This window comes from Heptranchias perlo, chromosome 27, assembly GCF_035084215.1.
Source record: "Heptranchias perlo isolate sHepPer1 chromosome 27, sHepPer1.hap1, whole genome shotgun sequence".
In the NCBI taxonomy this organism is placed as follows: domain Eukaryota; kingdom Metazoa; phylum Chordata; class Chondrichthyes; order Hexanchiformes; family Hexanchidae; genus Heptranchias; species Heptranchias perlo.
This window is the reverse complement of record NC_090351.1, coordinates 32185435-32329613: the sequence shown is the minus strand read 5'-3', so window position 1 is coordinate 32329613 and position 144179 is coordinate 32185435. Positions and strand designations below refer to the sequence as shown.

The 144179-nt window shown below is 43.2% G+C and overlaps 4 protein-coding genes and 1 pseudogene across 5 annotated transcripts; 4 read left to right on the top strand and 1 right to left on the bottom strand.

Moving 5' to 3' along the window:
• Positions 1–419: 419 nt before the first annotated feature.
• LOC137344728 (pepsin A-like) lies at positions 420–8724 on the bottom strand (annotated as a pseudogene).
• Positions 8725–24106: 15382 nt separating this feature from the next.
• LOC137344727 (pepsin A-like) lies at positions 24107–37525 on the top strand. Its single transcript, XM_068007859.1, has 9 exons — positions 24107–24185; positions 25352–25514; positions 27011–27128; positions 28645–28763; positions 30973–31172; positions 32983–33102; positions 34278–34422; positions 36242–36340; positions 37342–37525. Exons 1-9 carry the CDS (start codon positions 24130–24132, stop codon positions 37489–37491), a joined length of 1170 nt encoding a protein of 389 aa, XP_067863960.1. The 5' UTR covers positions 24107–24129; the 3' UTR covers positions 37492–37525.
• An 8456-nt stretch (positions 37526–45981) lies between these two features.
• LOC137344726 (pepsin A-like) lies at positions 45982–58942 on the top strand. Its single transcript, XM_068007858.1, has 10 exons — positions 45982–46037; positions 47143–47305; positions 48244–48361; positions 50091–50209; positions 52414–52613; positions 53113–53122; positions 54423–54529; positions 55729–55873; positions 57693–57791; positions 58793–58942. Exons 1-10 carry the CDS (start codon positions 45982–45984, stop codon positions 58940–58942), a joined length of 1167 nt encoding a protein of 388 aa, XP_067863959.1.
• A 17365-nt stretch (positions 58943–76307) lies between these two features.
• LOC137344536 (pepsin A-like) lies at positions 76308–116675 on the top strand. Of its 2 annotated transcripts, none has more exons than XM_068007583.1 (9): positions 76308–76363; positions 77469–77631; positions 78578–78695; positions 80760–80878; positions 82525–82724; positions 84111–84230; positions 87413–87557; positions 87794–87892; positions 89103–89261. In XM_068007583.1, the coding sequence occupies exons 1-9, from the start codon at positions 76308–76310 to the stop codon at positions 89259–89261; spliced, it is 1179 nt and encodes a 392-aa protein (XP_067863684.1). The 2 variants fall into 2 exon arrangements, with proteins under 2 accessions (XP_067863684.1, XP_067863685.1); XM_068007584.1 differs by lacking the exons at positions 76308–76363; positions 77469–77631; positions 78578–78695; ... (4 more) ...; positions 87794–87892; positions 89103–89261 and adding exons at positions 108317–108387; positions 108689–108854; positions 110026–110143; ... (4 more) ...; positions 116089–116187; positions 116520–116675.
• Positions 116676–129230: 12555 nt separating this feature from the next.
• LOC137344538 (gastricsin-like) lies at positions 129231–137589 on the top strand. Its single transcript, XM_068007586.1, has 9 exons — positions 129231–129301; positions 129603–129768; positions 130940–131057; positions 131180–131298; positions 134436–134635; positions 135235–135357; positions 135842–135986; positions 137003–137101; positions 137434–137589. Exons 1-9 carry the CDS (start codon positions 129246–129248, stop codon positions 137587–137589), a joined length of 1182 nt encoding a protein of 393 aa, XP_067863687.1. The 5' UTR covers positions 129231–129245.
• The last annotated feature ends 6590 nt before the right edge of the window (positions 137590–144179 follow it).

Below are 144179 nucleotides of genomic sequence, written 5' to 3'. Positions count from 1 at the left end.
GCACTGCACCAATAATATATCACAGCTGAATGTCCAAACCAAGAAAGAACTGAGTAAAAGTGCTACACAATCAAAGAGGAGATATAATTAGACTATATCAACATTCTCATTTCCAATCCAGAACTAGTGATCTAAGACTGTTCCTTTAAAAGCCCACCCTGACAAGGCATTTATTTAATTTTTATTTCACTTTTCATTGCCTTTCAGTTGTCACTTAGTGGACAGCACTGCTGAGCACCAACACACAGCCAAGCAGTCAACGGTGCATCTTTGTTTTTGGTCATCCAAGATATGATGACTTCATCTGTTACACTGGGCAGCCAGGTGTCAATTGCTGCACTGGGGAATCAGGTGACGGGTTAAGTCAACATGAAAATGGGAATCAGGATGAGCTTTCAATGAGAATATAGATGAATAAATTAGACAGCCTTAGCAAAGCCCATACGGTTGTTGCCTCTGTCGAAAATGGAGTAATATTCTCCAATGAACACATCTCCCAGAATCCAGAGGTATCCACCAGAGCCGCCAAATCCACTGGTGCAGCTGACTTGGTCGCTGAAATTGAGCTGTAAGAAAAGGGGGAACAATTAACACTGGGTCATGTGTCTATCTTCTTTAGTGATCTCGACAGCATGTTTGATTAATCTCTGAACAATATCTCCATTCTGTCTTTTGAAAATGGGAGCTTATTCTCGCACCCTCTTGCTGTCCAATAGCATTCGAAGAGAAAGTAAAGAATAATTTATCAATCAAGCGCAGGCCTGACCAGAGCTGTGGCAGAGCACAATTCACACCCACCAATGTCATAAGCACTGACCCTGCGCTAACTTCTAGAATCAGTCTCATTATAATACCTTAGGTGTTCTCCAGACATCATAAACATTTCTGTTGGGAGTTTATGCAGGGAAGCGGAGAGCTGGGGGTGGATGGTGGGGAGGGGGGAGGAAATAGCATACTGCTTGTAACACTGAAACATTTTACCAGTTTGGCCTGGAAGAACTATTACTTTATGATATGATATTTTATATGAAGTTAGATTTTGCAAATCAAGTGTTAATTTCCAGTGTTGCTCCATTCTTTTTTGGCATAACTTCGAAAGGTCTGCAGTTATTGAACAATGGGTGGTTGAGAATGTTAATGAGTATTCCAAAATGGATGAAACTGTTTACTTCTGCACCTTGTGTCAGTGCTGTGACAATGAGAAGATATTGAGCAAATTCTAGAGCAGTTTGCAGCTTGCTGCAGGAATGGCTTCCAATTCAATATGGCCAGCAAGGTAAATGGGCAATACCAGTACCAGAAGCTTCCACACCAAGCAGGTGGATTCTTGTGCAAGATGCTAATTTTGATTGGCAGCTCAGCAAGTCCAGCATCAATACACAGAGCGAGGGAAGGGGTCAGAGGAGAGACTCTGTGCTCTTTCTCTCTTTCCTCTTCAGACAGAGAGAGAAAATTGGCAGCCCCACAGAAAATGTTACAAAGTTAAATGTCAAAAGCAGTTGACAATAGTTAATAAGCAAAAATAAGCTCCCCTCCAAAAACTGTATCTGTTATAAGACTGTAATTAAAAGGATATATTGCAATAAAGACATCAACACATACCTTCAACGTGTATGCTTTGGCAGGAAGAGGATAGTCAACTCCATTGATTGTGAAAACCACATCGGGCATGCTGTTGATATTGTTACAGTTTATGGAGTACTGGAAGAAAATAGCAACAGTTTGTATTGATTATTTCAGCTTCGGGATTGACAATAAATCATCTATAATTAAATGGAATTACTAGTTAATCACTATTGGAATTGTGAGGTGAAATTGGAAAAAACAAGCAAGCTGAAAGAAAATTGTTATCGAGGAACATTGCCAGTTACCAGAATATATTTAAGATAAATTTAGCAACAACACACTAAACCTTTCTAAATATTAGAGCTCATCTAAATGTTAAAGCAATAATAGGATTGTAGGTTGTGGATTTCTTGAGTTGACACTGTGGCCTATTCCAGCACTATTTTTTGTCCTTGAGTGAATAGACTCAAATATGTAAAGATTCTTTACCTTGCACTTGCAACAAATGGTGATGCAACTCCAAATATTTCTGGGGCCGTACATCTGTGCTACAGTGATTGTTGCCTCATTTGTATGGAATGTAATTTAATACCCTCAAAGAGGGGGCAGAGCCGATTATATATGAGAAATTGCAATATTATTATAAATATATCTACTTCCACTTGGTAAGTACATATATTCTGAAATCGTCCACTACAGACTACAGTGTGAAACAATCATTGATGCACTCTCATACAATCCTTCACCGCACCAGTTACTGTAACATGGCATCTCTACCTGGCCATAGAATCCAGGAATTGCTCCAATGTACTGCTGAATTGTGTCGATGGCTGAGCTGGATCCAACAAGAAGAGAAGTGCCAGTATCAACAATGGCAGGACAACCTCCATCGCAGGCCACAACCTGGCCATTAATTGTTACTCTGATGGAGATAATTGGATCAAGAGTTAGTAAAAGATCTAAAAAAAACTACACTTATTAGACCAATTGAACAAGTAATACCAAGCTGGGGTTACTACTAATCAGCTGTAACATTCGTTATATCTTCAGTAAATGCTGACACAACTGAGATTTTTAAAACAGACTCAGTATTTTATTCCTTCTTTTCTTTATGCTCTTATGTTTCAACATAGTTTGGTAAAATCAGTTTTCAGTAGCGAAGCAGACAGTATCAAGTTCTACCGTCCACTGGCACTAATGCCTGTTGGTCCAATGATGCCAAGAACAGGTGCCCCATTTCCCACTTCCTGATAGTGAGATGGGAAATCTCATTCATGGGCACAGCTGTGAACCGACCAAGAGTGGTTTGTAAAGATCCAATAGTTCCACCAACAGGTGGCACAGTTAGATGCCATTGCATATAAAATTTCAGGGTAACCACGGGCCCATATGTCAGGTGCAGTTGCCCCTGTCAAACCAATAAGATAACTAAAATGCCAATACAGTATAAGGTTACGGGTGCCCCAGACAGACACTTGCCCTCATTTTGTGAATGGGAGTTGAATTCAATTAATATGATCTTTAGCCTTTCACAACCAACAGAATTTTCATGTGGTCGCTATTGACTAAAAGTTCTTCAAGTAAATTATATGTACTTCATGGTATTTAAGTATCATAGTAGGTACAGCACAGGAGGAGGCCATCGTGCATGTGCTGGCTCTTTGAAATCCAATTAGACCCATTCCCCTGCTCTTTTCCCATAGCCCTGTAATTCTTTTCCCTTCAAGTGTTTATCCAATTCTCTTTTGAAAGTTAATGTTGAATCTGCTTCCGCCACCCATTCAGGCAGTGAATTCCAGATCATTACAACTCACTCGTCTGATAAAATGCATCCTCATGTCGCCTCTGGCTACTTATTTTCAAAGAATTGGACTTAAACATTGATTGCAAGACTGAAATAGAGTGAATGAGCTCTCTACTGTAATCAGCCTTCCACAAATGTTTTCTCCTGAAAATTATTAATAGCGACATCCTCAGCACATTGTCTCAATAAAAGTTTTATCTTTTGCTATGGTTGATTTGTCAAACGCCACTTTCAGAAGTATCCCAGTTGTAGATGGGAAAATCACTCACTTGTCAATGAGGATTTGCCAATAGGCTTCATGAGTGACGGGAGCCCAGTTAATTTGACCGGTGTAGTGGTTTGGATCAATTCCACCAAATACAACTTCACTTCCGGACTGACCATCCTCTCTGTAAAACATAGGTTAATAAAAAAAGTTCAGAGACAAAGAAACAATTTCATTCACATTGAAATATTTCTGGTTTAGAGGTTTAGCACTTGGTGATGTCACTGCCCATTGGATATTGTATCTAAATCATCATTTTTCCAAATCAGATATTAAAAGTAATTAATTGCAATGTGTCAGTATCCTTGTCATAAATACTCCAGGAAACTCATACCATCCAATAGGATTCTGTTCAAATAAAGCAACTGTGCCTTTTAAATAAATTATACAGGATTTAATCTGTGTCCTTTGGGATCCTATTGGATTCAATTCTAAATTGGGCTGATAGCACCAGAGAAGGGATGCAAGGTTTGAAAACGAATAACTTTGATAGAAAGTTCTTGCATTTATGTAGTGCCTTTCACATCCTCAGGATGGCCCAAAGTGCTTCTCAACCAATGAATGCTTTTGAAGTATAGTCACTGTTATATAGATAAATGCAGCAGCCGGTTTGTACACAGCAGAGTGCCACAAATAGATTGAGGGATTTCTGTTGGACAGGACACCTAGTGATACATTGGGATCTTTTACATCCACCTGAATAGGTAGGCGGGGCTTCAGTTTACCATCTAATCAGAAAGACAATACCTCCAATAATGCCATACTCCATAAAAAATGCAGAGTATGTCCGATAATGGCAACCTCAATATCACACTGATGTATCAGCCTGGAGTATGTGCTCAAAATTTGCAGTAGGCTTGAAGCCCTGACCTTTGGACACAGGGGTAAGAGTGTTACCAACTGAGTCAAGATGAGTTTTTTCGGATGAAAGCATAAATAACACAGTCCCTGCTTCATTTAGGAAAATAAGATGTAGAAACAAAGATATAAGAAATTTTTACCTGGATAGGTACACAGCGAAGAGGGGCTCTTGCACCAATTGTTGAGACATCATGTTATTAAACACAGTCGTGGCACCTGATGCTGCAAGAGATGCATAGCCCAAGCCCAGAATTCCATCGAATTTACAGTAGGTAAAGAAACTGCCAGGTTCGGTCTCACTTAAACCAAATTCTTGGTTGCTGATAGCTACGTTTGAAAGCTAGAAAAACAAGATAATGTGATAAATCATGGGGAATTAAGCAAAACCTTATCCAATGAATTCTGTCCACTAGATAGTTAACTCCAAATTTGGTTCTTCTGCAATAGTTTTAATATGTTTTTTTGTGCATAGAATTTACAGAAACAGACCATTCGGCCCAACGGTTCTATGCCGGCGTTTATGCTCCACAAAAGCCTCCTCCCACATTCCTTCATCTAACCCTGTCACCATATCCTTATATTCCTTTCTCCCTCATGTGTTTAAGCTGTTCACCTCAACCGTTCCCATCTGGTGGCGAGTTCCACATTCTCACCACTCTCTGAGTAAAGAGGTTTTTCCTGAATTCCCTATTGGATTTATTCGTGACTATCCTATATTTATGGCCCCTAGTTTTGGTCTCTCCCACACGTGAAAACATTTTCTTTACATCGACCCAATCAAACCCTTTCATAATCTCACAGACCTCCATAAGATCACCCCTCAGCCTTCTCTTTTCTAGAGAAAAGAGACACAGCCTGTTCAGTCATACCTGATAGTATAACCTCTCGGTTCTGCTATTCTGGTATGAAAAGGATGAATTATTTGTGACTGGCTGCAGGTTTGTGACGTGATATAAAAAAAACAATCCATGTATAATGAATTATAAGAACATCAACTTATTTTTTTCCCTGTTTGTTTTTTTCTGACTGATTTCTTCAGTCAGCTGCTGTCTGAATCTTAGCCTGTTTATCACATCCTTGTGTGTTTGTGGGGATTTGTCTCTTGCTTTTGAAACCATGCTGACTGCCCCTATGATATGTAACTATGTACAAACAGTTTAGAGCACAGATGTTTGGACTCGAACGACAAATTTCATGACATGATGACATCCTCTTCATAAATTGATCACACATGGCGAGTAGGTTTTTCACAACCTCCTGCCATTGATAGTTCCATCTCGTGGTCAATTTGATGCCCTTTTGTTGCAAAGTGCAAGTAATTTGGAAGTGACCCCATGATTTCAGTTCTTTGGTACTTACAAAATATATTAGTCGTAGAGTTAGGAGGCAGAAATTGAATTGTTAACAAGATTGCTTTTCTCCAGTTAACTTCACAATTTCTTGTGCACCTCCTGTCAATATAAAACTCGCCTCTACTGAAAAATCAGGAGAACTTTAGTAACATTCTCTTTTATTCATCTGACTAAATCATGCTTTCTTAAAGTTTGTGTTTTAAGGAGATTCTACATTATTTTTAAAATGTTTTTCTAATGCTTTTATTTTTCTCTATCTAAATCAGAAGTTAAAGAAAGAGAAAGAATTTGCATTTATATAGCACTTTAGGATGTCCCAAAACACTTTACAGCCAAGCAATTACAGCAATGAGATAGATGACCAATTATACTTTTTTTGGTAGTGGTGGTTGAGGGATAAATGTTGGCCAGGACAGTGGGAGAGCTCTCCTGCGTTTCTTTGAATAGTACCTTGGGATCATTTACATCCATCCTGAGAACTTTCATCTCATCCGAAAGATGGTACCTCCAACAGTACATCACTCTCAGTCTGGATGATGTGCTCAAGTGGGCTTGAATCCACGATCCGCTGACTCAGTGCTACCACTGAGCAAAGGCTGTCATATCCCACATACAACACAAATAGGCATAAAGGTCTGAGTTCAACTGAATGGTTCGATAAAGGGATTATTTTCATCAAATTTATATGATGCTCCAAAGAAAAGGATTTATGTCAATAAACTTGTGAAAGTCTATCTTAATATTAGCTTTCTTTCAAAACATCAACTTGAAGCTCGCGATACCCTCTGCTACATCATCATTAGACATCCACTCAACTGTCTGGCTTTTCAACTGATCCAACTCATTATGTTTGATTCCAAGATATTTGTATCTTTGACTTGAACCTGTAACTTTTGGAAAGCAATTATCACTGTTATGGGATTTGATTTACTTGATGAAGATCACAGTCTACTTACTCTGACGGTGTCATATCCCAGTATACCAGTCATGCTGCCTGTGCCATACTGGATAGATAAGGACTGGTCATTTGACTTATATGTTGAGGACTTTTTTGGGTTGAATCGGTGATGGTCCACTGCAAAGAAACATCCATTTCATCAAATTATTATAAAGGTTTCAGCATTTAATCCAATGCTGGTTCAAATATTTGTGATAAAAACTAATCGAATTTGTCACATTGAAGAAATAGTTTATTTTTGTTACCAAGCATCCCATCCAATTTTCTGTTGCCTCATAAGTGTATTACTGGTTGCCATTTTTTTAGAGGGAGATTCTGGGAGCACGAGGAGGTTCAGGAACATTCATGTGTTAATTTTTTTTAGGAGAGCCTGAAATACATGGTGTGTGAGTGTGTGTGTGGGGTGGGGAGGGGGGAGATCGGGGGCTGTGTGGAGGTGTATATGTGTGTGAGTGTGTTCAGAGTATGGTTTGTGTGTGTATAAATGCCTGTGTGAAGGAAGATACTACATGTTGGGCCAGGTACGGTGAGTTGTCCTCTTGTTAACCTACTTAATAAATTTAAGCTTCAATCAGACACAGCATTATGGAGAATGTGTCTTCATTGTTGATTTTTGACTTTGTTCAGTTTTTTGATTATAAGTTCGGATTAGCAACAGCCTTCCAACGATTCGAAAAGTCAAGAGTGAAAGCTTGTTTAACAGCAGGGTAAAATTTACTTACTGCATGGTCGTTGGGAACAGTAAATTGATGGAACCCAAAGATTGGATGAGCCAGTATCAAAGAGGACAGTGAAGCTCTGTGGTGGATTCCCAATGCTGATTGCTCCATAGTACGACAACTGTCAGCAAAAACAAAATGTCCACAATGTATCAAGTGGGAATATACCCATGTGATATTAGGTTAATATTCCTCTATATCCATCAGTAATAGTAAATCCCCCTATCACTGTTTTGAAATCACATGGTACAGAATCAGAAGTCTGCAGTCCATTTAAATTGAAGAGAGATAATGAGTAAGAAGAAATCACTCTATTTCTATGTATTATACTGTTAATGTATTTCATGGTTAAGAAGATGTTCAGCCTTTTGACCATGCTGTCTTATATTTAAACTATCTTAGCACAAATATCTGCGACTGAATTTTTACCTTTGAATAATACCTAGCTCTGAGCAAAATATAAATTATAGGCGATAGCTGCAATAAATGTAAGTAAGATGTTAATTTGTTTGTATTTTTCCTCTTTTATTTACAAAACTTACATCCAGGAAGTTAATCAATGGTTCAGTTGATTCCAGTGAATGGGTCTGGTAGGGTCCTTCAAATTTGGAACAGGGATCATATGGATGATTCTTCAGGAAGTCCTCGAGAAGCCCCTTCTCCTGAAGAACTTCACGGGCAGATTTACCTTTCATCAAGGGCACTCTGTAAAGATAAGAAGTAAGTTTGAAATGTCATCAACTTTTAATGCTCCTTGCTGACAAATTATTCTTTCTATCTCTTAACCTTAGGTAATGAAGTTAAAAATGTAACTACAGAATCCTTTTTCTTTGTCACTTTTCCCCGCTCCTCTCCTTTCCTAAAGATGTTGACTCTTTACTGGAATATGGTTCCACAGGTGCTTATCAACATTCACTACCACATCCAAGTCTGACCCATGACAGGGAGTTGCTGGACACCAGCCCTCTTTTTCTTGCAGTTACAGCCGTGGGGGCTCCAAACGCACAGAAGGAAGATTAACTTTTCTATCAAAGAAATGTATTCTCCAAAATTTAGCCAAAAATCAGATGATTTCCTACCTGAATAAACATTCAGAGAGCTGAATGCAAGCGAGAGTGATGAGTAGCCACTTCATCTTGTCCGTTGAATTGGTTTGGACACTCTTTGGAATCTAAAGTTTGGGGTCTATGCAGCAACATTTATACTCGCTCAGACCAACCCATTGTCATGAGAACTTAGATAAGATCATTCAACATGAGTCGTAAATATTAATGTACTCATGATTAGTTTATCTCAAACAAAATCCCTTTTATTAAGGACACTCTTCAACTTAAATGGTACCTAATTAATAACATTTGGATTATAATAAACCATGTTAAGTGTTGTAATATTAAAGATTAACCTTATAACTGATAAAGCAATCATAAATATATTTGCAAATCGGGTTAAAACAGTCTTCTCAAAATCACGAAAAAGATTGTCACTTGTGCATCACAAGATAAATTAACTGTTTCACTGCTGTATATACATCATTTAACTGTTTAGCCACTGCAGATGTTAAAATATATCCGGTGCTGAATGCCCAGGAGTGTGCTACATTGTTATACTTTAATTTGGGGGCTCAATTGACAACATTAGCTGCAAGAGTGATGCTCTGCTCATTTGGGAAAAGGGGAGATGCAACGAGACCTAGGTGTCCTTGTACGCCAGTCGCTGAAAGCGAGCATTCAGGTGCAACAAGCAGTTAGGAAGGCGAATGGTATGTTGGCCTTCATTGCAAGAGGATTTGAGTACAGGACCAGGGATGTCTTACTGCAGTTATACAGGGCCTTGGTGAGACCACGTCTGGAGTATTGTGTGCAGTTTTGGTCTCCTTATCTAAGGAAGGATGTCCTTGCCGTGGAGGGAGTGCAATGAAGGTTTACCAGACTGATTCCTGGGATGGCAGGACTGACGTATGAGGAGAGATTGGGTCGACTAGGGTTATATTCACTAGAGTTTAGAAGAATGAGAGGTGATCTCATCGAAACATATAAAATTCTAACAGGAGTAGACAGACTAGATGTAGGGAGGATGTTCCCAATGGCTGGGGAGTCCAGAACCAGGGGTCATAGTCTCAGGATACGGGGAATGCCATTTAGAACCGAGATGAGGAGAAATTTCTTCACTCATAGTGTGGTGAACCTGTGGAATTCTCTACCACAGAAGGCAGTGGAGGCCAATTCATTAGATGTATTCAAGAATGAGATAGATATATTTCTTAATGCTAAAGGGATCAAAGGATATGGGGAAAAAGCGGGAACAGGGTACTGAGTTACACGATCAGCCGTGATCATTTTGAATGGCGGAGCAGGCCCGAAGGGCTGAATGGCCTATTTTCTATGTTTCTATTTAGAAAAGTCATTTCACCACAGGAGAATATTATGTGCATAGAGCTTGGTTTAGTGGTAGAAATCTCACCTCTGAATCATAAAGTAATGACTTTAAGCGCCAGTCGAGGTCTTGAGTGTGTTTTCTAGAAAAGATAAGGTTAAGGGGTAACCGATGAGAGATCTTTAAACTTATGAAGAGGTTCAATATGGCAGACAAAGAGAAGATGTTTCCACTTATGGGGCTACCAAAATTAGGGCCATAAATATAAGGTAGTCACTAATAAATCTAATAAGGAATTCAGGAGAATTTTTTTTCCCCCAAGTGTGGTTAGAATGTGGAACTTGGAGTAGTTGAGGCGAATAGTACAGATGCATTTAACAGGAAGCTAGATAAGCACATGAGGGAGAAAGGAATGGAGGATATGCTGATGGGGTTAGATGAAGAGGGGTGGAAGGAGGCTCGTCTGGAACATAAACACCGGCATAGACCAGTTGGCCTGTTTCTATGCTGTAGATTCTATGTAATAATTTAGGCTCGCAGTTCAGTGCCACACTGAGGGACTGTTTCATTATCAGAGGTGTTGTCTTTCAGATGAGATATTAAACTGTGGGCCCGACTCCCTGTTAGGTGGGCTTTTTCAAAGAAGGGTAGTGATTCTCCCAATGTCCTACCCAACATTCATCCCTCAACCAACAGGAACAAAAAAGATTAACTGGTCATTCATTTCATTGTTGTTTGTGGAACTTTCCTGTGTGCAAACTGGCTGCTGCCTTCAAAACAATAGTGTCTATATTTGTGTGTTAGCTGATTTCAATCGCAGTCATGCAATTGATTCCAGCAATTTCCAGCCCAAGAAAGGGACAACGCCAAGATTCCCACTCTTGATTGTTATCCACTGGACTCTGTTGGAAGGTTGCATCTGTGGACATTGGATAAGGAGAGGATTAGGCTCTGCTGTGATCGCCCCTATGCCCAACAGCCCACTTGCACTCACCGTAAAAGCTCAAGTCAAGAATGGCCACGTGGGTGAATTCAGCAGCTACCAATAAATGAGAACCTCAACATGTGTCTAAGCTCTTTTGGAGACAAAAGAGGAAATGTGCACATTGCACATAAAGCCATACTGGAGACCTCTGGGTAACTCCCATCATGTTCTTCTGAGGCAAATGAACTGATATGACACAGCCAAATGTCCCGTGTTTTCCTGTTGGTTCTTGTAAGATATGCCATCCACTTTATTCGCCATTTAATGGCCAATACCCTGTATTATTCTGTTGCCCAAGAAGCTCTAGCCGTTTTTTTCCATTAAGGAGGAATGACTGCCTTTACACAGGACTATCAACTGTTTCTTTGCTTGATAACCTGTCGCCCGTTCTGCAATGTGTAATATTTAATTGACTATTTCTTGCTCCAATGCACATCTGTTAATTTAGCTGACCCAAAATGGGCAGAGAAATGGGTCACACCATCCTGGCTGTAGTCCTGAAGACTTGTGCTCCAGAACTAGCTGCCCCTCTAGCCAAACTGTTCCAGTACAGCTACAACACTGGCATCTACCCAACAATGTTAAAATTGCCCAGGTATGTTCTATCCACAAAAAGCAGGACAAATCCAATCCAGCCAATCACCGCCCCATCAGTCTGCTCTCAATCATCAGCAAAGTGATGGAAGGTGTCGTTGACAGTGCTATCAAGCAGCACTTACTCACCAATAATCTGCTCACCGATGCTCAGTTTGGGTTCCGCCAGGACCACTCGGCTCCAGATCTCATTACAGCCTTGGTCCAAACATGGACAAAAGAGCTGAATTCCAGAGGTGAGTTGAGAGTGATTGCCCTTGACATCAAGGTAGCATTTGACCGAGTGTGGCACTAAGAAGCCCTAGTAAAATTGAAGTCAATGGGAATCAGGGGGAAAACTCTCCAGTGGCTGGAGTCATGCCTAGCAAAAAGGAAGATGGTAATGGTTGTTGGAGGCCAATCATCTCAGCCCCAGGACATTGCTGCAGGAGTTCCTCAGGGCAGTGTCCTAGGCCCAACCATCTTCAGCTGCTTCATCAATGACATTCCCTCCATCATAAGGTCAGAAATGGGGATGTTCCCTGAAGATTGCACAGTGTTCAGTTCCATTCGCAACTCCTCAGATAATGAAGCAGTGCGTGCCCGCATGCAGCAAGACCTGGACAACATCCAGGCTTGGGCTGATAAATGGCAAGTAACATTCGCGCCAGACAAGTGCCAGGCAATGACCATCTCCAACAAGAGAGAGTTTAACCACCTCCCATTGACATTCAACGGCATTACCATCGCCGAATTCCCCACCATCAACATCCTGGAGGTCACCATAGACCAGAAACTTAACTGGACCAGACACATAAATACTGTGGTTACAAGAGCAGGACAGAGGCTGGGTATTCTGCGGTGAGTGACTCACCTGACTCTCCAAAGCCTTTCCACCATCTACAAGGCACAAGTCAGGAGTGTGATGGAATACTCTCCACTTGCCTGGATGAGTGCAGCTCCAACAACACTCAAGAAGCTCAACGCCATCCAGGACAAAGCAGCCCACTTGATTGGCTCCCCATCCACCACCCTAAACATTCACTCCCTTAACCACCGGTGCACCGTGGCTGCAGTGTGTACCATCCACAGGATGCATTGCAGCAAATCACCATTCTTCTTCGACAGCAGCTCCCAAACCCGCGACCTCTATCACCTAGAAGGACAAGGGCAGCAGGCACATGGGAACAACACCACCTGCACGTTCCCCTCCAAGTCACACACCATCCCGACTTGGAAATATATCGCCATTCCTTCATCGTCGCTGGGTCAAAATCCTGGAACTCCCTTCCTAACAGCAACTTGGGAAAACCTTCACCACACGGACTGCAGCGGTTCAAGAAGGCGGCTCACCACCACCTTCTCAAGGGCAATTAGAAATGGGCAATAAATGCTGGCCTTGCCAGCGATGCCCACATCCCATGAACGAATAAAAGAAAAGCTCATGGCAGCAAAACCTATTCTTCCAAAAGTTGTTTCTTTGTTATGTGGATAATTTATATGTTCTTCATGTTACCAACTTTGTTATTGGACAATCTGTGAGACGGTGATGTAAGATGTAGTGAGATAACAGGTGGTTGAACCACTGAATCAGATTTTATCTACTCCACCAATGACACAAAAACCTTTAATTCTTCAAGGTTGAGATTACTTTTCAAAGGCCTGCAGTCAATCTCCTGTGCAACCATCATGTGGTTTATTATCCATGAAATGCTCTTGTTATCCCTAGACAAAGACACTTCATTGTATTTCTGTTCAGGTCTAGTCCCTGGATGTGTCAAATGGTCCTGGGCCAGGTCTGCAATAGATAGCCTTGGTGCCCTACTAACCATCCATCGTAAAAGATAGGAAATCCGTGGCTGGGACAAACATTGCGTGTGTTATTTGAACGATGCAGCAATGCATTGCAGCTTTGTAAACTGGTAACATATCTCCTTCTGTTGCTTAAAATGACCCTGCAGCATAAATACTCACAGCAATGTTCACCCTTTGTGTGGAAAAAAAATCTTCCAACCTTCCTCTTTTTTACTTCTAGTACTAAATTTATCTTCCATTCTCACAGATTCACTGACCAGTGGAAATAATCTTTCTCTATGTACCCTTTTCAAATGTTGAACCTTTTAATCTTCCCAGTTTTTCAAGTCACTTATCATAACTGGATCCTCTCATCTCTGGTGCTATCCTACTGGATCTATGTTGGGCTAAAAATTCAGCCATGTAGCGGCCGTTTTTTCGGCGTAACGCGGCCTCCTAAGGTTCCAAAATGGCGACCAGAATGCACGCGTATGCTTTTAGTGTGACGTGCGCCGGACGCCATCTTGATAAAGGGGTTCAAACAGGCACAGATAACAAACCCCAGCTTCATGTAACGTAAGGAGAATATGCATTAGATCAGTGTGCAATGCTGATTTAAAGTGATAGATACTATTTTGGCACTCAACGCACCAGCCAACGCATTGTCTTAGCCACGAACAGCTGAACATGACTTAGTCAACCTGGAGGACCCTTCACCAGTGCTATTTGAAGGGATCATGCAGGTGTTGCAGGTTAGTTGCTGGATTATTGCTTCTGGCTGCTGGCACAATTGGACATTTTTGTTCAAGCTTCCTATATTTAGAGAGAGTTGCTATGCTATATAGAGAGTGGTTTAGCAGGTACTGCATTACTGATGGTGTAATTTACAACAGTGTATTGAACAAGATTCCTGGCAACCATGGGTGATCTACTAGGACTCCCACTGGGCATAGAACATGACTGGGAGCGTGCAGAGAGACCACGCAGAGCAAGTCAAGCTGTGAGGAGAGGGAGGAGGAGGAGGAGGAGGAGGCACAGGGCACTGAAGAGGAGACCGTATCCCATGAGAGCCTTCAGGGAACAATGCCCTTACCTCAACGTGAACGAGGATCAGTGCATGCAATGGCTGAGGTTCACCAAAGAGGACATAACGGAGATATGTCTCCAGCTGCAGCCACAACTACAGCCTCACAGCGGGGCAAGGCCAGCATTACCTGTGGCTGTGAAAGTAACAGTGACACTGAACTTTTATGGTGCTGGATCCTTTCAGGCCTCTGCTGGCGATCTGTGCAACATCTCGCAGTTTGCAGTGCACTGCTGCATAAGGGAGGTCACAGGGGCACTGTACGAGCTGCGCAACAGATTCATAACGCTCCCTCTCGATGGAGAGAAGCAGAACGAGCAAGCACGAGGATTTGCTCACATTGCAGACTTCCCCATTGAGAGGTAGAGGAAGAGGCTGAAGAGGAGGGAGAGGCGGAGGAGGAGGAGGAAGTGGAGGAAGACACAAGAAAGCAACAAGGAGCACAGGCCCTGTCTGCTGGGACTCTGCGTGCTCACCTAATTCATGAGCATTATCAGTAACGTCAATGACACCTCCCAAGTCACCAACAGTCCTACACTCCCCACCTGTCCTCTCCCACATGATCATTAAATCGCCCTCTGTATGATTACACATTGCTTCCTCCCGCAGCTCATCGCATAAATAAAAACCACCACCAACTCCGACTTGCAGGTACAGGATGGCTGTCCGTTACTCCACTCCCTCCACTAAGGCCTCCAGTGCATTCTCGGAGAACCTCGGGGCACGCTCTCCTGCCACTCCAGCCATTCTGCCTGCCATCCTGCACTGCTACCATTGACAGTGTACCTCCCCTTTAAGAGGTGCAGGCTGCCCTTAACTAGTGCTGGCCACGCCTCGTATCAGGACTCCTGCTAGTGCATGCAGCCACTCAACCGCGCAGGTAACGTTGGCTGCACGTGGGGAATCATGGTAATAAGGATGCAGAACGAATGTCTCGTGTTGCCTGCATCGGAAACACGGGCCGTAGGTTAATCGTGCACTGCCGCTCCCGCGCTCGGTTCCGGAGGTTATCGGATTTAACCCCCATTGCGTCTTATCCATAGTTCCAATTCCTTTTCTATAATTTATTCCGACTGTAATCTAACTAATATTTTGTACAGATTTGCCACCTCCTTGCCAATGCCTCAATATATATAAAATTTAGAATCATAGTTCTCCTCATAATGGCTCTTTCCACCTGTAACATTGGCTTTAAAGATCTGTGTATCTGAAACCCTGGGTCCCTCTGTCCCTCTGCCCAATTGAGAATTTTACCATTAAGAGTATATTTTCATTCTCTGTTGCTTTACTCAAAACTTACTACTTTACATTTATCTACGTTGTCCTGTATTTCTCACTTATATGACCTCTAAACCACTATCATCTCCCAGAGTGTCCAATAAAATGTTTTGTCCTCCTCCAGTCTCATGTATTCTTTCTCTCAGTTTACGCTACCCCCTAGTTTATTATCATCATCAAATGTTGATGTTCCTTCTATGCCAATTGAGTCAAAATAGACCACATGTTTGGTAATTTCCTCAAAGAATTCAATTTAATTAATCAAGCTCTTTGGAAATCCAGGTTAAATCTTCAATAAGCTGAAGAGTTACATTTTTTAAACTATGGTATACTAGTTTCAAGGATATTTGACCCATTAGGAACGTCTAATCAGAAACATGTTAATCAAGTTGGTAAGTATATTTATGGATGCTTTTTATCAGTCATCAAACCGTAATCATTAATAGGTGCACCTTATCGAATATTTATTCAATAAGGTGTACGAATATGAAGCATGACCTTTTCCATTAACAAAGGCATTCCTTTTGTGTAATGATACATTGTTGCACCAGAGGGTTAAGACAACTATGGAAACAAAATACTTTCAGTTCAGTTGTTTTTCTTATTAGTTTCTAAATAATTTTGTACCATCAAATCATAGAAGTTTATAAGAAAGAAAGAATTTGCATTTATATAGTGCCTTTCATGTTCTCAGGACATTCCAAAGTGCTTCACAACCAATAACGTACTTTTGAAATGTAGTCACTGTTGTTATGCTTGGAAACATGGCAGCTAATTTGCACACAGCAAGATCCCACAAACAGCATTGAGATAATAGACCAGATAATCTATTTTAGTGACATTGGTCAAGGGATAAATGCTGACCAGGTCTTCTTCGGAATCGTGCCATGGGATCTTTTACGTCCACCTAAGATGGCATCTCCAACGGTGCAGTACTTCCTCGATACTTCGCTGAGGAATCAGCCTAGATTATAGGTTCAAGTTTCTGGAGTGAAGCTTAAGCCCACAACTTACTGACGGAGAGGTGAAATATATCGCCATTCCTTCATCGTCGCTGGGTCAAAATCCTGGAACTCCCACCTAACAGCATTGTGGAAGTACCTTCACCACATGTACTGCAGCGGTTCATGAAGGCTGTCCACTACCACCTTCTCAAGGGTAATTAGGGATGGGCAATAAATGCTGGCCTTGCAAGTGATGTCCACATCCCATGAATGAATAAAAAAAACACTGTGCAGCCAGGTGTCAATTGCTGCATTGGGGGATCACGTGATGGGTTACGTCAACCTGAAAATGGGAATCAGGGTGTGCTTTCAATGAGAATATAGATGAATAAATTAGACAACCTGAGCCAAGCCCACACGGTTGTTCCCTCTATCGGAATTAGAGTAATATTCTTCAATGAACACATCTCCCAGAATCCAGAGTTGACCCCAAATGTTACTTGATTGTAATAAGTGTGCTGTAAGAAAAGGGAGAACAATTAACACTGGATCATATGGTCTATCTCCTTTAGTGATCTCTACAGAATGTTTGATTAATCTCTGAAAAATTATTCCATTACATCTTTTGAAAATTCAAACTTATTGTAAATGTTATTTTCTGATTGACATTTAACTTTACTATTTAATTGTTGCCACATAATACACCCAGAGAAAATATAAAACTGTAGTTAAAGTGAATAATCATAATAAGTAAATGTATAACAAATTTGAAAAGAGATGATTTGATAAAAATTCTTGTAAACCCTAGGGAATGTTTAGTGAGATGCAAGCTCTCAATAGGCAAATTCTATTTGTACTAAAAAGGATCCAGAAACACTCCATGGTAGATTATTGGTATCCTGTGAGTGTCTGTTAGGGAGTGGTTATATGGGTGGGGTGATAGTCATTGAATAGTTCCAGCCCCCAGAGCTGGGTTTCCAATAATAGGATCTAAGGTTGGTGTTTTAACCCCAGGAGCTTTATAATTGGAAATCCTTTTAAAGCTGGTTGACAATCTTCTGATTCAAAAGATCAGGCGATCTTTACAAAAGGAGAACATGGTAATTGATTTAATACACTGCAGTTCTATATTGAATCAGAATACTGCTTAGAAACATAGAAACATTGGAAACAATTTACTGCACAGAAGGAGGCCATTCGGCCCATCATGTCTGTGCCGGTCGAAAAAGAGCTACCCAGCCAAAACCCACTTTCCAGCACTTGGTCCGTAGCCTTGTAGGTTATGTCCAGCCTGATTGGCCGGCTGCCTGTCGGCAGTTCGAGAAACTGCACGTCAGAGAGGGGGGCGGGAGAAAGAGAGAAAGATCAATGGACTTTGGGAAACATCGGAGATGAGGGGTGGGGGGAGGTGGTGTGGTTTCTTCCAGCTGACATCGGAGATCTGGGTGGGGGGGGTGAGGGTGGTGTGGTGTCTTCCAGCCAAAATCGGAGATCGGAAACTGGGGGCTCCAGGCAGCATCAATTTTAAGATTTTATGTTTGTTAATTTTTTTCATGGAAAATGTCATTTTATTTAATTTATTTACTGTATTGTTCATGGGTCTGGCCCCTCCTGCCTGCTTTCACCTGGCGTGAATCTGAAGCGATGAGAAACCCGAACAGGTAAGGTTAAAATCATTTTAAGTGTCCAATACACAAAATATAAAGTACCTTAAGTATCTTAATTAGGTACATTGCTCCTTTAAGTATCGGCCCACCGGATTTAAATGGGGGCGGGACTTCCTGGTGACTGCTGTGCGCACACACAGATCTGCCTGGGTCTAATGCAAAAATGGGTGGGTTGGAGTTGGGATTTCTGCCGCTCCTAAAAACATCAATTTTGTCTGCTGCCCCCCAACCCACCCAATCTTGGAGGTTAAAATCATGCCCATTATGATCACAACATTAACATGCACCTTCAATGTGTAAGCAGAGGAAGGATTAGGGATGTCGATTCCATTGATTTTGGAGACCACGTCAGGAATGTTGGACAGATTTATATAATACTGGAGGAAAACAGTGGCAGTTTTCAGCAACTGTGTCAATTGAGGGAGAAAACTGTAACTTACAGCAAGTCAGCAGGTTACAATTAACCAGAACTTTACATTAAATGATTGCTAGTTGATAACTGGACAGAAGTCACCATGAGTTGGAACAGAAATAGATTAACTACTATACAGAAACAACGGCTGTGACCAGAAATATTTACTCTACAAGTGTAGTGTAGGTGCAAACCTGTTTCACTTTACACCAAAGTTACAGTTATGAGTAGATTTCCCAGACCCTTGTCACTGGGTACACCCCATTTTTCCGGGGCATAAATGTCAGGAAAAAAGAGGGTGGAGAACTGTTTCACCCGGTGCCTGGCCCTTTTACCTCACCTGACATTTCCACGGCTTTTCTAGGGGGGTTAGGGGTGGGGATGAAGGACCCTCAGGTATGTTAGCCTTCAAAACGCAATCAGCACCAGAAGATCTGAATTAGACCCATACATCCTAATGGGAGGGTTTAAGGAGGGTGGAAGCATTCTAGCTACAATCAGCTGTGACTCAGTTGGTGGCACTCTTGCCTCTGAGTCTAGGTGTCGTGGGTTCAAGTCCCACTCCAGAGACTTGAGCCCAAAATCTAGGCAGACACTCCAGTGCAGTACTGAGGGAGTGCTGCATTGTTGGAGGTGCTGCCCTTCGGATGAGATATTAAACTGAGGCCCCGTCTACCCTCTCAAGTGGATGTAAAAGATCCCATGGCACTATTTTGAAGAATTGCAGGGGAGTTCTCCCCGGTGTCCTGGCCAATATTTATCGCTCAAGCAACATCACTAAAAACAGATTATCTGGTCATTATCAAATTGCTGTTTGTGGGAGCTTGCTGTGTGTAAATTGGCTGTCGCGTTTCCTACATTACAACTGTGACCCACTTCAAAAAATACTTCATTGGCTGTGAAGCGCTTTGGGGCGTCCTGAGGTTGTGAAAAGCGCTATATAAATGCAAGTCTTTCTTTTTTTCGCTCCTCATTTTCCTTCAGGAAGGCTGGCTAGGATCCCCAGCGCAGAGGTGCCCAGCGAAACATGACACTTTAGCCTGCCCCCTGAACTCCTTCTGACTGGAGTAACCCAAGACAGGCTAAAAATTCAAAGGTCAGCAATTCTTTTGAACTTTAATCTCTCCACCCAATCCAGATGTGTAGGTCTAATTAGAACATTCTGGCTGCTGATCTCATCAGCGTCCAGAAGATTCCAAAACTGAGGCTATGAGAGGCCGGCAGCAGCACTTTAATTTCCTGCCCTTTTCTGTTGGTGCTAAGACCTACCAGGGGGCAGATCTGGGGATGCCCAAGGGCCATTAATCGGGCTCAGGTCAGGAAATCCTAGTGCTCCTGGGAGTGGACAGGAGCAATGCACTTCAAGATATCCAAGTCTAACTGCTTATCTAGGTCCTCATGTAAAGAGATCTGCCAAAGTGGCACGCTCACCATGAGGCGGGGTCCTTCTCCAGGGTGCATGATAACAGATCAGTGTAGGGAAGAGTCCCTTCCTTCCTTTTTGCCAACATGTCCACCTCACAATTTGGCCTTGGATCTCAAATATGGGCCAAAGTAAGCCCATTGCAGTCCAAGCAATGAAGGAGAACTGTTTGGATACACATCTTATATGTCATAAGCTTAACTGCATTAGAACTTCGCTGTCACTAAGGAAAGGCGAGAACATCCTTTGTCTCTTTTCACTGTGGTCCCAAAGAGCTATGTCCAAGCTAAACTTGGCATCCACCAGAACTCCAGGTAGTAATATGAATGAATAATTGGGACAGATGGCCCTTACATCTTTTAATTAGTATTTTTGCAGATTCCCTTTTGAATGGTGCAGGCCATAATACCCCACTTGGGCTCACCACCATACTGTACTGGTTAGTGCATTGTTCAAGATGGGGAGTGGACTGCACTGTCCAGCATCAACACATCAGCTGTGAAAAGAAATGCCAACGTTCTTTGGCACAGACATCTCCAGTGCAAAGCCAGCCAACACGTCAATGGTTAAGACATTGAATAAAATGTGCGACCGTGGACAACTTTGCCTCTCTCCACTTTTGAGGTAGGCTCACTGAGTCTCCCAGCTATCCTTAAGTAGATCCTAAAGCTGCTACACATCCCAGATAAAATCTAGGATTTGACCATGTCCTCCCATAGCTCCCAGGTTTCTCGTGTGGCCTTAGTTTGAAAATTTTAGGTAACTCAGTGAAAGCAAAATAAATGAGCTTCCCCAGAGCCTGAGATCTCATGTGAAGCAACAAACTGCCACATGCGTTCCTCACCCTTGAAGCACAGCTCTAGGTTTCTATAACATACGTAATAAGTATCCTCAAAGAGTCAAACAGTTACATTTGATAAACTACAGCGTATGGTTAATATGCCTGTAGGGCAAGTTCAAATCGTAAGAAATGAATGTTATCTTATTTTTTCCAAATATACATGCGGTTTTCTTATCAGTTCTAAGGTCTTACGCTTGGAGCTTGTTATTTAAAATGTTTGATTGTCAGAAATGTCAGCTGATAGTGATTAAATAACACGTATTGTCAGAGTGTGCCCTTCCACAAGGACAAAGTTATAGGGCCCGATGTTAGCAGGGCTGCGGGTTCCCGGCGGGGGGGCTATCGGGCGCGTGGGAAACGCGCCCGGTGAAATTAGTCAGTTTCCCATGCGATTGTAGCATCCAATCCACTAATTGGATCCACTTAGAAATGTGGCGTTCCTAGTATCTCATTTTTTAAATTAAGGTCAAGCATTATGACAATTCCTTATAGTTAAGCCCTAATGTGTCCTGTAACAAAGAACTAAAAATCATAGACCTATCACTTTCAATACTTCTGAAATTGCGGATGATACAAAGCTAGTGAAGATGGGAGACTCTAAAGCTGAACAGAATAAACTGTCGGAGGATTTCAATACACCTGGGGGTTGCTTTCAACATTTAAAAAAAAATATTCTCAAATCTTCAGGGTCACAACCTCACCCTGGGCCCCAAGTGGGGCCCACAAGCACTGTTTGTTCGACCTCTGACCGGGGATACCACAGCCATTGATACACCAGGTTCCTGTGAGGCCAGGAGTGCTCAGGAAAAGCTGTGGATTTTCAGCCCCTATATCAATAAAGCTGCTGCCCAGTCAAGTCTGAATTTTGTTATTTGGTAAAGCATCAGCCCGAGGAACAAGCAATCTTTCGTATCAGATTTTCCCGTTATTGGTGTACTCATCAAGTTAAAGTAATGTGTGACCTGGATAACAATACTGTAACATGTTTGTTGATGACTCTCAGTATAATAATTCTTCAGAACGAGTTAGCTGTTCTCTTTTGTTTAGGTATCAATCGCGGTTATCACACAGCAGGAATTTGGCTTAAGTGAGACCGAACCAGGGAGTTCATTCTACTACTCTCCGTTTGATGGAATTCTCGGATTGGCCTATCCAAGCATTGCAGCATCAGATGCCACACCTGTGTTTGATAACCTGATGTCTGAGAACCTGGTGCAACAGGACCTGTTTGCTTTTTACCTGACAAGGTAAGTTTTCTTACCTTCTTGTACTTCTATCTCTGTAGTTCCCTGCATAAAATAGGGTATTTACTTAAGGTCACCACAGAATCTTCTTTCTTTAAAGCTGATGGGTCCAATGGTCTTTTCTCGATCTTCTTTATGTTTGTCCTGTTAATTGGATGAACTGTTTTCATGCCAGGTAACTTCTTCATCTTCTAGCAAAGCTCTAAACACATCCAACTGGATCCCATTGGACAAATTCAACTCCTATAGATTTTTTAATTGATTTATAGATCCAACAGTGGCAAATTGGATATTTGCAATCTCTTTCAGGGATTATGGAAAGAACAATGTTTAATTGCAAAGTGAGAATCAAATGCAAAATTTTTTATTTAGCAAAATATTGACTTATGATTAATGTCATATTGTGCCAGCCAGAAAAACATGTTGTGGATCAGGAATTTCTGAATCTTTGCTTATCCTCATTTCAATATCAGACAGTCCATTGCTGAAATTAACATTCTGACTTAATTGTTTTACAGACAGGATGGTCAGTCCAGAAGTGAAGTTGTATTTGGTGGAGTTGATCCAAACCACTACACCGGTCAAGTTAACTGGGTGCCCGTCACTCGACAAGGATACTGGCAAATCCTCGTGGACAGGTAAATGACTAACCCATTTATAATTGGCATGCATTCTGTGACAATCACATTGCACTCAAAATTGCAAGTCACGTCTTTGATGTGAAAATGTAGAATAGCGGTTGAGTTAGTGTGTTAATGCTGTAATGGCTTTCAGTGTTCAGGAAAAAACATAGGGAACTAAAGGATAGCTTCCAGAACACATCACTGGTAAGGCCAGCATTTATTGCCCATCCCTAATTGCTCTCGAGAAGGTGATGGTGGGCCTTCTTCTTGAACCACTGCAGTACATTTGGTGAAGGTGCTCCCACAGTGTTGTTAAGTAAGGTGTTTCAGGATTTTGACCAGCGATGAGGAGGGAACGACAATATATTTCCAAGTCAGGATGGTGTGTGACTTGGAGGGGAACTTGCAGCTGATGGTGTTCCATGTACCTTGTACTGCCCTTGTCCTTCGAGGTGGTGGGGGTCGCGGGTTTGGGAGGTGCTGCTGAAGAAGCCTTGGTGATCTGCAGCTGTGCATCATGTAGATTATATACACTGCAGCCATGCTGCACCGGTGGTGGAGCGAGTGGATTCCATGCTGTTTGACCCATCTATTTATCACAACAATGGCTTCCCAAAATTGGTATCAATTCATTGTTATCCTTAAAAAGGAACCATGGCAATAGGACACAACACACTCATTTCATTGGTGCAGCCACATCTACCACCGAACTAAGCAATTCAGACACTTATAGAAAAGAAAAGAAGATCAGGAACTCACAGATGATCAAATCCAACAGATGTATCTACAAATTTAAAATGGCTGTGGATTACAGACTGCTAACTCCTTTTTCATGTATTTCTGGTGACTTCAACATGCTATTAATTGTGGGACAAATGCCCAATCAAGAGGCGTCTGACAGAGCAGCCAACTGACCATACGGAAAATGACCTCAATGTCCTACAGGCACTAAATATTTGCTTATCAGTCTCTAAAGCCACATGTACAAATTGCAACACTCAAATAATTACCCAAATCATTTTTAGTAAATCTGTAAATAGAGTTATGATTTCTTTATCAGTTCTAACGGCATTAATAATTGTTGCTGACATTTAGTAATGGAATAAATTGTGACTTCAAAGTTTGGCGTTGCTTAAATTGGAAGCAATATCTTCTTTTTCCACAAGGTCATCATGTTTGATATTTACAGATTATGGTAAAACTCATATTCGCATGAACTGTTATCAGAATCTATAGACAATGGATAGGATTGATCCCGATTGCTATAAAAGGAGCAACATCCCAGAAACCATTCTTGTCTGATATTCGTAGAAGCATCTGACATTTCCCTGTTGGAGCCATTCTACTGCACCAAGGGACAAAGATGAAGTGGCTGCTCATTGCACTCGCTTGCATTCAGCTCTCTGAATGTTTAGTCAGGTAAGAACTGATGATTGTTGCCTTGCTTTTGAAGTTTAGATATTTTTTGAGTGCGTTTTCACACAGATGGAAGACGATAATGTCATCAAAATATTTTGAGTTTGTTTTGAACATTTCAGGTCTGAATCTTCTGCCATCAACGCCTGTATGTTTAATGGGCTGATTTATCTTAGGGCCAAATTTTGGAGTCAGCTGCACTGGTTGTGTCGATGTGGAATCAGAAAATTGGACAAATAGGCCGTCAGCATGCTTTGTGCTCAGTTCCACCTGCCTGAGATATTGCGGCCAGCTGCATTTTGTACACCAGAGTGCGTGTACACTTTTCATGCTGTAGTCTCGTTAAGGCCCCGGAATGCACACCAAACTATTTAATTTAATACCTATTGCAATTTTCCAGCTTTTATGTTGCAAAAGTGGCTCCATGTGTGATGGAGCTTTTAAAGGTGAACGCGATTGTTTTATAGTTTGCAATTTTTTTTTATTCATTCATCGGATGTGGGATCACTGGCAAGGCCAGCATTTATTGCCCATCCTTAATTGCCCTTGAGAAGGTTTGCCCTTGATTATTGTCCTTGATAATGTTCGCATTATCTTGTTAGCACTGTATTTTTTTCATTATAGATGCTGTCAAGAATTATGAAATTTTTTAATGTGTATGGAATATTTTTAGGGGGACAATTTTGAATCATTTATTATGGTAAATTTGTTTTTCAATATCGTCAAAAAACAGTCCTTTAATGCAACTATGTTCCTGAAAAGCAAACTGTAAGTGAAATGTTTAGAGAACTTTAGGAGAACATGAACGGGTGCAAAAAAAGTGATTCAGTGATTTGTATTACATTCTGTAAAGGAAAGAAAATTTCTTTCACCGTGCTCCACACACAATCAGTGTTCATATCAATTTATGAGAGCTGATATTCAAAAGGGGACTGTCAGATACTTGATAATGCCCTTCGTAGTCCATTTGCAATTTGCTGTGCTCATAACTATACACAATGATCTCTGGCTTATTAGGTACGGTATTTTTGTTTACTAATCAATAAAAGTACATAGCTTGTGTGTATGATACTGAATTTTGTAAAAACAATTAATTAGTTTAATTTAGAAAGAAATATTTAATTCAATGCTGGCACAAAGTGTGACCAATTTCACTCCTATCTTTGCAGAGTGAAATTGTTTAAGGGTAAATCTGTCCGTGATGAATTGGAGGAGCGTGGGTTACTCAAAGACTTTCTGAAGAAACACCCATACAATCCCTATTCAAAATACTTAGGACCGAGCCACATGGAGTCACTGGATGCATCAGAGCCACTTATAAACTACTTGGATGTAAGTAATCTGTAATCTTTTTAAGGAAGAGCAGCAAACAGAGTAGGGTAGAAACATTCACATTCCTATTGAGTTTTATTGCATTTTGCACTTTATTATTCCTCCCACTAGCACAGCAAATATCACAGGAAGTCACTGTGAAGCTGATACATTTCAGCTCAGTACTGAGGGAGGTGCGTCTTTCTGATCAGACCTTTAATCAAGGCCCCATCTGCCCTCTGGGGGCATAAAAGATCCCATGGCACTTCAAAGAAGTACAGTGTGGGGAGTTCTCCCTGGTGTTTAGCAATCTAGGCGCATCTGCTTGACCACATATTTCCTGTAACACATGTGGAAATACAGTGTGCTCTGCTTGAAACATAGAATATAGGAGCAGACCATTCGAGCCTGCTCCACCATTCAATACGATCATGGCTGATCCTCTGTCTCAATACTATATTCCTGCTCTCTCCCCATACCCCTTGATGCCTTTTGTGAAATGCAAACCACCCAACTCAGGGCTCGAACACACGACTTAAGATTAAGGGACTCACACGCAACCCCTCAAATGATGAAGCAGTCCGAGCCCGCATGCAGCAAGACCTGGACAACATCTAGGCTTGGGCTGATAAGTGGCAAATAACATTCACGCCAGACAAGTGCCAGGCAATGACCATCTCCAACAAGAGAGAGTCTAACCACCTCCCCTTGACATTCAACGGCATTACCATCGCCGAATCCCCCACCATCAACATCCTAGGGGTCACCATTGACCAGAAACTTAACTGGACCATCCATATAAATACTGTGGCTACAAGAGCAGGTCAGAGGCTTGGTATTCTGCGGCGAGTGACTCACCTCCTGACTCTCCAAAGCCTTTCCACCATCTACAAGGCACAAGTCAGGAGTGTGATGGAATACTGTCCACTTGCCTAGATGAGTTCAGCTCCAACAACACTCAAGAAGCTCGACACCATCCAGGACAAAGCAGCCCACTTGATTGGCACCCCATCCACCACCCTAAACATTCACTCCCTTCACCACCGGCGCACAGTGGCTGCAGTGTGTACCATCCACAGGATGCACTGCAGCAACTCGCCAAGGCTTCTTCGACAGCACCTCCCAAACCCCCCGACCTCAACCACCTAGAAGGACAAGAGCAGCAGGTACATGGGAACAACACCACCTGCACGTTCCCCTCCAAGTCACACACCATCCCGTCTTGGAAATATATCGCCGTTCCTTCATCGTCGCTGGGTCAAAATCCTGGAACTCCCTTCCTAACAGCACTGTGGGAGAACCTTCACCACACGGACTGCAATGGTTCAAGAAGGCGGCTCACCACCACCTTCTCAAGGGCAATTAGGGATGGGCAATAAATGCCGGCTTCGCCAGCGACGCCCACATCCCATGAACGAATAAAAAAAAACTCTAACGACTGAGCTAACCGGACCGGACGGCTGTCTGCGAACTAGATACAATTCTAATTTTATGCCCTTCTTTTAATTTCCTGACAGCTGTCGTACTACGGAACAATCAGTATCGGGACCCCACCTCAGAGTTTCATCGTCCTCTTTGATACTGGTTCATCTAATCTTTGGGTCCCATCGGGTCACTGCGGTAGTTCAGCATGCAGTAAGTAGATGTAAATATAGAAAATTGTAGTAATTCTGGTAATAGCACACTGATTATTTGGTGTTCTTGATCATATGAAAGTATATAGAAGCTTGAGGTGAAATAGTAATTCCTCTTAATTCAAATTTGCTTCATTCAAATGATCTTATAATGTAATTTTTCAGCACTAAATACCCACTTGGCTGTGTAATATAATGTTGCTTAATTCAAATTATTGGACAATGCAATTTTTTTGGCCTTTGAATTATCAGGAATAGACAGTATATGAAAGAAGCTGGGAGCACAAAAATTCAGGCTGATTTAGGTTCAGACTGTGTAAGTTATACCTTGGATCTGCTCGTCAGTGGTCTGAAGGAGGAAACCCAGTAACTCCTACTTCCCAGACACATTGCATTCATCACCAGTTGGATGAGTCAGCAAAGTCACTGCCAACCAAGGGGATACAGGGAGGAATAAGAAGGACGTATATAAATTTCACAGATCATCAAGCTATTTTTCCAAATTAACAGAACTGGACAATACAAAAAGGTATTGCTATATGGCAATGACCGGGAACTGACAGACCTGAGTTATACTGCCCATCCTTCAGTCTGGAGAAAGAAGAGACTGAGGAACTCTGAGAAAGCCTGTAGCTGGAATTGATCTATCAAGAAAACCAGGCTTGCTGGGCCCTCTGGCCATTTCCTGATCCTAAAATTTCTTGGGGTTGACTATTGCTGCATTTGTCTGGCATTTACAGTGTGGTAATGGCCTCAAAATGGGATTGGTAGCCTTACCGCGCCTTTAACAATGGCGATGCTGCCGGCTCCCATGTAGAAAGGGGCCTACCGCCAAGTGTCCAAAGCACCCGCCTATTTCAGGCGATAGGCCCCTTTTAATATGGAAATCGGGGTCCAATGATGTAAATAATAACTGATTGCCATCTTTGGTCAGAGCTAGCACCATACACACTCTGACCAGGTCCACGGGTGATGGAACCGAGGAGGCCCAGCAAAGCTAATAGTTGAATCATTTTCTTGGGCCCCAGAGAAGCAGAAATGATCTTCCAGGGCCCTCTAAAATAAGCTAGGCTTCCGCTGCCCGGGGATCCCCACCCTCCGCAATCGTGACGTCCGTCTATCCCCCCCTCCCCACCTCGCAAGTTACCTTGCTGCTCCCGGCAGCCTGCCTGTTTGGCGCCCCCCCACCCCCCCCCCGATCTCCATACCCTCTTTATCCCTATTTCTGTAACCTCCTCCAGCCCTACATCCCTCTGAGAACTCTGCATTCCTCCTATTCTCACCTCTTATGCATCCCCGAAGCTCCTTGACACCTACCTCTTTGACCAAGCTTTTGGTCACCTGTCCTAATATCTCCTTATATGACTCGGTGTTAAATTTTGTCTGATAATGCTCCTGTGAAGCGTGTTGGCACGTTTTGCTACGTTAAAGGTGTTACATAAATGCAAGATGTTGTTGCATTGAAACAAACACTAAAATCTAATGAAACTAATTGGATAAAATGTGCTTTTGTGTAGATGATCATCGCAAGTTTGATTCAACTGCCTCCTCAACATTTCAGATGTCAAACAAATACCTTTCCATCCAATACGGTACAGGCAGCATGACTGGCGTACTAGGATACGATACTGTCAGAGTAAGTCAAACTAGTGGATTTCCCATGCCTGAGGCGCGGTGCCCAAAAGTGAACTCAGTGCTCCAGATGGGGTCTGACCAAGGCTCTATACAACTGAAGCATCACTTCCTCCCCTTTGTATTTCAGCACCTTTGAGATAAAGCCCAACACTTCATTAGCCTTTTTGATTGTTTTTTGTACCTGTCTACTGGCTTTTAATGATTTGTGTGCTTGGACTCTCAAGTCTCTTTGCTCCTCTACAGTTCCTAGTTTCTCACCATTTAGAAAATACTCCGATTTATCTTTCTTGGGTCCAAAGTAGATGACCTCACACTTGCCCACATTGAACTCCCTGCCCACTCATTTAATCTGTCTTTGTTTCTTTGTAACTTCCTGCTCCCATCTGCACTACTTACTGTTCCTCCTAACTTATTGTCATCTGCAAACTTCTACAACTCTCTATTCCTTCATCTAGGTCATTAATAAATATGGTGAAAGGTTGGGGCCCCAGATCAGATCCCTGGGGAACACCACTTGTCACATCCTGCCAATCAGAATACCTGCCCTTTGTCCCCACTCTCTGTATCCTACCTCCCAACTAATTTCCAACCCAAGTCAAAAGGCTATCTCCAATTCCATGCACTCTCATTTTTACTAATAATCTCTTGTGTGGAACCTTATCGAATGTTTTCTGGATGTCCACATAGCTAACATTCATAGACACTCCCTTATCCGATTTATTAGTGACATCCTGAAAAAATTCAACTAGGTTAATCAGACATGATTTACCCTTATCGAAGCCATGTTGACTCTCTCTGATCATCTCATATTTGTTTAAGTGCTCAGTCACTCTATCCCAAATAACAGATTCCAGTAGCAACTGAGTGCACTTCAAAGGTATCTCATTGGTTGTAAAACATTTTGTGTCGTGTGAAGGATGTGCAAAGGCGCTACATAAATATAAGAAATCATAGAATCATAGAATGGTTACAGCACAGAAGGAGGCCATTCAGCCCATTGAGCCTGTGCCGGTTCTTTGTCAGTATAATCCAGTTAGTCCCATTCCCCCTGACTTTCCCCATAGCCCTGCAAATTTTTTCCCTTCAAGTATTTATCCAATTCCTTTTTGAAAGCCACAATTGAATCTGCTTCCACCACCCTTTCAGACAGCGCATTCCAGATTATAAACACTCACTGCTTAAAAAAGTTTGTCCTCATGTCACCTTTGGTTCTTTTGCCAATCACCTTAAATCTGTGTCGTCTGGTTCTCAACCCTTCTGCCAATGGGAACAGTTTCTCTTTATTTACTTTATCTAAACCCTTCATGATTTTGAACACTTCTAGCAAATCTCCTCTTAACCTTCTCTGCTTAACATATTGGACACAACACTCCAGTTGTGGCCGAACCAGTATTTTGGAAAGGTTCAACATAACTTCCTTACTTTTGTACTCGATCTCTCTATTCATAAAGGCCAGGATCCCAAATGCTTTCATAACCACTTTCTCAAAGATTTGTGCACGTATAAGTTCCTTCTTCTTTCTTTAATTTACAAATACTGCCGGTCCCATATTTCTCGGGACGTGATCCCGCCAGAGATTTCAGGGTCAGTGTGACAGCACCTAATTAGCATGGAGCAAGTGGCACTATGGGCACATCTCAGATACCTGCTTGGCCCACGCAGTCAGAAACTCTGGAGCCCACCTGCCATTGTGGGGGAGGTTGTCCAAGGTTCCCCCACCCCCACCCCATGTCTTCCTCGGCCCCTGGAGGAAGAGATGGTGATCTGGAAAATTGTTTTAAAACGTGATTCATTTCTTCAGTGGCCTGGACCTCACCAGTGGGACCCACATCTGGCCATTTGGAGGCCGCTGTGCCTCACCTCACTGGATGTATTGGTCTCCAAAGATACGCCAAGTCTTGACTGAGGCATTGGAACAGGAATCCCCCATGTAGAGAGGCTCTACCCCTGCCTCCGTGCCCCCGAAGACATTCACCTGGTGAGGGGCAGCTGGAGGTTCTATGCCTTGCAGGGGCAAGTCGGAAACAGCATAGAACAAGAGCAACTGGATCATTGCCACTTCGTGGGGGTGTTCCATCCGTCACTTGCAACAGTTACAGTGGGAAACTGGCAGAACCCCTTGTACGTTCATTACTACCAGTAACTCTGTTACTTGACTTCCTTTCAATATGATCAGCCTGAAGTGTTTAAACAGTTTTTGTTTTCATTAGGTATCCGGCATTGATATCACTCACCAAGAATTTGGTTTAAGTACCACTGAGCCTGGCATTTTCCTTTACTATGCTAAATTTGATGGAATTCTGGGATTGGCCTATCCAAATATTGCATCAGCAGGCGCCACAACTGTTTTCGATAACATGATGTCTGAGCGTTTGGTGGAGGAGCCTATTTTCGCTTTTTACTTGACCAGGTGAAGTATTTTTTTTAACGTTCGCTACTTCCAAATCAATTTTTCCATTAAAGAACATCCATCAACATCGACATAAGTCTTTCCTTTTCTTTCAACTTTTCTTTATCAACAACATTGACAATATCGGCTGGATTTTCCTCTGCCTTTTAACCCAATCGGCAATACAGCAGTGGCAAATGAAGTTTAATGAGGCCATAAAAAAGGCAAATCAAGCACTAGGGTTCATTTCTAGCGGGATAGAATTGAAAAGCAAAGAACTTAAGTTAAATTTATATATAACCCTGGTTAGATCACACTTGTAGTGTTGCGAACAGTTCTGGTCTCCATATTATAAAGAGGATATAGAGGCTTTGGAGAGGATGCAAAAAGATTCACAAGGATGATCCCAGAACTGAGAGGATTTATTTGTCAGGAAAGGCTGTACAGGTTGGGACGATTTTCTCGAGAAAATAGAAGACTGAGGGATGACCTATTGGAGGTCTTTAAGATAATGATAAGGTTTGATAGGGTAGACGTGGAGAAAATGTTTTCACTTGTAGGGGAGTCCAAAACTAAAGGTCATAAATATAAAATAGTCAATAGTAAATCCATTGGGGAATTCAGGAAAAACTTCTTTACCCAGAGAGTGGTTAGAATGTGGAATGTGCTGCCACAAGCAGTAGTTGAGGCAAATAACGTAGATGCATTTAAGGGGAAGCTAGATAAGCACATGAAGGAAAAAGGAATAGAAGGGTATCCTGATAGGGTTACATGAAGTAGGGAGGGAGGAGGCTCATGTGGAGCATAAATGCTTGCGTAGACCAGTTGGGCCGAATGGCCTGTTTCTGTGCTGTAGTTTTGATGTAACTCGATGTAAAATGGGGACTTAAGAACATAAGATAAGAACTAGGAGCAGGAGTAGGCCATACGGCCCTTCGAGCTTGCTCCGCCATTCATTATGATTCTGGCTGATCTTCAACCTCAACTCCACTTTCCCATCCGATCTCCATATCCCTTGAAACCTTTAGTAGACGGGATGCCTACAGTCAGATCCCCACCCCTGTCTGCTCCATGGTAAATATTCCTATTCCTCCCCCCACAACACCCCCAACAACCCCCCACCCTCCAACCCCCTGCAGGGATCTTAGCCATGTGACCCGTGACGACCCAGAAAATTTAAATGGAGAACTGGGTCAGGGAAACCGGTCAATTTCCCTCAGACAGTGTACTCGCCCTAGAGGAGAATCCAGCCCTGTAGGTATTGCTGTTTGATATTTCGGTGGCATTTCTTGAGGGTCTTAGCTTTAATTATGAAGGGTTTTGATCGAGTAAATGAAGAGAAACTGTTTCCACTGGCAGGAGGGTTGGTGACCAAAGGACACAGATTTAAGATCTGCAAAAGAACCAGAGGGGAGATGAGGAGAATTTTTTTATGCAGCAAGTTTTTATTATCTGGAATGCACTGTCTTGAAGGCTGGTGGAAGCAAATTCAATAGTAACTTTCAAAAAGGGAATTAAATATATACTTGAAAATAAAAGATTTGCAGGACTATGGTGAAAGAGCAGAGGTGTGGGATTAATTGGATAGCTCTGTCAAAGAGCCGCCACAGGCACGATGGGTTTACTTTTTCTGTTGTGGGATTTAGTGGGGTCCTTCTGCATAATTTACACCTTCTCTAGGATTTACAGTGAGTGTACCAGCATATTACTTTCAAACACGTATTTGACAAAAAAGACCACTATGATATGACCTCCAAAAGACTAGGATGTGAGAGAAATTTTGAAGCTGCACAAATCCAGTTTTAATTTCTTTTTATTCTTTGTTTTACAGACGGGCTGGTGAGTCCGGAAGTGAAGTTGTATTTGGTGGAGTTGATCCAAACCACTACACCGGTCAAATTAACTGGGTGCCTGTCACTCGACAAGCATACTGGCAAATCCTCGTGGACAGGTAAATGTCTAACCCATTTATAATTGGCATGCATTCCGTAACAATAACATTGCACTCAAAATTGCAAGTCACCAACTATGCTTATCAGCTCATGACGGTACAAATTGAACCTCGTTGTGGCCATTTTACGGGCATAAAATGGGCGCAACGGGCTAATTTCGGGGACCAATGCCCCACGCCCAAAGGATACCTGGAAGATGTCTGACCCGATATTGACATATGTAAATGAGGAGCCTAATGCCTGTTTTAGGCCCACTCGCCGAAATGTGATATCGCAAAGTCGAACAGGAGCCGGGCCTGCTCCGCCCAGGATTCTTAAGCAGTTGCCAGGCGACCGCTGCCAAAAGGTAAGTGTTTTTTAACACCTAACCCAATTAATATTCTTGAAGCCCGAGGCCCAGTTTCGGAACGGACTCGGGACTCCCGGTTCGGAGCGCGTGCTGCAGCCACATCGCCCCCTTCGCAACCCAAACCAGGCGCTGATGTACGTGTACCCCTGATCCACTGTGCCTGATAGTCCGATTTGAGCTCAATGTGTGCAAAGCCCAGCAACAGTAGCGGAAATTACCCCAGTTTCTAGAAGCTAACTGGATTAAGACGCATGTTGCAAAAAGAAAGTTATAATCAACAGAATCGAGAAATAAAGCACTTCCAACGACAAAATGAAACTTAGAACTTTGGTGCTGCAGTTTCAATTCACCGGGGGTTCATTTCCAACTTCGCTGCCAGGGCAAGATCCTGGAATAATGATCAGGCAGGTTCTACAACCAGCTGGCAGTCCTTCCTGCCAGGTTAGAACCCAGGCAGCGAATTTTAAAATAAGCCCCTCTAAGAGTGTAAATGATGCCTCAGGAGACCAGTCCTGGTATTACGTTGAAATTTAGATTCACGTCTTCAGTTCACTGCTGCTTCTGTTATTTTGCAAATACAAAAGGCAAATACCTCATTGTTTGAGGGTTAACAACAACAACAACTTGCATTGATACAATCTAAAACATAGTAAAGCTCCCCAAGGTGCTTCACAGGAGCGATTATCAAACAAAATTTGAGACCGAGCCACATAAGGACAGGCTGGGTTTTAAGGAGTTCTTAAAGGAAGAGAGAGAAATAGAGAGGAGGCGAGATTTAGGGTGGGAATTAATTCAATTAATGTTAACAGCACTTTCCTCTTTCAGTGTGACAATCGATGGGCGGGTTGTGGCCTGTAATGGGGGCTGTCAGGCCATCGTTGATACTGGAACTTCTCTGCTCGTTGGTCCCAGTGGTCCCATCAGCAGAATCCAACAATACATTGGTGCAACTGAAGGATCCTATGGACAGGTAAGCTCCCATGGTACAGATCAGATTTTACAATGAACTAAAGGAGGTTGTATTGAAATATTTTTCATATTATGGTATTTATAAGATGCTGTTTTATTTAAGAGATTAGTTTGTAAAGACTTAAAAGCTAAATACATCAATCTGTAGTGTATACTGTAATTTCTCTTCTGTTACTGCTCTGTATTACAGAGCTCTCTTTAGAAGCACAATAAGGTACAATAGAGGGAATATGGGTAGTGCTATGCTTTATCATCCTGGCTTTCACTTCCCATATTTGGATTTGAATCCACCCTGCGCTAATGGGACAAACATCTCCTGCATTTGTCGGCTGTAAGGATGCTATGTGAAAGGAGTTTTGGCAGTTGCAATTAAATTCCTTAATCGGCAAGGGGCATCAGCACAAAAATTGCCCCTAATTTAGCAAAAATTGACAATCTCACTCAGGTCATGGGATATTTGGTGTGTGAAATGGAGAATGCCACACAGGTACAGTACTGGGCACTTTTCTGAAGTTGGGACTCAAGTACCTAGTTGGAGAACAGTAGAGGTGTCATAAATTCGATAGCGCAGTGGTGAAGGACAGAATACTACAGCCTGGTCTTCAGTTGCTTCCAAGCCTTTATTCGCAGAGAGCAACATTCCCCACACAGTGCACCCCCTAGAAAAGCTCTCATATAAATGGATACAAGAGAGTCCCCAATTGATACACACCACCTGAATACAATTAACACTAATTGATATAAATCACATGGATGCAATTAACAAGAGGAAACTTTATTTTCTATCTGACTCTGTTGTCCCTAACCTGGGAGTGCTTGGATGCTGACAGGTACCTAAAATCTTCCATTAACCCAGTGCTAACATTCCTCATCTTGATAAGCATAACTACTTACTTCAAAGACTTACAGTGAGACCATTGATTCTGACTTTCATAGGTAGTTGCAAGGTACAAAAGAATCTCCACAACCGAGCTCAGCACCCATCGAAATGACTAAATTTAAGGCCTGTTAAACCACAAAACCATAGGGCTTCCTCTGCACTCCCGCTGTAAGTCTGGTGGAAGTGCACCAGACTGAGGCTGCAAATTGGGCTGGTCTGGCCTTGCGACAGGGATTGCTTGTGGTCTTGTAGAGGGTGGCGCTTTCACCAACTCCAAACAAGACCAGTGACGTAGGAGGGTTGGGACTGGGGATGGAGAATCTCAATGCTGGGAGTTCCCGTGTGCCCAGTGTGCCTGGCCTCTCAAAGGCCCAATGGATGATCAATATCGGGACACCTGGAGAAACCAAGCTGCTAAATGGTGGATGTGAGTCCCACCTAGGGACTTGGGTTGCAGCCGAGATCCCCAATGAAAAGGTAAAAAAACAAATTGCATATTTTTAAACATTTGCCCCCTTTACGAAGAGGGCCAATGGAGGCATTTCAGCTTTCTTTCCGGGAGATCCTAGCAGTTCCTCCTCCACAAGCCCAGCAATTAACGGCCAATTTTCCAGCCTCTGGGGGCAGGTAGGTGCCCTCGATACACCATTGGTGGTAAGAGTGCCCACCAATGGGTTTGCAGGCATTCTCCCCACAACCTTGCCAATTCCACTGGGATCAGTGGAGAAGGTTCCTAGCAGGAGCATCTCAGCACTTATGCTGGAATGTAGACACAGCTACTTTAAAAAGTGACCAAATGTACATCCAATAATTACATCATTGATTTTTCTATTTATACACGTATTTCCTGCAATGCTTCTCTGAGAATGTTTCGCATCAAAACTTGTTTTACTTAGACCTGCTCACGACCATTGTTAAATATTTCACTTTTTTCTTACAGTATTCCATCAACTGCAACAATCTGCCCAACATGCCTGATGTGGTCTTCAAAATCAATGGAATTGACTATCCCCTTTCTCCATCTGCATACACACTCCAGGTACATTAATAAAATGACTTTGAATGGTTTGACTATGTTCCTCTGATTTCAGTATCCAGTAAGATTGCTTGTTAATGAAATGCAAGATAAGATAAGTAAATAAGCAGAAAATTAATGAAAATGTGAATAACTGGTAGATTTCAGTAATGTATCCTACATTTAATGAAAAAGAAGTTTCCATATCAATTAATAAGGCAAGAAAGTCAAGAGATAATGCTAAATGGAAATGAATGGGAAGTGTCTGTGGCACATCAGTGGATCATTAGACAGATTGAGAGACTGATGGACTGAATAATTTACATTTTTGTCAATTTTTTAATGAGTGGATTATGATACAAAGGGCCCTCTACAAAAATCGATCGCTCAGGCACGCAAAATTCCAATTCACAGATAAAGTTCAAGCTCACCTTCACATTCCGTTCACTCCCAGTAAATAGAAATTTTGCTCCAGCCAATTGATTTAAGTACATTATTCTTAAGTGAGGCACGATATGTTTCTCACTTATCCAGTTTTTATTTATCAGCCCATTGAACAAAATTCATCCTGTTAAATTTCACCGTATCTTTTCTAGTCACTTTTGTTTTGATTGGATAATTCTGTGCATCATTGAAATAAACAGTTGCAAATTCATTTCTTTTTGTGGTGTTTGCAGAAATTCTCATCCAAGTAAACAGTTTCTTGACAAGCTGTGTGTGTGAGGACTCAACTGTGCTATTAAGTGATAAACTTAGGTTCCTCATTTCACCTGGAAAGTTAATAGGCGTCAATCGGCTGGTGGAGTTACTTACAAATGAGAATGGAAAATCAAGAGCATGAGTAGACTTCTTTCAGGTCTTTCATCAAATAATGGTTTAAGGATTGATTTAACATAGCATAGTGATCATAAAGGATGAAAATATGGAAGATGTTTTCATTTTTTATTAATATACTCACAGAAGAATCGGAATTAGCAATGAAGTAGTTCTAGGGGACTGACTCTCACTCGTTGCATTTCTTCCAGGGCCAGTACGGCTGTTCAAGTGGATTTGGTGCCATGTCTCTTCCAAGCTCTTCTGGAGACCTCTGGATTCTGGGAGATGTCTTCATTGGACAATATTATTCCATCTTTGACAGAGGAAACAATCAAGTGGGCTTTGCCCAAGCTGCGTAATTTAATCATTTAAGATTTTATTTAAGGCACATTCCGATCCCATTTTGAAGCCTTTGCTCATTCATCTGCGATGATTGAAGCACTAGATCAGAAGGTAACAATAATTCAAATGAATATTCAAGCTGATCTGATTCCACATGAGATGCAGCAAGGAAAATCTCATGAATAAATTCAATGAACTAAAATCTTTTAATTAAATCTGAATTAACTATCACCCATACTGACCTACAAATTCAATGAATGGCTCCATCAAAATGTGTATTAAATAGATAATCTTGCAAAGTCAACATTGGTTGGTAAACCACGTTGTAGACACACTCCGATTTTTTTCTCCATTCTGTTGCCAAGAACCCGAAATGTTATTACTATCAAGCAGCGTGATTTCACCTTATTGATGTATGTCAGGTGTTTTCTATTTGTTTTAGGAAGTTTCATTTCTTTGTTGCAACAGCTCAGCAAAATAAAATTACAATAAACTTAGAAATATTGCAAACATTTTGTCCGTTGTTACTGATTTTGTTAGATCTGATTGTGGGTGGAGATGTGGGCTGCACTTCACTTCAGCTACAAACTCATGAGGGACAATTTTCTAGGTTCGAGCGCACCATGAATTTGGATGGGGGCCCGTAACTCCAGGTCTCCACTCCCACAGCACTGCCCACGATTTTCCTGTCAAGTTTTATTTGGCGGCCCACATCCTGGCACCAGAAGTCGGTTTGGGTATTTAAATCATAGGATTATTGGAACTGCTGGAGGAGAAAAGACTACAGTCCACCTCGTCGCCTTCTACCAATCTGGCAGTCTCATGATACAACGATAAAGAAGTTGTTGACTAACCATGGCAATCAATCTCTATCAATTAGTCTACAACAGAGGTGAGGTGTAGAAAACCCACAGTGGTGAAGAGCTTTGGGAACCATGAGGTAGAAATTCACTGGTGCTTGGTTTCGGGTGTGAAGGCTGTGATGCGGCCGCAACGCACGCCAAGCGTTGAGTCCCGAGGCCGGCTGAAAATTGGGCCCCGGGTCTCATCTAAATAATCTGGATGAGCTTCCAGTGCCTGTCGCCCCTCATTTACATACATTAGGTGCCTAAGACTTGTTTTATGCAGCCTCCAGCGATGCCTGAAAATTGGCCCGACCCAATTTCGGGGAATAAGACGTTGGTCCCCAAAATTGGGCCTCCTTGTGTATGAAGAATATCAGAGACGGTTGATGAAGGTAGTGCTGTAGATGTTGTATATATAGACGTTCAAAAGGCATTCGATAAAGTACCACATAACAGACTTATTCGGAAAATAGCAGCACAGGGGATTAAAGGAACGGGGGTAACTTTGGTACGTAATTGGCTAAGGGATAGGTGGAGGAGAGTAGTGGTGAACGGATGTTTCTCTGATCGGAGAGAAGTATGCAGTGGGATCCCCAGGGGTCGGAATTAGGATCATTGCTTTTCTTGTTATATATAAATGACCTGGACTTGGGTAAAGAGAGTACAGTTTCGAAGTTTGCAGATGATACAAAACTTGGCAACATAGTAAATAGTGAGGAGGATAGTAGCGGACTTCAGGAGGACAGAGACAGACTGGTGAAATGGGCAGATGCAATTTAATGCGGATAAGTGTGAAGTTGTACATAGGAGCACTGAATACAAAAATAAGGAAGTCATGTTAAACTTTTACAAATCACTGGTTAGGCCTCATCTGGAGTATTGTGTACAATTCTGGGCACCACACTTTAGGAAGGATGTCAAGGCCTTGGAGGAGGTACAGACGAGGTTTATCAGGATGATACCAGGGATGAGGGACTTCAATTATGTGGAGAGATTGGAGAAGCTGGGAATGTTCTCCTTGGAGAAGAGAAGCTTAAGGGGAGACCTAACAGAGATATTCAAAATAATGGGTGGTTATGATAGGGCAAATAGAGAGAAACTGTTTCCTCTGGTAAGTGGGTCAGTAACTGGGGATCTTAGATTTAAAATAATTAGCAAAAGAACTAGAGGGGAAATGAGTGGAAACTTTTTCATACAGAACGTTGTTAAGATCTGGAATGCATTAGCTGTTGAGGTGGTGAAAGCAGATTCCATCAGAAATTTCAGAAGGCAATTGGACATGTACTTGAAGAGGACTTATTTGCAGGGTTGTGGGATTAAATTGGACAGCTCTTTTAAAGAGCCGGCACAGTCACCATGGGCCAAATGGCCTCCTTCTGTGCTGTAAGATTCTATGGGCTGTAAATGTAGCACCCATTTGTTCGGCGTTTCAAGGCCTCCTAAGGTTCCAAAATGGCATCCGGAATGCGCACGCAAGCTTCTAGCGTGACGTGGGCTGGACGCCATCTTGGTAAAGGCGTTTACGCACGAGCAGATAACGAAAGCCGGTACCATGTAAAGTAAGGAGATTATGTGTTAGATCAGTACTCAACGCTGATTTAAAGGGATAGATACCTTTTTGGCACTCAACGCTCGGACCAACGCATCAGCTGAACATGTCGTAGACATCCTGGATTTATCGGTTAGTTTCTGGATTATTGCTTCTGGCATTTGTACCTGTTTTTGGAGGTCTCCCATACTTGAATACTAGAACGAGGGACATAGCCTAAAATTTAGAGTCAAGACTTGCAGGAGTGAAGTTAGGAAACGCTTCTACATGCAAAGGTTGGGAGAAGTTTGGAACTCTCTTCTGCAAATAGCAGTTGATGCTAGCTTAATTGTTAATTTTAAATCTGGGATTGATAGATTTCTGTTGACCTCACTCACCTTAACCACCCTTGTCAAAGCATTGAGCTTCTTCCTGCACTGCATCCATATTCGTGGTGCTATGCGCCTGGCATTGACTTCGTCCCATACTGCCTCCCACTGCCTCTTGAGCATATGCCTGGAGGGCCTCTTATTCCCCCACTGCGGATATAGGATGCCCCTCCTTCTGTCCACCTCTTGCACGAAGGCCTCTGGTGCATCAGCAGAGACCTTGGTGCACGCTTTCTCGCAGGCCTGGTTCAAACTCAGATCAGCAGATTGGTGAGGTCTGGTGTACAGATTGGAGGATGTGAGATTTAGTAACATGCAACCTTTATTCAATGTTTCAACGTAACTCATCAGTTTGTAAAAATAGGGGTGGAACCTGCATTTGTATTTTACATGTGTGATGTCTGATCTCCATTCAGACTCCTTGCGGAGCCGTATTTTACATTTTGCACACAAGAGGTGCAGGCTGCCTTTAAGAGGTGCAGGCTGCCTTTAAGAGGTGCGAGGCACTCACGCGATATTGGGGCAGCCCTGCTTGTGAGAAGTCATTCAACAACGCAGCTAGGTCTGGTTACTCGCGATGGAATCAGGTAAATGACCAGGCAGCACAAATCTCACGTGCTGCCAGCATCGGAATGACCAGGCGCAGGTTAATCGCACACATCGACCCCCACCCCAGGAATCGGGGGTTATCGAATTTAACCCCCCATGATTCAATAATTTGGGTCTGTGATGCTATCTGGATCAGACAGCTGAGCTTGTTTTAACAGTGGTGAAATGGGCAGACACATGGCAGATGCAATTTAATGTGGATAAGTGTGAAGTGATGCACTTTGGGAGCAACAACATGGAGATGCAGTATAATCAAAATGGGACTGCTTTGAGGGAGGTGCAAGAGCAGAACGACCTGGGGGAGCACATTCACAAATCTTTGAAGGTGGCAGGGCAAGTTGATAAGGTGGTTAAAAAAGCATGTGCGATACTTGGCTTTGTAAATAGGGGCATTAAATACAAAAATCAGGAAGTCGTGCTAAATCTTTACAAATCACTGGTTAGGCCTCAGCTGGAGTATTGTGTACAATTCTGAGCATCACACTTTAGGAAGGATGTCAAGGCCATGAAGAGGGTGCAGGGGTGGTTTACCAGGAGGAGGGACTTCAATTGTGTGGAGAGATTGGAGAAGCTGGGATTGTTCTCCTTGGAGCAGAGAAGGTTAAGGGGAGACCTGATAGAGGAATTCAAATAATGAGGAGTTCTGATAGAGCAAAGAGAGAGGAACAGTTTCCTCTGGCAAATGGGTCAGTAACCAGAGGTCATAGATTTAAAATAATTGTCAAAGGAACGAGAGGGGAAAGGAGGGGAATTTTTTTCACACAGAACATTGTTAAGATCTGGAATGCACTATCTGAAAAGGTGGTGGAAGCAGATTCCACAGGAACTTTCAAAAGGCAATTGGACATGTACATGATGAGGGCTAATTTGCAGGGTTATGGGGATAAAGCTGGGGTGTGGGACGAAATTGGACAGTTCTTTCAAAGAGCCGGTAAAGGAACAACAGGCCCAGTGGCCTCCTTCTGTGCTGTAAAAGCAGTCCGTGCCCGCATTCAGCAAGACCTGGACAACATCCAGGCTTGGGCTGATAAGTGGCAAGTAACATTCGCGCCAGACAAATGCCAGGAAATGACCTTCTCCAACAAGAGAGAGTCTAACCACCTCCCCTTGACATTCAACGGCATTACCATCGCCGAAGCCCCCACCATCAACATCCTGGGGGTCACCATTGACCAGAAACTTAACTGAACCAGCCATATAAATCCTCTGGCTTCAAAAGCAGGTCAGAGGCTGGGTATTCTGTGGCGAGTGACTCACCTCCTGACTCCCCAAAGCCTTTCCACCATCTACAAGGTACATGTCAGGAGTGTGATGGAATACTCTCCACTTGCCTGGATGAGTGCAGCTCCAACAACACTCAAGAAGCTCAACACCATCCAGGACAAAGCAGCCCACTTGATTGGCACCCCATCCATCACCTTAAACATTCACTCCCTTCACCACCGGCGCACTGTGGTTGCAGTGTGTACCATCCACAGGATGCACTGCAGCAAATTGCCAAGGCTTCTTCAACAGCACCTCCCAAACCCACGATCTTTACCACCTGGAAAGAAAAGGGCAGCAGGCACATGGGAACAACACCACCTGCATGTTCCCCTCCAAGTCACACACCATCCCGACTTGGAAATATATCGCCGTTCCTTCATCGTCGCTGGGTCAAAATCCTGGAAGACAAGGCTCTGCAAACATTCCCATCCTCAATGATGGCGGAGACCAGCACGTGAGTGCAAAAGACAAGGCTGAAGCGTTTGCAACCATCTTCAGACAGAAGTGCCGAGTGGATGATCCATCTCGGCTTCCTCCCGATATCCCCAACATCATAGAAGCCAGTCTTCAGCCAATTCGATTCATTCCACGTGATATCAAGAAACGACTGAGTGCACTGGAGACAGCAAAGGCTATGGGCCCCGACAACATCCCGGCTGTAGTGCTGAAGCCTTGTGCTTCAGAACTCGCTGCGCCTCCAGCCAAGCTGCTCCATTAAACTACAACACTGGCATCTACCCAACAATGTGGAAAATTGCCCAGGTATGCCCTGTCCATAAAAAGCAGGACAAATCCAATCCGGCCAATTACCGCCCCATCAGTCTAATCTCAATCATCAGCAAAGTGATGGAAGGTGTCGTCGACAGTGCTATAAAGCGGCACTTACTCACCAATAACCTGCTCACCGATGCTCAGTTTGGGTTCCGCCAGGACCACTTGGCTCCAGACCTCATTACAACCTTGGTCCAAACATGGACAAAAGAGCTGAATTCCAGAGGTGAGGTGAGAGTGACTGCCCTTGACATCAAGGCAGCATTTGACCGAGTGTGGCACCAAGGAGCCCTAGTAAAATTGAAGTCAATGGGAATCAGGGGGAAAACTCTCCAGTGGCTGGAGTCATACCTAGCACAAAGGAAGATGGTAGTGGTTGTTGGAGGCCAATCATCTCAGCCCCAAGGCATTGCTGCAGGAGTTCCTCAGGGCAGTGTCTAGGCCCAACCAACTTCAGCTGTTTCATCAATGACCTTCCCTCCATCATAAGGTCAGAAATGGGGATGTTTGCTGATGATTGCACACTGTTCAGTTCCATTCACAAACAACTCAAATAATGAAGCCGTCCGAGCCCGCATGCAGCAAGACCTGGACAACATCCAGGCTTGGACTCATACGTGGCAAGTAACATTCGTGCCAGAAAAGTGCCAGGCAATGACCATCTCCAACAAGAGAGAGTCTAACCACCTCCCCTTGACATTCAAAGGCATTACCATTGCCGAATCCCCCACCATCAACATCCTGGGGGTCACCATTGACCAGAATCTTAACTGGACCAGCCATATAAATACTGTGGCTACAAGAGCAGGTCAGAGGCTGGGTATTCTGACTCACCTCCTGACTCCCCAAAGCCTTTCCACCATCTACAAGGCACAAGTCAGGAGTGTGATGGAATACTCTCCACTTGCCTGGATGAGTGCAGCTCCAACAACACTCAAGAAGCTTGACACCATCCAGGACAAAGCAGCCCACTTGATTGGCACCCCATCCACCACCCTAAACATTCACTCCCTTCACCACCAGCGCACAGTGGCTGCAGTGTGTCCCATCCAAAGGATGCACTGCAGCAACTCGCCAAGGCTTCCTTGACAGCACCACCCAAACCCGCGACCTCTACCACCTAGAAGGATAAGAGCAGCAAGTACATGGGAACAACACCACCTGCACGTTCCCCTTCAAGTCACACACCATCCCGACTTGGAAATATATCGCCGTTCCTTCATCGTCGCTGGGTCAAAATCCTGGAACTCCCTTCCTAACAGCACTGTGGGAGAACCTTCACCACATGGACTGCAGCGGTTCAAGAAGGCGGCTCACCACCACCTTCTCAAGGGCAATTAGGGATGGGCAATAAATGCTGGCCTTGCCAGTGACGTCCATATCCCATGAACGAATAAAAAAATTCTATGCTTCTATAATTTGGGTCTGGATCAGACAGATGAGCTTGTTTTCACACTATGAAGTTTTGCTCAGATAGTTAAAGCACCTTTAATGATATAGAATTCAAATCTACAATTGGCAATAGAAGATGCCACAAATACATATATTATGCACGCACGAGCATAGGCACAATTCACACCATTCATTCAGCGTATTTCACAAGCTTGTCTGCAGATATGCAAATCTGACCTCATCACTCCCAACAGTGAACCAATTTAAAACCATGAACCAATCAGATCAGGAATCAAAGACCCCATTTCTTCTCTTGATCAGAAGCCATTGTCTGAAGTTTAGTTAAAAAACATATCCGCACATTTGTGATACAGGGGCAGCCCCATCTGGGAAACCTCTCACTTATAATAATGAATGTATATAGTCAGTAAATGTAGCTAAACCAACTCACCAACCAAAGAGGTAAGTCAAAAATGATCTCATTCAACCTCTTGTTACACATGAACAATTTGTTTTTTGTTATGTATTCATGGGATGTGGACATCACTGGTAAGGCCAGCATTTATTGCCCATCCCTAATTGCTCTCGAGAAGGTGATGGTGGGCCTTCTTCTTGAACCGCTGCAGTACATTTGGTGATGGTGCTCCCACAGTGTTGTTCGGTAGGGAGTTTCAGGATTTTGACCAGCGATGATGAGGGAACGACGATATATGTCCAAGTCAGGATGGTGTGTGACTTGGAGGGGAACTTGCAGCTGATGGTGTTCCATGTCCCTTGTTCTGCCCTTGTCCTTCTAGGTGGTGGAGGTCATGGGTTTGGGAGGTGCTGCTGAAGAAGCCTTGGTGATCTGCAGCTGTGCATCATGTAGATTATATACACTGCAGCCATGCTGCACCGGTGGTGGAGCGAGTGGATTCCATGCTGTTTGGCCCATCTATTTATCACAACAATGGCTTCCCAAAATTGGTATCAATTCATTGTTATCCTTAAAAAGGAACCATGGCAATAGGACACAACACACTCATTTCATTGGTGTAGCCACATCTACCACCAAACTAAGCATTTCACACACTTATAGAAAAGAAAAGAAGATCAGGAACTCACAGATGATCAAATCCAACAGATGTATCTACAAATTTAAAATGGCTGTGGATTACAGACTGCTAACTCCTTTTTCATGTATTCCTGGTGACTTCAACATGCTATTAATTGTGGGACAAATGCCCAATCAAGAGGCGTCTGACGAGCAGCCAACTGACCATACGGAAAATGACCTCAATGTCCTACAGGCACTAATTATTTGCTTATCAGTCTCTAAAGCCACATGTACAAATTGCAACACTCAAAGAATTACCCAAATAATTTTTAGTAAGTCTGCAAATAGAGTTATGATTTCTTTATCAGTTATAATGGCATTAATAATTGTTGCTGACATTTAGTAATGTAATAAATCGTGATTTGAAAGTTTGGCGTTGTTTAAATTGGAAGCAATACCTTGTTTTTCCACAAGGTCATCATGTTTGATATTTACAGATTATGGTAAAACTCATATTCGCATGAACTGTTGTCGGAATCTATAGACAATGGATAGGATTGATCCCGATTGCTATAAAAGGAGCAACATCCCAGAAACCATTCTTGTCTGATATTCGTAGAAGCATCTGACATTTCCCTGTTGGAGCCATTCTACTGCACCAAGGGACAAAGATGAAGTGGCTGCTCATTGCACTCGCTTGCATTCAGCTCTCTGAATGTTTAGTCAGGTAAGAACTGATGATTGTTGCCTTGCTTTTGAAGTTTAGATATTTTTTGACTGCGTTTTCACACAGATGGACGACGATAATGTCATCAAAATATTTTGAGTTTGTTTTAAACATTTCATGTCTGAATCTTTCTTCTGCCATCAACGCCTGTATGTTTAATGGGCTGATTTATCTTAGGGCCAAATTTTGGAGTCAGCTGCACTGGTTGTGTCGATGTGGAATCAGAAAATTGGACAAATAGGCCGTCAGCATGCTTTGTGCTCAGTTCCACCTGCCTGAGATATTGCGGCCAGCTGCATTTTGTACACCAGAGTGCGTGTACACTTTTCATGCTGTAGTCTCGTTAAGGCCACGGAATGTGCACCTAATTATTTAATTTAATACCTATTGTAATTTTCCAGCTTTTATGCTGCAAAAGTGCCTTTTGCCATTAAAAGCCCAATTTGAATGGGTGCAAAGTTACGTTCCATATGCGATGGGGCTCTTAAAGGTGAACAGGACTGTTTAATTTTTTGTAATGTTCGCATTATCTTGTTAGCACTCTATTGTTTTTTTAATAGATGTGACCAAGATTTATGAAAATTGTGAATATGTGTGGAATATTTTTAGGGGGACAATTTTGATTCATTTATTATGGTAAGTTTGTTTTTCAATCTCCCCAAAAAACAGTCCTTTAATGCACACTATGTCCCTGAAAAGCAAACTGTAAGTGAAACGTTTAGAGGACTTTAGGAGAACATGAACTGGTGCAAAAAAGTGATTCAGTGATTTGTATTACATTCTGCAAAGGAAAGAAAATTTCTTTCACAGTGCTCCACACACAATCAGTGTTCATTTCAATTCACGAGAGCTGATATTCAAACGGAGACTGTCAGATACTTGATAATGCCCTACATGGTCCATTTTGGAAATAGCTGCGCTCATAACTATATAAAAGATTTCTGGCTTATTACATAAGGTATTTTTGTTTACTAATCAGTAAAAGTACATCGCTCGTTTGTACGATACTGAATTTTGTAAAAACAATTATTTAGCTTAATTTAGAAAGAAATATTTAATTCAATGCTGGCACAAAGTGTGACCAATTTCACCCCTATCTTTGCAGAGTGAAATTGTTTAAGGGTAAATCTGTCCGTGATGAATTGGAGGAGCGTGGGTTACTCGAAGACTTTCTGAAGAAACACCCATACAATCCCTATTCAAAATACTTAGGACCGAGCCACATGGAGTCACTGGATGCATCAGAGCCACTTATAAACTACTTGGATGTAAGTAATCTGTAATCTTTTTAAGGAAGAGCAGCAAACAGAGTAGGGTAGAAACATTCACATTCCTATTGAGCTTTACTGCATTTTTCACTTCATTATTCCTCCTACGAGCACAGCAAATATCACAGGCAGTCACTGTGAAGCTGATACATTTCAGCTCAGTACTGAGCGAGGTGCGTCTTTCTGATGAAACCTTTAACCGGGGTTAAAGATTCCCCGTCTGCCCTCTCAATGGGGACGGTAAAAGATCCCATGACATTTTTCAAAGAAGCACAGTGTGGGGAGTTCTCCTGAGTGTCCTGGCCAATAGTTACGCCTCAACCAACATCACTCAAAAAATAGATTATCTGGTCATTATCTCATTGCTGTTTGTGGGACCTTGCTGTGCACAAATTGGCTCCCGCATTTCCTAAATTACAACAGTGACTACACTTCAAGAAGTACTTCATTGGCTTTGAGGCGTCCTGGGGTCGTGAAAGACGTTAAATAAATGCAGGTCTTTCACTACCAAAATCACACGACAGGTATTAAATCCAATTATCTAGATCAAGATCCCTATTGAAACTGACAATAGTCACTCACCATTCCTACATATATTTAATTCCACTGCTTACCTGCCACACTAATTGAATCTGTGGAATATTCTCCAATAGTAACAGTACCTCCTTTAGAATTATTAGTCATTTGGAAAACTAAGGGGTTAATTTTAACCTAACCCACCCGGAATGTAAAACTGGGCGGGTTGTAAATCTAATCCGATCCCATTAATTTCCTGCCGGGCGGGCTAGGTTAAAATTACCCCCAAGTTAAACTTTTAGCAATCTAAGCGCATCGGCTTCACCACATATTCCTTGTAACACATGTGGAAATATCGTGCGCTGCTGTCTGAGAACCGGATACAATTCTAATTTTGTGTCCTTCTTTTAATTTCCTAACAGCTGATGTACTACGGAACAATCAGTATCGGGACCCCACCTCAGAGTTTCACCGTCGTCTTTGATACTGGTTCATCTAATCTTTGGGTCCCATCGGATTACTGCAGTAGTTCAGCATGCAGTAAGTAGATGTAAATATAGAAAATTGTAGTAATTCTGGTAATAGCACACTGATTATTTGGTTTTCTTGACCACATGAAAGTACGATACAGTTATTCCCCTTAATTCAAATTTGCTTCATTCAAATGATCTTATAATTCAATTTTTCAGCACTAAATACCCACTTGACTGTGTAATATAATATTGCTTAATTCCATTTTTTTAGCCTTTGAATTATCAGGAATAGACAGTATATGAAAGAAGCTGGGAGCACAAAAATTCAGGCTGATTTAGGTTCAGACTGTGTAAGTTATACCTTGGATCTGCTGGTCAGTGGTCTGAGGAGGAAACCCAGTAACTCCTACTTCCCAGGTATGTTGCATTCATCACCTGTTGGATGAGTCAGCAAAGTCACTACCAACCAAAAAGATACAGGGAGGAATAAGAAGGAACTAAATAAATTTCACGGATTATCAAGCTTTTTTTCCAAATTAACAGAACTTGAAAACACAAAAAGGTATTGCTATATGACAAGTACCTGCTGAAATGACCTGGAGTTGACAGACCTGAGTTATACTTCCCATCCCTCAGTCTGGAGAAAGAGACTGAGGGACTCTGAGAAGGCATGTAGCTAAAATTGATCCATCAAAAAGATTGGGCTTGCTGGGCCCTTTGGCCATTTCTTGATCCTAAAAGTTCTTGGGGTCGATTATCGCTGCCTTCGCCTGGCATTAACAGCACGGTGATGGCCTCAAAATGGGATCAGTAACCTTACCACCGGGTGCTGCCGGCTCCCATTTTGAAAGTGGCCGACTGCGAGGTTTCCAAAGCGTCAGCCTGTTTCAGACGATAGGCTCCTTCTAACGTGGAAATTGGGGTCCAGTGATGTAAATACCAACCTGATTGCCATCTTTGGTCAGAGCTTGCACCTTACACACTCCGACCAGTTCCACAGGCAATGGAGCCGAGGAGGCCCGGCAAAGGTAGGTATTGAATTATTTTTGTAGGCCCCGGAGGAGCAAGAGTGATCCTCCGGGGCCCACCAAAATAATCTAGGTCACTGCCTCCCCGAGATCTCAAACCTCCATGATTATGACGTCCATCCGTCCTTCCCCCCCCACAGCACGTGACCTTGATACCTTACCATACACCCCCACACCCACCCCCGCCCCCCCATTCATTCGCAGTGAGCCTCTTCGCCACTGGAATGGTCGGCCAACCAGCGTGCTCCGCTGGCTCGTCATGCAAAAGTCAAAATCGACCCCTTGTGTTCTTTTTAGAGGAAGCAATGTAATTTTTTTCGAAATGATTTGCAAAATTGTCTTAGAATTAAGAAGCCAGATAAAATGTCCAATGGGCTGAATGAATTTCGATTTTGATTTTAAAATTCTCATCCTTGTTTTCAAATCCCTCCATGGCCTCATCCCTCCCTATCTCTATAACCTCCATAACCCTATCTCTGTAACCTCCTCCAGCCCCACATCCCTCTGAGAACTCTGTGTTCCTCCTATTCTCGCCTCTTATGCATCCCCGATGCTCCTTTACACCTACCTCTTTGACCAAGCTTTTGGTCACCTGTCCTAATATCTCCTTATATGACTCGGTGTTAAATTTTGTCTGATAATGCTCCTGTGAAGCGTGTTGGCACGTTTTGCTACGTTAAAGGTGTTACATAAATGCAAGATGTTGTTGCATTGAAATAAACACTAAAATCTAATGAAACTAATTGGATAAAATGTGCTTTTGTGTAGATGATCATCGCAAGTTTGATCCAACTGCCTCCTCAACATTTCAGATGTCAAAAAAATACCTTTCCATCCAATACGGTACAGGCAGCATGACTGGCATACTAGGATACGATACTGTCAGAGTAAGTCAAACTAGTGGATTTCCCATGCCTGAGGCGCGGTGCCCAAAAGTGAACTCAGTGCTCCAGATGGGGTCTGACCAAGGCTCTATACAACTGAAGCATCACTTCCTCCCCTTTGTATTTCAGCACCTTTGAGATAAAGCCCAACACTTCATTAGCCTTTTTGATTGTTTTTTGTACCTGTCTACTGGCTTTTAATGATTTGTGTGCTTGGACTCTCAAGTCTCTTTGCTCCTCTACAGTTCCTAGTTTCTCACCATTTAGAAAATACTCCGATTTATCTTTCTTGATTCCAAAGTAGATGACCTCACACTTGCCCACATTGAACTCCCTGCCACTCATTTAATCTGTCCATGTTTCTTTGTAACTTCCTGCTCCCATCTGCACTACTTACTGTTCCTCCTAACTTATTGTCATCTGCAAACTTCTACAACTCTCTATTCCTTCATCTAGGTCATTAATAAATATGGTGAAAGGTTGGGGCCCCAGATCAGATCCCTGGGGAACACCACTTGTCACATCCTGCCAATCAGAGTACCTGCCCTTTGTCCCCACTCTCTGTATCCTACCTCCCAACTAATTTCCAACCCAAGTCAAAAGGCTATCTCCAATTCCATGCACTCTCATTTTTACTAATAATCTCTTGTGCGGAACCTTATCGAATGTTTTCTGGATGTCCACATAACTAACATTCATAGACACTCCCTTATCCGATTTATTAGTGACATCCTGAAAAAATTCAACTAGGTTAATCAGACATGATTTACCCTTATCGAAGCCATGTTGACTCTCTCTGATCATCTCATATTTGTTTAAGTGCTCAGTCACTCTATCCCAAATAACAGATTCCAGTAGCAACTGAGTGCACTTCAAAGGTATCTCATTGGTTGTAAAACATTTTGTGTCATGTGAAGGATGTGCAAAGGCGCTACATAAATATAAGAAATCATAGAATCATAGAATGGTTACAGCACAGAAGGAGGCCATTCAGCCCATTGAGCCTGTGCCGGTTCTTTGTAACTACAATCCAGTTAGTCCCATTCCCCCTGACTTTCCCCATAGCCCTGCAAATTTTTTCCCTTCAAGTATTTATCCAATTCCTTTTTGAAAGCCACAATTGAATCTGCTTCCACCTTTCAGACAGCGCATTCCAGATTATAAACACTCACTGCTTAAAAAAGTTTGTCCTCATGTCACATTTGGTTCTTTTGCCAATCACCTTAAATCTGTGTCGTCTGGTTCTCAACCCTTCCGCCAATGGGAACAGTTTCTCTTTATTTACTTTATCTAAACCCTTCATGATTTTGAACACTTCTAGCAAATCTCCTCTTAACCTTCTCTGCTTAACATATTGGACACAACACTCCAGTTGTGGCCGAACCAGTATTTTGGAAAGGTTCAACATAACTTCCTTACTTTTGTACTCGATCTCTCTATTCATAAAGGCCAGGATCCCAAATGCTTTCATAACCACTTTCTCAAAGATTTGTGCACGTATAAGTTCCTTCTTCTTTCTTTAATTTACAAATACTGCCGGTCCCATATTTCTCGGGACGTGATCCTGCCAGAGATTTCAGGGTCAGTGTGACAGCACCTAATTAGCATGGAGCAAGTGGCACTATGGGCACATCTCCGATACCTGCTTGGCCCACGCAGTCAGAAACTCTGGAGCCCACCTGCCATTGTGGGGGAGGTTGTCCAAGATTCCCCCACCCCCACCCCATGTCTTCCTCGGCCCCTGGAGGAAGAGATGGTGATCTGGAAAATTGTTTTAAATCGTGATTCATTTCTTCAGTGGCCTGGACCTCACCAGTGGGACCCACATCTGGCCATTTGGAGGCCGCTGTGCCTCACCTCACTGGATGTATTGGTCTCCAAAGATACGCCAAGTCCTGACTGAGGCATTGGAGCAGGAATCCCCCGTGTAGGGAGGCTCTACCCCTGCCTCCGTGCCTCCGAAGACATTCACCTGGTAAGGGGCAGCTGGAGGTTCCATGCCTTGCAGGGGCAAGTCGGAAACAGCAGAGAACAAGAGCAACTGGATCATTGCCACTTCATTGGGGTGTTCCATCCGTCACTTGCAACAGTTACAGTGGGAAACTGGCAGAACCCCTTGTACGTTCATTACTACCAGTAACTCTGTTACTTGACTTCCTTTCAATATGATCAGCCTGAAGTGTTTAAACAGTTTTTGTTTTCATTAGGTATCCGGCATTGATATCACTCACCAAGAATTTGGTTTAAGTACCACTGAGCCTGGCAGTTTCCTTTACTATGCTAAATTTGATGGAGTTCTGGGATTGGCCTATCCAAATCTTGCATTATCAGGCGCCACAACTGTTTTCCATAACATGATGTCTGAGCGTTTGGTGGAGGAGCCTATTTTCGCTTTTTACTTGACCAGGTGAAGTATTTTTTTTAACGTTCGCTACTTCCAAATCAATTTTTCTCTTAAAGAACATCCATCAACGTCAACATAAACTTTTCCTTTTCTTCCAACTTTTCTTTATCAACAACATTGACATTATCGGCTGGATTTTCCTCTGCCTTATCACCCAATCGGCAATACAGCAGTGGCAAATGAAGTTTAATAAGGCCATAAAAAAGGCAAATCAAGCACTAGGGTTCATTTCTAGAGGGATAGAATTGAAAAGCAAAGAACTTATGTTAAACTTGTGTCGACCCTTGGTTCGATCACACTTGTAGTATTGCGAACAGTTCTGGTCTCCATATTATAAAGAGGATATAGAGGCTTTGGAGAGGATGCAAAAAAGATTCACAAGGATGATCCCAGAACTGAGAGGATTTATTTGTCAGGAAAGGCTGAACAGGTTGGGACTATTTTCTCTAGAAAATAGAAGACTGAGGGATGACCTATTGGAGGTCTTTAAGATAATGATAAGGTTTGATAGGGTAGACGTGGAGAAAATGTTTTCACTTGTAGGGGAGTCCAAAACTAAAGGTCATAAATATAAAATAGTCAATAGTAAATCCATTGGGGAATTCAGGAAAAACTTCTTTACCCAGAGAGTGGTTAGAATGTGGAATGTGCTGCCACAAGCAGTAGTTGAGGCAAATATCATAGATGCATTTAAGGGAAAGCGAGATAAGCACATGAAGGAAAAAGGAATAGAAGGGTATCCTGATAGGGTTACATGAAGTAGGGAGGGAGGAGGCTCATGTGGAGCATAAATGCTCGCGGAGACCAGTTGGGCCGAATGGCCTATTTCTGTGCTGTAGCTTTGATGTAACTCGATGTAAAATGGGGACTTAAGAACATAAGATAAGAACTAGGAGCAGGAGTAGGCCATACGGCCCTTCAAGCTTATTCTGCCATTCATTATGATTCTGGCTGATCTTCAACCTCAACTCCACTTTCCCATCCGATCTCCATATCCCTTGAAACCTTTAGTAGACGGGATGCCTACAGTCAGATCCCCACCCCTGTCTGCTCCATGGTAAATTTTCCAAATCCTCCCCCCACCCTCCAACTCCCTGCAGGGATCTTAGCCATGTGACCCGTGACGACCCAGAAAATTTAAATGGAGAACTGGGTCAGGGAAACCGGTCAATTTCCCTCAGACAGTGTACTCGCCCTAGAGGAGAATCCAGCCCTGTAGGTATTGCTGTTTGATATTTCGGTGGCATTTCTTGAGGGTCTTAGCTTTAATTATGAAGGGTTTTGATCGAGTAAATAAAGAGAAACTGTTTCCACTGGCAGGAGGGTTGGTGACCAAAGGACACAAATTTAAGATCTGCAAAAGAACCAGAGGGGAGATGAGGAGAATTTTTTTATGCAGCAAGTTTTTATAATCTGGAATGCACTGTCTGGAAGGCTGGTGGAAGCAAATTCAATAGTAACTTTCAAAAAGGGAATTAAATATATACTTGAAAATAAAAGATTTTCAGAACTATGGTGAAAGAGCAGAGGTGTGGGATTAATTGGATAGCTCTGTCAAAGAGCCGCCACAGGCACGATGGGTTTACTTTTTCTGTTGTGGGATTTAGTGGGGTCCTTCTGCATAATTTACACCTTCTCTAGGATTTACAGTGAGTGTACCAGCATATTAACAATTACTTTCAAACACGTATTTGACAAAAAAGACCACTATGATATGATGTCCAAAAGACTAGGATGTGAGAGAAATTTTGAAGCTGCACAGATCCAGTTTTAATTTCTTTTTATTCTTTGTTTTACAGACGGGCTGGTGAGTCCGGAAGTGAAGTTGTATTTGGTGGAGTTGATCCAAACCACTACACCGGTCAAATTAACTGGGTGCCCGTCACTGAGCAAGGATACTGGCAAATCCTCGTGGACAGGTAAATGTCTAACCCATTTACAATTGGCAAGCATTCCGTAACAATCACATTGCACTCAAAATGGCAAGTCACCAACTATGCTTATCAGCTTATGACGGTACAAATTGGACCTCGTTGTGGCCATTTTACGGGCATAAAATGGGCGCAACGGGCTAATTTCGGGGACCAATGCCCCACGCCCAAAGGATACCTGGAAGATGTCTGACCCGATATTGACATATGTAAATGAGGAGCCTAATGCCTGTTTTAGGCCCACTCGCCGAAATGTGATATCGCAAAGTCGAACAGGAGCCAGGCCTGCTCCGCCCAGGATTCTTAAGCAGTTGCCAGGCGACCGCTGCCAAAAGGTAAGTGTTTTTTAACACCTAACCCAATTAATATTCATGAAGCCCGAGGCCCAGTTTCGGAACGGACTCGGGACTCCCGGTTCGGAGCGCGTGCTGCAGCCACATCGCCCCCTTCGCAACCCAAACCAGGCGCTGATGTACGTGTACCCCTGATCCACTGTGCCTGATAGTCCGATTTGAGCTCAATGTGTGCAAAGCCCAGCAACAGTAGCGGAAATTACCCCAGTTTCTAGAAGCTAACTGGATTAAGACGCATGTTGCAAAAAGAAAGTTATAATCAACAGAATCGAGAAATAAAGCACTTCCAACGACAAAATGAAACTTAGAACTTTGGTGCTGCAGTTTCAATTCACCGGGGGTTCATTTCCAACTTCGCTGCCAGGGCAAGATCCTGGAATAATGATCAGGCAGGTTCTACAACCAGCTGGCAGTCCTTCCTGCCAGGTTAGAACCCAGGCAGCGAATTTTAAAATGAGCCCCGACAAGAGTGTAAATAATGCCTCAGAAGTCCAGTCCTGGTATTACATTGAAATTTAGATTCACGTCTTCAGTTCACTGCTGCTTCTGTTTTTTTGCAAATACAAAAGGCAAATACCTAATTGTTTGAGGGTTAACAACAACAACAACTTGCATTGATACAATCTAAAACATAGTAAAGCTCCCCAAGGTGCTTCACAGGAGCGATTATCAAACAAAATTTGACACCGAGCCACAAAAGGACAGGTGACCAAATGCTTGGCCACAGAGGTGGGTTTTAAGGAGCGTCTTAAAGGAAGAGAGAGAAATAGAGAGGAGGCGAGATTTAGGGTGGGAATTAATTCAATTAATGTTAACAGCACTTTCCTCTTTCAGTGTGACAATCGATGGGCGGGTTGTGGCCTGTAATGGGGGCTGTCAGGCCATCGTTGATACTGGAACTGCTCTGCTCACTGGTCCCAGTGGTCCCATCAGCAGAATCCAGCAATACATTGGTGCAACTGAAGGATCCTATGGACAGGTAAGTCCCCATGGTACAGATCAGATTTTACAATGAACCAACAGAGGTTGTATTGAAATATTTTTCATATTATGGTATTTATAAGATGCTGTTTTATTTAAGAGATTAGTTTGTAAAGACTTAATAGCTAAATACATCAATCAATAGTGTATACTGTAATTTCTCTTCTGTTACTGCTCTGTAATACAGAGCTCTCTTTAGAAGCACAATAAGGTACAATAGAGGGAATATGGGTAGTGCTATGCATTATCATCCTGGCTTTCACTTCCCATATTTGGATTTGAATCCACCCTGCACTAATGGGACAAACGTCTCCTGCATTTGTCGGCTGTAAGGATGCTATGTGAAAGGAGTTTTGGCAGTTGCAATTAAATTCCTTAATCGGCAAGGGGCATCAGCACAAAAATTGCCCCTAATTTAGCAATAATTGACAATCTCACTCAGGTCATGGGATATTTGGTGTGTGAAATGGAGAATGCCACACAGGTACAGTACTGGGCACTGTTCTGAAGTTGGGACTCAAGTACCTAGTTGGAGAACAGTAGAGGTGTCATAAATTCGATAGCGCAGTGGTGAAGGACAGAATACTACAGCCTGGTCTTCAGTTGCTTCCAAGCCTTTATTCGCAGAGAGCAACATTCCCCACACAGTGTACCCCCTAGAAAAGCTCTCATATAAATGGATACAAGAGAGTCCCCAATTGATACACACCACCTGAATACAATTAACACTAATTGATATAAATCACATGGATGCAATTAACAAGAGGAAACTTTATTTTGTATCTGACTCTGTTGTCCCTAACCTGGGAGTGCTTGGATGCTGACAGGTACCTAAAATCTTCCATTAACCCAGTGCTAACATTCCTCATCGTGATAAGCATAACTATTTACTTCAAAGACTTACAGTGGTACCATTGATTCTGACTTTCATAGGTAGTTGCAAGGTACAAAAGAATCTCCACAACCGAGCTCAGCACCCATCGAAATGACTAAATTTAAGGCCTGTTAAACCACGAAACCATAGGGCTTCCTCTGCACTCCCGCTGTAAGTCTGGTGGAAGTGCACCAGACTGAGGCTGCAAATTGGGCTGGTCTGGCCTTGCGACAGGGAATGCTTGTGGTCTTGCAAAGGGTGGCGCTTTCACCAACTCCAAACAAGACCAGTGACGTAGGAGGGTTGGGACTGGGGATGGAGAATCTCAATGCTGGGAGTTCCCGTGTGCCCAGTGTGCCTGGCCTCTCAAAGGCCAAATGGATGATCAATATCGGGACACCTGGAGAAACCGAGCTGCTAAATGGTGGATGTGAGTCCCACCTAGGGACTTGGGTTGCAGCCTGGACCCCCAATGAAAAGGTAAAAAAACAAATTGCATATTTTTAAACATTTGCCCCCTTTACGAAGAGGGCCAATGGAGGCATTTCAGCTTTCTTTCCGGGAGATCCTAGCAGTTCCTCCTCCACAAGCCCAGCAATTAACGGCCAATTTTCCAGCCTCTGGGGGCAGGTAGGTGCCCTCGATACACCATTGGTGGTAAGAGTGCCCACCAATGGGTTTGCAGGCATTCTCCCCATAACCTTGGTAATTCCACTGGGATCAGTGGAGAAGGTTCCTAGCAGGAGCATCTCAGCACTTATGCTGGAATGTAGACACAGCTACTTTAAAAAGTGACCAAATGTACATCCAATAATTACATCATTGATTTTTCTATTTATACACGTATTTCCTGCAATGCTTCTCTGAGAATGTTTCGCATCAAAACTTGTTTTACTTTGACCTGCTCACGACCATTGTTAAATATTTCACTTTTTTCTTACAGTATTCCATCAACTGCAACAATCTGCCCAACATGCCTGATGTGGTCTTCAAAATCAATGGAATTGACTATCCCCTTTCTCCATCTGCATACACACTCCAGGTACATTAATAAAATGACTTTGAATGGTTTGACTATGTTCCTCTGACTTCAGTATCCAGTAAGATTGCTTGTTAATGAAATGCAAGATAAGATAAGTAAATAAGCAGAAAATTAATGAAAATGTGAATAACTGGTAGATTTCAGTAATGTATCCTACATTTAATGAAAAAGAAGTTTCCATATCAATTAATAAGGCAAGAAAGTCAAGAGATAATGCTAAATGGAAATGAATGGGAATTGTCTGTGGCACAACAGTGGATCAGTAGACAGATTGAGAGACTGATGGACTGAACAATTTACATTTTTGTCAATTTTTTAATGAGTGGATTATGATACAAAGGGCCCTCTACAAAAATCGATCACTCAGGCACGCAAAATTCCAATTCACAGATAAAGTTCAAGCTCACCTTCACATTCCGTTCACTCCCAGTAAATAGAAATTTTGCTCCAGCCAATTGATTTAAGTACATTATTCTTAAGTGAGGCACGATATGTTTCTCACTTATCCAGTTTTTATTTATCAGCCCATTAAACATAATTCATCCTGTTAAATTTCACCGTATCTTTTCTAGTCACTTTTGTTTTGATTGGATAATTCTGTGCATCATTGAAATAAACAGTTGCAAATTCATTTCTTTTTGTGGTGTTTGCAGAAATTCTCATCCAAGTAAACAGTTTCTTGACAAGCTGTGTGTGTGAGGACTCAACTGTGCTATTAAGTGATAAACTTAGGTTCCTCATTTCACCTGGAAAGTTAATAGGCGTCAATCGGCTGGTGGAGTTACTTACAAATGAGAATGGAAAATCAAGAGCATGAGTAGAACTCTTTCAGGTCTTTCATCAAATAATGGTTTAAGGACTGATTTAACATAGCATAGTGATCATAAAGGAAGAAAATATGGAAGATGTTTTCATTTTTTATTAATATACTCACAGAAGAATCGGAATTAGCAATGAAGTAGTTCTAGGGGACTGACTCTCACTCGTTGCATTTCTTCCAGGGCCAGTACGGCTGTTCAAGTGGATTTGGTGCCATGTCTCTTCCAAGCTATTCTGGAGACCTCTGGATTCTGGGAGATGTCTTCATTGGACAATATTATTCCATCTTTGACAGAGGAAACAATCAAGTGGGCTTTGCCCAAGCTGCGTAATTTAATCATTTAAGATTTTATTTAAGGCACATTCCGATCCCATTTTGAAGCCTTTGCTCATTCATCTGCGATGATTGAAGCACTAGATCAGAAGGTAACAATAATTCAAATGAATATTCAAGCTGATCTGATTCCACATGAGATGCAGCAAGAAAAATCTCATGAATAAATTCAATGAACTAAAATCATTAATTAGATCTGAATTAACTATCACCCATACTGACCTACAAATTCAATGAATGGCTCCATCAAATGTGTATTAAATAGATAATCTTGCAAAGTCAACATTGGTTGGTAAACCACGTTGTAGACACACTCCGATTTTTTTCTCCATTCTGTTGTCAAGAACCCGAAATGTTATTACTATCAAGCAGCGTGATTTCACCTTATTGGTGTATGTCAGGTGTTTTCTATTTGTTTTAGGAAGTTTCATTTCTTTGTTGCAACAGCTCAGCAAAATAAAATTACAATAAACTTAGAAATATTGCAAACATTTTGTCCGTTGTTACTGTTTTTGTTAGATCTGATTGTGGGTGGAGATGTGGGCTGCACTTCACTTCAGCTACAAACTCATGAGGGACAATTTTCTAGGTTCGAGCACACCATGAATTTGGATGGGGGCCCGTAACTCCAGGTCTCCACTCCCACAGCACTGCCCACGATTTTCCTGTCAAGTTTTATTTGGCGGCCCACATCTTGGCACCAGAAGTCGGTTTGGGTATTTAAATCATAGGATTATTGGAATTGCTAGAGGAGAAAAGACTACAGTCCACCGAGTCGCCTTCTACCAATCTGGCAGTCTCATGATACAATGATAAAGAAGTTGTTGACTCACCATGGCAATCAATCTCTATCAATTAGTCTACAACAGAGGTGAGGTGTAGAAAACCCACAGTGGTGAAGAGCTTTGGGAACCATGAGGTAGAAATTCACTGGTGCTTGGTTTCGGGTGCGAAGGCTGTGATGCGGCCGCAACGCACGCCAAGCGTTGAGTCCCGAGGCCGGCTGAAAATTGGGCCCCGGGTCTCATCTAAATAATCTGGATGAGCTTCCAGTGCCTGTCGCCCCTCATTTACATACATTAGGTGCCTAAGACTTGTTTTATGCAGCCTCCAGCAATGCCTGAAAATTGGCCCGACCCAATTTCGGGGAATAAGACGTTGGTCCCCAAAATTGGACCTCTTTGTGTATGTAGAATATCAGAGACGGTTGATGAAGGTAGTGCTGTAGATGTTGTATATATAGACGTTCAAAAGGCATTCGATAAAGTACCACATAACAGACTTATTCGGAAAATAGCAGCACAGGGGATTAAAGGAACGGGGGTAACTTTGGTACGTAATTGGCTAAGGGATAGGTGGAGGAGAGTAGTGGTGAACGGATGTTTCTCTGATCGGAGAGAAGTATGCAGTGGGATCCCCAGGGGTCGGAATTAGGATCATTGCTTTTCTTGTTATATATAAATGACCTGGACTTGGGTAAAGAGAGTACAATTGTAAGGTTCTCAAAAAGTCACAGATCCCCCAAAAACACAGAGAAAAGCCCGAAAGAAATTCACCTTTTCCCTGAGTGTGGAAAAACTTTGGCCCCTGACTTAAAATCCTAAGATGGAAGGATAGGTGAGAGGTCACCAGACGAATCCACAACCCACACGTGGCAGGTGGGAGAATTACTGCTTCAGACATGTCTCTGTTTTAATGCAAAACAGACAGCAGGGGGTCGACAATCACTCCCATTGAAAGAGGCAACTTTTCCAGACGTGGTGGGGCCATGCTTTTGTTTTAAAGCAAAACCAACAACACCTAGGACGTTGGATACAAAAGGAAGCCTTGTGTGACAAGCTCTAGAAAATCAGAATTAACAATGACACATTGGGAGAAGCAATTTGCAATATGATGAGGGACCATCAAAAAGCCATCAAAGATTCTTAAGGGCTTTGTAAGAACTGTTTAAACAGACTTTTGTGAGAGAGACATGCTCAAGGCGAAAGCTCTCTCTCTCTCTCTCTCTCTGGCTTGCTGGCTCTGGTGGGCTGCTTGTCTTAGTTCTGCCTGTGTCTGGAAAGAAGAGCAGTTTCCAGCAGACAACAAGGAAAGCAGTTCGACAGGGAAGGTCAGCAGCTCTAGAAGCAGGCCGACACACAAGAAGCAACCAGAGCAACAGTCCCAGTGACCATCAGACACCTCGCGGCAACAAGGGCCTTACGAAACAACCAACCGAATATTACCACCAACCAACCGGGTAATATTGAGCCACCGTGACCAAAGAAAAACCAACTCGGGAGAAAACCGAAGATCCGCAAAGTTTCCACTCTACAATCTATTTCTGACTTACCTCTGGGCGAATTACTATCAAGGTTTCGTTTGGTGAGCATTATCCCTGGTCCTTTAGAGTCCAACCTAGCTAGTACAGTGGGATTTGGGAGGGGTGAGGTATCTTTTCTACTGTAATTTCCCTCGCATGTACTGAAGTGTTTCTCATTTTATTAGAGTGTTAAGATTGTCGTGTTGTATTTTCTCTCTTGAATAAAGGTCAAAGTTTCTTGCACCAAAATCAGTTGTCTGCTGCACTTTGTCACAGCCCCCAAATAAGTCCAAGGTCTAGAACCCAGGGAGTGGGAGCGATTCGAACCGCTCAGAAGTCAGAGGTGAAGCTGACACACACCACCACCCACTACAAATGGCGACCCAGATGGGACTTTGGCAAAAGGGATGTGACACAGTGGACACTGATTTGGAAGAGAGAACTGTAATGGAAGAGAGTATTTCAAATTATGTGTTCAGTAAGGTGAATATGGAAAAAAAATGTGTCTCTAATCTGTTGAAGGCTGGGCGCCCGGTAGATGCTGCAGCTAAATGGACAGAAGGAAAGGATCATAAAAAATCCATAGAAAAGGCAGTCTGGCTGATGTGCTTCAAGAAACAGATCCAGCTTTTGGACAGGCTCGTTGAAGCACAGGCAGCTGAGATTCGGGAGTCAGCCGTGGAAGTCCAAACAAAGGCCCTAGCATTGGAGAAGTTACTGTTAGCATTGCAGGCTCTGAACCAGGAAAGGGTGCAGTTAATGGGGGAGCATAAGACCCAGCAGGAATATTTACAGTGTCAGGTCACTGAGGCCAAGAACAACGAGCTGAGGTTGCGGGAAAAGAATGCCCGCCTGGCAAGTCAAGTAAGAGAGCAGGAGGAGAAAGTAAAAGGCTTACAGGCAGCCTATAAGATAGTGAGCACACAGAGGTTTGAGGATGCAGACCATGGCCCCTGCCAGAAGCAGATAGAGAGTCTGAACCTTGCTCTAAGGATGGCAAAAGGCATGGTGTGCCTCATAAGCCCGAGTGCAGCCCACGTCGACTTCACAGGGAACCTGGGGAGAACGGTTCAGAAACCACAGGTAGTGCCAAAGGACGACCCGGTTGAGGAGCAGGAGGGCCCACGACCACCACCCGTAGCGCCAAGCTTTAGCAAAATCTGGCAGGAGGGTGGGGTGGAATTAGGGGCAGAAGCTGAGGAGGAAAACCCCCAGCAAGAGAGGCTGGGGCCGGGGCCGATGTGCCCGGCCTGGCAGCAAAGGTTCGGCCCGCCCGCTGATAACGGGGATGAGGGACCCCTCCAAAACCAGTTCGTAGTTCCCCACGGCACCCAACAGCTTAGGGCCATGGTAAGCCATTTAACTAAACTTGCGGCAAATGGGGACCCCTCGGTCCACTTCAGGGAAGTGGAACAAGCAGCAAGCATCAACGAGTGCAATGATGCTGAACAGGCCAAAATGCTGCTATTCTCCCTGGAGAGTAAGCTCTTCCAGTCCCTCTCTGACCAATGTAAGATGGGACAGTGTGATTATGGGGAGCTCAAGGAGGAAGTTCTTGAGGCCATGGGGATGAATGAGGGAAGTCCTTTCTCCCGGGTGGAAAAAACAGTGCAGCTCATAGGAGAAACCCCGCAGGCTTTTGCAGACAGGTTGTGGCCGGTGTATAGGAGCGCATGCAGTGGGACGCCTAACCGAGCTAACCTGGACCAGGATCAGCGGGCCCACTGGCTCCGTTGCCTGGTGGCAAACAGCTTGCCACAGGCCAGGGCCGCGGCAGGAATGTGGTTTGACCCAAAGAATCCCATGACTACCGAACTCACAGTGGTCAGACAATTGACCATAGCTTACCGTAATGGTAAAGGAACCGATGCACACCCACCTAAAGGGAAAGTGCATGAAATGAAACCCGGCCAGGGTAGGAAGGAGTGGCATCAGGAAGGGAATAACCCTTCCAGCACAAAGCTCAACTGTTATGGGTGTGGGAAGGATGGACACTGGAGGAAGGAGTGTAAGAATCCTTGGAAAGATAACAAGGGAAAGAATTCCTCAACCCCAGCCCAAAGGGCAGAGACAGGAATCCTTCCCGCCACGGTCGAGTCATTTTTGGACGCCATGAGAACCCTATTGACTGGCCCAGGGAAGGTAGCAGCCACCACCGGCGCTCTGACCCCATCAGCCCCATCTAACCCACAACCCTGACTAGAGCCAGCGCAGCCTGTTTACCTGTGTTCCCTTACCTACGACTTATGGAAGAGACCCCTCGTTGAGATGGAGGAAGAAGAGGTAAAGGGGACCTATCTGTTGGACACGGGAGCATCATGTACCGTGATCCATTCAGCTAACCCCACCACCTCACCTCTATCTAACGGGGTCCCAGACAGTCTGTCGGGATTCACAGGTAAAGAACAGGCTGGCTCATTTTCCATCCCGCTGACCATTCGTTTAGGAACACTCCGCTCCAAGTGAACCTGTGTCCTAATGAAGTGGGAAGTGGAGGGTGGAAAAGGGATCCTGGGAGCCGACTTTATTGTAGGCCACGGGATCCGAGTGGATTTGAGGAATCACTGCCTGTGGGGAGCAAATACAGGAAACGAAGGCGGAGTAGTAGTCATCCCAGGGAAACAGGGGAAGGGGACCCTGTGCACCATGAAGCCTAAAGAGGGTTATAACCTCGAACTCATGGTCAGCAATACCCCAAGGGAGTTCCAGGCATTTGTGCGAGCCCACCTAGCCACATTTGCCACACATAAACACGACTGTGGGAGGGTCAACGGGTTCGAGGTCAGTGTAGATGGGGACCCTATGGCCCGACCACAAAAGCAATATAACTTCCCCAGGGAAGCGGAGCCAGACATGGAAGCAGCCATGTCCTCTTTAGTGCAACAGGGCGTCCTGAGACCGATAGCCACCCACGTGAACTCTCCACTGTGGCCGGTTAGAAAACCGGACAACTCCTGGAGGGCCACAGTGGACTATCGGGTGCTCAACAGTAACATCCCAGCCTGTGCACCCACGGTAGCAGCAGTTGCCGACCTGAAGTATCCCAGCATCCGCGACCACTTTCACGGTGCTGGATGTCTCCAACGGGTTTTGGTTCATCCCTTTAAGGAGTGAGGATCAGTACAAGTTTGCCTTTACCTTTAAAGGGCAACAGTACACCTGGAACTGACTGCCTCAGGGCTTCCACAATAGCCCCAGCATTTTCCATCAGTGCATGGCAAACAGTTTAAAGGGCTTCAGCCAGCCCAGGCAGCTGGTACAATACGTGGATGACCTTCTCCTATTCACCGATTCGAGAGAGGAGCATGGCCCACTTCTGGCCGAACTGCTGGAACTGCTCGGGCAGGAAGGTTTTAAAGTGAACCCAAAGAAAGCACAGATTGGCCAGCAGGAGGTGAAATTCCTGGGCCTGACAATACGCGCTGGGGAAAGGGCCATAGATAAAGCTAGAAGGGAAGCAGTACAGGAGTTACCAGTCCCCAACACAGTCACGGGAGTGAGATCATTTCTAGGGCTAACCGGGTACTGCAGAGACTTCATTGAGGACTATGCGGCCACAGCAGCCCCTCTGCTCCGACTCCTGCATAAGGGAGTGGAGTGGGTTTGGGATGAGGGTTGCCAGGCAGCATTTGTCAGGCTCAAGAAAGATCTGCAGACCGCACCAGCTCTCGGGGCCATAGATGGAGGGAAAGAGTTCTTCCTGGAGGTAGCAGCCAGCGGGGACAGCCTGAGTGCTGTGCTGCTCCAAGAGCGGCATGGCAAGCTGAGACCGGTGGTCTACTCCTCCAGGATACTCACAGATGTGGAGAAGAGCTACTCCAATTGTGAAAGGCACCTCTTGGCCACATATTGGGCTGTGAAAAGATCGCTGATCTTCACAGGCACCTCTCCCATCACCCTCCTCACCCATCACACGCCCACCCAGATGCTCCTGGACGGGAGAATCAAGGATGGGACAGTGAGCAGTGCCCGCATTGCTCGCTGGACCCTGCTTTTCTCACAGATGGACCTGAAAGTAAAAGGGCTCTGCGAGCCAAAGCTCGCAGCTAACCTGGTATATCCTGGAACAGCCCACTGGTGTTCCATAGAAGGGGTTTGGGAAGTAAACATAGGTTTACGGGCCGGGATACACCCAACAGGCCGTGAAATCTATGTGGATAGCTCCAGCACAGTATCTGCTGGTGAGCGACTCACGGGGTGTGGAGTTTATGAGCCAGCGGCAAACCTTGCCCTGACAATTAAGCTCCCCGGCACCATGAGCGCCCAGCAGGCTGAACTGTCCGCGGCAGTGTACGTGGTTACACACCCCGAGATCTTCCCCACCCCATACACGATTTGCTCGGACAGCATGTTCACATGCAATTCATGTACGGAGTACCTGGCCATCTGGTCCCGCCGCAGATACACCTCCGCTGACGGGAGACCCCTCACAGTGAAACCCTTGCTGGAGAAAATCTTAGCAGCAGTGGGGGAGGAAGGGGAGGTTTTCATCCATAAGGTGAAAGCCCATTCCTCCGCAGAACCCCGGAGTGAGGGCAACTGGCAGGCCGACGTGCTAGCTAAGGAGGGTGCCCGCACAGGCACTTTCTGGGACCCATTTGGGTCCCGTCTATAGCAGCATTCAGGGGTAGCAATGGGATACAGGGGAGTGCAGGGGTAGCTTTAACCCCGGACCTTAAGACGGTCCAAACCCAAGACCCCGTCCTCAAGGCAGTCCTCAGTGCAGTGGCAGAAGGGAACAGTGTAGAGGGCCCTTACAGCACAGCAACCCTCTCTGTAAAGGAGGGCATGCTGTTTAAGGGAGAGCAATGGGTAGTACCGCAGCAACACAGGAGGGAATTCCTTCAACTGGCCCATGAGGGTCCAGGAGCAGGGCATCCCGGGCCTGAGACCACCTGGCAGCGGGTGGAACAGGCAGGATGGTGGCCAGGACTCAGGGAAGATGTCCGCAAGTTCTGTGCCAGCTGTCTGGTGTGTGCTGCTAACAACCCTGACCCCCAGAAAAGGAAAGTACCTATGGGACACATCAGGAGGGTAGAGGGACCATGGCAGTCGATCCAGGTCGACTACATCGGGCCCCTACCCACCGCCCAGGGAGGCTACAAGTACTGCCTAGTCCTGGTGGATGTGTTCACAAAGTGGGTAGAAGCCTTCCCCTGTCGAACAGCCACGGCTATGAGTACAGCCAAGATCCTGGTCAGGGAGGTGTTCTCACGATGGGGGCTACCACAGTACGTGGAGTCCGACCAAGGGAGCCACTTTACTGGGCAGGACATGCAGAATACCGTTATGGTACTTGGCATAGAGGGGAAATGGCACATTGCACACAACCCACAGTCCTCAGGGATTGTAGAGAGGATGAACAGAACCTTGAAAGAAAGGCTGAGGAAAGAGACGGTAGACTCACCTAGAAAGTGGGTAGAAGTCTTACCGTTGGTCCTAATGGGGATCCGAGCCAGCCAGTCAAAAAGCACGGGGTATTCCCCACACGAGCTCATGACTGGTAGGGTTATGCGGACCCCCACCCATGTGCTAGCCCCGGTGCTCATGGAGGGTCAGCTCAGAGAGGTGAACCGGGACAGCTTCGTCAGGAATCTGTTTGAACACCTTAAACAGGTTCACTGGCAGGCTGCTAGCAACATGGGAAAACAGCATCGGAGTAACCGACTGCTGTTAGAACCCCGTACGCACCACGAGTGGGAGATAGGAGATCAGGTTATGGTTAGGAATTTTGCTCGGGTAGGCAGTCTAGAACCATTATACATGGGGCCCTACAGCATTGTAGATAAGGCAAGCCCCATGGTATATGCCATAAAGCTGCCTAGGCGCACCAAATGGTTCCACATTAACCAATGTAAGTTGTTTAAATCCGAGAGAAGGGAACAGCCAGTTCGGGCAAGGTCTGAGGATAAAAATCCTCAGCCTGCAGCAGGAGCAAACTCACAGACTGCACAAGCAGGTGCAGTGGCTTGTTTTAAGGGAAGGGCCATCCCACCCACCGTTTGGGACACTCCCCCGCTCATCTGGGACTCAGACGAGGTGGGACCTGAGGGCAGAGAGTTACCTGCCCCTGACATAGGTTTAGAAGAGGTACAGCCTGAGGATAGAAATCCCCAGCCAGCGGCAGTGGAGATTCCACAGACCGCACAAGAGGGGACAGTGGCTCGAGTTAAAGACTCACCAGCCAGAAAACCCCGACCAGCCAGAGTCCCTAGAAGGCCCCCATGAACGCCACGGCCAAAGAAACCGTAGTCACCGGCTCCCCAGTTTAAAAGGGCAGCCCCTCAAGTCAGGGATCGATCTGAGGACAGAGGTCCCCAGCCAGCAGCCGCATAGCTTCTGTTATTTAATTTTGAGATTGTTAAGTTTGGGTGTTTTAGTTAAATTTCATATAAGGTGGTTGGTAGTTTAAGTATTATTGTTTACCATGTATTATTTTTCTATGTATGTACCGTATATTCCAAGTGGTGCAGGGGTGTTGGACCCCTTCCGTGCTTGGATATGAACGTAACTGAATTCTTACCTGTGTCTGCATCTGAACACTACACCTAAAGGGGAATGTATGTTTTGGGTCTTAGATAGGTAAACTACAGGGGAAGGTTGGCTCTCGAGGATCGAGAATTTTGCTCACCTTTGACCAGTATGATACTTGAAGCAACGTTAAAGTATCACAGGGGGGAGTGTAAGATTCTCAAAAATTCAGATCCCCCAAAAACTCAGAGAAAAACCCGAAAGAAATTCACCTTTTCCCTGAGTGTGGAAAAACTTTGGCCCCTGACTTAAAATCCTAAGATGGAAGGATAGGTGAGAGGTCACCAGACGAATCCACAACCCACACGTGGAAGGTGGGAGAATTACTGCTTCATACATGTCTCTGTTTTAATGCAAAACGGACAGCAGGGGGTCGACAATCACTCCCATTGAAAGAGGCAACTTTTCCAGACATGGTGGGGCCATGCTTTTGTTTTAAAGCAAAACCAACAACACCTAGGACGTTGGATACAAAAGGAAGCCTTGTGTGACAAGCTCTAGAAAATCAGAATTAACAATGACACATTGGGAGAAGCAATTTGCAATATGATGAGGGACCATCAAAAAGCCATCAAAGATTCTTAAGGGCTTTGTAAGAACTGTTTAAATAGACTTTTGTAAGAGAGACATGCTCAAGGCGAAAGCTCTCTCTCTCTCTCTCTCTCTGGCTTGCTGGCTCTGGTGGGCTGCTTGTCTTAGTTCTGCCTGTGTCTGGAAAGAAGAGCAGTTTCCAGCAGACAACAAGGAAAGCAGTTCGACAGGGAAGGTCAGCAGCTCTAGAAGCAGGCCGACACACAAGAAGCAACCAGAGCAACAGTCCCAGTGACCATCAGACACCTCGCGGCAACAAGGGCCTTACGAAACAACCAACCGAATATTACCACCAACCAACCGGGTAATATTGAGCCACCGCGACCAAAGAAAACCAACTCGGGAGAACACCGAAGATCCGCAAAGTTTCCACTCTACAATCTATTTCTGACTTACCTCTGGGCGAATTACTATCAAGGTTTCGTTTGGTGAGCATTATCCCTGGTCCTTTAGAGTCCAACCTAGCTAGTACAGTGGGATTTGGGAGGGGTGAGGTATCTTTTCTACTGTAATTTCCCTCGCGTGTACTGAAGTGTTTCCCATTTTATTAGAGTGTTAAGATTGTCGTGTTGTATTTTCTCTCTTGAATAAAGGTCAAAGTTTCTTCCACCAAAACCAGTTGTCTGCTGCACTTTGTCACAGCCCCCAAATAAGTCCAAGGTCTAGAACCCAGGGAGTGGGAGCGATTCGAACCACTCAGAAGTCAGAGGTGAAGCTGACACACAACACCACCCCCTACACAATTTCGAAGTTTGCAGATGATACAAAACTTGGCAACATAGTAAATAGTGAGGAGGATAGTAGCGAACTTCAGGAGGACAGAGACAGACTGGTGAAATGGGCAGATGCATGGCAGAAGCAATTTAATGCGGATAAGTGTGAAGTTGTACATAGGGGCACTGAATACAAAAATAAGGAAGTCATGTTAAACTTTTACAAATCACTGGTTAGGCCTCAGCTGGAGTATTGTGTACAATTCTGGGCACCACACTTTAGGAAGGATGTCAAGGCCTTGGAGGAGGTACAGACGAGGTTTATCAGGATGATACCAGGGATGAGGGACTTCAATTATGTGGAGAGATTGGAGAAGCTGGGAATGTTCTCCTTAGAGAAGAGAAGCTTAAGGGGAGACCTAATAGAGATATTCAAAATAATGGGTGGTTATGATAGGGCAAATAGGGAGAAACTGTTTCCTCTGGTAAGTGGGTCAGTAACTGGGGATCTTAGATTTAAAATAATTAGCAAAAGAACTAGAGGGGAAATGAGTGGAAATTTTTTCATACAGAACGTTGTTAAGATCTGGAATGCATTACCTGATGAGGTGGTGAAAGCAGATTCCATAGGAAATTTCAGAAGGCAATTGGACATGTACTTGAAGAGGACTAATTTGCAGGGTTGTGGGATTAAATTGGACAGCTCTTTTAAAGGGCCGGCACAGTCACCATGGGCCAAATGGCCTCCTTCTGTGCTGTAAGATTCTATGGGCTGTAAATGTAGCACCCATTTTTTCGGCGCTTCACAGCCTCCTAAGGTTCCAAAATGGCATCCGGAATGCGCACGCAAGCTTCTAGCGTGACGTGGGCTGGACGCCATCTTGGTAAAGGCGTTTACGCACGAGCAGATAACGAATGCCGGTACCACGTAAAGTAAGGAGAATATGTGTTAGATCAGTACTCAACGCTGATTTAAAGGGATAGATACCTTTTTGGCACTCAACGCTCGAGCCAACGCATCAGCTGAACATGTCGTAGACAGCCTGGATTTACAGGTTATTTTCTGGATTATTGCTTCTGGCTGCTAATGCATTTGTACCTGTTTTTGGAGGTCTCCTATACTTGAATACTAGAACTAGGGACATAGCCTAAAATTTAGAGCCAAGACTCGCAGGAGTGAAGTTAGGAAACGCTTCTACATGCAAAGGTTGGGAGAAGTTTGGAACTCTCTTCTGCAAATAGCAGTTGATGCTAGCTTAATTGTTAATTTTAAATCTGGGATTGATAGATTTCTGTTAACCAAGGGTATTAAGGGATATAATGCTATGACGGGTATATACATTGAATGGCGGAACAGGCTCAAAGGGCTAAATGCCACTGCCACTTGCTGCCTCCTGTTATGTGCCACTTTCTCCTGCAAGAATGCGGGTCATGTGTTGGTGAGTGACCGACAGGACGTTTGGGTGATGTGCCTGTCATGGTTGAACAGTTGCCAATGTGTGTGATCTTTGAGTTGTGGGTGTGCGGCTTGCAACAGTGGTAATGTTTGAGCGTGAGAGGAAGCATATGATTGGAAGAGTTGAGTACTGATTGAGAAAGTTTGATTGTAGGTGGGTGATGGGTGGGTGTAGTGCGTGAAGCAGTGGATGTGGCTAGTGGTGCAGTTGGTAGGAGATGCAACTTGACAGTTGACTTCACTCACCTTGACCACCCTTGTCAAAGCATTGAGCTTCTTCCTGCACTGCATCCATATTCGTGGTGCTATGCGCCTGGCATTGACTTCGTCCCATACTGCCTCCCACTGCCTCTTGAGCATATGCCTGGAGGGCCTCTTATCCCCCCACTGCGGATATAGGATGCCCCTCCTTCTGTCCACCTCTTGCACGAAGGCCTCTGGTGCATCAGCAGAGATCTTGGTGCACGCTTTCTCGCAGGCCTGGTTCAAACTCAGATCAGCAGATTGGTGAGGTCTGGTGTACAGATTGGAGGATGTGAGATTTAGTAACATGCAACCTTTATTCAATGTTTCAACGTAACTCATCAGTTTGTAAAAATAGGGGTGGAACCTGCATTTGTATTTTACATGTGTGATGTCTGATCTCCATTCAGACTCCTTGCGGAGCCGTATTTTACATTTTGCACACAAGAGGTGCAGGCTGCCTTTAAGAGGTGCAGGCTGCCTTTAAGAGGTGCGAGGCACTCACGCGATATCGGGGCAGCCCTGCTGATGAGAAGTCATTCAACAACGCAGCTAGGTCTGGTTACTCGCGATGGAATCAGGTAAATGACCAGGCAGCACAAATCTCACGTGCTGCCAGCATCGGAATGACCAGGCGCAGGTTAATCGCACACATCGACCCCCACCCCAGGAATCGGTGGTTAACCATGATTCAATAATTTGGGTCTCTGATGCTATCTGGATCAGACAGCTGAGCTTGTTTTAACAGTGGTGAAATGGGCAGACACATGGCAGATGCAATTTAATGTGGATAAGTGTGAAGTGATGCACTTTGGGAGGAACAACATGGAGATGCAGTATAATCTAAATGGTACTATTTTGAGGGGGGTGCAAGAGCAGAGAGACCTGGGGGAGCACATTCACAAATCTTTGAAGGTGGCAGGGCAAGTTGATAAGGTGGTTAAAAAAGCATGTGCGATACTTGGCTTTGTAAATAGGAGCATTAAATACAAAAATCAGGAAGTCGTGCTAAATCTTTACAAATCACTGGTTAGGCCTCAGCTGGAGTATTGTGTACAATTCTGAGCATCACACTTTAGGAAGGATGTCAAGGCCATGAAGAGGGTGCAGGGGAGGTTTAACGTGATGAGGGACTTCAATTATGTGGAGAGATTGGAGAAGCTGGGATTGTTCTCCTTGGAGCAGAGAAGGTTAAGGGGAGACCTGATAGAGGAATTCAAATAATGAGGAGTTCTGATAGAGCAAATAGGGAGAAACTGTTTCCTCTGGCAAGTGGGTCAGTAACCAGAGGTCATAGATTTAAAATAATTGTCAAAGGAACTAGAGGGGAAAGGAGGGGAATTTTTTTCACACAGAACATTGTTAAGATCTGGAATGCACTATCTGAAAAGGTGGTGGAAGCAGATTCCACGGGAACTTTCAAAAGGCAAGTAACATTCGCGCCGGACAAATGCCAGGCAATGACTTTCTCCAACAAGAGAGAGTCTAACCACCTCCCCTTGACATTCAATGGCATTACCATCGCCGAATCCCCCACCATCAACATCCTGGGGGTCACCATTGACCAGAAACTTAACTGGACCAGCCATATAAATCCTCTGGCTTCAAGAGCAGGTCAGTGGCTGGGTATTCTGTAGCGAGTGACTCACCTCCTAACTCCCCAAAGCCTTTCCACCATCTACAAGGCACATGTCAGGAGTGTGATGGAATACTCTCCACTTGCCTGGATGAGTGCAGCTCCAACAACACTCAAGAAGCTCAACATCATCCAGGACAAAGCAGCCCACTTGATTGGCACCCCATCCACCACCCTAAACATTCACTCTCTTCACCACCGACGCACAGTGGCTGCAGTGTGTAACATCCACAGGATTCACTGCAGCAAATTGCCAAGGCTTCTTCAACAGCACCTCCCAAACCCGCGACCTTTACCACCTGGAAGGAAAAGGGCAGCAGGCACATGGGAACAACACCACCTGCATGTTCCCCTCCAAGTCACACACCATCCCGACTTGGAAATATATTGTCGTTCCTTCATCGTCGCTGGGTCAAAATCCTGGAAGAGGAGGCTCTGCAAACATTTCCATCCTCAATGATGGCGGAGTCCAGCACGTGAGTGCAAAAGACAAGGCTGAAGCGTTTGCAACCATCTTCAAACAGAAGTGCCGAGTGGATGATCCATCTCGGCCTCCTCCCGATATCCCCAACATCATAGAAGCCAGTCTTCAGCCAATTCGATTCATTCCATGTGATATCAAGAAACGACTGAGTGCACTGGATACAGCAAAGGCTATGGGCCCCGACAACATCCCGGCTGTAGTGCTGAAGCCTTGTGCTCCAGAACTCGCTGCCCCTCCAGCCAAGCTGCTCCAGTAAGCTACAACACCGGCATCCACCCAACAATGTTAAAATTGGTCAGATATGCCCTGTCCATAAAAAGCAGGACAAATCCAATCCTGCCAATTACCGACCCATCAGTCGAATCTCAATCATCAGCAAAGTGATGAAAGGTGTCGTCGACAGTGCTATCAAGCGGCACTTACTCACCAATAACCTGCTCACCGATGCTCTGTTTGGGTTCTGCCACGACCACTTGGCTCCAGACCTCATTACAGCCTTGGTCCAAAGATGGACAAAAGAGCTGAATTCCAGAGGTGAGGTGAGAGTGACTGCCCTTGACATCAAGGCAGCATTTGACCGAGTGTGGCACCAAGGAGCCCTAGTAAAATTGAAGTCAATGGGAATCAGGGGGAAAAGTCTCCAGTGGCTGGAGTCATACCTAGCACAAAGGAAGATGGTAGTGGTTTTTGGAGGCCAATCATCTCAGCCCCAAGGCATTGCTGAAGGAGTTCTTCAGGGCAGTGTCCCAGGCCCAACCATCTTCAGCTGCTTCATCAATGACCTTCCCTCCATCATAAGGTCAGAAATGGGGATGTTCGCTGATGACTGCACAGTGTTCAGTTCAATTCACAACCCATCAAATAATGAAGCAGTCCGAGCCCGCATGCAGCAAGACCTGGACAACATCCAGGCTTGGACTCATAAGTGGCAAGTAACATTCGCGCCAGACAAGTGCCAGGCAATGACCATCTCCAACAGGAGAGAGTCTAACCACCTCCCCATGACATTCAAAGGCATTACCATTGCCGAATCCCCCACCATCAACATCCTGGGGGTCACCATTGACCAGAATCTTAACTGGACCAGCCATATAAATACTGTGGCTACAAGAGCAGGTCAGAGGCTGGGTATTCTGACTCACCTCCTGACTCCCCAAAGCCTTTCCACCATCTACAAGGCACAAGTCAGGAGTGTGATGGAATACTCTCCACTTGCCTGGATGAGTGCAGCTCCAACAACACTCAAGAAGCTTGACACCATCCAGGACAAAGCAGCCCACTTGATTGGCACCCCATCCACCACCCTAAACATTCACTCCCTTCACCACCAGCGCACAGTGGCTGCAGTGTTTCCCATCCAAAGGATGCACTGCAGCAACTCGCCAAGGCTTCTTTGACAGCACCTCCCAAACCCGCGACCTCTACCACCTAGAAGGATAAGAGCAGCAAGTACATGGGAACAACACCACCTGCACGTTCCCCTCCAAGTCACACACCATCCCGACTTGGAAATATATCGCCGTTCCTTCATCGTCGCTGGGTCAAAATCCTGGAACTCCCTTCCTAACAGCACTGTGGGAGAACCTTCACCACACGGACTGCAGCAGTTCAAGAAGGCAGCTCACCACCACCTTCTCAAGGGCAATTAGGGATGGGCAATAAATGCTGGCCTTGCCAGCGACGCCCACATCCCATGAACGAATAAAAAAATTCTATGCTTCTATAATTTGGGTCTGGATCAGACAGCTGAGCTTGTTTTCACACTATGAAGTTTTGCTCAGATAGTTAAAGCACCTTTAATGATATAGAATTCAAATCTACAATTGGCAATAGAAGATGCCACAAATACATATATTATGCACCCACGAGCATAGGCACAATTCCCACCATCCATTCAGCGTATTACACAAGCTTGTCTGCAGATATGCAAATCTGACCTCATCACTCCCAACAGTGAACCAATTTAAAACCATGAACCAATCAGATCAGGAATCAAAGACCCCATTTCTTGTCTTGATCTGAAGCCACTGTCTGAAGTTTAGTTAAAAAACATATCCGCACATTTGTGATACAGGGGCAGCCCCATCTGGGAAACCACTCACTTATAATAATGAATGTATATAGTCAGTAAATGTAGATAAACCAACTCACCAACCAAAGAGTTAAGTCAAAAATGATCTCATTCAACCTCTTGTTACACATGAACAATTTGTTTTTCTTGATATATTCATGGGATGTGGACATCGCTGGTAAGGCCAGCATTTATTGCCCATCCCTAATTGCTCTCGAGAAGGTGATGGTGGGCCTTCTTCTTGAACCACTGCAGTACATTTGGTGATGGTGCTCCCACAGTGTTGTTAGGTAGGGAGTTTCAGGATTTTGACCCAGCGATGATGAGGAACGACGATATATGTCCAAGTCAGGATGGTGTGTGACTTGGAGGGGAACTTACAGCTGATGGTGTTCCATGTCCCTTGTACTGCCCTTGTCCTTCTAGGTGGTGGAGGTCATGGGTTTGGGAGGTGCTGCTGAAGAAGCCTTGGTGATCTGCAGCTGTGCATCATGTAGATTATATACACTGCAGCCATGCTGCACCGGTGGTGGAGCGAGTGGATTCCATGCTGTTTGACCCATCTATTTATCACAACAATGGCTTCCCAAAATTGGTATCAATTCATTGTTATCCTTAAAAAGGAACCATGGCAATAGGACACAACACACTCATTTCATTGGTGTAGCCACACCTACCACCAAACTAAGCATTTCACACACTTATAGAAAAGAAAAGAAGATCAGGAACTCACAGATGATCAAATCCAACATATGTATCTACAAATTTAAAATGGCTGTGGATTGAAGACTGCTAACTCCCTTTTCACGTATTCCTGGTGACTTCAACATGCTATTAATTGTGGGGCAAATGCCCAATCAAGAGGCGTCTGACAAGCAGCCAACTGACCATACGGAAAATGACCTCAATGACCTACAGGCACTAATTATTTGCTTATCAGTCTCTAAAGCCACATGTACAAATTGCAACACTCAAATAATTACCCAAATCATTTTTAGTAAGTCTGTAAATAGAGTTATGATTTCTTTATCAGTTATAATGGCATTAATAATTGTTGCTGACATTTAGTAATGTAATAAATCGTGATTTCAAAGTTTGGCGTTGTTTAAATTGGAAGCAATACCTTGTTTTTCCACAAGGTCATCATGTTTGATATTTACAGATTATGGTAAAACTCATATTTGCATGAACTGTTGTCGGAATCTATAGACAATGGATAGGATTGATCCCGATTGCTATAAAAGGAGCAACATCCCAGAAACCATTCTTGTCTGATATTCGCAGAAGCATCTGACATTTCCCTGTTGGAGACATTCTACTGCACCAAGGGACAAAGATGAAGTGGCTGCTCATTGCACTCGCTTGCATTCAGCTCTCTGAATGTTTAGTCAGGTAAGAACTGATGATTGTTGCCTTGCTTTTGAAGTTTAGAAATTTTTTGAGTGCGTTTTCACACAGATGGACGACGATAATGTCATCAAAATATTTTGAGTTTGTTTTAAACATTTCATGTCTGAATCTTTCTTCTGCCATCAACGCCTGTATGTTTAATGGGCTGATTTATCTTAGGGCCAAATTTTGGAGTCAGCTGCACTGGTTGTGTCGATGTGGAATCAGAAAATTGGACAAATAGGCCGTCAGCATGCTTTGTGCTCAGTTCCACCTGCCTGAGATATTGCGGCCAGCTGCATTTTGTACACCAGAGTGCGTGTACACTTTTCATGCTGTAGTCTCGTTAAGGCCACGGAATGTGCACCTAATTTTTTAATTTAATACCTATTGTAATTTTCCAGCTTTTATGCTGCAAAAGTGCCTTTTGCCATTAAAAGCCCAATTTGAATGGGTGCAAAGTTACGTTCCATATGCGATGGGGCTCTTAAAGGTGAACAGGACTGTTTAATTTTTTGTAATGTTCGCATTATCTTCTTAGCACTCTATTGTTTTTTTAATAGATGTGACCAAGATTTATGAAAATTGTGAATATGTGTGGAATATTTTTAGGGGGACAATTTTGATTCATTTATTATGGTAAGTTTGTTTTTCAATCTCCCCAAAAAACAGTCCTTTAATGCACACTATGTCCCTGAAAAGCAAACTGTAAGTGAAACGTTTAGAGGACTTTAGGAGAACATGAACTGGTGCAAAAAAGTGATTCAGTGATTTGTATTACATTCTGCAAAGGAAAGAAAATTTCTTTCACAGTGCTCCACACACAATCAGTGTTCATTTCAATTCACGAGAGCTGATATTCAAACGGAGACTGTCAGATACTTGATAATGCCCTTCATGGTCCATTTTGGAAATAGCTGCGCTCATAACTATATAAAAGATTTCTGGCTTATTACATAAGGTATTTTTGTTTACTAATCAGTAAAAGTACATCGCTCGTTTGTACGATACTGAATTTTGTAAAAACAATTATTTAGCTTAATTTAGAAAGAAATATTTAATTCAATGCTGGCACAAAGTGTGACCAATTTCACCCCTATCTTTGCAGAGTGAAATTGTTTAAGGGTAAATCTGTCCGTGATGAATTGGAGGAGCGTGGGTTACTCGAAGACTTTCTGAAGAAACACCCATACAATCCCTATTCAAAATACTTAGGACCGAGCCACATGGAGTCACTGGATGCATCAGAGCCACTTATAAACTACTTGGATGTAAGTAATCTGTAATCTTTTTAAGGAAGAGCAGCAAACAGAGTAGGGTAGAAACATTCACATTCCTATTGAGTTTTACTGCATTTTTCACTTCATTATTCCTCCTACGAGCACAGCAAATATCACAGGCAGTCACTGTGAAGCTGATACATTTCAGCTCAGTACTGAGCGAGGTGCGTCTTTCTGATGAAACCTTTAACCGGGGTTAAAGATTCCCCGTCTGCCCTCTCAATGGGGACGGTAAAAGATCCCATGACATTTTTCAAAGAAGCACAGTGTGGGGAGTTCTCCTGAGTGTCCTGGCCAATAGTTACGCCTCAACCAACATCACTCAAAAAATAGATTATCTGGTCATTATCTCATTGCTGTTTGTGGGACCTTGCTGTGCACAAATTGGCTCCCGCATTTCCTAAATTACAACAGTGACTACACTTCAAGAAGTACTTCATTGGCTTTGAGGCGTCCTGGGGTCGTGAAAGACGTTAAATAAATACAAGTCTTTCACTACCAAAATCACACGACAGGTATTAAATCCAATTATCTAGATCAAGATCCCTATTGAAACTGAAAATAGTCACTCACCATTCCTACAAAAATTTCATTCCACTGCTTACCTGCCACACTAATTGAATCTGTGGAATATTCTCCAATAGTAACAGTACCTCCTTTAGAATTATTAGTCAGTTAAACATTTGGAAAACTAAGGGGTTAATTTTAACGTAACCCGCCCGGAATGTAAAACTGGGCGGGTTCGAAATCTAATCCGATCCCATTAGTTTCCTGCCGGGCGGGCTAGGTTAAAATTACCCCCAAGTTAAACTTTTAGCAATCTAAGCGCATCGGCTTCACCACATATTCCTTGTAACACATGTGGAAATATCGTGCGCTGCTGTCTGAGAACCGGATACAATTCTAATTTTGTGTCCTTCTTTTAATTTCCTGACAGCTGATGTACTACGGAACAATCAGTATCGGGACCCCACCTCAGAGTTTCACCGTCGTCTTTGATACTGGTTCATCTAATCTTTGGGTCCCATCGGATTACTGCAGTAGTTCAGCATGCAGTAAGTAGATGTAAATATAGAAAATTGTAGTAATTCTGGTAATAGCACACTGATTATTTGGTTTTCTTGACCACATGAAAGTACGATACAGTTATTCCCCTTAATTCAAATTTGCTTCATTCAAATGATCTTATAATTCAATTTTTCAGCACTAAATACCCACTTGGCTGTGTAATATAATATTGCTTAATTCAATTCTTTTAGCCTTTGAATTATCAGGAATAGACAGTATATGAAAGAAGCTGGGAGCACAAAAATTCAGGCTGATTTAGGTTCAGACTGTGTAAGTTATACCTTGGATCTGCTGGTCAGTGGTCTGAGGAGGAAACCCAGTAACTCCTACTTCCCAGGTATGTTGCATTCATCACCTGTTGGATGAGTCAGCAAAGTCACTGCCAACCAAAAAGATACAGGGAGGAATAAGAAGGACCTAAATAAATTTCACGGATCATCAAGCTTTTTTTCCAAATTAACAGAACTTGAAAACACACAAAGGTATTGCTATATGACAAGTACCTGCTGAAATGACCTGGAGTTGACAGACCTGAGTTATACTTCCCATCCCTCAGTCTGGAGAAAGAGACTGAGGGACTCTGAGAAGGCATGTAGCTGAAATTGATCCATCAAAAAGATCAGGCTTGCTTGACCCTTTGGCCATTTCTTGATCCTAAAAGTTCTTGGGGTCGATTATCGCTGCCTTCGCCTGGTATTAACAGCGCGGTGATGGCCTCAAAATGGGATCAGTAACCTTACCACCGGCAATGCTGCCGGCTCCCATTTTGAAAGGGGCCGACTGCGAGGTTTCCAAAGCGTCAGCCTGTTTCAGACGATAGGCTCCTTCTAACGTGGAAATTGGGGTCCAGTGATGTAAATAGCAACCTGATTGCCATCTTTGGTCAGAGCTTGCACCTTACACACTCCGACCAGTTCCACAGGCAATGGAGCCGAGGAGGCCCGGCAAAGGTAGGTATTGAATTATTTTTGTAGGCCCCGGAGGAGCAAGAGTGATCCTCTGGGGCCCACCAAAATAATCGAGGTCACTGCCTCCCCGAGATCTCAAACCTCCATGATTATGACGTCCATCCGTCCTTCCCCCCACCCCCCACAGCACGTGACCTTGATACCTTACCATACACACCCCCCCACAACCATCCCCGCCCCCCCCATTCATTCGCAGGGAGCCTCTTCGCCACTGGAATGGTCAGCCAAATAGCATGCTCCGCTGGCCCGTCATGCAAAAGTCAAAATCGACCCAAAGGTAGGGGAGTCTATAACGAGGGGGCATAGATTTAAGGTGAGAGGGGAGAGATACAAAAGGGTCCAGAGGGGCAATTTTTTCACTCAAAGGGTGGTGAGTGTCTGGAACGAGCTGCCAGAGGCAGTAGTAGAGGCGGGTACAATTTTGTCTTTTAAAAAGCATTTGGACAGTTACATGGGTAAGATGGGTATAGAGGGATATGGGCCAAGTGCAGGAAATTGGGACTAGCTTAGTGGTATAAACAGGGCGACATGGACATGTTGGGCCAAAGGGCCTGTTTCCATGTTGTAACTTCTATCATTCTATGATTCTATGACCCCTTGTGTTCTTTTTAGAGGAAGCAATGTAATTTTTTTCGAAATGATTTGCAAAATTGTCTTAGAATTAAGAAGCCAGATAAAATGTCCAATGGGCTGAATGAATTTCGATTTTGATTTTAAAATTCTCATCCTTGTTTTCAAATCCCTCCATGGCCTCATCCCTCCCTATCTCTATAACCTCTATAACCCTATCTCTGGAACCTCCTCCAGCCCCACATCCCTCTGAGAACTCTGTGTTCCTCCAATTCTGGTTTCTTCCGCATTCCCGAAGCCCCTTGACATCTACCTCTTTGACCAAGCTTTTGGTCACCTGTCCTAATATCTCCTTATATGACTCGGTGTTAAATTTTGTCTGATAATGCTCCTGTGAAGCGTGTTGGCACGTTTTGCTACGTTAAAGGTGTTACATAAATGCAAGATGTTGTTGCATTGAAATAAACACTAAAATCTAATGAAACTAATTGGATAAAATGTGCTTTTGTGTAGATGATCATCGCAAGTTTGATCCAACTGCCTCCTCAACATTTCAGATGTCAAAAAAATACCTTTCCATCCAATACGGTACAGGCAGCATGACTGGCTTACTAGGATACGATACTGTCAGAGTAAGTCAAACGAGTGGATTTCCCACGCCTGAGGCGCGGTGCCCAAAAGTGAACTCAGTGCTCCAGATGGGGTCTGACCAAGGCTCTATACAACTGAAGCATCGCTTCCTCCCCTTTGTATTTCAGCACCTTTGAGATAAAGCCCAACACTTCATTAGCCTTTTTGATTGTTTTTTGTACCTGTCTACTGGCTTTTAATGATTTGTGTGCTTGGACTCTCAAGTCTCTTTGCTCCTCTACAGTTCCTAGTTTCTCACCATTTAGAAAATACTCCGATTTATCTTTCTTGGGTCCAAAGTAGATGACCTCACACTTGCCCACATTGAACTCCCTGCCCACTTATTTAATCTGTCCATGTTTCTTTGTAACTTCCTGCTCCCATCTGCACTACTTACTGTTCCTCCTGACTTATTGTCATCTGCAAACTTCTACAACTCTCTATTCCTTCATCTAGGTCATTAATAAATATGGTGAAAGGTTGGGGCCCCAGATCAGATCCCTGGGGAACACCACTTGTCACATCCTGCCAATCAGAGTACCTGCCCTTTGTCCCCACTCTCCGTATCCTACCTCCCAACTAATTTCCAACCCAAGTCAAAAGGTTATCTCCAATTCCATGCATGCTCATTTTCACTAATAATTTTTTGCATGGAACCTTATCAAATGCTTTCTGGAAGTCCACATAGATAACATCCATAGACAATCCCTTATCTAACTTATTAGTGACCTCCTCAAAAAATTCAACTGGATTAGTCAGACATTACTTTCCCTTAACAAAGCCATGTTGGCTCTATCTGATCAGCTCATATTTGTTCAAGTGCTCAGTCACTCTATCCCTCATGACAGATTCGAGTAGCAACCGAGTGTACTTCAAAGGTAACTCATTGGTTGTAAAACATTTTGGGATGTCTGAAGGATGTGCAAAGGCACTACATAAATATAAGTTCCTTCCTCTTTCTTTAAATTACAAATAATGCTGGGCCCATATTTCACGGGACGTGATCCCGCCAGAGATTTCGGGGTCAGTGTGACGGTACCTAATTAGCATGGGGCAAGTGGCACTATGGACACATCTCGATACCTGCTTGGTCCATACAGTCAGAAACTCTGGTGCCCACCTGCCATTGTGGGGGAGGTTGTCCAAGTTTCCCCTACCCCCACCCCATTTCTTCCTCGGCCCCTGGAGGAAGAGACAGTGATCTGGAAAATTGTTTTAAAATGTGATTAATTTCTTCAGTGGCCTGAAACTCACCAGTGGGACCCACATCTGGCCATTTGGAGGCTGCTGTGCCTCACCTCACTGGATGTATTGGTCTACAAAGATGTGCCAAGTCTTGACTGAGGCATTGGAGCAGGAATCCCCCATGTAGGGGGTCTCTACCCCTGCCTCGTTGCCCCCGAAGACATTCACCTGGTAAGGAGCAGCTGGAGGTTCCACACTTTGCAAGGGCAAGTCGGAAACAGCAGAGAACAAGAGCAACTGGATCATTGCCACTTCATTGGGGTGTTCTGCCCTTCACTTGCAAAAGTTACAGTGGGAAACTGGCAGAACCCCTTGTACGTTCATTACTACCAGTAACTCTGTTACTTGACTTCCTTTCAATATGGTCAGCCTGAAGTATTTAAACAGTTTTTGTTTTGATTAGGTATCCAGCATTGATATCACTCACCAAGAATTTGGTTTAAGTATCTCTGAGCCTGGCAGTTTCCTTTACTACGCTAAATTTGATGGAATTCTGGGATTGGCCTTTCAAGATATTGCAGTATCAGGCGCCACAACTGTTTTCCATAACATGATGTCTGAGCGTTTGGTGGAGGAGCCTATTTTCGCTTTTTACTTGACCAGGTGAAGTATTTTTAACGTTCGCTACTTCCAAATCAACATTTCCATTAAAGAACATCCATCAACGTCAACACCAAAGCTTTCTTTTTCTTCCAACTTTTCTTTATCAACAACATTGACATTATCGGCTGGCTTTTCCTCTGCCTTATAACCCAATCGGTGGTACAGCAGTGGCAAACGAAGGAAAATGGGGAGGGGAGGCCTACGGTCAGATCCTCACCCCTGTCTGCACCGCAGTAAATTGTCCTCCTCCTCCCCCCCTCCCCCACCCCCGCCATCTGGCAGGGATTTTAGCCACTTGACCCTTGACCATCCAGTGAATTTAAATGATGGCAGAGGATGGCGTCAAGGAAACCAGCCAATTTCCCTGCATTCTGCCTCAGGTATTGCCGACCACAGGAATCCCAGGAGATGTTAGCGGTACATCCTGGGACAGAGGTGGGAAGCTACTAATGGTTCTGTTGGGAGGGAGAGGGCTAATTGTGGGCATTGCTCCCTTTCTTCGGGCCTCTTCTCTTTTCCTGGAGGGCCCACAGCCTCTCAAAAAAAATTTTATGTCTTTACGGCACTTCTGCCCCTTTAAGACCTTCTCCTCCTTTCTGTGCCTACTGCAGCACCACAGAATTTTTCTACCTGGCTTCCACTGTGTGGCAAGAATCCTTCTGGGAGCTCATCCTGCATTTTAAATGAGCCCCGAGCTAGGAAAATGGGTCAAGCTCACAACGTAGTCAAGGGTGGCGGGCAGCAGTCATGCCCTGACCCACCTCAGACCGTGAACCTGCCCTAGAGGGGAATGCAGCCCCTGTAGGCATTGCTGTTTGATACTTTAGTGGCATTTCTTGAGGGTCTTAGCTTTAATTATGAAGGGTTTTGAGAGAGTAAATAAAGAGAAACTGTTTCCACTGGCAGGAGGGTCGGTGACCAAAGGACACAGATTTAAGATCTGCAAAAGAACCAGAGGGGAGATGAGGAGAATTTTTTTATGCAGCGAGTTTTTATAATCTGGAATGCACTGTCTGGAAGGCTGGTGGAAGCAAATTCAATAGTAACTTTCAAAAAGGGAATTAAATATATACTTGAAAATAAAAGATTTGCAGGACTATGGTGAAAGAGCAGAGGTGTGGGATTAATTGGATAGCTCTGTCAAAGAGCCGCCACAGGCACGATGGGTTTACTTTTTCTGTTGTGGGATTTAGTGGGGTCCTTCTGCATAATTTACACCTTCTCTAGGATTTACAGTGAGTGTACCAGCATATTAACAATTACTTTCAAACACATATTTGACAAAAAAGACCACTATGATAATGATCTCCAAAAGACTAGGATGTGAGAGAAATTTTGAAGCTGCACAAATCCAGTTTTAATTTCTTTTTAACCTTTGTTTTACAGACAGAATGGTGAGTCCGGAAGTGAAGTTGTATTTGGTGGAGTCGATCCAAACCACTACACCGGTCAAATTAACTGGGTGCCCGTCACTGAGCAAGGATACTGGCAAATCCTCCTGGACAGGTAATTATATGCTCATTAAAAAGTGTTATATGTTCCGGAATAGAATTCGACTACAAAAATGTGTTTTCTTCTGAAATAATTCATAGTGATAAACAGATTAAATAATGCACAACTCTTACTGGGCAGTTTAACATTACAGCTGTGTTGTAATTTTAGGACAAAATATACGGGACTAGCTGGGAAATGCATAATTCAGAATCATAAGAACATAATTTTATCCAGAGCAAGAAAAGGGAACTTGCCTCACCAAGTCCACTCGGTTCATGTATGATTCTGTTATCATGGACTTCCACCTCACACCTCCTGATGATCCTCTACACCTTCCCTACCTCCTCTGAAAAAAATATCATAAAGCACTATTAATATCTCCAGAAGCTTCAAGCACCTACTCATCAGATATTGACCTAGCTCCCCTTTAATAAGAACACAAGAACTTAAGAAATAGAAGCAGGACTAGACCATAAGGCCCCTCGAGCCTGCTCCGCAATTCAATAAGATCATGGCTGATCTCCACTTTCCCACCCTATCCCCATATCCCCTGATTCCCTAAGTGTCCAAAAATCTATCGATCCCAGTCTTGAATATACTCAACGACTGAGTCTCCACAGCCTTCTGGGGTGGAGGATTCCAAGATTCACAACCACTTGTGTGAAGAAATTTTTCCCCATCTCAGTCCTAAATGGCTGACCCCTTATCTTGAGTCTATGACCCCCTAATTCTCGACTCTCCAGCCAGGGGTAACAATCTCTCAGCATCTACCCTGTCAAGCCATCTAAGAATTTTATATGTTTCAATGAGATCACCCCTCACTCTTCTAAATTCCAGATAATATAGGCCCTTCTACTCAATCTCGCCACATAGGACAACCCTCTCAAAGAAACATAGAAACATAGAAAAATTTATGGCACAGAAGGAGGCTATTCGGCCCATCGAATCTGTGCTGGTCGAAAAAGAGCTACCCAGCCTAATCCCATTTTCCAGCACTTGGTCCCTCGCCTTGTAGGTTATGGCACTTCAAGTGCATATCCAAGTACTTTTTAAATGTGATGAGGGTTTCTGCCTCTGCAACCCTTTCAGGCATTGAGTTCCAGATCTCCACCACCCTCTGGGTGAAAAATTTTTTCCTCAACTCCCCTCTAATCCTTCTACCAATTACTTTAAATCTATGTCCCCTGGTTATTGACCTCTCTGCTAAGGGAAATATGTCCTTCCTCTCCACTCTATCTAGGCCCCTCATAATTTTATACACCTCAATTAAATCACCCCGCAGCCTCCTCTGTTCCAAAGAACACAACCCCAGCCTATCCAATCTTTCCTCATAGTGAAAATTCTCCAGCCCTGGCAACATCCTCATAAATATCCTCTGTACCCTCTCTAGTGCAATTACATCCTTCCTGAAATGTTGTGACCAGACCTGTACGCAGTACTCAAGCTGTGGCCTAACTAGTGTTTTATACAATTCTAGCATAACCTCCCTGCTCTTATATTCTACGCCTCTGCTAATAAAGGAAAGTATCCCATATGCCTTCTTAACCATCTTATCTCCCTGTCCTGCGACCTTCAGAGATCTGTGGACATGCACTCCAAGATCCCTCTCTTCCTCTACACCTCTCAGTATCCTCCCATTTATTGTGTATTCCCTTGCCTTGTTTGACCTCCCCAAATGCATTACCTCACACTTCTCCGGATTGAATTCCATTTGCCACTTTTCTGCCCACCTGACCAGTCCATTGATATCTTCCTGCAGTCTACAGCTTTCCTCCTCACTATCAACCACACAGTCAATTTTTGTATCATCTGCAAACTTCTTGATCATGCCCCCTACATTCAAGTCCAAATCATTAATATATACCGCAAAAAGCAAGGGACCCTGCCGAACACCACTGGAAACAGCCTTCCAGTCACAAAAACACTCGTCGACCATTACCCTTTGCTTCCAGTCGTTGAGACAATTTTGGATCCAATTTGCCACTTTCCCTTGGATTCCATGGGCTTTTACTTTTTTGACCAGTCTGCCATGTGGGACCTTGTCAAAAGCCTTGCTAAAATCCATGTAGATTACATCAAACGCATTACCCCCATCGACCTTTCTTGTTACCTCCTCAAAAAATTCAATCAAGTTAGTCAGACACGATCTTCTCTTAACAAATCCATGTTGACTGTCCTTGATTAATCTGTGCCTTTCTAAATGATGGTTTATACTGTTCCTCAGAATTGATTCCAATAATTTGCCCACCACCGAGGGTAGACTAACTGACCTGTAATTACTAGGTCTATCCTTTTCTCCCTTTTTAAGCAATGGTACAACATTAGCAGTCCTCCAATCCTCCGTGACCACGCATGTCGCCAGGGAGGATTGGAAAATGATGGTCCCAGGAATCAATCTAGTGAACCTTAGTTGCACCGCCTTTAAGGCAAGTATTTCCTTCCTTAGTTAAGGTGACCAAAACTGTACACAGTACTCCAGGTGTGGTCTCACCAGAGCCCTATACAATTGCAGCAAGACCTCCTTACTCTTATACTCCTACCCCCTTGCAATATAGGCTAACATACCATTTGCCTTCCTAATTGCTTGCCGTACCTGCATGTTAACTTTCTGTGATTCATGTACAAGGACACCCAAGTCCCTCTGACAACCAACATTTCTTAGCCTCTCACCTTGTAAAAAATATTCTGCTTTTCTATTCTTCCTACCAAAGTGGATAATTTCACATTTCCCCACATTATACTCCATCTGCCACCTTCTCGCCCACTGAACTTGTTCATGTCCCTTTGCAGCCTCTTTGCGTCCTCCTCACAACTTACTTTCCCTAGCTTTGTATCATCAGCAAACTTGGATACATCACACCATTACACTTTGTCCCCTCATCTAAGTCACTGATGGAAAGTGAGGACAAATATATAACTTGTTGCACATGGCAAAACATTGCAGGACCAAAAATATTGTCTGGTTGAAAGAATACTAAACTTAGAGTAACTATATCAAGAGATTCAAAAGCGCAATCCAGGTGTTATGTTGTATATTTACTGAAAGCATAATGACTGAATAAAATTTGGAAACTGTCTTGATATATGATACATACATTAGTATACATTAATCTCCATAAACAGTTGTCACTTAGGTAGTGGTTTTAGATTTCCAAAACTTGTTATGTAACTATCAACGTCCTTTTCTTTCCCAGTGTGAAAATCAACGGCCAGGTTGTTTCTTGCCAAGATGGATGCCAGGCCATTGTCGATACTGGCACCTCTCTGATCGTTGGCCCCACTTCACCTATCAACAGAATTCAGCGCTACATTGGTGCACGTCCCGGAAGTTATTCTATGGTAACCTGCATTATATTGTATCATGTGAAGGAGATGATTTCATCTTCAATCCCAAAGGACGAAAGTTCTTTACATTAAAAGTGATTCAGATGCATTAATAACAATATTTTATAATTATGCTAAAGTTAAGGAATGCCTCAGAGCTAACTGATAATCCATAATTCAGATTAAACATAAATTACAGCTGGCCTCCCTGATGATACCACCTTTAAACTCTTGTCATTTCTGTTCTACAGGACGTTGTGGACTGTAACGACCTGTCTAGCATGCCCGAAGTGACTTTCACCATCAACGGAGTTGACTACCCTCTTCCTCCTTCTGCCTACGTGCTCCAGGTATGCTTTATCCCTTAGGCTGCCATTATCTCCACAATATTTTATACCGTCCCAAGCTTGCTGTTTTTTGTAAGGATTCCGGTATGATTGCAGTACCTCATCTTTTACAGTAAGTCTTACCATCAACCAACAATAGCTGTAGGTTATTAGGAAGCTCTGTGATTATATATTGAGTGTAGCATCCATCTCAAATTCTTAATAAACCCATAACGACACAAAATACAAACTTTTTTGAAAAGCATAATTGTTATATTCAATTGTGATAAACAGTATATCAACCCTGCAGTATGAGCGAAATTAATAAACTGAAGTTACATTTACATGGAACTTTTATTTACTGTTTCTTCCACTCCAATTTTCCACCTTCCACTAACTCTTGTTGAAGTACAAGAGTTAGCACAGGCACATTGGGTTGAATGGCCTCCTTCTGTGCAGTAAGATTCTATAATTCTATTAAGTATAGTTCTGTGGGTACCCACTGCCCCTAGTACATGCTCAAGTGGCCTTTCTTAATGTGTGAGTCCGTACAGCAAGTGTTGGCAAGTGATTCAACAGTGGAGAGTTCCACAGTCAAGGCCAATTCTGTCTTCACCTGAGGCACATATTTCAGCACGAGTCACTGGATAATAGTCAGGAGTGGGAACTCTGGCTGATTCATTTTCCCCCTCGCTAACACATAGGCAATGAGGCCAAATGTCTCTCCGTGCCCTTCTTCAAATAATGTCCTCGCCCACGTCCCTCCTTCAAACAGGACCACCAGAAAAATGAATGTGCAATCTAGCTGCATACAAATTGTCTGCTGTATTTGCCCACGTTGCAACGGTCACTTTGCTTCAGAATAATTCATTGTATGAAATGCTTTGGGCTGTTTCTGAGAGATGTCATGACATGTGGGGCAGGCTTGATGGCCTACTTCTGTGCCGTTAATTTTTGTATGTTTCTATCGGCCAAAGTGCTGGAAAGTGGGATTAGGCTGGGTAGCTCTTTTTTGTCCGGTACAGACACGATGGGCCGAATAGCCTCCTTCTGTGCCGTAAATTTTTCTCATTTTTCTATATTTCTATGTTTCTATCGGACCAGCTGGTCTTTTCCTGCCTGTCAGTTTTGTATATTCGTATGTAATATGCCATGATAGAAATGCAAGTTCTTTCTCAAAAGGAAACAAATGTAGAAAAAGCTGTTGATTTGTTCTTTATTACTTTACTTGCAGAGCAATTACAATGGACAACATATGTGTAAAAGTGGTTTTATCAGCATGGCTCTTCCTACTTCTGAACAGCTCTGGATTCTGGGAGATGTCTTCATTGGAGAATACTATTCCATTTTTGACAGAGGAAACAACCGGGTGGGTTTAGCTCGTGCCGTTTAATTTGTCCATCCATGACTTTGTTTAAATCGCATCCCCTACCCCGCCTCGATTTGCATTTACAAATCTCTCCAGCTTTCCTCACATATCCCAAATGCTATGGTCAACACACTGGTTGCATGAATGATTTAAAATGTTATTAATAATAATTTACACAGATTAAAGGTTTTACAAACTGCATTTGTCCTTAACCAAGTCATTCGGCTACTGTTTGGTTGTGAATCTATTTGGAGCTGTTCTTCGTAGAAGATTATAGCAAAGAATTAATGGAGAATATCAGAAAATAAAGATTAAAGTATCATAAACATATTAATAGCTGTCTGATCTCTTACTTCTATATGGGTCATGATGTGGAGATGCCGGTGATGGACTGGGGTTGACAATTGTAAACAATTTTACAACACCAAGTTATAGTCCAGCAATTTTATTTTAAATTCTCAAGCTTTCGGAGGCTTCCTCCTTCGTCAGGTGAACGATGTGACAAAGGAGGAAGCCTCCGAAAGCTTGTGAATTTAAAATAAAATTGCTGGACTATAACTTGGTGTTGTAAAATTGTTTACAATTCTATATGGGTGTTGGAGGGTGGATGAGATGGTCTCCAGTTTGTGTTCAGTCAGAGTTCGCACCAGACACAGACAGATAACATCAGTGTGACTGATCTATAATATTACTTCTCAGACATGAGACAGGAGCTCACTGAATACAGTTTTCGGTCTAATTAAGATTTCCTGTATATACATCTTTAGATTAGTCAGTATTTTTCCAATGCACCGTTCATTTTATGATATACGTTTTGACATCTGTAACAACTTTGTTTTTGGTCAGGGTTCGCTGCTTGTTTCCTGCCATTTCTGTCCAGTCTGTGTTTAAGATGATGTGGGAGCTTTTAACTTTTAAGTTTGATCCTGGGGTGAGGTCTGCAGGAGCGAGGCACCTCCGACAATGCAGCACTCAATAAAGCCCTAACACAAAAAGCAAAACACCACAGTTGTTGGAAATACCAAATAAAAACAGAAAATGCTGGAAATGCTCAGCAGGTCAGGCAGCATCTGTGGAGAAAAGAAGGTTATGGATAACTTTGCAGGCCTATGGCCCTCATCCAAAGGGCACGAAGGGTCATAGACCTGAAACGTTAACCCCACTCACAAAATTTTAGTGAAAGAGGACAGCTATTCAGCTGATTTTAGTTCATCCATCCAGAAAAACCATGCACTTTCCCCATTGCTGCATCAAATTGGTTCTTAAATGAGTCCAGGGTTTTGCCTCCATCATTCTGCCTGGAAGTGTTGATCACTTTCTGCATGACGATGAATTTACTAATATCAGTCCTTAATCTACCTTGTACTAGTTCAAACTTGTCCCCTTGTCCTATTTCCATAGTTTAATCTAAATTATTCCAGATAAACTTTCTCCATGCTACTTACTATTTTATGTACCTCTATAAGATCACTTCCAAGACACCACCTCCCCAAACTGAAAAGTCCAAGGGGTACATTTTGGACTTCACCACGTGGGCAGTGATCTGCCGGAGCAGGTTGCCCGCCCATTACAGAACACGCCCGATTTTTATTCCATTGAAATCAATAGTAAAGGAGGAAAGAAGTGGGGAGGATTCAGAGATGAATGTTCTGAAGAAAGAATATTAACACATGGTGGAGGTAATTTTAACCTTTAATTGCCGGGAAGTGGGCAGCCCAGTTTACACCTCTTCTGATTCTTTTTTTCAAGAGAGAAAACGGCTGATTCGTTATCACCTGTTTTTCGCCTGGTGATAAAAGTTAAAGTGACCCCCGGTGGGTGCAATGAACAATATGAGAGATAAATTTAACTTTTTCGATTTTTTTGCCCGCTATCCGTGTGTTTTGAGTCCTTAAGGGCGACCATTGACCCATATCCGAGCATGTAAAACAGTGAATTAGCTTCATCACTCACTACAAAGACACAACTGGTGCTGAGACGTTCGAGATAGTCCACCAGATGTTAATGCACGGTTTAAATTTGAGGAGTTATGGCTCAGAAAGCCCAGAGTTAGCAATGATGTGTCTGTCCTGATGTCTGAGGGAGGGGCCAAGCTATTCCATTCAAATATAAGCATCTTGTGGCCTTCCCTTGTATATCTGTTTGATTGGCAGCTCTTTTTAATTTAAGTCCATATATTTAAATTTCAATTGTCTTGTTCAATTTTTGAAGACTACGGAGCTGAATTTCCTCTTTGCTGCAGTGGTCTCTGATCTTTGGTGGGGCAGTTTATACATTCCCCAGGGTTTAGGTCATTTACATGGTGAGGACAGGCACTGGGGTTAATTAGAGCACCATGAGGGCACCTGCCTCAGGTAGGGTGAGGGAAATGACTGCAGGAATGTTTAAATCCCAGATGCGATCAATTGCCTCAGTCAAAACAGCCAATTAAATCTGAATCCTCCAGCAACCCCCACCATGGTCCAGGGCAATGCTGAATGCCAGGAAAACACTGACAGAAACAGTAGCAAAAATACTGCGTGGCATCATCCCATTTATTGCATCCTATTTTATTACACGTGCCCATATTTGGGCAGAAGCATTACACACCTGACATCACCTCCGGCAGAAACCTCCACAAGTAGTATCGAGTAACTTGAAGTTAAGCAAATGGCGTCCCACTCAATCCCAAGTCAATTACTGGCGTAACATTGGAGGGAAGTTGACCCTTATTTCTCAGCCTGCCTTGTTCAAATTGAGTGGTCTGCCGAAGCCATCAGAGAAAGATCACAAGATAATGATGGATGAGGAAGACATGTGGCTCGTCTTAGATCATCCATTCGGAAACAGGTCCTCCCCATTGAAGCATCTAAATATTTCTTAAATGATTCTAGATTTTTCATCTCCACTACTCTATCCGGGAGTCCATTCCATATGTTGATCACCCTTTGTGTGAAGAAAAATTTACTGATATCAGAACCAACTTTGCCTTTTACTAGTTTTAACGTGTGTTCTCTTGTCAACTCTCACGATTTAATTTATAATAATTTTCTGTACCATTTACTATCTTCTATACCTCTATAAGATCACCTCTCACATGACCACCTATTAAGGCTCAAAAGTCCAAGTTTCTCCCATCTTTCCTCATAACTCAGACAACTAACTCTCGGGACTAGCCTTGATGCTCCTCTCAGTGATGCCTCCAATGTCTCCCTTCAGGTAGATAGGCCAGAGAAAGGTTTTGTGAATGGTCAGCAATAAACCTCCGTGTAAAGATTAATATTCAAGGACCCAGTTGATATTGTAGTTTAACACAACTGGTTTTTATTTTTCTATTGAATCTAAGGACAGTTAAACCTATAGTATTGTGAATCTACAATGTGCTGTTACTACTCTTCAATTATTCATTTATTGGTTAATAATTTTGTTTAGCAGTTTATAGGCTACGTCACTTATGCGACTTTTCAAAGTTGGGGAAAATTACATGGTCACGTGATCTAATCAGTGTCTATTTGAGGCTCACTACAAATTACATAGAATTACATAGAATATACAGCACAGAAACAGGCCATTCGGCCCAACAGGTCCATGCCAGTGTTTATGCTCCACACGAGTCTCCTCCCTCAATACTTCATCTATCCCAATCAGCAGATCCTTCTATTCTATTCTCCCTCGTGTGTTTATCTAGCTTCTCCTTAAATGCTATTCACCTCAACTACTCCTTGTGGTAGCGAATTCCACATTCTAACCACTCTCTGGGTAAAGACGTTTCTCCTGAATTCCCTATTGGATTTATTATTGACTATCTTATATTTATAGCCTCTAGTTCTGGTCTCACCCGCAAGTGAAAACATCTTCTCTACGTCTACCCGATCAAACCCTTTCATAATCTTAAAGACCTCTATCAGGTCACCCCTCAGTCTTCCTTTTTCTTTTTTCTAGAGCCTGTTCAATCTTTCTTGATCTTTCCTAACCTCTCAGTTCTGGTATCATCCTAGTAATTTTTTTTCACCTTCTCCAGTGCCTCTATAGCCTTTTTATAATATGGAGACCAGAACTGTTCACAGTGCTCCAAGTGTGGTATAAGCAAGGTTAAATACAAGTTTAACATCAGTTCTGTGCTTTTCAATTCTATCCCTCCAGAAATTAACCCCAGTGCTTTGTTTGCTTTTTTGATGGCCTTATCACTCCTTTCAGTGATTTGTGTATCTGTACCCCCAGATCCCTCTGCTCCTCTATCACCTTTAGACACTTAAGGGGAAAAATTGGATCGGGCCTGTTTTTGGGCGGGAGTAATACGATCCGCTATTACCCCGCGCCCAATGGCCCCTGCGCAGGCAGGATGAGATTTTTGTCAGGCCTGAGGACTTACCTGCAATCTGCGTTGGAACTCAGCGTTGAATGAGGATTGCATGCAATTCGCACTTTCCACCAGCAGGGGGATGCTCCAATCTCTTAAAGGCAGGCTGCCTGTTAGAAATCTCTTAAAGGCAGCTGGCTCCTGTTATTTGCTGAATATAACAGCCTGCTGTCTGCACAGAGTCTGAATGGAGATCAGACATCGCACACGTAAAGCACAGATGCAGGTCCCATCCCTATTTTTACACACTGATGATTTCAGTTAAAACATTGAATAAAGGTTGTGCACCACTAAATCCCACATCTTCCAATCTGCATGCCAGACCTCACCAATCTGCTGATCTAAGAGTCCGTGCACCAAGGTTCTCTGCTGATGCACGAGAGGCCTTGGTGTAAGAGGTGGACAGAAGCAGGGACATCCTATATCCACGGTGGAGTGGGGGGGAGCAAGTGGCCCTCCAGACATACATCCAAAAGGTAGTGGGAGGCAGTAGGGGATGAAGTCAATGCCAGGTGCACAGCATCATGAACATGGATGCAGTACAGGAAGAAGTTCAATGCTTTGACATGAGTGGTCAAGTGAGTGAGGTCGACTGTCAAGTGGTGTCTCCTACCAACTATACCACCAGCTGCATCCATTGCTCCTCGCACTACACCCCCCATCACCCACATGCCAACAAACTCTTTCCATCAGTACTCAACCCTCTCATCCTTACACATTACCACTGTTGCAAGCCACCCACCCACAACTCACAGGCCACACACACTGGCAGCTATTCAATCATGATAGGCACATCACCCAGATACATCTCCCGCTTTCTTGCAGGAGAAGGTGGCGCATATCAAGAGGCAGCAAGTGGCGGTAGCATTTTGCCCCTTGAGCCTGTTCCACCATTCAATCACATCAGGGTGGACCTGTGACCTATTTCCATATACCCGCCTTAGCCTCATATCCCTTAATACCCTTGGTTCACAGAAATCTATCAATCTCAGATTTAGAATTCTCCATTGAGCTAGCATCAACTGCCGTTTGCAGAAGAGCATTCCAAACTTCTCCCAACCTTTGTCATAGAGTCATAGAGTCATACAGCACGGATAGAGGCCCTTCGGCCCATCGTGTCCGCGCCGGCCATCAGCCCTGTCTACTCTAATCCCATATTCCAGCATTTGGTCCGTAGCCTTGTATGCTATGGCATTTCAAGTGCTCATCCAAATGCTTCTTGAATGTTGTGAGGGTTCCTGCCTCCACAACCCTTTCAGGCAGTGAGTTCCAGACTCCAACCACCCTCTGGGTGAAAAAGTTCTTTCTCAAATCCCCTCTAAACCTCCCGCCTTTTACCTTGAATCTATGTCCCCTTGTTATAGAACCCTCAACGAAGGGAAAAAGCTCCTTAGTATCCATCCTATCTGTGCCCCTCATAATTTTGTACACCTCAATCATGTCCCCCCTCAGCCTCCTCTGCTCCAAGGAAAACAAACCCAATCTTCCCAGTCTCTCTTCATAGCTGAAGCGCTCCAGCCCTGGTAACATCCTGGTGAATCTCCTCTGCACCCTCTCCAAAGCGATCACATCCTTCCTGTAGTGTGGCGACCAGAACTGCACACAGTACTCCAGCTGTGGCATAACCAGTGTTTTATACAGCTCCATCATAACCTCCTTGCTCTTATATTCTATGCCTCGGCTAATAAAGGCAAGTATCCCATATGCTTTCTTTACCACCTTATCTACCTGTTCCGCCGCCTTCAGGGATCTGTGAACTTGCACACCAAGATCCCTCTGACCCTCTGTCTTGCCTAGGGTCCTCCCATTCATTGTGTATTCCCTTGCCTTGTTAGTCCCTCCAAAGTGCATCACCTCGCACTTTTCCGGGTTAAATTCCATTTGCCACTGTTCCGCCCATCTGACCAACCCATCTATATCGTCCTGCAGACTGAGGCTATCCTCCTCACTATTTACCACCCTACCAATCTTTGTATCATCAGCGAACTTACTGATCATACCTTTTACATTCATATCCAAGTCATTAATGTAGACCACAAACAGCAAGGGACCCAGCACCGATCCCTGTGGTACCCCACTGGCCACAGGCTTCCAGTCACAAAAACAACCTTCGACCATCACCCTCTGCCTTCTGCCACTAAGCCAGTTTTGTATCCAAAGTGCCAAGGCACCCTGGATTCCATGGGCTCGTACCTTCTTGACCAGTCTCCTGTGGGGGACTTTATCGAAGGCCTTACTGAAATCCATGTATACCACATCCACTGCGTTACCCTCATCCACACGCCTAGTCACCCCCTCAAAAAATTCAATCAAATTAGTCAGACATGATCTTCCCTTGACAAAGCCATGTTGACTATCCCTGATTAATCCTTGCTTCTCCAAGTGGAGACTAATTTTGTCCTTCAGAATTTTTTCCAATAATTTTCCTACCACTGATGTTAGGCTCACTGGCCTGTAGTTCCCCGGTTTTTCCCTACTCCCCTTCTTTGTGTGTAGAAGCATTTCCTAACTTCACTCCTACACGTCCTGGTTCTAAATGTTAAGCTGTGTCCCCATGTCCTAGTATTCAAGTGTTGCAGACCTCCAAAAACTGTTACAAATGTCTGGGCAGCCAGAAGCAATAATCCTCCCACTAACCTCTAAATCCTGCATGGTCCCTTTAAATGGCGCTGGTGGGGGGTCCTCCAGGCACTCTAAGACACGTTCAGATGGTTGGGGTTAAGACTGTGCGTTGAGTTGAGCGTTAAGTCCCAAAATGGTGTCTATCACTTTAAATCAGTGTTGTACACTGATTGAAGCCATTTTCTCCCTACTTTACATGATTCCAGCGTTCGTTATCTGCGCCTGCACTAACTCCTATACCAAAATGGCATCTGGCGCATGTCACACTGGAAACGTGCGTGCGCATCCAAGACGCCATCTTGAATGTCGAAGAGGCCGTGTCGCGCCGAAACAATGGGTGCTACATGGCCCAATTTAGCGCCTTTATTTTCCAAGGCATATGTGGCCTCCTTATTCTTCCTACCAAAATGTACCACTTCACACTTATTTATATTGAAATTATTTGCCAATTATATGCCCATTCTGCAAGTTTATTAATGTCCTCCTGCATTTTTTCACAGTCCTCCTCAGTATTAACTACAAGCCCCAATTTGGTGTCGTTCGCAAATTTTGAAATTGTACTTCCGATTCCTGAGTCCAAATCATTTATATAAATGGTGAACGACAGTGGTCCCAGCACTGATTCTTATAGAAAACACTTCCCACCTTTTGCCAGTCTGAGTAACTAACTTTAACCTCTACTCTCTGTTTTCTGTTTTGTAGCCAGCTTGCTGTCCATTCTGCTACTTGTTCCCTGACTTCACATACTCTGACATTAGTCATGAGTCTATATGCGCTGGCTTATTGACGGCCTTTTGAAAATCCAAATATATTACATCACCCTCGTCTACTCTTTCTGTTACTTCTTCAAAGCTTCAATAAGATGGTCAGGCATGACCTTCCCTTTTGAAATAAGTGCTGACCATTCATTATTACTTCGGTATTGGGCAGATAAAGACATACTCCAGGACACAGGGGGCAAGGGCTCACTTACAGGAATGGGCTGAGACAAAGAAGCCAAGAAAAATATCTAGAGTAAAACCCCAAAAACATAACAAAGACATTGAATGGAATGGGTGACAGTGGACAAACCTTAATTCAATCTTTTTCACAGAGATAGTTTCAGTGACTCCCTTCTACCTTCACACAGATCTTGGTGCCGGAGTTTACCACCCAGATGAAATCCAAGATTTAGCCATGTAACCCATAACTTCTAGCTCCTTCACAGAGACACATGAGACATTACATTGAAAGCCTTATCAAAATTAATGAAAGCATTTCACCTGAGTCTTATGTCTTTGCACAAAGATACAATCCTGCCCTGCAGACTCTTCACGAGAACAAAATCCAACCTGTTCCTTTCTAATTTCTCCGCAGGCCAACAAAGCATCCAATATTGTCTTGCTTCCAGCTGGCCTAAAGCTCTAACCACCCATGCTTGTGCAGGTGGGAGCACGACGTTTACAGTGTTGTTTCCATTCTCTTAGACCTTTACGTAACAACCTCTTAACGATAAGAGCACTTTGTCCCTGGTTCAAACTTCAGTGTTTATACAGTCCGATCACTGTTTATTTGATTTAATCAGATTTGGAGTCAAATATTTAAGCTACTATATCAGTTTAAATACAAAGGCTTCTAACTGCTAAACCCTATTTGCAAATATTCTGATACTTGTACCTGGTCAAAATGCGATGTAAAAGAAAATTAAAAAACACTTTTACTTCCTCTGGGTGTTTAGGAAGAGCAATGTCAAACCTACCGCTTTGTGTCAAAAGCAAAATACTGCAGACGCTGGAAATCTGAAATAAAAACATAAAATGCTGGAAATACTCAGCAAGTCAGGCAGCATCAGTGGAAAAAGAAACGGAGTTAACATTTCAGTTCTGACGAATGGTCATCGACCTGAAACATTAACTCTATTTCTTTTTCCACAGATGTTGCCTGACTTGCTGAGTATTTCGAGCATTTTATGTTTTCACTCTGTGTCACTGTCGCACTTTATAGAGAAAGAAAGATGTCCTAAAGCAATGCTCATACACTGAATTGCTTCAAAGTGAAGTCACTGTTGCTCTATGGGCTAATGCAGCAGCCATCTTGCACCCAGCAACAAGAACAAATTGCATTTCTATAGCTCTCCTCATGCACAGGAAGATGTCTCAGTGCACTTTACACAAGGAGGAAAGTGATACAGTGGACATCAAGCATGGGGAAAGGGAAGAGTAATGGAAGTGGTGATGGAAAGATGGGAGACTGAAGGCACGGTTGAAGAGGGCGGCTTCAGGAGGTTTTTGAAAACAGGCAGGGAGGTAGCAAAGTGATGGAAGCGGCATAGAAAATTTTAAAGGGCAACAATGTAGTGACAGAATCAATAGCCACCGATGATGGAATGACTAAAATGATGAAGGACCAGTTTATCTGTTTTTGGTGGTTTTGGTTGAGGGAGAGATGTTGCCCAGGAAGCTAAGAGAACTTCTTGCTCATCTTCAAATAGTACCATGGGATCATAATATGTTGCCAAAGAAGTAGACGGGCCTCCATTTAACCTCACTCGAAGGACGGCACCTGTGGCAATGCAGCACCCCCTCAGTACTGTATTAGTGTGTTAACCTGAATTAAGAGCTAAAGTCCTGGATATCCTGTGCCGTGGCTCCATTTTCCTTTGGGCCCATTGAGTCAGAAATTGAAGATCTGATTTTACGTGCCTAAAGCAAATGAAAGGTGCAGCAAAAAAGATGGGATTTTTTTAATTTTAAAAATCATTTTCGGGGGTTTTAAAAAAGCTGGTTGCAGGGTAATACAAGCTGCTTGAATTGTTCCTAAATTAATTCAGGGGTTAAATCTAAAGTATATCCAACAGATATAGCCAATAGAGCAGGGAACAGAACCACAGGAGATCTGGCTAAAGCAAGAGGAGCCTTATTGGAGAGATCGGAGAGAACTAGCAGAGGAGGCTGTTGCATAGTGCTGGGGAGAGCAGCAACAATCAACAACTTAAAATAAATATAAAATAGGAACTTCAACTGCAAAGATTGAAGACATTTTAAGTAGCGCAAACATAGCACTAAAGTGGGGGTTAATTATTAAGTGTTTTTTAGAGTTAAAGCAAGGAATTTCATTGTACAGGTAAATGGAATTGAAAGCAACAGAATTGTAAGTACTACCTTACGTGTATCATAGTTAGAACTGAGCAGCTGAGACTCTGCCACTCCAGCAAACAAATCTCCAATTAATCAGCTAGAAGGGCGGAAGATATAGTTCGAAAACAGAATTCATGAGCTCAAGGAGATTGTGAATGTACAAGGATCAAAGATAATTGATGAATTATGAATAAAGTGGGGCACACAGTTGAGCAGAGGTACCAAGCAGATGAGAAGAAAAAAATGACCAAACTGGGGAAGAGTTGATGGTGAAAGAGATGTTAGTGGAGACAGCTGTAGTAAAGAGGGAGGGTGTGGGTGTTATCGGAGCAGAAGAAGGTAATAGAGATTCCCAGACAGGATTCAAAGATTGGAAGAAACAAAGGGAGATAAGGGGAGAAATACAAGAGAGATTAGAACAGATCAGAGAAACAAGGAAAGGGTTCTGGTAAGAAAGCTAGAGATTATAGTGTCAGGAGATTCAATGTTGCAATTTGTTGATAGCTACTTTGGTGATAAACACAAAGAAAACAAAGCATCATTGTTTACTAGGAGCTAAAGTGGCAGATGTAGAAAAGAGGATTGATGGGCTTGTAAGGAAAGCAGGAGAAGCATAGCCAGAATAGTTGGCACAAAGTTTCCTGACTAAATGGGTGGAAATAGGAAAAGAACAAAAAGAAATAAGAAAAAAGATTCAGAAATAGCCTCAAAATGCTGCTGCAGGTCTTACAATAGGGCTGTTTAAATGTACTTTACCATCTGTAAACAGCACACCCCAGCAGCCCTGGATTCCATTTTATATGGGTGGGTAATGACTGAGCATTATGCCCACACAAAAGTCAAGAAGTTGAAGTGAAGTTTAAATGATGTCATCAAGGCTAAATTTTAAGATAACAAAACTGGCGAGTGCTTCTAGCATCAATACAAATCTGACCACACCATTCGGTAGGATTCAAATTTTCCCGTTTGGTTATGCCCACTTTATGCCTATTTATTGGATTGTAGAATATCAGATAATCAAATAAGTGCCTGAGTTAAATTAAAAAAGCAAATGAACTATTTTTCATTCTTTAACGCTTAACTAACAATGCCTTCATCATTAAGAAAGAAGTTGCATTTAAATAGTGCCTTTCATGTCCTTAGGATGCCCTAAAATGCTTCACAGCCAATGATTGAAGTGTGGGCACTGTGGTTTTGTAATCAGCCAATTCATGCACAGCAAGTTCCTCAAAACATTAACGAGATGGCCTGTAAATCTCCTTTTTTTTTATTTGTTCTGGTGAAGTGGGCGATGCTGGCAAGGAACATCTGTCTCACCACCTTTAGGGGCATTCAAAGAATAGTAGGAAGCTAGGCTGCGAAACGTAGACTATTAAAGGGACGTGCTTTCGTGTCCAAATAACTTCTTCTCGTCCTTAATATTTCCTCTTTTCTTATCACGATCAACATCTTTCTGGTAATCAGAGAAGATATCCTTTGATTGTTTTAAAAGGTATAGAACAATTGTTTATTGTAACCTATCTTACAACACCAGGTTATAGTCCAACAGTTTTATTTGAAAATCACAAGCTTTCGGAGCCTCCGAAAGCTTGTGATTTTCAAATAAAACTGTTGGACTATAACCCGGTGTTGTAAGATTCCTTACATTTGTAAACCCCAGTCCATCACCGGCATCTCCACATTATTTTAACCTGTGATCCAAACCTATATATTTCTATATATTATTCAACGTGATGTTATAATTCCATTTTGCATCCAGGGTTAATGTTGGTAGTTGTTAGTTTACTGTTTTCACTGCAGGAGTTTGATTCTCTCACGCTAACTTCAACTACTGATGGAGCTGTACTAATTTAATTCGGAAAGTTGGATGGTTATGCACCTAATAATTATGGCTAGAAATGTATGACTCTGTACATGATGCTAAATAAACTAGTGTAGCCTAGAAATTACTGTTACTGAAATTATAGGGTGAGTGCTTGCATAATTATTTTAAATGGGTTAACGCCGCGACTAAAATGACAAGGTAATGTTAAATAATCGAGGTAAGCATCCATCTGTTAATATTGTTAACAGTAATTTCTAAGCTGATAGAACTTTTTGTGTCAAGGCCTTGATGTATCTACAGTGAGGGTTAACTAGCAATGTCTGTCAGACTTTAGTTTGCTGTTAAGAACTGCACCTGTGATCTTTACTCTTAGTTGAGCTGTTTTAATGTAGCGGTGACTCGAAGCCAAAATTACAATTGGACCATTGATTAAATAACACGTAACACAAATCCCAAAATATTTTCCTCTACTTCAGTCTTCAATTTCTCTTGTTCTCAAAGGCACTATCTCTGTAGATTGTCCTATCAATGTAAGATATCAAATAATCAAATACGTTCCCGAGTTCAATTTAAAAATCAACAAAGTAAGGTTCCAATCAGGAGGTTAACTATTCTTAATTCTTTAAAGGTCAACTAACAAGGTCTTCAACATCAAGAAAGAAAATAGTAAGAACTTGCATTTATTTACCAACTTTCATGTCCCCAGGTTCCCCCAAATCACTTCACAACCAATGAATTACTTTTGAAATGTGGGTACTGTTGTATTGTAGGCAGCCAATTCATGCACAGCAAGATCCCAAAAAACAGTAATGAGATGAATATCCAAATCATTTTTTAAAATTTGGTCTCAGAATGTGGGCATGTGGGCATGGATGCATTTATTGCTCATCCTTAGTTGCCCTAAGAAGGCAATGGTGGGCCTTCTACTTGAACCACTGCAGTCCGTGTGGTGATGGTGCTCCCACAATGGAGTTAAGCAGGGAATGCTGGTATATTGATCCAGCAACGATGAAGGAACAGCGATACGTGTCCAAATCAGGTGGCGGAGGGGGTGGATATTGAATTCAGTGTGTGTATGTCCCTTTGTTTTGGTCCTTTTTAAATGCTGTTCTTCGGAACTTTTTTCCAGTTCTGATATAGGGTCTACACCTGAAGTGTTAACTTGGTGTTCTCTCCATAGATGCTGACTGACCTGTTGAGTGTTTCCTGTACTGTCTGCCTTTGTTTGAAATGATTAGAGTTTCTTTATTGTCTAAAATATCCAGTGAAAAAAATGCCAAATCAAGCTAGGTCAATTTCTCTTGGTTGTGAGAATGGACTCCAAGAGTTAGGGTCATCAAAAATGCAAGGGCCTGCTCCATCAGTGGAAATGGGACAGGTCGGGCACCTATGATCTCTACTCTTGACCTCACAGGAATAGCCAGGGTCAGGTATCTTTACATGGTAACAGCAGTGCACTGCACCAGTAGAGGTGCATCTTGGACATAGTGCAGAGCAGGTGGGATGGGAAAAGCACCACTGGCCAGCTGCTAATGCAGCATTAGGTGCCACCCATATCATGACTGAGTTTATTAGGAGCAATTGGTTCCCTTCATAAGGAGCCCAATTTCACTGATAGTGCAACAAATTTTACCGAGGGTCCAGGCCAGGAACCCCCACTAGCCACAAAATATAGTGATGAGCATGCCTGTATGTCAGATTCATAGAATCATAGAATCATAGAAGTTAAAACATGGAAACAGGCCCTTCGGCCCAACATGTCCATGTCGCCCAGTTTATACCACTAAGCTAGTCCCAATTGCCTGCACTTGGCCCATATCCCTCCATACCCATCTTACCCATGTAACTGTCCAAATGCTTTTTAAAAGACAAAATTGTACCCGCCTCTACTACTGCCTCTGGCAGCTCCTTCCAGACACTCACCACCCTTTGAGTGAAAAAATTGCCCCTCTGGACCCTTTTGTATCTCTCCCCTCTCACCTTAAATCTATGCCCCCTCGTTATAGACTCCCCTACCTTTGGGAAAAGATTTTGACTATCGACCTTATCTATGCCCCTCATTATTTTATAGACTTCTATAAGATCACCCCTAAACCTCCTACTCTCCAGGGAAAAAAGTCCCAGTCTGTCTAACCTCTCCCTGTAAGTCAAACCATCAAGTCCCGGTAGCATCCTAGTAAATCTTTTCTGCACTCTTTCTAGTTTAATAATATCCTTTCTATAATAGGGTGACCAGAACTGTACACAGTACTCCAAGTGTGGCCTCACCAATGCCCTGTACAACTTCAACAAGACATCCCAACTCCTGCATTCAATGTTCTGACCAATGAAACCAAGCATGCCGAATGCCTTCTTCACCACCCTATCCACCTGTGACTCCACTTTCAAGGAGCTATGAATCTGTACTCCTAGATCTCTTTGTTCTATAACTCTCCCCAACGCCCTACCATTAACGGAGTAGGTCCTGGCCCGATTCGATCTACCAAAATGCATCACCTCACATTTATCTAAATTAAACTCCATCTGCCATTCATCGGCCCACTGGCCCAATTGATCAAGATCCCGTTGCAATCCTAGATAACCTTCTTCACTGTCCACAATGCCACCAATCTTGGTGTCATCTGCAAACTTACTAACCATGCCTCCTAAATTCTCATCCAAATCATTAATATAAATAACAAATAACAGCGGACCCAGCACCAATCTCTGAGGCACACCGCTGGACACAGGCATCCAGTTTGAAAAACAACCCTCTACAACCACCCTCTGTCTTCTGTCGTCAAGCCAATTTTGTATCCAATTGGCTACCTCACCTTGGATCCCATGAGATTTAACCTTATGTAACAACCTACCATGCGGTACATTGTCAAATGCTTTGCTGAAGTCCATGTAGACCACGTCTACTGCACAGCCCTCATCTATCTTCTTGGTTACCCCTTCAAAAAACTCAATCAAATTCGTGAGACATGATTTTCCTCTTACAAAACCATGCTGACTGTTCCTAATTAGTCCCTGCCTCTCCAAATGCCTGTAGATCCTGTCCCTCAGAATACCCTCTAACAACTTACCCACTACAGATGTCAGGCTCACTGGTCTGTAGTTCCCAGGCTTTTCCCTGCCGCCCTTCTTAAACAAAGGCACAACATTTGCTACCCTCCAATCTTCAGGCACCTCACCTGTAGCGGTGGATGATTCAAATATCTCTGCTAGGGGACCCGTAATTTCCTCCCTCACCTCCCATAACGTCCTGGGATACATTTCATCAGGTCCCGGAGATTTATCTACCTTGATGCGCGTTAAGACTTCCAGCACCTCCCTCTCTGTAATATGTACACTCCTCAAGACATCACTATTTATTTCCCCAAGTTCCCTTACATCCATGCCTTTCTCAACCGTAAATACCGATGTGAAATATTCATTCAGGATCTCACCCATTTCTTGTTGATCCTTAAGAGGCCCTACTCTCTCCCTAGTTACCCTTTTGCCCTTTATGTATTTGTAGAAGCTCTTTGGATTCACCTTTGCCTGATCTGCCAAAGCAATCTCATATCCCCTTTTTGCCCTCCTGATTTCTCTCTTAACTCTCCTCCGGCAATCTCTATACTCTTCAAGGGATCCACTTGATCCCAGCTGCCTATGCATGTCATATGCCTCCTTCTTCTTTTTGACTAGTGCCTCAATCTCCCGAGTCATCCAAGGTTCCCTACTTCTACCAGCCTTGCCCTTCACTTTATAAGGAATGTGCTTACCCTGAACCCTGGTTAACACACTTTTGAAAGCCTCCCACTTACCAGACGTCCCTTTGCCTGCCAACAGCCTCTCCCAATCAACTTCTGAAAGTTCCTGTCTAACACCATCAAAATTGGCCTTTCCCCAATTTAGAATTTTAACTTTTGGGCCAGACCTATCCTTCTCCATGGCTATCTTAAAACTAATGGAATTATGATCACTTGTCCCAAAGTGATCCCTCACTAACACTTCTGTCACCTGCCCTTCCTTATTTCCCAAGAGGAGGTCAAGTTTTGCCCCCTCTCTAGTCGGGCCATCCACATACTGAATGAGAAATTCCTCCTGAATACACTCAACAAATTTCTCTCCATCCAAGCCCCTAATGCTATGGCTGTCCCAGTCAATGTTGGGAAAGTTAAAGTCCCCTACTATTACCACCCTATTTTTCTTGCAGCTGTCTGTAATCTCCTTACATATTTGCTCCTCAATTTCCCGTTGACTATTTGGGGGTCTGTAGTACAATCCTATCAAAGTGATCTCTCCCTTCTTATTTTTCAGTTCTACCCATATAGACTCAGTGGGCGAACCCTCGGATATATCCCCTCTCACTACTGCCGTGATGTTCTCCCTAATCAAGAACGCAACTCCCCCTCCTCTCTTACCTCCTGCTCTATCTTTCCTATAGCATCTGTACCCTGGAACATTGAGCTGCCAGTCCTGCCCCTCCCTTAGCCATGTTTCAATAATAGCTATAACATCCCAGTCCCATGTACCCATCCATGCCCTGAGTTCATCTGCCTTGCCCATCAGACTTCTTGCATTGAAATAAATGCAGTTTAATCTAGACTTCCCTTGGTCTTTGCCCTGCTTTCTCAGACCATCTGTCCGGTCATGTTCTGTACACTCTCCCTTACTGCCTTTTGTTTCTGTCACCATTTTATTTCCCACTGACTTCCTGCATCAGTTCCCATCCCCCTGCCACATTAGTTTAAACCCTCCCCAACAGCACTGGCAAACACTCCCCCTAGGACATTGGTTCCAGTCCTGCCCAGATGCAGACCGTCCAATTTGTACTGGTCCCACCTCCCCCAGAACCGGTTCCAATGGCCCAGGAATTTGAATCCCTCCCTCTTGCACCATCTCTCAAGCCACGTATTCATCTTAGCTATCCTGTCATTCCTACTCTGACTTGCCCGTGGCACTGGTAGCAATCCTGAGATTACTACCTTTGAGGTCCTACTCTTTAGTTTAACTCCTAACTCCCTAAATTCAGCTTGTAGGACCTCATCCTGTTTTTTACCTATATCGTTGGTGCCTATATGCACCACGACAACTGGCTGTTCACCCTCCCCCTCCAGAATGTCCTGCAGCCGCTCCGAGACATCCTTGACCCTTGCACCAGGGAGGCAACATACCATCCTGGAGTCTCGGTTGCGTCCGCAGAAACGCCTGTCTATTCCCCTTACAATCGAGTCCCCTATCACTATAGCTCTGCCACTCTTTTTCCTGCCCTCCTGTGCAGCAGAGCCAGCCACGGTGCCATGAACCTGGCCACTGCCACCTTCCCCTAGTGAGCCATCTCCCCCAACAGTATCCAAAACGGTATACCTGTTTTGGAGGGAGATGACCGCAGGGGACCCCTGCACTGCCTTCCTACTCTTCCTCTGTCTGTTGGTCACCCATTCACTATCTCCCTCAGTAATTTTTATCTGTGGTGTGACCAACTCAGTGAACGTGCTATCCACGACTTTCTCAGCATCGCGGATGCTCCAAAGTGAGTCCATCCGCAGCTCCAGAGCCGTCAAGCGGTCAAACAATAGCTGCAGCTGGACACACTTCCCGCAGGTGAAGGAATCAGGGATACAGGAAGGAGCCCTGAATTCCCACATCTCACAAGAGGAACATGACACGGCTCTGGGATCTCCTGCCATGACTTAACCCTTAAGTTAGCAATGTCAAGAGAAAAAAAAGGAAAGAAAAACTACTTACCACTCCCTTTAAGGAGTTTACTCCTTTAAATTGTTCTCAATTTAGAGAATGTTAACTACACGAGGGACCTTGATTCACTAAAAAATAAACGCTACTTCCAAAAAGACCTGCAGACCTTCCCTTTCCTTTTACTTCAGTTACTGTCGATAAGTAGAAATACTCACCTGAACCTACTCACCAATCAGGTGCCTCCCCTGTGTCGCGTCCCGGATTCCTGACGTCACTTCGAACTCCGTCGCAGCTCTGCTCGGCTGGGCTCATCCCAGCTTCCATGGAGCGTGATGATATGGAGGTCTTGGCCCAGGAAATTACCAGTTCCAGCTCTGCCCACTCTAAATATAATGACGTAGGAACAAGCGTAGGCAGTTGAGCCCCTTGGGCTTGTTCTACTATTCAAAGAAGATCTGTACATCAACTCCATTTACCCTCTGATGTCACGTGCCAATTTTGGAGCAGGCGAAGGTTCCGCCCCAATCAGGAACCTGCGCAAACTAGAAGCCAAGGTCTTGACCTGGCGTATCTGGGTTCTGGCCTATTTTGCACTCCCTCTACTACGCTCCCAGCTGTCTTACACCAAGAGTGCAGTGCTGGCCCCATGGAAATTTGGGGCCAGGGTGTAGTCTTTAGAGAAATGTAGGACTGGGCGGGATATGATTCAGGCACGGAAGGGATATGAGACTTTTAAAATGATGAAGGTATTGGACTCAGTCTGGTTAGAAAGGTTATTTGGAATGGAGAGGGATGGTTGGACTGGAGGGCATGCTTATAAAATTCATTGGCAACAAGTTAAGTTAGATGACAGGAAGTATTTCTTTTTGCAGAGTCATCGTCCTCTGCGAGAAATTGACGGAATATGCAGTGGATAAAGAGTCACTTTAAAAGGAAACCTGAACCATTCTGGAGAGAAGAAAGGTTTTTCCGGTAATAAAGAGTAAGTCACACTTCAGTTCCGATTCTGAGTCATTGATTATCATGTTTCCTGGAGCTTTTAAGTTCCTTTTAGAGAGTCAGAGAGAATTTCCCAGAGTTTTTCCTGAATTGATCACTTGTTCAAGTGAGTTTAACAGATCCACGATGGCTGTCCATGATTAACCCATCCATTTCTAAATTCTCGCTAAATTTGCCTCGCATTGTGGATTCTAAGAGTTTACCCATAACTGACGTTAGACTAACTGGTCTATTATTACCCGGTTTATCTTCTTTCTTGTATTGCTTGACCGTAGCCTTTTGTTCGAGGTTGTAGACAATTTAAATATTTGAATGTTATTTTGTTTGAATAAAAAAGGAACAACGGAACAATTTAATTTGGAGTTTGAGATACTGTGACCTTCATTAGTGAAGGTGAGAAGCAAATCATTCATTCATCACATGTATAAAAGCACCTAGACTGCTCCAATGTCCAGCACAACGGAAGAAATTGTGTGAAGCTCTTCTGTCGACTATAGCTTTCCATAACACCGCATCAAAGAACAGCATGAAGTGGTTAATCATTTCACTGGTCTGTATCCAGCTCTCTGAGTGTCTCTACAGGTTGGTCATTAAACCATTGAATTAATTTATATCAGTCAATTTGTGCACCATTGTGTACATCTGTTAATTTTCAATACCTTTCATAGAGTTTACTTATTTTGGAATCGGTGTGTTTCCATTAAAAAAATGTTCTATATGTGATATATTTGAATTTGTTCAGTTTAGTTAAACCCCTACCAGAGCAACTTAACATTGCTACTTTTAAGGTGTGTTTGTTAGCCGAGATCCTCAGACCAGCAGGGAAAGTAAACAATAAGACGATTCCAGAGATCATCACACGACTCATCCTTTATCATTTCAGAGTGCCTTTGCACAGGGGCAAGTCTGTTCGAGAGATCCTGAAGGAACGTGGGGAGCTGAAACATTTCTTAGAAACTCACAAATATGATCCCGCCTTGAAGTACCGAGCTTTGTACCCTGACTACCAAGCTGGGACAGGGGATGAACCACTTCTCAATGGCATGAATGTAAGTACAAAGAAAATCACCTTCAAAAGGAATTAAGGAACTTATGGTTAATGTGTCGATGTTTAACCATGGGATTGAGTTCCAACAGAGACTGAGTTTCCTACTCACCTACTTTTCCAGGTGATGGCCAAGTTGTTGACTCTAAGTTCTGCAGCCACTTTTATTTTTTCATTCTGTTGTTGAGTTTCCAGGTGAAGTCCTTCATCTGACAGGCTGAAGTGTGAACAGTACTGAGAACAAAAGAGAGATTACTTTAAATTAATTTTACCTGAATTTTCAATTTAGTCTTTGCCAAAAATCAAAATGAATTGAAAGACTGGGTAATATGCAGTTCATTGTCATTTCACTATTGTAAGAGTTCAAGGTAGAATTGTTTGGGTTCATTTTAGTTTCTGCAATGGATGTGCATCTATATCACACAATGATCTATAATTCAGCAATAATTGCCACTGTATTGGAGGGTTCATTTGGGCATACGAATAGAAAACAAATCACACTACTGCACTATTTCTAAGGTTGGGCTTCAGACATTGTTTGGGCAGAGTGGATGGAGCTTTGTGCTTCATCTTGTCCAAGCTCTGCCTGACTTTGGAGTGCTTGATGCTGACAGAATGGCAAAAGTCGAGAACTATTCCATTCCCCAGCATGAGAGTTGATCATTGTTACAAATTCAGATACCTTCTCGAGCAAACTCCAGTGTTAGCTTTTAGTCAAACTACCTATCCCGACCCAAGAGCGGAATCCACCAGCCTAATGTGGCGATAACTATTGCATCGAACGAAAAAAGTTGTCACAGCAACAATGAGTGTGAACAATCACTAGAATATTAAAATATCTTTTGTTGTGCCTGGCACACTGGTACAGGTGCCCATCTGAATCTCAATCTACATCTCCCAGCTCTGCTAGCCTGTGAATTTAACCCCTTGAGAGCAAAGATGAATAGTAGTATTTTTAACATATTTACAGCGTGGTCCCCCCATGGAAGCCGAGGTAAGAAATCCCAAAATGTGACAATCATTTTGATCAGCTCAATAGCTCATCAGAAAAGGAAATCATATGGGTTTTTTCCGGCAAAAACTTATTTTGAAGAATTCTTTGGTTTCAATTGTGGTTATATAGCCTCAACATTGGAGTAAATATCATCAGTTCTTATTTTCAATTGGTTATTTAGAGTTACTACTATGGATCCATTAGTGTGGGTACCCCACCCCAGAGCTTCACTGTCCTGTTTGACACTGGTTCATGCAACCTTTGGGTCCCATCCATCTACTGCAACAGTGCACCATGTAGTAAGTAAAAGTAATTGATTCAAGTGATTATTTCTTCGGAATTTTTTCCTTCTGACTCAAACAACTTTCCATAGAATTTGAATTCTGAAGAAATAAATGATGATTCATTCTTCTTTCTTCAGGGAACCATGCAAAATTCAACCCAACCAAGTCCTCAACATTCACCACGAATCGCAAACCTTTCAACTTGTATTATGGCTCTGGGAGTCTGTCTGGATATTTTGGATATGATACAGTGAATGTAAGTACTGAAAGGAGGCTACTAATATGCATTGGACATCCAATTTCTAGGTATCTACTGGACATTACTTATACAGTGATATTGTCTCAATATTTAGCCTATGTTGTGTATGAGCATCATCCTACATCAATGCAATCCCACATTCCTGGGATGAGAGGGTTATCCTATGAGGAGAGATTGAGTAGAATGGGTCTATACTCTCTGGAGTTTAGCAGAATGAGAGGTGATCTCATTGAAACACACAAGATTCTGAGGGAGCTTGACAGGGTAGATGCTGAGAGGTTGTTTCCCATGGCTGGAGAGTCCATAAATAGCAGGCATATTCTCAGGATAAGGGGTTGTCCATTTAAGACTGAGATGAGGAGGAATTTCTTCACACAGATGGTATGACTCTTTGGAATTCTCTATCCCAGAGGTGTGTGGATGCTGATTCACTGAATATGTTCAATGCTGAGATAGATAGCTTTTTGGACTCTAGGGGAATCAAGGGATATGGGGATCGGGCAGGAAAGTGGTGTTGAAATCAAAGATCAGCCATGACCTTATTGAATGGTGGGACGGGCTCGAGGGGCCGTACAGCCTATTCCTGCTCCTATTTCTTATGATCTTTTGTTTTTCTGAATGGAGCAACATTGTTTGTACTGACAGCTGTCGTTAGTTGTAAAATGAATCTAAAAAACAATGACACAAAAATTGAAACAGTATTTATTATGAATATTAACCTAAACCAGGAAATAATTTTAAGGCTGTGGATTCATCAGGGATTCAGATGGCAGTTCTAAACTTGCTGGCATGGCTCTCTATCCTCCAATAGAGTTTTAATGCTTATCAGATGTCAATGTGCTTTCGGTACATAAGCTCACAACTTAAATTGGGGCTACGATGAGAATACAGTTTTATTTTTCAGTTTTTGTATTTTGTTTACATTGATAGTCTTTATGGCACGATTTGCCCATGTCAAAATATAAATAGCAGCATACCCAGAGGTGAGGAGACAGATGTGTTTTTTCTTATTCGTTCATGGGATGTGGGTGTCGCTGGCAAGGCCAGCTTTTAGTGCCCATCCCTAATTGCCCTTGAGAAGGTGGTGGTGAGCCGCCTTCTTGAACCGCTGCAGTCCGTGTGGTGAAGGCTCTCCCACGGTGCTGTTAGGAAGGGAGTTCCAGGATTTTGACCCAGCGACGATGAAGGAACGGCGATATATTTCCAAGTCGAGATGATGTGTGACTTGGAGGGGGACGTGCAGGTGGTGCTGTTCCCATGTACCTGCTGCTCTTGTCCTTCTGGGTGGTAGAGGTCGCGGGTTTGGGAGCTGCTGTCGAGGAAGCCTTGGCGAGTTGCTGCAGTGCATCCTGTGGATGGTACACACTGCAGCCACAGTGCGCCGGTGGTGAAGGGAGTGAAGTTTAGGGTGGTGGATGGGGTGCCAATCAAGCGGGCTGCTTTGTCCTGGATGGTTTCGAGATTCTTGAGTGTTGTTGGAGCTGCACTCATCCAAGCAAGTGGAGAGTATTCCATCACACTCCTGACTTATGCCTTGTAGATGGTGGAAAGGCTTTGGGGAGTCAGGACGTGAGTCACTCACCGCAGAATACCCAGCCTCTGACCTGCTGTTGTAGATACAGTATTTATATGGCTGTTCCAGTTAAGTTTCTGGTCAATGCTGACCCCCAGGATGTTGATGGTGGGGGATTCGGCGATGGTAATGCCGTTGAATGTCATGGGGAGGCGGTTAGACTCTCTCTTGTTGGAGATGGTCATTGCCTGGCACTTGTCTGGAGCAAATGTTACTTGCCACTTATGAGCCCAAGCCTGGATGTTGTCCTGGTCTTGCTGCATGCAGGCTCGGACTGCTTCATTATCTGAGGGGTTGCGAATGGAACTGAACTACATCAGCAGCAGCAGAATTGTATTCCAGCACAATCTGTAACCTCATGGTAACTGAGTAGCATGTGGGACAACCATACAGTGGAACTGGTAAACTTGAGTTTTAACGAACAATATCCCATACAGTTTCATACCATGCACTTCTTCAATCTCTCTGAAGGCAGTGCAAGCGAGCACTTGGTGAGACGAGGCTTGATTTATTTCATAACACATGAACGTGCAGGCCAACAGTTATGATCAAATTCACTTGTTTTAATCAGTACCATTGTCTTCACGTAATAATAAAAATAATGAACAAACTACACTTCCCCCATTAATGAGTCATCTTACTTGGCTTAATTAGAATATCTCCCCTGCAATCTGTCCTTCACCCCAGGGTAGAACCCTGTCCCCCTGCAGTCTCCCATCTTTCCGTCATACTCCAGTGTTAGCTTTTTGCCAAACTGCCTATACCGACTCTTGAGGAAAATCCGAGCAGAGAATCCTGCCACACTGTTTACATGTGCCCTAAGTTCAGTGTCAGCCCTTGCTCAATGGTAGCACTCTCACCTCTCACTCAGAAGGTTGTGGGTTCAAGTCCCACTCCAGAGACTTGAGCACAAAATCTAGTCTGATGCTCCAGTGCAGTACTGAGGGAGTGCTGCCCTGTAAGAGGTTCCGTCTTTCAGATGAGATGATAAACCAAGGCCCCGTCTGACCTCTCAGCTGGACATAATAGAACCCATGGCACTCTATCGAAAAAGAGAAAGGGAGTTCTTCCCGATGTCCTGGCCAAAATTTATCCCTCAACCAACATCGCTTAAAAAAATAACAGATTACCTGAGCATTATCAGATTACTGTTTGTGGGATCTTGCTGTGCGAAAATTGGCTGCCGCATTTCCTAAATTACAACAGTACTTCATTGGCTGTAAAACACTTTGGGACGTCCTGAGGTTGTGCTATATAAATGCAACTTTTTCTTTCTTTCGAGCTATAGAGTAGCTTTACTGTGTTACAGTAGCAGGTCAGAGCATTCCCTCTCAATTGGAAGTGATCTTGTGTTGTGAGGAGTTTGATTTAAGGAAGAAAATGATAATAAATAATTTGAGGAGGGAGAAGCCTGTTGATTATAAAATGATTTGTATTCAAATCTGTATTGCTGGGAGAGGATCAGTCAGCATCCAAATTAATGGAGTAAATTAATCAGCTCAATGGTACGGTGTTTCTCAACTTAGTTCAATATTTTTCTTTTACTCTTTTCCTTCCCAAGGTTGCCGGCATCTCGATTTCAAAGCAGGAGTTGGGCCTCAGCGAGAATGAACCTGGCAGTACCTTTTATTATGCTCCATTTGATGGAATCCTTGGTCTGTCATACCCAGGGGTCTCAGGAGATGGGGCCACGCCTGTGTTTGACAACATGCTAAATGACAAGCTGGTGACACAACCTCTGTTTTCTGTGTATTTGGAGAGGTAATATATAAGTGTTAGGGACCTGCAGATCTTGGTACTTGCAATAGGACTTCATGGATTTTACTAATTGATGGCTATTTAGAGCAATACCAATTGGGAGGAAAGCAGAGAGAGAAGATTCTCAGAGATTGTAGCAGTTCCTTAGTCCTCAAATGGCTAATCAAAAATGTAAGTGGCTGTCCTAATGCCAACCCGTATACATGTTCCTGTGTGTTACTTGTAAACCTCTACAGCATTATTTGATCCTAGTCTAATTTATAATGTGACTGAGTTACAACATGTTATAGGAAGCAGTATAGTGTACATTTCGTATCTGCAAAGGAGGTCAAAATGCATGTGAAAGAACCTTTCCGAGCATCATTTCAATCAAAGTCTGTCAGTTTCAGAAATCTTTATCTTATCTACACTATTCACCCTGAAACATTTATTTGCTCCAAAGAAGTTCAAGAGAGAAACATTTCTTTAATGCTTCAGCGGGATGGGGGAAGAGGGATATGAGCTTCAGTCAGGAGTTAGAAAATGTGTGAAGGGAAGAGTTATATATAAGTGCTGAATAATGAAATTCATTAGGTGATCCTGAAATATTTGATTTATTCCAGGAATCCAAATAGTCAAAATGGCGGTGAAGTGATATTTGGGGGAATCGACAGTAGTCTTTACTCAGGTCAGATATCCTGGGCTCCAGTTATTCAAGAACTGTACTGGAACATCGGCTTACAAAGGTAAGTGAGAAAAGAGTGAAACAGCAACATTGCAATCACCCTCTCAATGGGCTGCTACTGGCTACTCTCTGTTTCCTGTTAGCTAACCAATCCTTTATCCGTGCTAATACGTTAGCCCCTACTCCATGAACTCTTATGATTCATATGAGAGCCTTGTGCTTCATATGAAGTTTAAATAAAAAAGAAAAATCACATGAAAGTCCTATGCTGGTTGTCAGATCCTGTGTGAAATAGATTATTGCAGTTTATGGCCAGTGTCCTGTGGGCATGAATTGATGGCACAAAACTACCCCTTAGTTTGGCACTCACTCAGAGAAGCTATAATGATGGTTTGCATGGGAGTGGAAAAAATATTAAGCAGCACGTTCTTTTGAGATGTGCTCAAGAGAATGAGGAAATGGGAAATCTTTTCGAAGTATGCAGTCCCAAGTGACTACTTTGTTTTTGCTACAGGAGCTATCATCAAATCAATTCTATCTTTCAGTGTGCTTGTCAATGGCCAGCCTACCTTCTGTTCCCAAGGATGCCAAGCTGTGGTCGACACAGGAACCTCCGAAATCACTATTCCTTATCAATACTATGATACATTTATGCAGCACATCGGTGCATATGAGGATCGGAACGGTGGGGTAAGTAGTTGCAACAATTGCCGATTGATTCTGGGCCTGCGGCATGACTGGGAATGTTGCACCATGCTGACAATGGCAGGATTGCAAATCAATTATTGTAATCTATAATTAATGCTCATATGTTCATATTTATCACTATTAAATGATATCACATTAACTGGTGGAAAAATAATATCTGTATCCAAACAGTGCACATCCCATTTTACTAATAAAAGATGTTGCCTAATGGTGCTTAAGGGAGGATGGGAAGACACAGTGGGTTCGGTCACTATCCATTCAGTTCTGGGACTTTGATTTGAATCCAATTCAAATTGATGGAATTAAAGTCTCTTCTCTCTGACAGCTGGAAGGATCTTAAGTAAAATGAATTTGAGCCTCAATTCCTGGAGAGCATATTTGAGTAACAATCGGCTGCTGCACGCAGGGAGGTCACAGGTCATGCTTTGTGGGAAATGGGGCTGATATATTGATGTAATAGGGAGTGCTCTTCTTTGGTTGTAGTTAAGGTACAATTTGAGGTAGTATAATAGAGGCTTTATTATGCATTTAACTTGACGCTATACTTGACCCTGGGGTTTTTGATGTTGATAATGGATGCCAAAAGTAGGAAAATGTTCCATTCCAAAGGGCTCGGATCATTGACCTTGAGGAATAAACGTTTTCATCAAAAAGAAAGAATTTTAATGTATTTCTTAAAATGGCGCTCAGCAAAATGACAAATTAAAGACAGATGAGGAGTGCATTTAGCCCATCTTAGCTCATTCACCAGGGAAAAACTTAGGCCATTACTTCATCCAAATGAATCCTGAATGAATCTAAGGTTTAATGTGGTATAAACAGAACACCTCGTGGGGGCCTCTGAAGTGTAGCATTGGCAACTTTCTGACTCCAGTTTGAGAACCCATCTGAACAAGTTATTTGTGAAATAAATTGTACATCACATGATCCCTTGCATTTTATTTTCCATTTGTATTAATTATGCATAAATCTTGAGTGTTGCCTTTTCTATTTAACAGTTTCTTGTCAACTGTAACAATATCGCAAACCTGCCTTCTTTGACCTTTGTGATCAACGGAGCTGATTTCACAATTCCTCCATCTGCATACATCATTCGGGTATGTATATTCTAACAACAAAATCACTCGGGGTTATTATCTTTCCTTGTGAGGTGTTTCAGTTGGGTCAGAATGGCCCCATGGCAGCAGAAGTTTGACTGCTTTTTATGGTATAGCATTAGTGGGGAGGAGCATGGTTCTTTTTTATTTGTAATTCTTTTCTCTCTTTTATAATCCCACTCTCATTAATTCTTACCACAGGACTAGAAAGTTTGGTGCTGAAAATAATATAGATTTCTACGATGTGAAGCTAATCGCTATGTTAAAAAAAGATTTAACTATATCAGGATCTCATCTGCAAATGAGTCTAATTGAGTATCATTATCTTACAGAGCAACGGATACTGTATTCCTTGGTTTGAACCGTCCTACGTCCCTCCCCCTACCCGAGATGGACCACTGTGGATTCTGGGGGATGTCTTCCTCGGAGAATACTATTCTGTTTTTGACAGAGGGAACAACAGAGTGGGATTCGCTCAGGCTGCCTAAGGGACGTTCCCTCTAATTTAGTTCAATATTTCAGCAAATAAAGCAGTGCCTTTTAACCCTTGTATTTCTCTCCTACAAAACAATCTCTACCTTGACACATTGATTTCAATGGAGATGAAAATCGAGCAGTTTCTATAACGGGCAGCAGATCTGCAACATCAGTTTTATGCCCAGATGGCAAGTTGAAAATCTGCCCCAAAGTCTTTCTAGTAGATGGACTGTCGGCTTTAATTTAAGTTTACTGTGAATGGGGCTTGTGTTGGGCCAATTTTACTCATCTCTGTCTGGCGTCTATCCTGCCAGTTTGTTGAAATATTGATCTTTGTCTAGTGATCCAGTATATCCATTGGATTCACTATTTGAAATGCAAAGAAAAATAAAATTGTAACACAGTAATCAAAGTCTTATTGTGTTTTGTTACTATATAGAACTGTAGAAGTTTACAGCACAGAAGGAGGCCATTCAGCCCATTGTGTCTGTGCCAGCTCTTTGTTAAAGTAAAAATAATATGTCAGTTGTTGGTGTAAGATTTTACCCACCAGACAACTTAAAAATCATGGGGGTAAGTTTCATCTTCACTGCTTGCACTTGAACAATTACATTAGTCACTAGATTTAAATAAATTGATGCAGTGAATACATTTTGTAAATCAGTGAGTTCCTCGATGCAATTAATGATTTAATTTCTATCTGAATTTATTAATATGGAAACTTCGCCTGTGTTATTATAAACCTGCATATTTTGTCCATGAGCATCACCATAGGAGATCAACTGTTATTCCATAAAATATGTCAACATTATTTTTATATTCATAAAACTTAGCGTGTGCCAGCCTCATTCATGCATCCTGTTACAGCTTTTCAGGTTTTGCACCAGGTGTTTGCTCTGGTTGAAAGTCCCATATCATATCTAGTTAAATGACAGCATGATCAAAGATCACAATATAGAATCCATACGGCATATACCGGCTACTGTAATGTTACATGTGTCATCAATTGTGTACTCCTGTCTTTGAAGAAGGCAAAGTGAGAAGGACTCCAGCGAGATTAAACCAACTTTCAAGCTAGCTAACTCTAGCTAATGATACAAAACAGGAGCACAGGGAAAACAGCCTTAATAAAGCAAAGGATTACACGTGTACAGCACAATGTAATCTACGCAATCCGATGCAAACAGTATCACATCTTATATATAGGGGAAACATATATTCATATGTATATTGATATTCATGGAACATGGTTTCGATTCCCTGGAAATCATGGGGTTTGAAACCAAAATGAACTGGATACCCCCACAAAGGAACAGGAGAGAGAGGCACAGGATTGCAAAACTAGGCACCCAGTCACCAAATGGCCTGAATCAGATATAATGCAGGAGCACTCAGACCTTAACCCGGACCCAAATCCCGACTCCAACCTCAACCACAACCCCAACCCCAACCTAACCCCTAACCCCGACCCAACCCTAGCCCCTAACCCTAATGCAGAGTGGTAACCTTAACCCTAATGCAGTGTACCCAAACGCTAACCCCTAACCCGAATGACCCTAACCCCAAACCCTAATCCTAACTCCAACACAAACCCCAATCCCCTAAAACCAACCATAGAATCATAGAAATTTACGGCACAGAAGGAGGCCATTCAGCCCATCATGTCCGTGCTGGCCTAATGGTGTGAGAGAGAGAAACTCAGCCATCCTGGTGTGAGAGAGGGAAAAGAAGTACTCTCTCCTGCACTAAGTCTGTGTGTGGATTAATGCCTATTCTGATTTAATTAATTCACAATGGGCAGTTCACAAACAATGATTGAAAACAAAGGAGACCATCTATGTTGATGGCCATAGATGCTTCTCAATTATTTGACCATTTTAGCGAACTCACATTGTCTCAAAGTTAAAATGACCCCCAGTTGGTCTAATGAACTATATGAGAGGTAAATTTAACTCTTTTGCTTCTTTTGCCCGCTATCCGTGTATTTTGAGTCCTTATGGGTGACCATTGACCCATATCCGAGCATGTAAAACAGCTTCATCACTCACTACAAAGAAACAACTGGTGCTGAGGAGTTCAAGATAGGACATAAGATGTCAATGCATGGTTTAAATTTGAGGAGTTATGGCTCAGAAAGCCCAGAGTTAGCAATAATGTGTCTGTCCAGATATCTGAGGGAAGGGCCAAGCCATTCCATTCAAATATAAGCATCTTGTGGGCTTCTCTTGTATATCTGATTGGCAACTTTTTTTAATTTAAGTCCACATATTTAAATGCCATTTGTCTTGTTCATTTTTTGAAGAGTATGGAGCTGAATTTTCTCTTTGCCGCAGTTAATTAGAGCACCACAAGGGCACCTGCCTCAGGTAGTGTGAGGGAAATTGTTGCAGATGTGATTGAGTGCCTTAGTCAAAACAGCCAGTTAAATTTGAATCCTCCAGCCCCCACAACCATGGTCCAGGACAATGCTGAATGCCAGGAAAGCACTGACAGAAACGGTAGCAAAAATGTTGCGTGGCATCATCCCATTTATTGTGTCCTATTTTAATACACATGCCCATATTTGGGCAGAAGCATCATACAACTGACATCACCTCCGGCAGAAAACTCCACAAGTGGTGTCGAGGAACAGGAAGTTAAGCAAGTGGCATCCCACTCAATCCCCACTCAATTACTGGCATAACATTGGAGGAAAGTTGACCCTTATTTCTCAGCCTGTCTTGTTCAAATTGAGTCGTTTGTCAAAGCCATCAGAGAAAGATCACAAGATAATTATGGATGAGGAAGACATTTGGCTCTTCTTAGATCATCCATTCGGAAAGACCCAAAGGTCCTCCCCATTGAAGCATCTAATTGTTTCATAAATGATTCTAGATTTTTCATCTCCACTACTCTATCCGGGAGTCCATTCCATATGTTGATCACCCTTTGTGTGAAGAAAAATTTACTGATATCAGAGCCAACTTTGCCTTTTACTAGTTTTAATGTGTGTTCTCTTGTCAACGCTCATGATTTAATTTATAATAATTTTGTGTACCATTTACTATCTTCTATACCTCTATAAGATCACCTCTCACATTTTTTTTATTATTCGTTCACGGGATGTGGGCGTCGCTGTCAAGGCCGGCATTTATTGCCCATCCCTAATTGCCCTCGAGAAAGTGGTGGTGAGCCGCCTTCTTGAACCGCTGCAGTCCGTGTGGTGACGGTTCTCCCACAGTGCTGTTAGGAAGGGAGTTCCAGGATTTTGACCCAGCGACAATGAAGGAACGGCGATATATTTCCAAGTCAGGATGGTGTGTGACTTGGAGGGGAACCTGCAGGTGGTGTTGTTCCCATGCGCCTGCTGCTCTTGTCCTTCTAGGTGGTAGAGGTCGCGGGTTTGGGAGGTGCTGTCGAAGAAGCCTTGGCGAGTTGCTACAGTGCATCCTGTGGATGGTGCACACTGCAGCCACAGTGCGCCGGTGGTGAAGGGAGTGAATGTTTAGGGTGGTGGTTGGGGTGCCAATCAAGCGGGCTGCTTTATCTTGGATGGTGTCGAGCTTCTTGAGTGTTGTTGGAGCTGCACTCATCCAGGCAAGTGGAGAGTATTCCATCACACTCCTGACTTGTGCCTTGTAGATGGTGGAAAGGCTTTGGGGAGTCAGGAGGTGAGTCACTCGCCGCAGAATACCCAGCCTCTGACCTGCTGTTGTAGACACAGTATTTATATGGCTGGTCCAGTTAAGTTTCTGGTCAATGGTGTCCCCCAGGATGTTGATGGTGGGGGATTTGGCGATGGTAATGCCGTTGAATGTCAAGGGGAGGTGGTTAGACTCTCTCTTGTTGGAGATGGTCATTGCCTGGCACTTATCTGACGCAAATGTTACTTGCTACTTATGAGCCCAAGCCTGGATGTTGTCCAGGTCTTGCTGCATGTAGGCTCGGACTGCTTCATTATCTGAGGGGTTGCGAATGGAACTGAACACTGTGCAGTCATCAGCGAACATCCCCATTTCTGATCTTATGATGGAGGGAAGGTCATTGATGAAGCAGCTGAAGATGGTTGGGCCTAGGACACTGCCCTGAGGAACTCCTGCAGCAATGCCCTGGGGCTGAGATGATTGGCCTCCAACAACCACTACCATCTTCCTTTGTGCTAGGTATGACTCCAGCCACTGGAGACTTTTCCCCCTGATTCCCATTGACTTCAATTTTACTAGGGCTCCTTGGTGCCACACTCGGTCAAATGCTGCCTTGATGTCAAGGGCAGTCACTCTCACCTCACCTCTGGAATTCAGCTCTTTTGTCCATGTTTGGACCAAGGCTGTAATGAGGTCTGGAGCCGAGTGGTCCTGGCGGAACCCAAACTGAACATCGGTGAGCAGGTTATTGGTGAGTAAGTGCCGCTTGATAGCACTGTCGACGACACCTTCCATCACTTTGCTGATGATTGAGAGTAGAATGATGGGGCGGTAATTGGCCGGATTGGATTTGTCCTGCTTTTTGTGGACAGGACATACCTGGGCAATTTTCCACATTGTCGGGTAGATGCCAGTGGTGTAGCTGTACTGGAACAGCTTGGCTAGAGGCGCAGCTAGTTCTGGAGCACAAGTCTTCAGCACTACAGCTGGGATGTTGTCGGGGCCCATCGCCTTTGCTGTATCCAATGCACTCAGCCGTTTCTTGATATCACGTGGAGTGAATTGAATTGGCCGAAGACTGGCTTCCGTGATGGTGGGGATATCGGGAGGAGGCTGAGATGGATCATCCACTCGGCACTTCTGGCTGAAGATGGTTGCAAACGCTTCAGCCTTGTCTTTTGCACTCACGTGCTGGACTCCGCCATCATTGAGGATGGGGATGTTTACAGAGCCTCCTCCTCTCGTTAGTTGTTTAATTGTCCACCACCATTCACGCCTGGATGTGGCAGGACTGCAGAGCTTTGATCTGATCCGTTGGTTGTGGAATCGCTTAGCTCTGTCTATAGCATGTTGCTTCCGCTGTTTAGCATGCATGTAGTCCTGAGTTGTCGCTTCACCAGGTTGGCAGCTCTTTTTTAGGTACGCCTGGTGCTGCTCCTGGCATGCTCTTCTACACTCCTCATTGAACCAGAGTTGATCCCCTGGCTTGTTGGTAATGGTAGAGTGAGGAATATGCCAGGCCATGAGGTTACAGATTGTGCTGGAATACAATTCTGCTGCTGCTGATGGCCCACAGTGCCTCATGGATGCCCAGTTTTGAGCTGCTAGATCTGTTCTGAATCTATCCCATTTAGCACGGTGGTAGTGCCACACAACACGTTGGATGGTGTCCTCAGTGCGAAGACGGGACTTCATCTCCACGAGGACTGTGCGGTGGTCACTCCTACCAATACTGTCATGGACAGATGCATTTGCGACAGGTAGATTGGTGAGAGCGAGGTCAAGTAAGTTTTTCCCTCGTGTTGGTTCGCTCACCACCTGCCGCAGGCCCAGTCTAGCAGCTATGTCCTTCAGGACTCGGCCAGCTTGGTCAGTCGTGGTGCTACCGAGCCACTCTTGGTGATGGACATTGAAGTCCCCCACCCAGAGTACATTCTGTGCCCTTGCTACCCTCAGTGCTTCCTCCAAGTGGTGTTCAACATGGAGGAGGACTGATTCATCAGCTGAGGGAGGACGGTAGGTGGTAATCAGCAGGAGGTTTCCTTGCCCATGTTTGACCTGATGCCATGAGATTTCATGGGGTCCAGAGTCAATGTTGAGGACTCCCAGGGCCACTCCCTCCTGACTGTATATCACTGTACCGCCACCTCTGGTGGGTCTGTCCTGCCGGTGGGACAGGACATACCCAGGGATGGTGATGGAAGAGTCTGGGACGTTGGCTGAAAGATATGATTCTGTGAGTATGGCTATGTCAGGCTGTTGCTTGACTAATCTGTGGGACAGCTCTCACAATTTTGGCACAAGACCCTGCAAGGAGGACCTTGCAGGGTCGACAGGGCTTGGTGTTTTGCCGTTGTCATGTCCGGTGCCGAGTGGTCCGTCCGGTTTTATTCTTATTATGACTTTTCGTAGCGAGATTTTACAACTGAGTGGCTTGCTAGGCCATTTCAGAGGGCAATTAAGAATCAACCAAATTGCTGTGGGTCTGGAGTCACATCTCGGCCAGACCGGGTAAGGGCGGCAGGTTTCCTGCCCGAAAGGACATTAGTGAACCAGATGGGTTTTTACGACAATCCGGTAGTTTCATGGCCATCATTGCTGATACTAGTATTTTAATTCCAGATTTTTATTTAATTAATTGAATTTAAATTCGCCAGCTGCCGTGGCGGGATCTGAACTCATGACTCTGGATTTTAGTCCAGGCCTCTGGATTACTAGCCCAGTAACATAACCACTATGCTACCGTACTCCTATTAAGGCTCAAAAGTCAAAGTTTCTCCCATCTTTCCTCATAACTCAGACAACTAACTCTGGGGACTTGCCTTGATGCTCCTCTCAGTGATGCCTCCAATGTCTCCCTTCAGGTGGATAAGCCAGAAAGAGGTTTTGTGATTGGTCAGCAAACCTCCATGTAAAGATTAACATTCAAGGGCCTTGTGCCAGTCTAATTGACATTGTAGCGTTGTTGACATTAGCACAACTGTTTTTTTCTTTTTCTAATGAATCTAAAGACAGTTAAACCTGTCATCCTGTGAATCTATAATGTGTAATTACTACTCTTCACATAATCATTTATTGGTTAATAATTTGGTATGGCAGTTTATAGTGCAATTCTACCACATTTCAAAGTTGGGGAAAATCACACGGTCACATGATATAATGGGTTTCTATTTGATCTTTGGGGTCACTGTGTATTAAGAAGCGTGTGATTTTCAATAAAACTGTTGGACTATAACCTGGTGTTGTCGGGTTCCTTACATTTGTCAACCCCAGTCCATCACCGGCATCTCCACATTATTGTAACCTGAGATCCAAACCTATATATTTCTATATATTATTCAACGTGATATTATAATTCCATTTAGCATCCAGGGTTAATGTTGGTAGTTGTTAGTTTACTGTTTTCACTACAGGAGTTTGATTCTCTCACGCTAACTTCAACTACTGATGGAGCTGTACTAATTTAATTCGGAAAGTTGGATGGTTATGCACCTAATAATTATGGCTGGAAATGTATGACTCTGTACATGATGCTAAATAAACTAGTGTAGCCTAGAAATTACTGTTACTGAAATTATAGAGTGAGTGCTTGCATAATTATTTTAAATGGGTTAACGCCGCGACTAAAATGGCAAAGTAATGTTAAATAATCGAGGTAAGCATCCATCTGTTAATATTGTTAACAGTAATTTCTAAGCTGATAGAACTTTTTGTGTCAAGGCCTTGATGTATCTACAGTGAGGGTTAACTAGCAATGTCTGTCAGACTTTAGTTTGCTGTTAAGAACTGCACCTGTGATCTTTACTCTTACTTGAGCTGTTTTAATGTAGCGGTGACTCGAAGCCAAAATTACAATTGGACCATTGATTAAATAACACGTAACGCAAATCCCAAATATTTTCCGCCACTTCAGTCTTCAATTTCTCTTGTTCTCAAAGGCACTATCTCTGTAGATTGTCCTATCAATGTAAGATATCAAATAATCAAATACGTTCCCGAGTTCAATTTAAAAATCAACAAAGTAAGGTTCCAATCAGGAGGTTAACTATTCTTAATTCTTTAAAGGTCAACTAACAAGGTCTTCAACATCAAGAAAGAAAATAGTAAGAACTTGCATTTATTTACCAACTTTCACATCCCCAGGTCCCCCCAAATCACCTCACAACCAATGAATTACTTTTGAAATGTGGGTACTGTTGTATTGTAGGCAGCCAATTCATGCACAGCAAGATCCCAAAAAACAGTAATGAGATAAATATCCAAATCATTTTTAAAAATTTGGTCTCAGAATGTGGGCATGTGGGCATGGATGCATTTATTGCTCATCCTTAGTTGCCCTAAGAAGGCAATGGTGGGCCTTCTACTTGAACCACTGCAGTCCGTGTGGTGATGGTGCTCCCACAATGGAGTTAAGCAGGGAATGCTGGTATATTGACCCAGCAACGATGAAGGAACAGCGATACGTGTCCAAATCAGGTGGCGGAGGGGGTGGATATTGAATTCAGTGTGTGTATGTCCCTTTGTTTTGGTCCTTTTTAAATGCTGTTCTTCTGAACTTTTTTCCAGTTCTGATATAGGGTCTACACCTGAAGTGTTAACTTGGTGTTCTCTCCATAGATGCTGACTGACCTGTTGAGTGTTTCCTGTACTGTCTGCCTTTGTTTGAAATGATTAGAGTTTCTTTATTGTCTAAAATATCCAGTGAAAAAAATACCAAATCAAGCCAGGTCGATTTCTCTTGGTTGCGAGAATGGACTCCAAGAGTTAGGGTCATCAAAAATACATGGGCTTGCTCCGTCAGTGGAAATGGGACAGGTCGGGCACCTGTGATATCTACTCTTGACCTCACAGGAGTAGCCAGGGTCAGGTATATTTACATGGTAACAGCAGTGCTCTGCACCAGTAGAGGTGCATCTTGGACATAGTGCAGAGCAGGTGGGATGGGAAAAGCACCACTGGCCAGCTGCTAATGCAGCATTAGGTGCCACCCATATCATGACTGAGTTTATTAGGAGCAATTGGTTCCCTTCATAAGGAGCCCAATTTCACTGATAGTGCAACAAATTTTACCGAGGGTCCAGGCCAGGAACCCCCACTAGCCACAAAATATAGTGATGAGCATGCCTGTACGTCAGATTCATCCCAGCTTCCATGGAGCGTGATGATATGGAGGTCTTGGACAAGGAAATTACCAGTTCCAGCTCTGCCCACTCGAAACATAATGACGTAGGAACAAACGTAGGCAGTTCAGCCCCTTGGGCTTGTTCTACGATTCATAGAAGATCTGTACATCAACTCCATTTACCCTCTGATGTCACGTGCCAATTTTGGAGCAGGCGAAGGTTCCGCCCCAATCAGGAACCTACGCAAACTAGAAGCCAAGGTCTTGACCTGGCGTATCTGGGTTCTGGCCGATTTTGCACTCCCTCTACTACGCTCCCAGCTGTCCTACACCAAGAGTGCAGTGTTGGTCCCATGGAAATTTGGGGCCAGGGTGTAGTCTTTAGAGAAATGTAGGACTGGGCGGGATATGATTCAGGCACGGAAGAGATATGAGACTTTAAAAATGATGAAAGTGTTGGACTCAGTCTGGTTAGAAAGGTTATTTGGAATGGAGAGGGATGGTTGGACTGGAGGGCATGCTTATAAAATTCATAGGCAACAAGTTAAGTTAGATGACAGGAAGTATTTCTTTTTGCAGAGTCATCGTCCTCTGCGAGAAATTGACGGAATATGCAATAAATGAAGAGTCACTTTAAAAGGAAACCTGAACCATTCTGGAGAGAAGAAAGGTTTTTCTGGTAATAAAGAGTAAGTCACACTTCAGTTGCGATTCTGAGTCATTGATTATCATTTTTTTTTTATTCGTTCACGGGATGTGGGCGTCGCTGGCAAGGCCAGCTTTTATTGCCCATCCCTAATTGCCCTCGAGAAGGTGGTGGTGAGCCGCCTTCTTGAACCGCTGCAGTCCGTGTGGTGACGGTTCTCCCACAGTGCTGTTAGGAAGGAAGTTCCAGGATTTTGACCCAGCGACGATGAAGGAACGGCGATATATTTCCAAGTCGGGATGGTGTGTGACTTGGAGGGGAACGTGCAGGTGGTGTTGTTCCCATGTGCCTGCTGCTCTTGTCCTTCTAGGTGGTAGATGTCGCGGGTTTGGGAGGTGCTGTCGAAGAAGCCTTGGCGAGTTGCTGCAGTGCATCCTGTGGATGGTACACACTGCAGCCACAGTGCGCCGGTGGTGAAGGGAGTGAATGTTTAGGGTGATGGATGGGGTGCCAATCAAGCGGGCTGCTTTATCCTGGATGGTGTCGAGCTTCTTGAGTGTTGTTGGAGCTGCACTCATCCAGGCAAGTGGAGAGTATTCCATCACACTCCTGACTTGTGCCTTGTAGATGGTGGAAAGGCTTTGGGGAGTCAGGAGGTGAGTCACTCGCCGCAGAACACCCAGCCTCTGACCTGCTCTCGTAGCCACAGTATTTATATGGCTGTTCCAGTTAAGTTTCTGGTCAATGCTGACCCCCAGAATGTTGATGGTGGGGGATTCGGCGATGGTAATGCCGTTGAATGTCAAGGGGAGGTGGTTAGACTTTCTCTTGTTGGAGATGGTCATTGCCTGGCACTTATCTGGCGCGAATGTTACTTGCCACTTATGAGCCCAAGCCTGGATGTTGTCCAGGTCTTGCTGCATGCGGGCTCGGACTGCTTCATTATCTGAGGGGTTGCGAATGGAACTGAACACTGTGCAGTCATCAGCGAACATCCCCATTTCTGACCTTATGATGGAGGGAAGGTCATTGATGAAGCAGCTGAAGATGGTTGGGCCTAGGACACTGCCCTGAGGAACTCCTGCAGCAATGCCCTGGGGCTGAGATGATTGGCCTCCAACAACCACTACCATCTTCCTTTGTGCTAGGTATGACTCCAGCCACTGGAGACTTTTCCCCCTGATTCCCATGGACTTCAATTTTACTAGGGCTCCTTGGTGCCACACTCGGTCAAATGCTGCCTTGATGTCAAGGGCAGTCACACTCACCTCACCTCTGGAATTCAGCTCTTTTGTCCATCTTTGGACCAAGGCTGTAATGAGGTCTGGAGCAGAGTGGTCCTGGCGGAACCCAAACTGAGCATCGGTGAGCAGGTTATTGGTGAGTAAGTGCCGCTTGATAGCACTGTCGACGACACCTTCCATCACTTTGCTGATGATTGAGAGTAGACTGATGGGGCGGTAATTGGCCGGATTGGATTTGTCCTGCTTTTTGTGGACAGGACATACCTGGGCAATTTTCCACATTGTCGGGTAGATGCCAGTGTTGTAGCTGTACTGGAACAGCTTGGCTCGAGGCGCAGCTAGTTCTGGAGCACAAGACTTCAGCACTATAGCTGGGATGTTGTCGGGGCCCATCGCCTTTGCTGTATCCAGTGCACTCAGCCGTTTCTTGATATCACGTGGAGTGAATCGAATTGGCCGAAGACTGGCTTCCGTGATGGTGGGGATATCGGGAGGAGGCTGAGATGGATCATCCACTCGGCACTTCTGGCTGAAGATGGTTGCAAACGCTTCAGCCTTGTCTTTTGCACTCACGTGCTGGACTCCGCCATCATTGAGAATGGGGATGTTTGCAGAGCCTCCTCCTCCCGTTAGTTGTTTAATTGTCCACCACCATTCACAACTGGATGTGGCAGGACTGCAGATCTTTGATCTGATCCGTTGGTTGTGGAATCGCTTAGCTCTGTCTATAGCATGTTGCTTCCGCTGTTTAGCATGCATGTAGTCCTGAGTTGTCGCTTCACCAGGTAGGTACCTCATTTTTAGGTACGCCTGTTGCTGCTCCTGGCATGCTCTTCTACACTCCTCATTGAACCAGGGTTGATCCCCTGGCTTGTTGGTAATGGTAGAGTGAGGAATATGCCGGGCCATGAGGTTACAGATTGTGGTGGAATACAATTCTGCTGCTGCTGATGGCCCACAGCGCCTCATGGATGCCCAATTTTGAGCTGCTAGATCTGTTCTGAATCTATCCCATTTAGCACGGTGGTAGTGCCACACAACACGTTGGATGGTGTCCTCAGTGCGAAGACGGAACTTCATCTCCACGAGGACTGTGCGGCGGTCACTCCTACCAATACTGTCATGGACAGATGCATTTGCGACAGGGAGATTGGTGAGGACAAGGTCAAGTAAGTTTTTCCCTCGTGTTGGTTCGCTCACCACCTGCCGCAGGCCCAGTCTAGCAGCTATATCCTTCAGGACTCGGCCAGCTCGGTCAGTAGTGGTGCTACCGAGCCACTCTTGGTGATGGACATTGAAGTCCCCCACCCAGAGTACATTCTGTGCCCTTGCTACCCTCAGTGCTTCCTCCAAGTGGTGCTCAACATGGAGGAGGACTGATTCATCAGCTGAGGGAGGACGGTAGGTGGTAATCAGCAGGAGGTTTCCTTGCCCATGTTTGACCAGGTTTCCTGGAGCTTCTTAGTTTGTTTTAGAGAGTGAGAGAGAATTTCCCAGAGTTTTTCCTGAATTGATCACTTGTTCAAGTGAGTTTAACAGATCCACGATGGCTGTCCATGATTAACCCATCCATTTCTAAATTCTCGCTAAATTTGCCTCGCATTATGGATTCTAAGAGTTTACCCAAAACTGACGTTAGACTAACTGGTCTATTATTACCCAGTTTATCTTCTTTCTTGTATTGCTTGAACGTAGCCTTTTGTTCGAGGTTGTAGACAATTTAAATATTTGAATGTTATTTTGTTTGAATAAAAAAGGAACAACGGAACAATTTAATTTGGAGTTTGAGATACTGTGACCTTCATTAGTGAAGGTGAGAAGCAAATCATTCATTCATCACATGTATAAAAGCACCCAGACTGCTCCAATGTCCAGCACAACTGAAGAAATTGTGTGAAGCTCTTCTGTCGACTATAGCTTTCCATAACACCGCATCAAAGAACAGCATGAAGTGGTTAATCATTTCACTGGTCTGTATCCAGCTCTCTGAGTGTCTCTACAGGTTGGTCATTAAACCATTGAATTAATTTATATCAGTCAATTTGTGCACCATTGTGTACATCTGTTAATTTTCAATACCTTTCATAGAGTTTACTTATTTTGGAATCGGTGTGTTTCCATTAAAAAAATGTTCTATATGTGATATATTTGAATTTGTTCAGTTTCGTTAAACCCCTACCAGAGCAACTTAACAGTGCTACTTTTAAGGTGTGTTTGTTAGCCGAGATCCTCAGACCAGCAGGGAAAGTAAACAATAAGACGATTCCAGAGATCATCACACGACTCATCCTTTATCATTTCAGAGTGCCTTTGCACAGGGGCAAGTCTGTTCGAGAGATCCTGAAGGAACGTGGGGAGCTGAAACATTTCTTAGAAACTCACAAATATGATCCCGCCTTGAAGTACCGAGCTTTGTACCCTGACTACCAAGCTGGGACAGGGGATGAACCACTTCTCAATGGCATGAATGTAAGTACAAAGAAAATCACCTTCAAAAGGAATTAAGGAACTTATGGTTAATGTGTCGATGTTTAACCATGGGATTGAGTTCCAACAGAGACTGAGTTTCCTACTCACCTACTTTTCCAGGTGATGGCCAAGTTGTTGACTCTAAGTTCTGCAGCCACTTTTATTTTTTCATTCCGTTGTTGAGTTTCCAGGTGAAGTCCTTCATCTGACAGGCTGAAGTGTGAACAGTACTGAGAACAAAAGAGAGATTACTTTAAATTAATTTTACCTGAATTTTCAATTTAGTCTTTGCCAAAAATCAAAATGAATTGAAAGACTGGGTAATATGCAGTTCATTGTCATTTCACTATTGTAAGAGTTCAAGGTAGAATTGTTTGGGTTCATTTTAGTTTCTGCAATGGATGTGCATCTATATCACACAATGATCTATAATTCAGCAATAATTGCCACTGTATTGGAGGGTTCATTTGGGCATACGAATAGAAAACAAATCACACTACTGCACTATTTCTAAGGTTGGGCTTCAGACATTGTTTGGGCAGAGTGGATGGAGCTTTGTGCTTCATCTTGTCCAAGCTCTGCCTGACTTTGGAGTGCTTGATGCTGACAGAATGGCAAAAGTCGAGAACTATTCCATTCCCCAGCATGAGAGTTGATCATTGTTACAAATTCAGATACCTTCTCGAGCAAACTCCAGTGTTAGCTTTTAGTCAAACTACCTATCCCGACCCAAGAGCGGAATCCACCAGCCTAATGTGGCGATAACTATTGCATCGAACGAAAAAAGTTGTCACAGCAACAATGAGTGTGAACAATCACTAGAATATTAAAATATCTTTTGTTGTGCCTGGCACACTGGTACAGGTGCCCATCTGAATCTCAATCTACATCTCCCAGCTCTGCTAGCCTGTGAATTTAACCCCTTGAGAGCAAAGATGAATAGTAGTATTTTTAACATATTTACAGCGTGGTCCCCCCATGGAAGCCGAGGTAAGAAATCCCAAAATGTGACAATCATTTTGATCAGCTCAATAGCTCATCAGAAAAGGAAATCATATGGGTTTTTTCCGGCAAAAACTTATTTTGAAGAATTCTTTGGTTTCAATTGTGGTTATATAGCCTCAACATTGGAGTAAATATCATCAGTTCTTATTTTCAATTGGTTATTTAGAGTTACTACTATGGATCCATTAGTGTGGGTACCCCACCCCAGAGCTTCACTGTCCTGTTTGACACTGGTTCATGCAACCTTTGGGTCCCATCCATCTACTGCAACAGTGCACCATGTAGTAAGTAAAAGTAATTGATTCAAGTGATTATTTCTTCGGAATTTTTTCCTTCTGACTCAAACAACTTTCCATAGAATTTGAATTCTGAAGAAATAAATGATGATTCATTCTTCTTTCTTCAGGGAACCATGCAAAATTCAACCCAACCAAGTCCTCAACATTCACCACGAATCGCAAACCTTTCAACTTGTATTATGGCTCTGGGAGTCTGTCTGGATATTTTGGATATGATACAGTGAATGTAAGTACTGAAAGGAGGCTACTAATATGCATTGGACATCCAATTTCTAGGTATCTACTGGACATTACTTATACAGTGATATTGTCTCAATATTTAGCCTATGTTGTGTATGAGCATCATCCTACATCAATGCAATCCCACATTCCTGGGATGAGAGGGTTATCCTATGAGGAGAGATTGAGTAGAATGGGTCTATACTCTCTGGAGTTTAGCAGAATGAGAGGTGATCTCATTGAAACACACAAGATTCTGAGGGAGCTTGACAGGGTAGATGCTGAGAGGTTGTTTCCCATGGCTGGAGAGTCCATAAATAGCAGGCATATTCTCAGGATAAGGGGTTGTCCATTTAAGACTGAGATGAGGAGGAATTTCTTCACACAGATGGTATGACTCTTTGGAATTCTCTATCCCAGAGGTGTGTGGATGCTGATTCACTGAATATGTTCAATGCTGAGATAGATAGCTTTTTGGACTCTAGGGGAATCAAGGGATATGGGGATCGGGCAGGAAAGTGGTGTTGAAATCAAAGATCAGCCATGACCTTATTGAATGGTGGGACGGGCTCGAGGGGCCGTACAGCCTATTCCTGCTCCTATTTCTTATGATCTTTTGTTTTTCTGAATGGAGCAACATTGTTTGTACTGACAGCTGTCGTTAGTTGTAAAATGAATCTAAAAAACAATGACACAAAAATTGAAACAGTATTTATTATGAATATTAACCTAAACCAGGAAATAATTTTAAGGCTGTGGATTCATCAGGGATTCAGATGGCAGTTCTAAACTTGCTGGCATGGCTCTCTATCCTCCAATAGAGTTTTAATGCTTATCAGATGTCAATGTGCTTTCGGTACATAAGCTCACAACTTAAATTGGGGCTACGATGAGAATACAGTTTTATTTTTCAGTTTTTGTATTTTGTTTACATTGATAGTCTTTATGGCACGATTTGCCCATGTCAAAATATAAATAGCAGCATACCCAGAGGTGAGGAGACAGATGTGTTTTTTCTTATTCGTTCATGGGATGTGGGTGTCGCTGGCAAGGCCAGCATTTAGTGCCCATCCCTAATTGCCCTTGAGAAGGTGGTGGTGAGCCGCCTTCTTGAACCGCTGCAGTCCGTGTGGTGAAGGCTCTCCCACGGTGCTGTTAGGAAGGGAGTTCCAGGATTTTGACACAGCGACGATGAAGGAACGGCGATATATTTCCAAGTCGAGATGATGTGTGACTTGGAGGGGGATGTCCAGATGGTGCTGTTCCCATGTACCTGCTGCTCTTGTCCTTCTGGGTGGTAGAGGTCGCGGGTTTGGGAGCTGCTGTCGAGGAAGCCTTGGCGAGTTGCTGCAGTGCATCCTGTGGATGGTACACACTGCAGCCACTGTGCGCCGGTGGTGAAGGGAGTGAAGTTTAGGGTGGTGGATGGGGTGCCAATCAAGCGGGCTGCTTTGTCCTGGATGGTTTCGAGATTCTTGAGTGTTGTTGGAGCTGCACTCATCCAAGCAAGTGGAGAGTATTCCATCACACTCCTGACTTATGCCTTGTAGATGGTGGAAAGGCTTTGGGGAGTCAGGAGGTGAGTCACTCACTGCAGAATACCCAGCCTCTGACCTGCTGTTGTAGATACAGTATTTATATGGCTGTTCCAGTTAAGTTTCTGGTCAATGCTGACCCCCAGGATGTTGATGGTGGGGGATTCGGCAATGGTAATGCCGTTGAATGTCATGGGGAGGCGGTTAGACTCTCTCTTGTTGGAGATGGTCATTGCCTGGCACTTGTCTGGAGCAAATGTTACTTGCCACTTATGAGCCCAAGCCTGGATGTTGTCCTGGTCTTGCTGCATGCAGGCTCGGACTGCTTCATTATCTGAGGGGTTGCGAATGGAACTGAACTACATCAGCAGCAGCAGAATTGTATTCCAGCACAATCTGTAACCTCATGGTAACTGAGTAGCATGTGGGACAACCATACAGTGGAACTGGTAAACTTGAGTTTTAACGAACAATATCCTGTACAGTTTCATACCATGCACTTCTTCAATCTCTCTGAAGGCAGAGCAAGCGAGCACTTGGTGAGACGAGGCTTGATTTATTTCATAACACATGAACGTGCAGGCCAACAGTTATGATCAAATTCACTTGTTTTAATCAGTACCATTGTCTTCACGTAATAATAAAAATAATGAACAAACTACACTTCCCCCATTAATGAGTCATCTTACTTGGCTTAATTAGAATATCTCCCCTGCAATCTGTCCTTCACCCCAGGGTGGAACCCTGTCTCCCTGCAGTCTCCCATCTTTCCGTCATACTCCAGTGTTAGCTTATAGCCAAACTGCCTATACCGACTCTTGAGGAAAATCCGAGCAGAGAATCCTGCCACACTGTTTACATGTGCCCTAAGTTCAGTGTCAGCCCTTGCTCAATGGTCGCACTCTCACCTCTCACTCAGAAGGTTGTGGGTTCAAGTCCCACTCCAGAGACTTGAGCACAAAATCTAGTCTGATGCTCCAGTGCAGTACTGAGGGAGTGCTGCCCTGTAAGAGGTTCCGTCTTTCAGATGAGATGATAAACCAAGGCCCCGTCTGACCTCTCAGCTGGACATAATAGAACCCATGGCACTCTATCGAAAAAGAGAAAGGGAGTTCTCCCCGATGTCCTGGCCAAAATTTATCCCTCAACCAACATCGCTTAAAAAAATAACAGATTACCTGAGCATTATCAGATTACTGTTTGTGGGATCTTGCTGTGCGAAAATTGGCTGCCGCATTTCCTAAATTACAACAGTACTTCATTGGCTGTAAAGCACTTTGGGACGTCCTGAGGTTGTGCTATATAAATGCAACTTTTTCTTTCTTTCGAGCTATAGAGTAGCTTTACTGTGTTACAGTAGCAGGTTAGAGCATTCCCTCTCAATTGGAAGTGATCTTGTGTTGTGAGGAGTTTGATTTAAGGAAGAAAATGATAATAAATAATTTGAGGAGGGAGAAGCCTGTTGATTATAAAATGATTTGTATTCAAATCTGTATTGCTGGGAGAGGATCAGTCAGCATCCAAATTAATGGAGTGAATTAATCAGCTCAATGGTACGGTGTTTCTCAACTTAGTTCAATATTTTTCTTTTACTCTTTTCCTTCCCAAGGTTGCCGGCATCTCGATTTCAAACCAGGAGTTGGGCCTCAGCGAGAATGAACCTGGCAGTACCTTTTATTATGCTCCATTTGATGGAATCCTTGGTCTGTCATACCCAGGGGTCTCAGGAGATGGGGCCACGCCTGTGTTTGACAACATGCTAAATGACAAGCTGGTGACACAACCTCTGTTTTCTGTGTATTTGGAGAGGTAATATATAAGTGTTAGGGACATGCAGATCTTGGTACTTGCAATAGGACTTCATGGATTTTACTAATTGATGGCTATTTAGAGCAATACCAATTGGGAGGAAAGCAGAGATAGAAGATTCTCAGAGATTGTAGCAGTTCCTTAGTCCTCAAATGGCTAATCAAAAATGTAAGTGGCTGTCCTAATGCCAACCCGTATACATGTTCCTGTGTGTTACTTGTAAACCTCTACAGCATTATTTGATCCTAGTCTAATTTATAATGTGACTGAGTTACAACATGTTATAGGAAGCAGTATAGTGTACATTTCGAATCTGCAAAGGAGGTCAAAATGCATGTGAAAGAACCTTTCCGAGCATCATTTCAATCAAAGTCTGTCAGTTTCAGAAATCTTTATCTTATCTACACTATTCACCCTGAAACATTTATTTGCTCCAAAGAAGTTCAAGAGAGAAACATTTATTTAATGCTTCAGCGGGATGGGGGAAGAGGGATATGAGCTTCAGTCAGGAGTTAGAAAATGTGTGAAGGGAAGAGTTATATATAAGTGCTGAATAATGAAATTCATTAGGTGATCCTGAAATATTTGATTTATTCCAGGAATCCAAATAGTCAAAATGGCGGTGAAGTGATATTTGGGGGAATCGACAGTAGTCTTTACTCAGGTCAGATATCCTGGGCTCCAGTTATTCAAGAACTGTACTGGAACATCGGCTTACAAAGGTAAGTGAGAAAAGAGTGAAACAGCAACATTGCAATCACCCTCTCAATGGGCTGCTACTGGCTACTCTCTGTTTCCTGTTAGCTAACCAATCCTTTATCCGTGCTAATACGTTAGCCCCTACTCCATGAACTCTTATGATTCATATGAGAGCTTTGTGCTTCATATGAAGTTTAAATAAAAAAGAAAAATCACATGAAAGTCCTATGCTGGTTGTCAGATCCTGTGTGAAATAGATTATTGCAGTTTATGGCCAGTGTCCTGTGGGCATGAATTGATGGCACAAAACTACCCCTTAGTTTGGCACTCACTCAGAGAAGCTATAATGATGGTTTGCATGGGACTGGAAAAAATATTAAGCAGCACGTTCTTTTGAGATGTGCTCAAGAGAATGAGGAAATGGGAAATCTTTTCGAAGTATGCAGTCCCAAGTGACTACTTTGTTTTTGCTACAGGAGCTATCATCAAATCAATTCTATCTTTCAGTGTGCTTGTCAATGGCCAGCCTACCTTCTGTTCCCAAGGATGCCAAGCTGTGGTCGACACAGGAACCTCCGAAATCACTATTCCTTATCAATACTATGATACATTTATGCAGCGCATCGGTGCATATGAGGATCGGAACGGTGGGGTAAGTAGTTGCAACAATTGCCGATTGATTCTGGGCCTGCCGCATGACTGGGAATGTTGCACCATGCTGACAATGGCAGGATTGCAAATCAATTGTTGTAATCTATAATTAATGCTCATATGTTCGTATTTATCACTATTAAATGATATCACATTAACTGGTGGGAAAATAATATCTGTATCCAAACAGTGCACATCCCATTTTACTAATAAAAGATGTTGCCTAATGGTGCTTAAGGGAGGATGGGAAGACACAGTGGGTTAGGTCACGATCCATTCAGTTCTGGGACTTTGATTTGAATCCAATTCAAATTGATGGAATTAAAGTCTCTTCTCTCTGACAGCTGGAAGGATCTTAAGTAAAATGAATTTGAGCCTCAATTCCTGGAGAGCATATTTGAGTAACAATCGGCTGCTGCACGCAGGGAGGTCACAGGTCATGCTTTGTGGGAAATGGGGCTGATATATTGATGTAATAGGGAGTGCTCTTCTTTGGTTGTAGTTAAGGTACAATTTGAGGTAGTATAATAGAGGCTTTATTATGCATTTAACTTGACGCTATACTTGACCCTGGGGTTTTTGATGTTGATAATGGATGCCAAAAGTAGGAAAATGTTCCATTCCAAAGGGCTCGGATCATCGACCTTGAGGAATAAACGTTTTCATCAAAAAGAAAGAATTTTAATGTATTTCTTAAAATGGCGCTCAGCAAAATGACAAATTAAAGACAGATGAGGAGTGCATTTAGCCCATCTTAGCTCATTCACCAGGGAAAAACTTAGGCCATTACTTCATCCAAATGAATCCTGAATGAATCTAAGGTTTAATGTGGTATAAACAGAACACCTCGTGGGGGCCTCTGAAGTGTAGCATTGGCAACTTTCTGACTCCAGTTTGAGAACCCATCTGAACAAGTTATTTGTGAAATAAATTGTACATCACATGATCCCTTGCAGTTTATTTTCCAATTGTATTAATTATGCATAAATCTTGATTGTTGCCTTTTCTATTTAACAGTTTCTTGTCAACTGTAACAATATCGCAAACCTGCCTTCTTTGACCTTTGTGATCAACGGAGCTGATTTCACAATTCCTCCATCTGCATACATCATTCGGGTATGTATATTCTAACAACAAAATCACTCGGGGTTATTATCTTTCCTTGTGAGGTGTTTCAGTTGGGTCAGAATGGCCCCATGGCAGCAGAAGTTTGACTGCTTTTTATGGTATGGCATTCGTGGGGAGGAGCATGGTTCTTTTTTATTGGTAATTCTTTTCTCTCTTTTATAATCCCACTCTCATTAATTCTTACTACAGGACTAGAAAGTTTGGTGCTGAAAATAATATAGATTTCTACGATGTGAAGCTAATCGCTATGTTAAAAAAAGATTTAACTATATCAGGATCTCATCTGCAAATGAGTCTAATTGAGTATCATTATCTTACAGAGCAACGGATACTGTATTCCTTGGTTTGAACCGTCCTACGTCCCTCCCCCTACCCGAGATGGACCACTGTGGATTCTGGGGGATGTCTTCCTCGGAGAATACTATTCTGTTTTTGACAGAGGGAACAACAGAGTGGGATTCGCTCAGGCTGCCTAAGGGACGTTCCCTCTAATTTAGTTCAATATTTCAGCAAATAAAGCAGTGCCTTTTAACCCTTGTATTTCTCTCCTACAAAACAATCTCTACCTTGACACATTGATTTCAATGGAGATGAAAATCGAGCAGTTTCTATAACGGGCAGCAGATCTGCAACATCAGTTTTATGCCCAGATGACAAGTTGAAAATCTGCCCCAAAGTCTTTCTAGTAGATGGACTGTCGGCTTTAATTTAAGTTTACTGTGAATAGGGCTTGTGTTGGGCCATGTTTTACTCATCTCTGTCTGGCGTCTATCCTGCCAGTTTGTTGAAATATTGATCTTTGTCTAGTGATCCAGTATATCCAATGGATTTACTATTTGAAATGCAAAGAAAAATAAAATTGTAACACAGTAATCAAAGTCTTATTGTTTTTTGTTACTATGTAGAACTGTAAAAGTTTACAGCACAGAAGGAGGCCATTCAGCCCATTGTGTCTGTGCCAGCTCTTTGTTAAAGTAAAAATAATATGTCAGTTGTTGGTGTAAGATTTTACCCACCAGACAACTTAAAAATCATGGGGGTAAGTTTCATCTTCACTGCTTGCACTTGAACAATTACATTAGTCACTAGATTTAAATAAATTGATGCAGTGAATACATTTTGTAAATCAGTGAGTTCCTCGATGCAATTAATGATTTAATTTCTGTCTGAATTTATTAATATGGAAACTTCGCCTGTGTTATTATAAACCTGCATATTTTGTCCATGAGCATCACCATAGGAGATCAACTGTTATTCCATAAAATATGTCAACATTATTTTTATATTCATAAAACTTAGCGTGTGCCAGCCTCATTCATGCATCCTGTTACAGCTTTTCAGGTTTTGCACCAGGTGTTTGCTCTGGTTGAAAGTCCCATATCATATCTAGTTAAATGACAGCATGATCAAAGATCATAATATAGAATCCATACGGCATATACCGGCTACTGTAATGTTACATGTGTCATCAATTGTGTCCTCCTGTCTTTGAAGAAGGCAAAGTGAGAAGGACTCCAGCGAGATTAAACCCACTTTCAAGCTAGCTAACTCTAGCTAATGATACAAAACAGGAGCACAGGGAAAACAGCCTTAATAAAGCAAAGGATTACACGTGTACAGCACAATGTAATCTACGCAATCCGATGCAAACAGTATCACATCTTATATATAGGGGAAACATATATTCATATGTATATTGATATTCATGGAACATGGTTTCGATTCCCTGGAAATCATGGGGTTTGAAACCAAAATGAACTGGATACCCCCACAAAGGAAAAGGAGAGAGAGGCACAGGATTGCAAAACTAGGCACCCAGTCACCAAATGGCCTGAATCAGATATAATGCAGGAGCACTCAGACCTTAACCCGGACCCAAATCCCGACTCCAACCTCAACCACAACCCCAACCCCAACCTAACCCCTAACCCCGACCCAACCCTAGCCCCTAACCCTAATGCAGAGTGGTAACCTTAACCCTAATGCAGTGTACCCGAACGCTAACCCCTAACCCGAATGACCCTAACCCCAAACCCTAATCCTAACTCCAACACAAACCCCAATCCCCTAAAACCAACCATAGAATCATAGAAATTTACGGCACAGACGGAGGCCATTCGGCCCATCATGTCTGTGCTGGCCTAATGGGTTCACTCAGCCATCCTGGTGGGAGAGAGAGAAAATAAGTACTCTCTCCTGCATTAAGTCTGTGTGTGGATTAATGCCTCTTCTGATTTAATTAATTCACAATGGGCAGTTCACAAACAATGATTGAAAACAAAGGAGAGCATCTATGTTGATGGCCATAGAAGCTTCTCAATTATTTGACCATTTTAGCGAACTCACATTGTCTCAAAGTTAAAATGACTCCCAGTTGGTCTAATGAACTATATGAGAGGTAAATTTAATTCTTTTGCTTTTCTTGCCCGCTATCCATGTATTTTGAGTCCTTATGGGTGACCATTAACCCATATCCGAGCATGTAAAACAGCTTCATCACTCACTACAAAGAAACAACTGGTGCTGAGGAGTTCAAGATAGGACATAAGATGTTAATGCATGGTTTAAATTTGAGGAGTTATGGCTCAGAAAGCCCAGAGTTAGCAATAATGTGTCTGTCCAGATATCTGAGGGAAGGGCCAAGCCATTCCATTCAAATATAAGCATCTTGTGGGCTTCTCTTGTATATCTGATTGGCAGCTTTTTCAAATTTAAGTCCACATATTTAAATGCCATTTGTCTTATTCGTTTTTCGAAGAGTATGGAGCTGAATTTTCCCTTTGCCGCAGTTAATTAGAGCACCACAAGGGCACCTGCCTCAGGTAGGGTGAGGGAAATTGTTGCAGATGTGATTGAGTGCCTTAGTCAAAACAGCCAGTTAAATTTGAATCCTCCAGCCCCCACAACCATGGTCCAGGACAATGCTGAATGCCAGGAAAGCACTGACAGAAACGGTGGCAAAAATGTTGTGTGGCATCATCCCATTTACTGTGTCCTATTTTAATACACATGCCCATATTTGGGCAGAAGCATCATACAACTGACATCACCTCCAGCAGAAAACTCCACAAGTGATGTCGAGAAACAGGAAGTTAAGCAAGTGGCATCCCACTCAATCCCCACTCAATTACTGGCATAACATTGGAGGAAAGTTGACCCTTATTTCTCAGCCTGTCTTGTTCAAATTGAGTCGTTTGTCAAAGCCATCAGAGAAAGATCACAAGATAATTATGGATGAGGAAGTCATTTGGCTCTTCTTAGATCATCCATTCGGAAAGACCCAAAGGTCCTCCCCATTGAAGCATCTAATTGTTTCTTAAATGATTCTAGATTTTTCATCTCGACTACTCTATCCGGGAGTCCATTCCATATGTTGATCACCCTTTGTGTGAAGAAAAATTTACTGATATCAGAGCCAACTTTGCCTTTTACTAGTTTTAATGTGTGTTCTATTGTCAACTCTCACGATTTAATTTATAATAATTTTCTGTACCATTTACTATCTTCCATACCTCTATAAGATCACCTCTCACATGACCTCCTATTAAGGCTCAAAAGTCCAAGTTTCTCCCATCTTTCCTCATAACTCAGACAACTAACTCTAGGGACTAGCCTTGATGCTCCTCTCAGTAATGCCTCCAATATCTCCCTTCAGGTAGATAAGCCAGAAAGAGGTTTTGTGATTGGTCAGCAACCCTCCATGTAAAGATTAACATTCAAGGGCCTTGTGCCAATCTAATTGACATTGTAGCGTTGTTGACATTAGCACAACTGTTTTTTTCTTTTTCTAATGAATCTAAAGACAGTTAAACCTGTCATCCTGTGAATCTACAATGAGTAATTACTACTCTTCACATAATCATTTATTGGTTAATAATTTGGTATGGCAGTTTATAGTGCAAGCCATTTATTCTACCTCATTTCAAAGTTGGGGAAAATCACATGGTCACATGATATTGTGGGTATCTATTTGATCTTTGGGCTCACTATGTATTAAGAAGATATTGGGCAGATAAAGACACATTCTGGGAAACAGGGAGCAAGGGCTCCTCATATAAGTCTTTAATATATATTGCAAACAGCTGAGGCCCAAGCATTGATCCTTGCGGCATCCCACAAGTTACAACCTGCCAACCCGAAAATGACCCGTTTATTCCTACCCTCTGTTTTCTGCCCGTTAACCAATTCTGAATCCACGCTAATATTTAAGCCCCAATTCCATGAGCCCTAATCTTGTGTAACAACTTCTTGTGTGGCACTTTATTGAATGCCTTTTGAAAATCCAAATATACTACATCCACTGGATCCACCTTATCTACCCTGCTAGTTACACCCTCAAAAAACTCTAATAGATTGGTCAAACACGATTTCCCTTTCCTAAAACCATGTTGACTCTGCCTAATCGTATTATGATTTTCTAAGTGCCCTGTTGTTACATCCTTAATAATAGGTTCTAGCATTTGCCTCATACTGACTTCAGGCCAAATGGCCTATAGTTCCCTGTTTTCTCTCTCCCTCCTCTCTTGAATAGTGGGTTACATTTGCTACCTTTCAATCCACGGGGACCGTTCTGGAATCTAGGGAATTCTGGAAGATCAAAATCAATGCATCCACTTTCTCTGCAGCCACCCCTTTTAAAACACTAGGACATAGGCCATCAGGGCCACGGGATTTGTCGGCTTTTAGACCCATTAATTTCTCCAGTACTTTTTCAATATTACAAAATATTTGTTTAACATCTCTGCCATTACCTTATTCCACACTATAATTTCTCCTGTCTCTGACTCTAAGGGACCCATGTTTACTTTTGCTACTCTCTTCCTTTTTACACACTTGTAGAAGCTTTTACAATTTGTTTTTATATTTTTTGCTAGTTTACTCTCATGTTAAATTTTCACCCTCTTTATCAATTTCTTGGTCCTAAAGTATGATATAGTTTGAAAACAGAATTCATGAGCTCATGGAGATTGTGAATGTGGAAGGATCAAACATAATTGGTTAATTTTGAATAAAGTGGGAGACACAGGTGAGCAGAGGAACCAGCCAGATGAGAAGAGAAAAATGAACCAACTACGGAAGAGTTGATGGTAAAAGAGGCTTTTAGTGGAGACAGCTGTAGGAAAGAGGGAGGATGTGGGTGGTAATAGAAACAGGAAGAGCAGAAGAAGGAAATAGAGATTCCAGACGGGATTCACAGATTGGAAGAAAGAAAGGGGGCTAAGGGGAGAAATACAGAGGAGATTAGAACAGATCGGAGAAACAAGGAAAAGGTTCTGGTAAGAAAGAAAAAGATTATAGTGTCAGGAGATTCAATGTTGCAATTTGTTGATAGCTACTTTGGTGATAAACATAAAGAAAACAAAGCAGCATTGTTTACCAGGAGCTAAAGTGGCAGATGTAGAAGAGAAGTTTGATGGGCTTGGAAGGAAAGCAGGAGAAGCATAGCCAGAACACTTGGCACAACGTTTCCTGACTAACTGGGTGGATACAGGAAGGAAAAAGAAATAAATTTTAAAAAAGATTCAGCAATAGCCTCAAAATGCAGTTGCAGATGTTACAATAGGGCTCTTTAAATGTACATCTGTAAACAGCACACCCCAGCAGACCTGGCTTCCATTTTATATGGGTGGGTGATGACTGAGCATTATGCCCACATAAAAGCCAAGAAATTGATTTGACATCTAAATGATGTCATCAGGGCTTAATTTTAATATAATAAAAGTACAAACTGGCGAGTGCCTCTAGTATCAATATCTAACTGCAACATTAGATGGGATTCTAAAAAGGTGGCAATCCAGCAGAATAGATTGCCACTCATTTTCCCGTTTGGTTATGCCCACTTTATGCCTATTTATTGGATTGTGGAATATCAGATAATCAAATAAGTGCTGGAGTTAAATTAAAAATGAACTATTTTTCATTCTTTAACACTTAACTAACAATGCCTTCATCATTAAGAAAGAAGTTGTATTTAAATAGTGCCTTTCATGTCCTTAGGATGCCCTAAAATGCTTCACAGCCAATGAATGACTTTTGAAGTGTGGGCACTGTGGTTTTATAGTCAGCCAATTCATGCACAGGAAAGTTCCTCAAAACACTAACGAGATGGCCTGTTAATCTCCTTTTTTTTATTTGTTCTGGTGAAGTGGGCGATGCTGGCAAGGAACATCTGTCTCGCCACCTTTAGGGGCATTCAAAGAATAGTAGGAAGCTAGGCTGGGAAACGTAGACTATTAAAGGAACGTGCTTTGGTGTCCAAATAACTTCTTCTCATCCTTAATATTTCCTATATTCTTATCACTATGAAGATCATTCTGGTAATCAGAGAAGATATCCTTTGATTGTTTAGAAAGGTATTGAACAATTGTTTATTGTAACCTGAGATCCAAACCTATATATTTCTATATATTATTCAACGTGATGTTATAATTCCATTTAGCATCCAGGGTTAATGTTGGTAGTTGTTAGTTTACTGTTTTCACTACAGGAGTTTGATTCTCTCACGCTAACTTCAACGACTGATGGAGCTGTACTAATTTAATTCTGAAAGTTGGATGGTTATGCACCTAATAATTATGGCTAGAAATGTATGATGCTGTACATGATGCTAAATAAACTAGTGTAGCCTAGAAATTACTGTTGCTGCTATTAGAGAATGAGTGCTTGCATAATTATTTTAAATCGGCAAACGCCTCTACTAAAATAGTAAAATAATGTTAAATAATCGAGTTAAGCCTCCATCTGCTAATATCGTTAATAGTAATTTGTGGTTGATAGGATTCTTTGTGTCAAGGCCTTGATGTATCTACAGTGAGGGTTAACTAGCAATGTCTGTCAGACTTTAGTTTGCTGTTAAGAACTGCACCTGTGATCTTTACTCTTAATTGAGCTGTTTTAGTGCAGCGGCGACTCAAAGCCAAAATTACAATTCGACCATTCATTAATTAACACAAATCCCAAAATATTTTCCTCTACTTCAGTCTTCAATTTCTCTTGTTCTCAATGGCTCTATCTCTGTAGATTGTCCTATCAATGTAAGATATCAAATAATCAAATACGTTCCCGA

Bases quoted from the DNA above. Each gene is read 5' to 3' on its own strand.
- LOC137344538 (XM_068007586.1), top strand. From the start codon at position 129,246: ATGAAGTGGTTAATCATTTCACTGGTCTGTATCCAGCTCTCTGAGTGT. The intron at 131,058-131,179 runs GTAAGTAAAAGT...TTCTTTCTTCAG, and splicing joins CTGCAACAGTGCACCATGTA to GGAACCATGCAAAATTCAAC. The intron at 135,987-137,002 runs GTAAGTAGTTGC...TCTATTTAACAG, and splicing joins ATGAGGATCGGAACGGTGGG to TTTCTTGTCAACTGTAACAA.
- LOC137344536 (XM_068007584.1), top strand. From the start codon at position 108,332: ATGAAGTGGTTAATCATTTCACTGGTCTGTATCCAGCTCTCTGAGTGT. The intron at 110,144-110,265 runs GTAAGTAAAAGT...TTCTTTCTTCAG, and splicing joins CTGCAACAGTGCACCATGTA to GGAACCATGCAAAATTCAAC. The intron at 114,444-114,927 runs GTAAGTGAGAAA...TCTATCTTTCAG, and splicing joins TGGAACATCGGCTTACAAAG to TGTGCTTGTCAATGGCCAGC.
- LOC137344726 (XM_068007858.1), top strand. From the start codon at position 45,982: ATGAAGTGGCTGCTCATTGCACTCGCTTGCATTCAGCTCTCTGAATGT. The intron at 47,306-48,243 runs GTAAGTAATCTG...ATTTCCTAACAG, and splicing joins CACTTATAAACTACTTGGAT to CTGATGTACTACGGAACAAT. The intron at 57,792-58,792 runs GTACATTAATAA...CATTTCTTCCAG, and splicing joins CATCTGCATACACACTCCAG to GGCCAGTACGGCTGTTCAAG.
- LOC137344727 (XM_068007859.1), top strand. From the start codon at position 24,130: ATGAAGTGGCTGCTCATTGCACTCGCTTGCATTCAGCTCTCTGAATGT. The intron at 24,186-25,351 runs GTAAGAACTGAT...CTATCTTTGCAG, and splicing joins CTCTCTGAATGTTTAGTCAG to AGTGAAATTGTTTAAGGGTA. The intron at 36,341-37,341 runs GTACATTAATAA...CATTTCTTCCAG, and splicing joins CATCTGCATACACACTCCAG to GGCCAGTACGGCTGTTCAAG.